At 41.8% G+C, this 143348-nt stretch overlaps 7 protein-coding genes and 2 long non-coding RNA genes across 14 annotated transcripts; 4 read left to right on the top strand and 5 right to left on the bottom strand.

Annotated features, from left to right (window-relative positions):
• Nucleotides 1–31852: 31852 nt before the first annotated feature.
• Nucleotides 31853–36005, bottom strand: socs9 (suppressor of cytokine signaling 9). The gene is made up of 2 exons (XM_030441394.1): nucleotides 35850–36005; nucleotides 31853–33947 (listed from the first exon to the last, which is right to left on the bottom strand). Exon 2 carries the CDS (start codon nucleotides 33780–33782, stop codon nucleotides 32088–32090), a length of 1695 nt encoding a protein of 564 aa, XP_030297254.1. The 5' UTR covers nucleotides 33783–33947; nucleotides 35850–36005; the 3' UTR covers nucleotides 31853–32087.
• Nucleotides 36006–36143: 138 nt separating this feature from the next.
• samd4b (sterile alpha motif domain containing 4B) lies at nucleotides 36144–51452 on the bottom strand. The gene is made up of 13 exons (XM_030441380.1): nucleotides 51093–51452; nucleotides 48350–48872; nucleotides 47733–48203; nucleotides 47388–47630; nucleotides 47168–47277; nucleotides 46765–46851; nucleotides 46310–46601; nucleotides 46063–46148; nucleotides 45619–45734; nucleotides 43600–43798; nucleotides 42948–43074; nucleotides 40480–40563; nucleotides 36144–39072 (listed from the first exon to the last, which is right to left on the bottom strand). The coding sequence occupies exons 2-13, from the start codon at nucleotides 48543–48545 to the stop codon at nucleotides 39044–39046; spliced, it is 2040 nt and encodes a 679-aa protein (XP_030297240.1). The 5' UTR covers nucleotides 48546–48872; nucleotides 51093–51452; the 3' UTR covers nucleotides 36144–39043.
• A 1407-nt stretch (nucleotides 51453–52859) lies between these two features.
• Nucleotides 52860–55963, top strand: gmfg (glia maturation factor, gamma). The gene is made up of 7 exons (XM_030441421.1): nucleotides 52860–53005; nucleotides 53465–53561; nucleotides 53714–53763; nucleotides 53853–53902; nucleotides 54033–54115; nucleotides 54738–54811; nucleotides 55644–55963. Exons 1-7 carry the CDS (start codon nucleotides 53003–53005, stop codon nucleotides 55713–55715), a joined length of 429 nt encoding a protein of 142 aa, XP_030297281.1. The 5' UTR covers nucleotides 52860–53002; the 3' UTR covers nucleotides 55716–55963.
• A 62-nt stretch (nucleotides 55964–56025) lies between these two features.
• Nucleotides 56026–61566, bottom strand: paf1 (PAF1 homolog, Paf1/RNA polymerase II complex component). Its single transcript, XM_030441409.1, has 14 exons — nucleotides 61314–61566; nucleotides 59861–59893; nucleotides 59630–59722; nucleotides 59425–59546; nucleotides 59239–59305; nucleotides 59057–59158; nucleotides 58857–58962; nucleotides 58627–58695; nucleotides 58299–58402; nucleotides 58097–58213; nucleotides 57856–57984; nucleotides 57395–57500; nucleotides 57006–57090; nucleotides 56026–56858 (listed from the first exon to the last, which is right to left on the bottom strand). The coding sequence occupies exons 1-14, from the start codon at nucleotides 61358–61360 to the stop codon at nucleotides 56413–56415; spliced, it is 1626 nt and encodes a 541-aa protein (XP_030297269.1). The 5' UTR covers nucleotides 61361–61566; the 3' UTR covers nucleotides 56026–56412.
• Nucleotides 61567–61807: 241 nt separating this feature from the next.
• On the bottom strand, nucleotides 61808–65725 carry LOC115596346 (uncharacterized). Its single transcript, XR_003986885.1, has 4 exons — nucleotides 65572–65725; nucleotides 64167–64303; nucleotides 63748–63792; nucleotides 61808–63648 (listed from the first exon to the last, which is right to left on the bottom strand). It is a non-coding gene; the product is annotated as an uncharacterized LOC115596346 (long non-coding RNA).
• LOC115596349 (uncharacterized) lies at nucleotides 65668–68311 on the top strand. The gene is made up of 4 exons (XR_003986887.1): nucleotides 65668–66400; nucleotides 66749–66809; nucleotides 66909–66982; nucleotides 67141–68311. It is a non-coding gene; the product is annotated as an uncharacterized LOC115596349 (long non-coding RNA).
• Nucleotides 68312–68489: 178 nt separating this feature from the next.
• Nucleotides 68490–81777, bottom strand: taok1a (TAO kinase 1a). Of its 3 annotated transcripts, none has more exons than XM_030441266.1 (20): nucleotides 81272–81777; nucleotides 78303–78551; nucleotides 77204–77275; nucleotides 76999–77100; nucleotides 76860–76905; nucleotides 76627–76723; nucleotides 76405–76518; nucleotides 76219–76310; nucleotides 75939–76032; nucleotides 75757–75838; nucleotides 75485–75652; nucleotides 75120–75320; nucleotides 74871–74999; nucleotides 74322–74558; nucleotides 74101–74229; nucleotides 73774–73977; nucleotides 73419–73658; nucleotides 72818–73030; nucleotides 72485–72667; nucleotides 68490–72402 (listed from the first exon to the last, which is right to left on the bottom strand). In XM_030441266.1, exons 2-20 carry the CDS (start codon nucleotides 78432–78434, stop codon nucleotides 71875–71877), a joined length of 3063 nt encoding a protein of 1020 aa, XP_030297126.1. In that variant the 5' UTR covers nucleotides 78435–78551; nucleotides 81272–81777; the 3' UTR covers nucleotides 68490–71874. The 3 variants fall into 3 exon arrangements, with proteins under 3 accessions (XP_030297126.1, XP_030297136.1, XP_030297147.1); XM_030441276.1 differs by having other exon boundaries at nucleotides 81364–81777; XM_030441287.1 differs by having other exon boundaries at nucleotides 81466–81777.
• A 2490-nt stretch (nucleotides 81778–84267) lies between these two features.
• On the top strand, nucleotides 84268–93567 carry tsr1 (TSR1 ribosome maturation factor). Its single transcript, XM_030441303.1, has 15 exons — nucleotides 84268–84443; nucleotides 85211–85314; nucleotides 85392–85620; nucleotides 86212–86346; nucleotides 86473–86927; nucleotides 87300–87444; nucleotides 87675–87859; nucleotides 90590–90813; nucleotides 90951–91110; nucleotides 91218–91328; nucleotides 91447–91579; nucleotides 92502–92618; nucleotides 92799–92939; nucleotides 93047–93121; nucleotides 93196–93567. Exons 1-15 carry the CDS (start codon nucleotides 84317–84319, stop codon nucleotides 93372–93374), a joined length of 2520 nt encoding a protein of 839 aa, XP_030297163.1. The 5' UTR covers nucleotides 84268–84316; the 3' UTR covers nucleotides 93375–93567.
• Nucleotides 93568–105127: 11560 nt separating this feature from the next.
• On the top strand, nucleotides 105128–120730 carry hic1 (hypermethylated in cancer 1). 4 transcript variants are annotated; one of them, XM_030441348.1, is made up of 2 exons: nucleotides 105128–105442; nucleotides 111745–120730. In XM_030441348.1, the coding sequence occupies exon 2, from the start codon at nucleotides 111762–111764 to the stop codon at nucleotides 113958–113960; it is 2199 nt and encodes a 732-aa protein (XP_030297208.1). In that variant the 5' UTR covers nucleotides 105128–105442; nucleotides 111745–111761; the 3' UTR covers nucleotides 113961–120730. The 4 variants fall into 4 exon arrangements, with proteins under 4 accessions (XP_030297208.1, XP_030297179.1, XP_030297197.1 ...); XM_030441319.1 differs by having other exon boundaries at nucleotides 111729–120730; XM_030441337.1 differs by lacking the exon at nucleotides 105128–105442 and adding an exon at nucleotides 106962–107198 and having other exon boundaries at nucleotides 111729–120730.
• Nucleotides 120731–143348: the final 22618 nt, after the last annotated feature.

Below are 143348 nucleotides of genomic sequence, written 5' to 3'. Positions count from 1 at the left end.
GCTCATTATATCTTCTCCATGACAAACTTGATTCTCTGAAGAAAGGAAATAAGGTGCAACAAAGAGCAGCGAGAACCTGGTTTCCATGATACCAGGAAACACAAACCTGACAATTCGCAACGGCTGCAGAGGATGCTCCAGATCAAAGTCCACGTCTACATGAAATAGATTTTTTTATTGTTAAGCTTGCAACTGATCAATAATTTGTAGTTTTTGTCAGCACGAAGGTAACTCTGAAGGAACAGCCGTAATGCTTCTGAGCTTTTAGGATGATCATTTTATGCAACCATCGAGCAAAACAAATGGTGATCTATGACAAGATTCATAGAGGGATCATTAAATCCACATCCACGTTAACGAAACAAGGCCAAAGGCGCAGAAAAAAGATGTTCAACATTAGCCTAATTACTGAAAGTAATGCTTATGGTGACTGCTGCGGTAATTTATTAATAACTGTAAAAATATGCAGATGAATATTCATTCATGCCTTTGTGATGAAACACTAATAACATCTGTTAAATCTTTCACACTCAGGCTCTGTTCCTCTATGGAGCAGATGCTCACAGTAGTTTTGTCAACAAAGACAAAAAGAAAAGCAAACAAAAACAAAATGTGCCAAATGTTGAACTGACGTTCAGTAGGAGAGCTTATAGGAAGCAGAGATCGCACCAGACAATGTGCAGTCTCATTGGACGGTGGATAAGCTGCTCTGTGCGCTGAGGTAATTCACCGGGCTGTGATGAAGACAAGGCACCGTGATTTAGCTTCCCATTAGCGCACGCATGCACACACCCACGCCTCTGCACATGAACACGCTCACACACACTGCATTTGCGTTTCAGCTTTTTTTTCAGTTGGAGAAATTGCAGTCGGAGCACAAAATACAGAGCGTGCACTTTTTGATCTCTGTAAATGTGGCCGTTTATGGCAGGTAATAGCATTGTTATTCAACTCTTTGCCAACACTAAATGGTGCCCCCTCTATGAAAAAGTCCTCGATTTCTAAAAAAAGCCAAAAAACAACGGGCCTATATAAAAGGAAATCAAATTCGTATCAGCAATATGAACAGTAAACTGATAACCTCACCTATGTGGTTATGCTTGATATAGTTGCAATATGGAGCAGAGCGACTCTGTTGTTTTCCAATTTCCTCTGATGCCTCAAACTTATTTTACTCTAGATACAAACTTTTCCATTCTGCACACACAAACAACATCTCAATGAAAACAGAAGATAAAACTCACTTTAAGCTGTTATGGCGTGATGGAGACAACACAAAACAATGGAAGAAAGATGTATCCATTCGAAGTGGAAAAACCCTGTATTTGACTTTCAGGTCTGTCTCTTAACTTGTTCTGGGGTGTCGTCTGCAGCTCAACCTTTTCAAATGTCAGCTGTATCCTGCAGGCCACTGTAGAAAAATCAGGATTTCAGTGGCAGCGCTGTTTTTCTCAAACACAATTTGTAGTTTTGACCCCTGGTTCATTTTAGATTAATGGTGGCTTCTTATAATTAAAGTTGCATACAAAGTCTTTATTCTAACGATTTATTCGGATTATTTTTTGCGGGGACATTGCACGCTTAACAACGACATTACCCATGATGCAGTTAGCTTCCGGCTAAATTTCATCTGCAGCTCCTGAGCAAGAAACTGCAGGTGCCCAGGTTTTACGCTACTCAACAAAAGTACATATTGCACGAGCTCAACTGAAACACAGGACTTGTTCACCATTTCTATTTTTAACCAAAACACAAACTTTACCTTTAACCTTTAAGAGGTCATGATCTCTTAATAACCTGCTCTTCTCCCCTTACCTTAATCAAAGTGTTACAATAGCCTTAACCTTACCAAACGGGGGAAGCATGATGCAAACCCCAGTGTCCTTTGTTAAATTTATCCGCTTTGAACACCCACTGTTGACCCTGACCCCCCTCCTACGACTGTGTGGTAAAGGAATGTAGCACTATACTGGAGTATAGTAAGTACTGCCACTGAACAAGACAACAAACAAATTAGCCCTGTATAGACTCCCCAGATCTGGGATCTGCATCCATTTGTTCTCACAGATTGATACCAGTCACCTAAATAGGATTTTTTTGCATTATTTCCTGAGAAATTAACAATATTTTTTTTAAAAATGGCCTACTTCACCATGTAAAAGAGAGTGAGAAAAATTTCAGGATCCGTCCCTTTATCAAGATCGGGACCACAAGTAGATAAGGTCTATTCTGGGCCAGGACCCATCCTTCATCCAAGTTTCACAGAAATCCATTCATGTTGCTGACAAAGCAGCAACTCAACACATTACCATTGCTTTCTAGCTGGTGAGTCTAACCACATACATATTTTACCAGCATTTGTCTGAAGGCTGGTGCCCATTCTGTGCACTGCAATTAAGTTCTAGTATGAATGTTACTTCTAAGAGGGTTTGTAATTGAGGAATAAAGCCTCAATAAGACAATGAGAGAAAAACAAACATGAATTCAACGAAACCAGAAATTTAATTTGATCCATCAAGTCACAAAGATGCTACCCATTCCAAAGTTATAGGACAATTATTTCTATGCGGCAGACTTAGCATGAAACAGCCCAATCACCAGAATAAATGTTGGCAAAGTTTGTTTCTGCAAAACCACATACATTTAAAGTTTTCTCTTGTGACACCGCTTTGCTCAATGTCTGGTTAGATTTAGGTACAAAAACCACTTGGTTAGAGTTAGAAAAACATTTTTTTTTTGCCTAAAATACCTGTTTGGGTTGCCACAAACATGACTGGAGATTGCCCGAGGTCTCCTCAAAATACCTGTTTGTCGCTTTAAACACAGCTGCAGATCTGGTCTGACGCCCTGTTCAAAATATCAGGTTTTTGTCGCAACAAACATGGCTGGAAATGTCGAGAGGTTTAAAAAATATCGAGAAGTTTCCCGCTGACAAATATTCAAATGCCGACTTGAACTGCTGTCAGAAGCTCGCCAACCTTGTTGTTTGTAATTCCACCTCCACCTCCCTTCATGGCAGTCAGATAACACACGTAATGTGAAAGTTATATGACATGTTTTGTGGAAATGTATGTCTATATGGTAGGTAGTCTATGATACATACACATATAAATATATCTGTGGTTTGCAGAATCGCTAACTGCCAAAATTGTATCCTGGCGACTGGGCTGCTAAGTCACAAACAGCAGCTGGTTTTTCATTTTTGAGCCCACGGCTGTCCTCGCTGGAGTCCCCATGTTGTCAACAAGGTAGCATTTAAGGTCTCTGAAAATCCTGTCTTACAGTGTACTCTCCTCACACCTGCCAGAAGGGCTTGTTGCAGCTGCAGGAGCGAGGGACTCAGACTGCGTGCCACATTCTAAAGCAGTACACAAAGCAGCTGAATAAAGTGGGAGGTCTGTGCTCTCCCTGTCAAGGTGTGCTGACCCATAAAACATGTATCATAACTGATTTTCCCTCTTTATCCTTTCGGTTATCCTTTTTCTCGAAAAGCTGTAAATGATGTCGGGGCCACAGCTTATCCAGACCCACATCTAGGAGCCGGCCACTGCAACAGGGCTTATGGAGATAGTCAAGGGTCTTGATTCACTAACACCACCCAGACTAAGCTTATCAGGCTCTGCAGATGCTGCTACCAAAAGCTATCATTCTTCCTTTGGTTCTATATCCAAGGCAGGTTTTTTAAAAGGGTGATGTAGTAATGAGAAACTCAACAGTGAAAATGTTTATTTCACACTGGTTTTTACCAAATGGGTCACATGGGTGGATTTTAAATAATGCACACAACACACTTTAAAAAACAGCAACATCCACAATTGCATTTTATAGTTTACTTGTATTTCAACATGCAGCATATAATAGAGGTAAATGTTCAATTAACTGCATCCAACACGTTGCATCCTTCTATACTGCACCACACAATTAAAAGCAGCATTCCTAATGCATGTAAACATTTATCTAAATCACCCTGTCAGCTTGCTTTTCCACACGGGATTTTCGACTGTGTGAATAGTTAATGGCTATTCATAATTTCTTTTGGCTAATGTCTGCACTGCTAATAATTCAACAGCAATTACGGTGAAATGGATTCACGGGTTTGACAAAAAAAAAATAATGCGATGCTGACATCCACGGTAATGAGCCTCCTGCATTTAAGTAGAAGAACTGATAATAGTTGTTTTCGCAGAAGTTCAGATGCAAAAAGGTACAAAGACATTTTAAGTGATTATGGTGGAGGCATAATTCAAATAATAAAACCTGCTACTCAGGAGCCAAAGGCCTTTTTTATTGTATTTTTTTTACCATGGATTCACTTTCAGCCCATTAAACATCCAGTCAAATGCTGCTGTGCTGTTCTGTGGCTGTTACGCTGTAAATGTTCGGGGCCAAACTTTGAGTTATGGCAGCAGAGTGCTACCTGTAGGTCAGATTATCTGGTAGCTGTATGCCTCCTGTTCTGAAGTGACTGGCATCAAAGCAAAGGAGCGCAGCATGTGGACTGTTATTTTAACAAGCTGCTTATGTTAGGAGATACGTGACATGGGTGATTTCTGGCTTTTTAACTATAAAAAGCCTTGAGTGTTTGAATAAAAGTGGCTCCCACAGGTTCCCTTACTTCCCTCCAGGACTCCTTTGATTTTCATTTTTTTTATTTCATTCTGCATGGTTGTTGCTCATTAATGACCTGTTTTAACTATTGGAAAATAAATCAGTTTGCACCAGTGTGATGCCAGTACGTGCAAAGCTAAAATCTCTTTAATTAGTTATCTTATTAATTAAAAGCCCACTTTGCATAAAGAACCCTATTGCTAACAAAAATAAATAAATAAATCTGAATAATGTCGGCTGAACTTTATTTCCGGATTGAAGCACACAAACCTCCTCTGCCAAGTTAAATCACTCCCTCGCGACATCTCACAAGGCGAGGAAGAGTTCAAGGCCAAGACTACAGTAATTATAGCACTGAGAAAAGTGATTATAAAGATCATACTACCGAGTTTTACAGTGTCTCAGAACTTCCCCGCCAAACGGACTGGTCCCAAAATGGAACACAGCATTTGATCTTCCAGCCGCGGACTGGCCGTGGGCATTCGCAGTAGCAGAGAGAGCAGAGAAAGAGGTAGTGGCACAAAACAGCCATAGCTGCTATATTGTCTTACTATTTAAGCCCAACTGAAGCGTGATGATTCGGTTTATTCTATTTTCAGGATGGTTGTGTTCTCATGACAAGAAGTATCTCCCGAGTTGGGGATTTATCTTCATCACACCAAAGGTTAGCATCACCCAGTTACCATCCCGCGGGCAGAAAGTTAAATTTGCCACATCACTGACACAAATTTTATAAAGGGTTCCGTGTGTAATCACTTTAATGAAAATATTAAAAGGGAATGACGTGAGGTCTAGGACTGCGGGCTCTGATGCCTGTGACTCACAAATGTAGACCAGGGCTCTAACTCCCTGCAGCTGTTTTGGTTCTCCCAAAGTAGAAAGTTTGGGAATCACACACTGTTTTACACTTTAAGTTTGGCATTTCCATCTTGGACTATTTGAGTATTTACATAATATTTCCACAAGCGTTCCAGTGATTAGTCCATTCATCGATTAGTCATTCTTTGTTGCCAACTATTTAGATAATCTGTTAATCATTTCAGTCATGTTTCAAGCAAAAATGTCAAACATTTGCTGGTTCCAGCTTCCTAAATGTGAGAATTTGCTGCTCTGCTTTATTATTTATGATAGTAAATGAAGAGTTTGGGCGGGGGTTTGGACTACTGGTGGTCCAAAAAAAGCAACTTTAAGATGTCATTTAATTGATTAATATAACGATTAGCACATTAATCAATAATGAAAGTAATCATTAGAAGGGAACGTTTTAAATGAACAATATGTAAGATTTATTGTTCAAAACATTACAAAATGTAATAAAATGATCTACCAAATGTGAAGAAACAACAGTGCTGACGTTATATCAAAGACGTCTATGTATTGTGTTGAATAGATATCAAGTGAAGTTAGCACGCTAATCAGCTAGCTCCTGTACGAGGAGTGTAAACACCAATACTAGGCCTGGGCGATAAACCGAAAATTTACCAATACCGAAATTTACTACGATAACCGACGTCATTTTGGCCATGTCGGTATATTCGGTGTCATAGGCATAACATCCACTAGGGACAGGGGACATGTTAGGTCCACTTGATTAATCTACCCGGCGTATACCGATGTGCTTATTTTACATTAATTTGATGGCAAACTCCGCCCGCTGCGCTGATGCAACACCAGCTATGCCAGGTTAGTAATCAAGTGAACCAACTCTCGCTGTGAGTCGCAGACAGTTTGTGTAATGATGCTGCGTTCAAAGGCTGCAACAGGCCACTGTCGGCCGGCCGGTCCATTGATCAAACATTTGTGTTATGTTTTTTATTCACTCAAAATAATGACTGTATTTCCAGCTAGAAAACGCGCATCTCTCTCCTCCCTCCATTGTTGTTTGCATTTGTATCTCTGTGTGGTCTGACACGTGAGTGTCCTCATGCTGGAAAACGTGACTTCTCGCGTACAAGACGTCACTCCCCGAGACGCAAGAAGAAAGCAAAAATATATATTTTTTACTAAGGAAAATGACAAAACTAGTAACGCGTAACCAGCATCACTGATTGTGTAGCTTAAGTGCAACATGGAGCGTGAAGATGTAAAGAAAAAAATAAAACAGTAGAATTAACTTTGAGCAAGTTTGGAGGAAAGTCGAAAGTGTGGACCCATTTTAAACAAGTCGTGGGCCGTGATAATAACATTTGTCGGCTTTGTCGAGTGCATTAAGTGCGGCACTTGTTGCATTATTCATTAAGATTTCTGTAATTCAAACAACTGGCAATTGTAGTCGAGAACGTCAGTTATAGCAGCCCACGTATTAAACAGTTGTCGGGTTTAAATCGGTCTCGGGCTCATAATTACATTCAGTGTGTCAGGCCGGGCTCAGACACAACGTGCACGGGCTCGGGTCGGGCTTGATTCTAAGCTCTACTCGGGTCCAGCCGCGACTTAACTGAGGTTCTCCCAGTGTAAGCAGCAGGAGGACGGTTAGCTCCCCTCCCAGAACATGGCACTGAATCGCTGGAAACTGATTTAGGGCCTGTCATCAAATTACTTAGCATAAATATATTTATACAAATTAATTGCAGTTCTTTCATTATCTTCCATGACATGGGGCCCAGTGACTCCAGCAGCAGATTGTATTAGTAAACTGGACGAATGAGACACAGCTATGTTTACTGTACTTTAGTGCTTCCTCTATTTTATATGAATATTAATATGCAGAAATCTTGATTTTTTTTCTCAATAGCTTACATGTCATGTGACCCTCTGACTTCTGAAACAGATTATGTGTCTATCAAAAATATATAATGATAAAGAAAATAATGGTAAAAAAAGTTCTCTAATGCTCAAGAGGTTAACATATTATTAAGCAGCAATGTCAACTTCTCCACTATTTTGTCTCATGTCTTAGATTCTGATTCTGAAGTCCTCAAAATGTTTATTTATTTACATCCAACCTCTTCCACCACCTGCAGTACAACCACGTGATTCAATTCGAAGAAATAAAAAAAGAGAGAAGCGAGAAGCTTAGAATATGTTTATAAGGGACTGTATATTTTATACTTTTAAACTTGTTCAGTTGTTGTCATTTCAAGTAATCTGTGCTTTTCAGCTGTTCAATCGTGTGCGTATCAGTTGTTCTTAACTACTAAATAAATAGTATAAATCTTAACTACAATGTAGTTGTTTTACAGTCCTTTAAAGTGGCATTTCTGTAAATACACAGGATCTTTTTTCCTTTTTTTTAGGTGCGGGGGGGGGGGGGGGGGGGGGTTACTTATCGTTCATTTATCGTTATCGAGGTGAGTTGCTCAATATATCATGATATTGATTTGAGGCCATATCGCCCAGCCCTAACCAATACTATCTCGGCTATATAGCAACAGCCATCGATGTATAAAAAGAATACAGTTAGCAGCAGTTAGCAGTTATTCTGGAAATACTGCACCATTATTAGTTGGCCGTAAGAATTCAAGGTGGTCAAATCTTGTCTATTGCACCTTTAATTGTACACTTAAATTTTGTACAATATAGTTGCTGTATCCTTTCATGCAGTTATTTACCTGGTGACCAAATCCTTTACGACTACTTAATAAGCAATAATGTGAAACATAATGAGATTTTGTCTCAACAACAACAACTACAATTCATAAACAAATCAAGTCTTCCAGCTTCTTTATTTACTTCTCTATGACAGCAAACTGATTATCTTTGGGTAGTTGGTGAGGCAAGACGTTTACAGATGTCATCTTTGGCTATGAGAAACAATAATGCCAATTTGTCAATCATTTTTTGACATTTTAAAGACCAAACAACTAATATAATTGTTAGTTGTAGTCCTAATCCATAATGAGTAATATGACATTAATGAGCCACAAGTGCCCTGATGTGAAAAATTATTGCAACATTACAATGAAAGGATCAGAGGCATCTGTATTACATGTCACTGTTACTGTTCAGGTAATATTTTTAGGTCTGAATCAGAATGAGCTCATTGTGACACCACAGCGACTGGGGGACATTTAGCAAAGTGATAATTACTCCAAAATGACATTTGCAGGAATTAAATGCACGCCAGGACTAAAACAAAAAAAATGAAAATATCATAAATTGGTGTTCTAGTTCTGTTCTGGCATCAGGTGCTTTATTTGAGCTCAGTGTAGTTATGAATTTAAATACTATAAATATTCACCTCTGGAGAATACTAATCACTGCAAACAGTGATTCTGAGGGATTAGCAGCACCCCATTATGAGTCATTTCCCACTGACAGCCAGCCGATCAAAGTAAAGCAACATGAATAGCAAGTCAAAAGGCGAACAAAATGGTTCTGTGGGTCTGCACCAGGATGGTTATATGTAGATTTTTAATCCTTGTGGAGAATAAATTATCACTTCAAGAAATCATGCATGTATTTTTGAGCAAACTCAACTACATTCACATGCCCCCTTAGATAACAAGGTAATAATGCTAATTCTATGCATAAAACATACTGTATATAACTCTAATCTGCCAGGAGACTTAAGTGAAACATCCTAAATGCCTTCTAGGTATTATTCTCCATACAATAACTTCAAAGAATCAATATGCTGAGTGAGATAAGGATTGACCTTCCACTGCCGGAGATGGCTGGAACATTTTCATGCCAGGAGACAGCAGGGAAATTGTTATGCAAGTCTCAGTTCTATATGTTGTGGACGGGCAGCATGAAAACCTCATTTTAGAGTTTTGGTTTTGTGTGCCAGACCCTCGGATTGCTGCGATTTCATCTCTTTTCTGCACAAAACAGTACAATGGAAATGCTGAGACAAGGATGAATGACCTAATCTCATTTCATTTTAAAAGGTTAGCCTTTTCTCCATCTCTTGGGCCCCTGGCCAGCTCCGGACCACCAGGTGTCCCATCTCCTGTTTCAAAGACAGCCAATGTGCCCTATTTTAGGAGACATTTAGAAATGTCACAGTCATTAACAGTCAAATATCTAACTCAACCGATCTTCTGCAGGGGGGAAAAAAATCTAAGAGGATAGCGCACAAGTGATATTGTAGATTTTTACGGTACATTGCTCTTAATCCAGAATCTTCTAATTCATCTATACCAGCCATTATTAGCCATCTTTACACAGCGTAAACCATATCAAATCCGGCTTGGATTACATTGTAATTTGGCACAAGCAAAATTGACTTAGTTGTTTTGGCAGCGGGCCAGCCTAAATCTATTTTTTGCTGAAGAATTCAATTTGGCATCACGCCACATGTGAACACTGCCTGTGATTTACGGTGGCCTTCCCTTGGGCGCATGTATGAACACAATTATTTACACCTGCAAATGGCTTGCTGGTGACACATTTCTGATCATAAATTTGGTGCTCTGATGCTGTTGTCTCATTCTGAGCTTTTGTGAGGAGAGCAAAACATTTAAAAGGGGACCATAATTAATTTTTCTGTGGGGTAGAGGAGTCGCAATTTAGCTACATCTCTTATCACTACTGCAACTATTCCACACCAATACTAGCAAATATAAATGGTTATAGTGATTTGCTTTAAGCGGTGGGAATTTAATTTCATGCTAGAGGATTCAGGACTAAAATGTGGTGTGATACTTGTATATATTCTGGTCCTCACCACAAAAACATAGACAGAAGTGACATATCCATTATGTCTGTCTGCAGCAGGGACGTGACCTTTGAAATTCATTCTGTTGCTGCACACAGATTAGAACGGGCATCGCGAATTCCACCTTTTATCAATCAAACGTCCTCAGTGTTTGTGAGGTCTCACTCACCTAAATAATTGGACAATGGGATTAATGTTATAATTACAATAAAAGAGCAAATGTTTTTAGCAAACACAGTAGCCCACACTTTAAAATAACACTCACTTCTGGCAGTAAATGTTAATTCAGAGACATGCCATGGTCCAAATCATATTCAGTCCAGAGGAATATGGGGGGACAGATACAGACCTAATGTGCATGCCAGACAGAATAAAACCGATCAAAGTGAAACAGTCAAATCCCTGCATGAGGCTGCAGTGAGGATATGCTAGCTCAAATGAATGTAAGTGAGCTGCTGCCCTAAAAACAGAGTTCACATTCAGTAGTTGAAATATTTCCATTGAACAGTTTCTGTATACATTCGACCCCTGGCGAGGTTGAATATAGTGCAGTGTGAGGTTTCACCGCCATGTAATAAACCTAGCTCTCGCTAGCAAAAAATGTAAGTAGTGACGAATCATGGGAGTTGCTGTGTTCACGGTTGAGGTTACGTACAGAGGTTTTATTCATGTTGTTGAGTCATGTTCGCCAAATCCACTCCTCGCTCTCTGATGTATCGTCTGAGCGACAGACGACTAGGGCTAGGGCAGAATAAATAGTCAAAATTGTATTTCATAGATGTGAAACGCACAGGTTAGAGCTGTCTCATAATCCATCATCGAGAAATATTTTAATTACCTTCTGCAAAATGAACATGAAAAAAGGCCACATGTTTGCCAGAGACTCATGTCAATAGAGCGGAGCGGCTACAAATAAGAACAGCTGACCAACACACACTGCGGCATTTAACAACTTAAACAAATTCTGTGGTGAAGGAAAATTACTCTCCTCAGTTTGTTTTACCTTAAAATAACCCTGAGCCTGCTCAGCATCTGGTACCTCGATTGCCGACAGATTCACTGTAAGATGCTTTCAGATTCTTTATATTAATTAACTGACTGAAGTGATTTTAAAAAAAGAAAAGGCTGCAGGTCATTTTTCAGATTTTCCCATTGAGTTTTAGATTATAGTTCAGTGGACTGAGGACACCAGTCAGTGGTTTAGCACGTAGGATACCGGAGTAAGAGGCAGAAAAAAGTTAACCTTTTTTTAATTAGTTTAATCATCCGAACAACAATGTTTGTTAACAATAACATCCAGGTAGAAAACCCCTGTGTCATGTTCTCTTTTATGATACTCTTGAAAAGTTTATAGATCTTATTCATCTTTCATATCCCATTAATAACAACACTTTCACTAACAGCAGGTTGGAGACCTTATTCCACTGCTTAAGCTTAAGAAGAGGACAGCTTGTGTTTACTCTCTATAAAGAATCGTCTTTGAATTGAGAATTAAATGGAATCAAAAATCGATTAGTAACAGAATCGGACATCAAATTGAATCGTGAGCTTGACAAAGATTCACACCCCTAACATGTTATATCTTCAGGAGAAAATCAGTCAATGCAGATATTTGCTGCATTTAATCAGCTGACTTGAAGGGCTGGTTGTTTTGATTCGCAGTGGCGAGGCCAAAAGGTAATTTGACTAGACAAGCATAGACACTCGCATGCTAATGACTGTCTGCGCCTTATTACGCCAGCCTGGGACCGCACTGTTGAAAAGTGAATTACTGAACAGATTTTCTATCATCCCACCTTCTGTGTAACTTAAGCATCAACTTCCTCATGAGTCTGTTGTATAATACTGTTTGCATATCTGAATGAGAACGCCATCGCAATGTCATTACTACTGCCTTCCCACTTCATTTAGCAAGCCCTGACTCGACAGTGATACGTTGGAATGAGAGTCCCTGCTGCTGAGGAGATGGAGATAACAGGATGATTCATAGTCTTTCAAAAGAGGTCACCACTTCCTGTGCTTTTACGACTGGAATTTGGGATTCCCTCAGTGCACGCAGCGAAGGGCAGCAAGCCAAGCGTCCCATTTGGCATACAGAATTAGCTGTGGTGTGGATAAGGAGCAAACACCTCAAGTCGCAACTCATTATCCTGAATTTGCAAAAGTCTTTTCCGATAAGCACAAGTGGAATATGTCTTATTTTAGAGGGTGCACAAATCCAGACCTGTAGAAATAAAACGGCAGCCAGAACACCAAAAATTACAAATAAACTATGACAGACGAGCCATTTTCATGTTTATAAGGAGGACATTGACCACATCAGGGAAATTGTATAAAGCCAAACATAAGTTGTGCAGCAAGATTACCGAAATAGGATGTGGAAATTCACTTCTAATAAAACAAGGGGATGTGAAGGTTAAATGCAGGCACTCCCCTCCATCCTCTCTGTTTCTAATTACTGGGTAAGAGTGTGAGAGAGCGGCGCTCCTGATTGCAGCTGCCTGGTGACTGCAGCAGAAACCAAATCTTCTCTTCTGTCTATTATAATGAAAGTGACCAGACCCTCGGGCGCTCTGTCAGTGTTACTGTTGGGAGAATTGGACTCGGCAACTGCTTCTAAGTTTAACCCAGTCTTTGTGATGCATTAAACACCGCCTTGATTCCTAAGATCATAACCAAAGATAGCCATAAGGGTTGTATTGTCATGTTGACAACGTGTGAACGTGCAGGGGTTGCACTCGTGCACATCATGACACATGTAATAAACAGACAAGATCATTAATTAAAACTCGATTTTAATGAGACTGTCACTGCCTCCTGGCTAACAGCCTACGCAATGATGTACTGCATAATAGTTACATACCATTATTATTGGAAACTGTTGTCTAATAAAGCATAATGGTTCTGGGTTTGTCACAACAGTGTGCGGTGTCCAATTTGTGTCCAATTCAGAATTTGCTGGTTACTTTAATTGACACGCCATCAACTTATAATGAAGTTTAAAGCTAGATATGAACAGAACATACATTTTGAAAAATGTCTTTGATCATTTCATCTAAAACAAAATGTATTTTCATAGCATCACGGCAAAGCAGCTTAACGTTCAAGCAGCCTCACATAATGTCCTCTATTGAATGATGCACATTTGCCATTAAAGGATTGGATTTCAAAGGCAGCTGCAAATCAAAAGCTCGCACATACAGAAAATGAAACCGCTGTGTTAAAAATTAATCTTATCAGATGAACTGAGGGCTGGCAGAATGCATTCCAAAGTTTTTCAATAGATGTTAATCAATTTGTGACTCCTCAAATTGTCGTCACGAGGAAGGCAAGTTGGGGTTACTGCGACACCCCCCCCCCCCCCCCCCACACACACACACACACACACACACACACACACACATTTAAAAAGATTCTCAATTCTCCTTACATAAGCAGCGTCTATCTGTATACCGTGGGGAATTTCCCCTTGTGCTTTGAATTGTTTCTTGAAAACACATTATCGCACTCTTCAGCTTCACTCTTTTTTCTGTTCTTCATTTGATTTTCTTTTTTACATTTTAATCATTCAACGTTAATTAAAACAATTTCAAAATGTATGCAGCAGTATCGAAAAGATTTTTAATTAAACATTTTTTTGTGAAACTTTACATCTCTGGCTTTTTTTTCTTCTAATTATGCAGTTAGGACCTACCTCCTGTCAACAATAAATCATTCAAGCCCCACGAACAATTAAAGGCAAGCTGCTCCCACCAGCAGCCACAGCCTCAGTGTAAAAGTAGATGAAATTTGTGGAAGAAGTGGTGAATTTGCATAACAGGTAAGGTTAAAAATATATCTAAGCAGGTGTAAAACAGTTAAAGGTATGAAGGAAATGTGCACAAACTACAGCCAGGCATTAAGTGTCACTGAATATTAATTTTACCTTCCAGCTTAATTACCTCCTCCCCTGCTAACCTGGTAGACGTATGTGGGATAAAAGGTAGACACCCTGCAAAAAAACAGTAGGTCCCATCCTGTATCTGCAACATAACAGATAATCATTCAAACATTTCTCTCTATGGAGCCCTTCTAATCCAATCCACCAGATAACAGTGTTGTTGGGACACTACAACATGCAAATTCCACACAAAAGAGGTCAGAGATAAGCACCAAACCTGCCTCGAGGCAGCTAAATATTGAGTCACTCTGCCACTATCCCATTAACTGTTACCGTTTATCTGAAAACACCCTGCCCCCGTAATTATCTGTAGTTTGGCACTTAAACAGGAAAAAGCACAGCATCCAGTTCTCACTTGGACAGCCAATTAGGATGTAGGTATAAGCTAAAGATACACTAAGTGATATTTTCCATAATAACGCTGGATCTAGTAACTGTGAGTTATGTGAAAGGTCGCTCCTGGGTTTCTGAGCCACACCTGTACAATCTAATGCAATCCAATTATCTGGCAAAATGGTCTGCTTTTGCTTTTACAGTTCCCTTCATGTATTCAGTTTTTTTGACACTCTCAACAAGGTGTTAATTCCTTTGTATGTTCTTGCATTGATGTCTCAGTCAGCAACAGTGTATTTTGTTCTGGTCTGCATTAGAGCTGTCCCAAACGATTATTTTTCAAACGATTAATCTAGCGATAATTTTTTCGATTAGTCGACTAATCTAACGATTAATTTAACATTACATGACCAAACAAAAGTAACGTAGTAGCTGTAACTGTCGTTGGTAACTTATATGAGGAAAAAAATACCGCAGTTGTAGGCGGAGCAGCGTCTGTCCTCCCACCTGTCCTACCAACTCTTAGTCACATTTTTGCCCGAAAAACAGCATCTGTCACCGGCAAAAACCTTTAACTAACTCAAGTGGTTGTGTTGATAGAAATCACTGTGATGGTCAGCCCTCCCGACCGAGACTTCAGTGAACTTTCCCCCAGAAAACAGCCTCCGTCCCCGCAAGTGACAGAGTCACGCAGCGACAGGTTTACTGATGGCGATTATGTAATAATGCAATTTAGTGTGGAAAACGTAACTCTTTCATCTTCCAGGATGTTTAGGGGGCCAGGTTCTCCATCACTACACATTATAAAAGGTCCGCGGGTTTAGATTGACAGGGGAGATGCCTGGGAAACACCCCGACGTCATCATCATGACATGTACCGTCACATCTCTTTAGGAGCGGCAGCGCAGCTTTCTGTGTGAATTACATGGCGGTTCGTCTTTATTCCAGCGCTGCTTCGCTCTGTGTGAATGACCAACGGCGGAGAATGTCGACGCGTCGTCCCAGCCCTAGTCTGCATTATATTCAGATGTGTTTCTGATGTTCTGCCGCCTTCGTGTATATCAACAACCGGGATAAACAATTATTTTCAAATAAATGTCTGCACACCTGAATATGTGACAGGTGCGTTGGAGCACGGTTCAACTTGATGAGTGTCTCACTTACCGCTGAAATAATTTATTAACACAATGTTTCTGTCTGTTCTACGTTCATCGGGGGTCATCAGTCAGCAAATATCATCTATGGTATTTTGATGCCCAGATACCTGATGATGAAAGTCTGAGGATGTGTCTGATGAGGACGGCCTGTTAACTATGACCTCAATAATAAACACATAATTATATTTACACACTAAAAACTAACTTTGTGAAGACAATTCTAAGTGCTGTATCGTAGGCAACTGGACGTGTTTCAGTTTCTTGAAGACGTTTCACCTCTCACCCAAGAGGCTTCTTCAGTTCGGAAATTACCATGATCTGGATGAAGAATACAGTGGAGTTATTGTATCACAATATACAGGTTGACATAATAATGTAGCACCCCACTGTAGCTTCCAGCCTCTGTTAGTACACTGTTTTGTTTCTGGGTGGACAGAACAAAAATAATGCCACCTGGAATAAATCTATCTAATCTATAAATCTATTCTTTTGTGCTATCAGGAGCTGATAGCACAAAAGCTAATTGTCTGCTATCATTAAATGTTAAAAATGTTTATAACACTTGTAGATGCAATAAAACCTTAAAACACAAAGACTGTAACCAATTCTAATGCACTTCAGCAGTGGATTACTACTATAGAATATACAACAATGATACTTAAACAAGGTCACCCTCTGTCCCAGTTAGAACAATAATGCAGGATGGTCTGCCGCTCTTTTCGCAATGGACAACCACATCATATGTCACTCTTATCTCATGAACCGAGATCAGAGAATAAACTAATGCTCCGATATCCGACATAATTCCACACGACTCGTTTAATTCAGCCAACAACCGGCTTTCAGCTTTGATATTCCAAAGTGAACAAAACCTCGCTCTTTGCCTCTCTCTCTCACACTCACACTCACACACACACAAAAGTCCAATAAATCAATTGGCTGTTTGTTTTTTCTGTCTGCGCTGTCAAATAAATTGAGTAGGGCCAGGTAATGCCACTAAAAATCAATATCACCGTATTAATAAAAATATCTTTTTGATGTCACATTGCAGCGTGATGTATGAAAACATCACAAAATTATTCAGCTTCAAACTGATTTTCTGTTTATGTCCTATGCAACCATATTGCACTGTGATGTATTACATTAACTGAAAAAACTTTTCTCTTTCCTCCTTTGTGTCAGACATCTCGTTGATATACAACGTTCACCCCAGACTCCATCAACGCTCACACCGACACACTGCGCAGCTGAATCTTCCTGACGAACACACCCGCCTTGTTATCTGCTGCCATTCTCGCTTGTCTTAGCAATATCTCAACATACACTTTCAGATGTATGGCCCTTTGCTTGTCCCACATCATTTGAACACAACATGACTACAAAGCCGACTCTAATAAGGAGTGGTACTTTCATGTTTCAGTGAATCCGTTGTTTCACCCTTAAAAATCAAAGCTAACTAGTGAGAACTCCCCCCGTCGCCTAATTTTGAGCTCACAAATGAATACATCTGTCCTGACTCACAGCACTGATTTGATATTTGAACACAAATGGAGGTCTTCTGGCTGCCTTGTCAAACATAAGAAAAACAGCTTCAGCACATCATTTCTTGGCAGCTGTTTGAAGATACTAGCGAGACACACAATGCGCTGACTTTGCTTTAATTCCTGGCTGGAGGGCAGGATGCCCAGCGTACTGCGTGGAGCAGTGTGTCTCACTGTGGTTTGAAAGAACATGCAAATTCATTTCCAGTTCTTTAAGCCGGTAAGGGATTTCTCAGTCCGGTTTATGTTTGAAATCAAATCTCTCAATGTGGATTTTTAATAATAAACGTATCGGTACATTTTCTCTCAGGTTGCCACTGAACACACAAGACCTTCTTTATTCTTTCCCGCTGTTCCTCTAGTTTATTTCCATCAGGACTGTGGTTTTTTTACATAAACTCACTTTCATCACTCAAGTTTGTAATTACTCATTATATTTTAGTTTATTTGTTTGTTTCTCGCCTCTCTGACCCCAAAATAAATACAGCTAAGCCCGCTATCCTACATTTGGGTACAGCTGACTGCCGTAAGGAGAAATCCTTGGACAAAGTTGTGTGCTTTTATTAGAGAGGCAATTCAACATGCAAAAATAATGGAAATGAAGAAGTCTTGCACTCCATACTTAAACATCAGAGAGCACAGACCTCTGCCAAGGCTGATAGTCCACTCTTCTCTGATATGCAAAACTGCAAGCGCAACCTTCATGGTCAATATTATTGTTTGTTCTCATGAAGCGTAAAGTTCTGGCATTTCTCCTTAAAGGAGACCTATTACGCTTTTTGTTTTTCTTTTTTTTCCTTCAGTGTTTTACAAGTAAACGATCTTGAGAGTTAAAAAGCCCACAACAAACTAAGCTTCCCTCTCCTACAGCCCCTGAAACACCTCATCAGTAGTCCAGACTTAACTTCCCTAACTTCTTGACATCACACTACATCACCATGTCACATATTTACAAATTTCTGCCTAGTGGCATGCAAGAATTAATAATAGCACAGCTGTTCAGTTGTTAGTTGTTATGGCTCAGGCATGTGTGAGCTGACCAATCAGAGCAGACCGGGTATTCAGGAGGGAGCCTTAAAAAAGACAGGACTTCCCACTGTACTTACGTGCTTTGACCTCATACATTACCACTTTTGCGGTGCCTAAAATCTTACATGTTGAACGATGTTTTTTAATCTGCGCCATTATCCCCACCACCTTTCATCACAAAGTGATGCCCTCACACCTGGGTGTCGTGTTTCCATCACTGCTGATCCATGCTGAAGCCAATACATACCTGTGACTATACTGCAAAGTCAAAAGCCAGACGTCAGTAGGTGTAAGTGGGTTTTTGTCCAGTGTGGAAGGATTATTACTGTGGAAAGAGACACATTTTTCAGTTTTCTTTGAAAAGTGAAACATCTTAGTCTGGCATACCAGACATTAGAGGTTGAGTTATTAATACAAAAATGTTTTTTTATTTTCATTCAGCAGACACAGAAAAGCTAGCACTACAAGCTACAGCAAAGTTGCACTGTGGGACTCAAATTCATCATAGTTCAATAAAAGTTCAAATCAAGTGCAATGAATCACCTTCGACAAACAGCTGATGTTAACCCCACATTCTACAATTTAGTATTTAAACATGTGTGGTAGTCTTTTAATTTGCTCATAGTCACACTAATGTTGAAGCCAGTGGGCTAAAATGGATTTGATCATTTGTTTGAAAAATAGCCTCTACCCAGTAAAATCTCACAGAGACACACAGAAACATACAGCACTTTGTGGTGTCTCTGAGCTGAAGAAGATATTCACACATGGTGACGGACTGACCGCTTTGACAAATAGGCATTCTCTGAACAGGTGAAGATGAAGAGCAGATAGTGACAGTCATGCTACACCTCACCTAGTCAAATCCATAATAGCTTACATAATTGAACAATTCTCTTCTTTGTTCACCTAATGGGTAAAACAACAATAGCACATAATTTGTGCCAGGAACAATGGTTGCCACTGGTCCTGCCTGACCATAGGAGCAAGAAATTGGCAGCTGGCTTGGACTCGCCATGTGCCAGAGACATGTCACCATGCCAGGCCATAAATGTGATCAAATCTGCCTTTCTGTGCTTTGCCACACCTACTCTGCAGAACCACTGTACAATTGATCTGTCCCCACCCTTCCTGGCATTGACTAATGTGCAATTCCCAAAATTATGTCATGCCAAGGAATCACAAATTGCTGCATTGCAGCTGCTGCCTCCCACAAATAAGTTATTATTTCTAGTTTCCACATCTGTACAAAGTATGCAGAAACTTATACAGAAAGCCGATATAAAATAAGAATAAATATAGGGCCATTTACTTACTATAGCGTACATGTTATTCTGTTCTAATTATTACTTTTGGGAGTATTTCATTCTTGCTAAAATCTCTGGTTCCTCAACAAAACACAATTCCAGTTCAGCTTCTCACCCTAACAGCATGTCCTCGCTGTACATTTCCGTGACAACCACAACATCAATGCTCTTCTCCAGTATTCAAAGCAGTCACTTAATTCACTTTAAGGTCACCTTATGACTTACCTAGTGACCAAAAATGGCCCTGAATTCCCTCTAACACAGAAAAAGAGTAAACGAGCCATTATGTCGCATCAGCCAAGTCTGTGCTGAACTGTGATACTTTGAATCTGAAGCACAGACCACCAATAAAACCAAAGAGAAAGAGGCAGTAAAACACCTGTAAAACATTTGCTCTATCTGCAGGCAAACAGCCTATTTAGTGTTTCTACAATTGACTTAAAACCCTGCTCTGAAACTTAACACTAGCCGTCAATTTTTAGTGAGGCCATACTGTGAGGACGTCAGAAAAGATATGAAGAAAAGATGCTGGGTTGTCACAACTCCCCTGCTTCAACATAAAGATTCAAAGATTTATATGACCTATTTTGGTAGCCTTTAATGTATTCATTTATCCTTTATGTCACCAGGGAGACAAACAATTTCACATGTCGGAAAACAAATGATACGTTAAAGAAAAGCAAAGGAAATAGCAAAGGAAAGACAAGAGGCGTACAGGCCGTACCAGCAATAAGGTTAGAATGTGACACTGCCCTGACCCGTCACTACACATGTTAGACATAATTGGGAAAAAACGACTTTTGAAGCAACCTCTTTGAAAAATTCAACAACTCTAAACTTCATTTAGATTTATTGCCAGATTGCCTGGCTGTCTGTGAATCATCAAGAGTGTGCAATTCGGTTAAAACATGGCTGACAGACTCTGACTAGAAATGATCAAATTGATTAAATTAACCGAATCCTGTGGACTCCACGCCAGCTTCCAATTAAATATTACACGGAATGAGAATACTCCTAAAATATAAATCATACCATGGCTTGTCCCGGGCACACATGCTGCAAATGATATGCCGCAACGCTATAAGCCTTGCATGTACTGTGAGACCAATGTTATTGCTCCATCTGTAATTCCAAGATTAACAAGGACCGATGTTAAACCTCTCTCCCACAGAGCTCCATTTTGTGAAATAGTCCGTCTTCACAGCTCATGGCCTTTTATATTGTTTTTATTTTAACGACCTTCAAACTTCTATTGCATTCTTCAGTTTCCATCCTGAATATTATGCTGCAGTACTTGCGTGGCCACACACACACACAACCATTATGTCATTTTGTTTTCCATTTGCTCTATGCAGCTAGTTTCTTCTTTTGATAATACTTGTTTAACAGCTGGTTGGTATTTTGATGGTCGATCAATGACAATTTTTGCCCAATTTATGTTTACAGCATCGACTTGAAATTCAGAGGTAATATTTCTACTGAAGGTAAACTCAGCAACTGTATATGCCAAAACATTTTGAGCACTTGTTACCAAAGATGAAAAAAAAAATCATTTTTACAGCATTCAGCATTTTTCTGCCAGCAGCCCCTACACATCCACCAACTTTCTCCTCAGGACTGTGTGGGCGTGTACAGACTGGGGTTGATTGTCATCTCCCTCACTTCTCTATTGAGACTGTCGAACCTGTTAGGGACAAGACAGCTTCCATCATTATAGCTGTTGTTTGTCCATGGAGAGTGGTGACATGGCGCAGTTCCAGTCCTAATTTCACAAAGGTTTCACCTAATCAGCTGGGATAATTGTCAACACCTGTGTGGGTTTGAATGATCAGAAGGTGCTATGACTTAAGATGACAGTAATGGCTAGAATTACCTTTCAATGGGCTTTTTTTCACAGCAGACATTTTGATTTGTCATCTGTAGGAGAAGCACAGGTGTTATTAATGACGTAACGATGATGGCTCTGGTCAATATTCATGGACTGCAATAAGCCAGCAGTTTGACAGCATGCACAATAGCAGGACCCCAAAACCAAAACAGCCAAATGGAACACAAACATTATTAATGTTGTTATTCACACCTGTGTTTTTCTCAAAATGTCTTCAGCTGAAAGGTCTATATAGACATAAAACCCCAGAATCGTCCTAGCTTTCCAGCAGGATGGATTAATACACCTTGGGATACATAATATTGGATTTTTGCCAATATCTGACATGCTGACTCCGACTCATTTTGGCCGATTGCTGATGCAGATTTATGTCTTCTATCTAATGGCAGAGAAACATAAAGTCTCTCCTGCTGAGGAATTAACATATCATTATGCCCTACTGTTATCATGATGGCCCCACTGGCAGATGCAGACATATAAAGCTTTTCAAAATGTACACATGCACTGAGCAAAATAAGAAAACTGCTTAATCAACGGTTAAGGTTATGTGCACAATTTAGGGGCTGTTTACACACATGTTTTTTTGCTTAAAGCGGTAGACTTTTGTTGCGTTTTGCCTGTTCGCTCACATAATAATGGCGTTTTCGCCTGAAAACGCAAAGTTTTGAAACCAGGTTCCAGACTGTACTCTTTTGAAATCTTCTGACACGGCCCCGCTTAGTACGTCTATTGTGATTTCAGCCGAACAGCCGTGCGCGAATTGAAGGGCAACAAGAACAGTTGCGGACTATCAGGCTTTGTTCCTGCTGCTGACTCTGCTGAGTGTAATAACGCTCCTCCAGCAAAGTGTAGATTTGCCGCACCATTACTGTGATGGTCCACAACTCTGTAACAGAGGGAGTGAATGTTTGTTGAACAGCTGTTTGGCATTTTGGTGGTTGGTCAAAGACAAACCAGGTTCCAGAATGTAATCTTCTCAGAAAGCGTTTGTGTGCAGGCATGTTATTCTGTAGCTGTACCGCCTCCCACTGGCCTGGCATGCACACTACCGCATTTCCCGTTCATGGATGTGTGCACGATAATCATTTTCACAACGTTGAATGCAGTTTTTTTTAAACACAATGGGAAAACTTTTCCATTCATAGGAAAACTGTAAAACGGGGCCTTAAGCATCATCTTATCAGTTTGTCATAGAGGCAGAAATTATCATATTAGGGGCCAATGCTGATATTTTGGATTTTAAAGCCGTTATCAGCCGATACTGTTGATGTGCTGATATAGAACATAAACTAATTCAAAGGTGGGATGGGTTACAAGATGTGTTCAATTTAGATAGTTCCAACAAAAGAGCTTAACTTTGGGTGTTCGTGGCTTGCCTTGTAGACAGATTTTTAATCTCAAATTATCAAGGTAATGTATTTGTCATCACACAACAGAGGTTTGCATAATTACATAGAACATATACACAGTTATGTATATGCACATATAAATACACTGCATCTACATTACTGTTTGCTGGAAACTATCAAGTTTTGGTGCACAGGGGACAATGAATGAGTGGTTTTAGACACAATGCCAGGTTCCTGCTGGTTTTCATTATAGATATACACTATTTTCACACCTGCTATGCCAAGTGAATGTAATTAACTGGAAAGGCTTGGAAAACATAGGGTGACTTTGCAGTTTGCAAACTTATGGTGAGCAGTTTCAGTGTAGAAGAAGACGAGGTAAGAAAGACTAAAATCAAAATCCCATGTTTACAGAGCCGATTTCTCTTCAGTGACACTGAAAGTGGTTGTGTCTGCCACTGTGCCTCCTAAATCAGCTTGCTGTGCATGCTGGGATGTTGTACTGTTCTTTTTTTCCAGGTTTGATTGGGTGAGCTCCAGACACAGTATATCAACTGGCACACAGATGTGTACGGAACTCCAGGCCACTATGTGACATGCGTGGTGCACAAATACATCAATCACTGACAGAAAAAACAAAGTGACATGCCAGACATGTCAGCTATTAGGCCCCAATATTGTTAAATCTAGTGTGCAACACTTTGCTTTGAGGCAGAGTGCATTATTAGACCCTCCCTTCTCGCCTGCAGTTGGTCAAGCTTATTCCCTGAGATGTGTCGCTCTCATGCGTCACTCATGATGAGGCGCCTAGCAGAATGGTGCCTACTTTGAGGTAATAACTATCCCTAAGGCTACCACAGGCACTGAAGAGGCAGACAGTTAAATTAAGCATTTAAAAGCACTGCAGTCTTGCCGTGAGTGTTTTTACCTTATGTAGACGGTGCATCTTGTGCATATTTGGATGGCGGTGCAGCTCTGAATACGATCACAGAGCTTAATTTAACACATTTTCTGATCATTTTTTAAACCAGTCTGGTAAACAAACATATACATAAACTGTTAGCTAAATGACTTTCTGGCAGGCACACACAGCAAAAGTATAAAAGCAGATATCCTGTCAACAACTAAAACTAATTCAAAACAAAAATCCATAACCCAGACAAACCAAACACCATCCAAATGTGACTACGCTCACAAATCAATAACCACAAGTGTAATAGCGATCAACAAACCCAACCAAGCAGCTGCAGATGCCAGATTTTTTAAAATTACTTTGTCCTTTGAATTCCTCACAGATTTTGCCAAAGCAGGTCAGGGGGATCTGAGCGGGCTACTGTTCATCTCACCATGCAACTAGCACACCTTCTTCACTGTCTCATTATATAAATTGTCCATTATGTGTGCTGCGCAGCTTTTGGAAAGCATTAGTGTTGTCTCCTTGTATTCTCCATGGAGCAAGGCTATAAAAGTGTGGCATTTATGTGACAGCCCAGTCCATTATACCTCAGGGATGAGCAAACTTAGCAACTGCTACTCAAACCCAGGGGAGAATCTCTTTTGTCCTCTGTCACATCTAGCTGGTACACATTTCTGAGCCTGAGTGCTATGGAGCGTTAGCTGTCCACCATAACAGCCTCGCCATGTTTTGGGGTAGCAACAGGTTCAGTTGAGAGTCTTGACACTTCCCATGTCCCTTGAAACAAAAAAGAAAACATTTAAATTTGGTCTCGTGTCAGTCTGTGCCCCTCTCTCTCACGTACCGAGCTACTTCTACATGTGCTTCCTCAGCATTGCTAATTGGCTAGCAGTGAGTTCAAGTCCAATTAGCTGACGTTAGCAGAGAGCCCAAAACGCACTTTTAAAACCCAAGCAGAGCGTTTTATAACACGTACCGTGTGTTAGGAAGACACTGAAGACACCTTAAAGGGTTTCCCGTCGAGTTGGTACAAGAGGAATATTCCCTTGGATGAGCAGTAAAAGCTTTGGAGGTGTTTTGCCAAACGAAGATGGCTGCCGGAAGTGTCCTTCCTTTCTCATCTTGAAAACTCAAGTGTTTTATTTTTACATTTTTATTATTTTATTATTATTTGTTATAACTTAACCATTTAGTTGTATCGTGTATCTACTTTTTAATTATCTATGTATAACAATGTCCTCATATTTTCCTTGTATCATACAAAATGAGCAACACAACAGCCACAACTGCACAGGAAACAACACGGGGAAACTGAAACTGAAACTAATTTCCTAGAAATTCCTCATTACATCCTTGGTTTTTTTTTTTTTTCAAAGTTGGCCATGTGTATTTTTGAGAAAAACAATAGCTATTTGATTCTATTGTAATCATTAATGCCGGATCTCCATTGAAGAAAAGTGATAACATGAAATTATGAGGCTATAATGGACTGATGCAGTACATGCTACAGCAAATTGGTAAAGACAGGTGTCAATGGCACCGGCCATGATGGTAATGTGTTTTTGATATTTAATTTTTGTTTGCACATACTTCAGGTATATGTGTATTGTCAAATGATAAACCAAGCCAGTACAACATTGCAGTCACAGGTACAGGTCATACAGTGTCAAAAATTACATATTGCTTAAGAAAACAGTCAGAAATGCCAAATGACGCAGTAATCTTTGAAGATATATGAAAAAAAAAGTAACACATTTGTACCAAGTCAACTTCCTGAAGGTCTCGGTCTCATCTCGCAATCAGCCACATTTTACCTGGTCTTGTCTCGGTCTCAGACAAAGAGGACTCATTACTTTTACATTGAGACTATCAAGAACGTTCAAGGATATCGGTCGATGAATAAATGTTCTATGATGGTTTCAATGGGAAGAGTCAGATGCAAAAACCTGACGCTTGCTCAAAAAATGTAATTGTGTGAGGTGGATGGTAAAACTGCGTGTTTAATAAAAATGGTTTAATCGTTTTCTGCTCCTACGTGTTTGTATTTCTCAGATTTTGCTATGCATCATTGCATTGTGGGAATTGCATTCATCCGGTCTTGGTATTGTCTCGGCATTGATAAACTCTGGTCTGAGTCATGACTTGGTCCCAGTTTACGTGATCTTGACAACAACACTGCTGGAAAATAATGAAGCCACCATCAGTGTTAGAAACCCATATGCTTAACTACTATAACAAGTCAAAATTTCTCCCATGAAAAAAGGCTTATAGTGAGCTAAAAAACCTTCAATAAGTACATGTAAGTACAACTACATGAGTATTGATACATTTATGAATTATAAAGTTCCATCAAACCTGTCACTATCCATTATTGTGCTATATTTTGAGAATCTTACAGCTATACCATCTTTTGTCTCTACTGGTGTAGTGTAACCATTCGATAAATGGGATGGGGAAAACAAAGACTCACTAGAAATGTATGATGTATGTTTAATTACAATAATGAGACTAAAGAAAAGAAAATACACAACTCAACAAGGTCACCAAAAAAAAGAAGGGCATGTTAGAAAACTCAATTATTTTAAGCATAACACAGTAGACTCGGAGCAGCGCTTTTGCAAGACAAGTGTTGTGCACAATGGTAACAGAGCTGATAAGTAATGCATTGTGTTATTTTACTGAGAGCACGTATAATTTAGGTGTTGTGCTCCACCAACATGTTTCCCTGCAAATTAAATGTGTCCACTCTGTAACAGAATGTTAAAAGGATTGAAAATGAATGCCTGGAAATATCACTGGGTCCAAAAGGTGCCCGTTGTGAGGGATGACTCTTACGCTAACTAGCTGGCAAGGTCTACACACAGTCCCTTTCTCATTTGTACTTTTTCATTGTAACACCCTGGTCAATGCAACTGTTGTGCAACAGCATAATTAGTCACAGGGAGCCGGAGTTATGCAATTGAATTTATCATGTATGCAATAATACATTTTCCTGTACCTTTTATCAATGATGCATGGGCCTATTTAGCAGTCATCAGGAAGGCTTATTATAATTAATAATTCTTCTCAAAACAAACAATGGTTATCTATAATTAAATCTGTGTTATCTGCAGCTCGATTACAGTCCGTTTGTACAAGCACATTCGAATGCACATTACAACATTTTGATGTCAAATTACAGGATGTGATATGTTAATGTGCAAGGCATCGTATACATCATCATCTGTCCGCGGTATATCCCTGCATTATTTCCAAGCTGTTTGGTTAATGACTTTATGGGCTAAAGCCGAGGATATGGGCTGTTGTGTGTCATTTACTCTGCAATCCCATCAATCTGTGTTGTATCCAGTGGCTTAGTTGTAACATGCCCACCAACCCCATTATTCCATCAACAACCTGTCAGTGTAGACGAGAGTGAAAAACCACGGCAGCAAGAGATTGCGAAGGAAGAACACAGGCAGCTCCAAATTAAAATACTGATGTTTTTCTGTGGCAAAAGGCCTCGTATGAGATCCTACATGCCGGAGAGAATGGGTACATTTGGATTTTAAATTGGAGGGAAAGGAAATATTGCACTGTCAAAGGCTTGCTTCCAGGGAAACAAACATCAAACGTAAGCGTGTCACTGCGTGACAATGTACCTCCTAAGGGGGGAATTGTGAGACTTTTAAGAACTGAAACTTTAAGAACTCGGGAATTACTTGGTTTTGACAAGAAGTGCCCCGTTTGAAAAGGTGTGACTCGAAAAAAGGGCAAGAATGCTCCTTTTTATGATCAAGGTTGAAATGCAGCTGGATTCACTTGCTGACCAAAAATAGCTCTCTCTTTCTCTCTCTCTCTCTCTCTCAGCTGCAGTGTCTCTGCCGTCACAGGAATGTATTCCCACTCTCTGAATGGATAAAAAGAATCATGTCTGGCTGTATGCATCTTGCAAGAATTTGAAATCAGTTTGATACACCCTCCCCTGAATTAATGGCCTAGATACATACTGCATCTAATTGTGGGGTTCACAATCTATATGGGTCTACATGCAGCAGCTCAAAGCATAGACCTGCAAAGGGGCTCAGCCGCTGCATGTGCACTTAAGCCTGTGCCCTTTTAGGGCATGTGTGAGATTATGACTGGCAGATTATTTGGGAAAGTAATTGTCCCCAGGTGTTCTAAACATTCCAAGCTTATTCTCCACCCCCATGGTGCTCAACTGTAGAGATTAGGCTCAGAGGAAAATCTCCTCCCTCAATGGAAAGAAGGGAAAAAGAGGTCCAAACAGGCACAAACACACTAAGTATGTGTAGCCAATCAGCTTTCTCCTTTGCTTGAGCATGCTGTCCCTCCGGGCCCGATGATCCAGGCAAAGAAAAGTCCTTCCCCCCCCCCCCCCCCCTCAGGACCTGTAATACCTGCATGATGAGCGCCACGGTGCTGCCAACTGCAGCAGCCACACTCTCAACACACCACACACGGCGAACACACAGGCCTGAGAGCAGCCAGTGTGAAACACTCTGAAGCTCTTTACAGCCACCTGCTGTGCTTGATGTAACACAGCATTTTTTTTTTTGCACTGATGGAAACACTGTTTTACATGATATTAATCTGTAAGGTGCAGCTTTGTTCAAATGAGAACACAGCCAACATGTGCATTAATTAGTTTTATAATTGGATATCGAAATCAGAAGCACTTTGTTTTCCAAGTCTGCATGTAATGTCTGGCAATTCCCTGCTCAGAGCTATGTAATGTAAGACTAGGGAAAGGGTTGAGTTATCACTAGTTTAAGCGTGCCAAGTAGTGATTAATCTACGATGCTGTCTGTGGTGCTGAGGCAGCAGACAGATTTGTGTTTGCACCTTTTTCTTTCAGTCTCACTCCACTGTCAATTCTGTCTCAGCTTTATAAGATTATTTGAATTAAACAGTATAAATGCTCAACTCTTACCATATTGTAGCCTGTAGAGTAGTCTCACCTTCATGATTAAAGTGAGTAGCACCGTGTACTCATGGATGAGGTAGAGGATCAGAGACACACGGCTGCCGGAGTTGTAAAAAAATATCCAGAAGTCGTACTTGAGTAAAAGTTAAGCTTTAAAATATTACTTTGGCAAAAATGAAAGTCTCCCATATGTATATTACTTAAGCAAAATTCTTAGTATAGTTGAAGTATGATTCATTTGTTATATTTTACATGTATATACAGCACACTGTATATTATGGGTCAACTGATTATCAAATCCTACATTCAGCTGTTTAAGATTATCCAAATATAAATCCGACTGCAAGAACACACAACTTTGGCTCTGATGTGGCGTTCAATCCGCAAATTAAATAACAAACTAAAGTTATGAAGTAAATGCAGTGAGTAACGAGTAGCAGAAAATGGAAACACTCCAGTAAATTAGAAGTACCTTTAAAATTGTACAAGTACTGTACTGAAGTAAATATACTTAAGTATTCCTATAATACGATGATCATTCAATAGCGTACATGCAAAAGGTTTAGAGGAGACGGGACTACAATAACAATAGATTTTTGCTGAGAGAGGACAGAGGGACGCTGCTTCTTAAATTAAAAATCAGCAAATCACTGACCGGTCAAACGGCCTAAATATCCATTCATTCATTCATTCATTCATTCATTCATTCATTCTTCCTCTTCTTTATAATTGGAGTCATGTATTGAGTAGTATACTTGCTTGTAAACAGATTTGGTGCATGTTCCGTTGACCTGCTATGCTCTAAGACTGTTACACCAGCAATTGATTTGATTGATTGACTGAAGTCTACAAGTGGAAGAAATAATTACTATCAAATTATACCTTCCTGTAAATTAGACGCACACCAGCTCATTTTCTAATAAATGATGGGGAACGATGGGCTCCGTAAACTCTTAAACTGCGGTCCAGACACAAAAACACGGTGCTGCTAGATTTTATCCTCGAGGAATACCAGAATGCAGAGCAATGTATTGTGTTATAAAACACAAGACAAAAGCCTTGAGCTGCCAAAGGGCTGAAATTGCTCAAGCGGAGGGTTCAGAGAGTGCCCCACACTTTTAGTATGCATGACAGGAGAAATGTCTTCCAACACAGCAAGTCTCAGTTTATGGCTCCGTTCTTATAGTGACTTAATGAAGTATACAAAGGTCAAAGGTTCTGACTTTGCATTTTGAAGGCAGACTTTGATGCTGCCTCGGCACAGCTATTTAAATTACAGCAGCTTCATTAGTGGATGAGTGCTTGTCATGGATGATTTGCATCCCGCATATCAAATCGCCCATCTCAAGGAGAAAAACACCCTCGCAGTGGTGCAGGGCTTGATCCGGGATCCATTCTCCATGCTATTACCATTAACACTGGACGGTTGTCTTTTGTGATTATTACTTAATGTATACAACAATTAGCAGGATGGTCTCTCTCTCTCGTACGTTTTCATTAACACAGAATGCTTTTCACACACATCGGCAAATGACTCCACCACACAGGAAAATATGGCAATTAATCTCTCAGCAAAGTCCTAGACAATCTGGTAAATGGAATCTGTCTAGCATGAAACGCTTTTTACTCTTTTTTGTGGCACATTTATTCTCATTTGTACATTCAAACATGTAACGTGTCCTCAATTTTAAAGATTTACAGTACTTTACTTTTTTTCCTGTTTACAATATCAAGAAATATCATTATTCTGTAGATGTTTTGGTCTTTGGTATAAAATAAAATGCTCATCTCATCTTAATGCTTGTTCTACGTGAACAGATACAACCAAATAATTTGCTACAATCTATTGGTGGGACTGGACTCTTCACATATATTTATAAGTGAATTTTCTTTTTATATTTTGTTGATTTTACAATATCAGTAAGTTAACAATGCAAACTCAGAACACTGTTTGAAACTAAAAAGGTGGCAGGGTTTGGCAAATATAAACAAAATAAAACAGTATGAAATTGTGTTGTCCTTTAAGGTCAGCTTGTTTATTCAGTCATGAAAACAAAGCGTTAGTTTAGTTTGTTTAAGCATTAAAAAGAAAATCAGTCAGTGAAGATTTTTCCCTTCTGATTAAAGTTTCTTCCACCAAATCTACATAGAGCACCTTTAAGCATTTCCCCTGCAGGTACGGTATCAGAGCTTTACTTCTCAAGCGTTCTACATTTTGGGCTAGGACTGATCCCTCTTTGCAGAGCCTGCAGATTTTAGTCTCTGTTACTGAATTAATACCAGGCTCAAGAAAAATGCTCAGAACACTTTCCTCCCCACATCATTCTTTTTGTTAATTAAGATCCATCAGTGCTAATTCACCATGCTAATTTTGTCATTGAACTACTGGAATGGAAGATTAGTGTGTAGACACCCCGCCACTTAAAATATGCACAGCAGGAAGTGTAGCAACAAGATGTCTTTTTTTTCCTCTAAGGATCTGGGTCTCTACACCAGAATTAGAAACCAAGTGCAAAAACCTAAAAAAAAAAAAAAAAAAAAAAAAGCAAGACTATACCTCTGGACAAAGGATGACTAAATTTAGAGCTACAACGCAACAATTTTTCTTAGAAAAATATGGTGCATGAAAGTCTGGCCTTCATCATTTGCATTCTGATAATACAGCTGCTTCACCTGCTGCTGACAAGGTCACCAAGGCTACATTTGATCCTTTACTTCAGAACTAATGAAGGCTGCTGGCACTGGCTGCATGCATGTTAATCTCATAGGAGAAAGCCCAGATGGTTACATGATGTAAGCTGAAAACAAAGCAGCTGAATGATACAGAATCTCAGAATGAGACATTCATTCACTGCAAGTTGTGCAACATCTTTCCTTACAATTAGACCAAACTAATGGGCGGATGCAATCGTGATTTCAACGTGTGAAACAAGTCTATTCTAGGTCACGCCATCTCCTTTTTTAATAAAAACAGGTATAAACGTGTGCACCCACCTCTCACCCCTTATAGTCAATACTGGGCTCAATGTGGGAAACAATAATTAATGCTGCTGCCGTGCAAAACTTCTACACCTCAGTAACAAGTAGGAACCTTGCCAGTGTGTGTTCCACCTTCTCAGCACGTGACTGATGAACAACTCGATTATAATCATCTCGATTCTCACTAGGACACTTACCCCCATCGTCTGATAATTAAGCTGATTTAGTCACACTTGAAAACACATGACGTGTGAGGGGAGTGATCTGAACAACACATCTAAATAAGTTTGTTTAATTTGAGCATAGAGAACTTTGAGTGTACAAGATCAGTGAGATTACATAGTGTCTCAGTGTAGTTTAGTACAATTGCTAAAACATGTACAGCAGGAGTAAAATAAATAAGTACAGTGTAGTGGAGGTTAATACAGCCAGTTAGAGTGTTTGGTTCAGTCCAGGGACTTGTATTAAAATCTATTTAATAGTGACTTTTAGATAATCTTGCTGATGGCCTTCATTCCCACCAGGTGTCCATTCGCCGTACACGTACTCTCTGCTTATAGTGGTATTCTTTCAGGTGCTTTTTCAAAGCATTTGGAATGGGAAGCATGTTAATGCCATCATAGGTGGTGCAGCTGCTGATGGCCGCTCTGCAAATGTGTTGCAGAGAAAACGGTTGTGTGCGGTGAATGGGGTTGGACAGCAGGGGCTCGAAGAACATGCAAGAGTTGGGGTCCTTGTAGTGCTCTAGTAGTCCCGTAACAGTGGGAGCGTGGAAGACACTGGGGTCGTGCACGTCAAAGCTGAAGTTGTGGTTCCACTGTTCAATGCGTGCGTGTAGCGAGCGGCCGTAGCGGCGGAAGCTCACGGAGAAGAGGTAGTCTTCCTGGGCAGAGTCACGCAGGAGGAACGTGCCTTCGGGCTTCCCCTCCAGCAGAGTCTCTGCCTCGTAGCGGTCCATGACCCCCCAGTAGCACGGAAGGTTGGTGATCTGCAGCAGGTCTGGGACTAAACAGTGAATGTAATCGATCTGAGTGTGAATGCGGTAGCCGTCGTGAGAGTTTTGATGCTCAGTCTGAGGAAGGGCAGCCCTAGAGGGCATGCTGGTCGCTGTCACCTCTGGGTCAACCAGTGGATCAGGAATAGTATCACAAGCAAGGACAGAGGCAGAGGCAGAGACAGAGGCAGAGGCAGAAGCAGAGGCGGAGGCAGAGGCGGAGGCTGAGGCTGAGGCTGAGGCCACCACCTCATCCAGGGTGTCCAAACAGCTCTGTAGTAGGAGCTGGTGCTGCTGCTGTCTTTGGAGAAGAATCTGTTGTTGCTGATGAACTGAGGCTCTGTCAGCGCCGGATAACTCATTCATACCATGAGCCAGTTTAGGGCCGTGCTTGTAAAGGGGGTTAATTTGGGCCGTCACCTCAAACGTGTGGATCTCTGCATTGGGTGGTGGCTCAACACCTTGTTCGATGCTGATGCGCCTGCGCTCTCGCAACCTGTCATCTACGTCCTCCACCACAGTAGCCATGACTGAAGTAGGGGGACTGCACACTACTGCAGAATCAATCATGGGTGGCTGGTTAATGGGCGCCGTGTGCTGTTTAATGAGATACCACTTCTGAGCCAGCTCGGACCCTACAGGGAAAGGGCAGTCATCCAACATCAACTCGCTGAGATGGATTTTGCGCCTTGAGGAGGCACAAGCAGATGATGATGATGAAAGAGCCTGGGGAGTTGGTGCTGGTGCTGCTGTGGTGAGTGTTTTTATTGGGAAACACTGCCCCATTGCATCTTGGATTTTTTGCCGGAGGGTGCGGCTGCCGCTTGAGCTTCTACCCTCACCTTCACTGGGTGCAGATAACTCTGTAGCAGAACTAACTGTTCCCAGTCCTGGTCTGGCTGTTACCCGTTCTTGTCCTAGTAATGAGGCAGCTACTTCTAAACCCTGCCATCTCCAACTCTCCTTCAGAGGCGAGGGGGAAGACTGGTCCCTGTTCTCTAGGTCACTCAACAGCTCACCATACTCAAAGCCGTCACTGACCGGCCTCTCGACTGCTGGTTCGTGGGAAGTGAGGCATTTTTTCTTCCCCTTTCCACCTTTCCGCCCACTGCCTGCATCTCGCCTCTCCTCCGATCGGCTCTGTCTCACCTTGGGACGGGCCCCTCTCTCTCGATCTTTCCCTCGGTTCCCTGACTCCTTTGGTAATGACATGATGGATTACGCGTGAAACAACAACAGTAGCACCACTTCAGGGAGTTGCTGAGGGATGACTTGTAACTGCAGTTAGCTATTAGTGAGAAGTCTTCCATCCACATCGCTTGTTCACGACTTCAACATCATTGTTCATTCATCGCAGCCACCGAAAGTGTAAACAACCTGCAAGACAAAACAAGAGTGCTGCTTAAAACCTGTTATAACCCTCTGCGATAACATCACCCAGGTGCTAGTTTACTGGATACACTAATGGTGGGTGTCACAATCGGATAAGATATGGATTTCTCTAATCCAAACCTTTGTTCAAATCTGTGAATGTGTCACAATACTTTTAATAATTAACCTGGCCTTTATTATGAGGAAGGCTTCTCCATCCAAAACACACATAGGGCCTTACCTCATTTCTATTCCTATTTGAAATTTGTTTTTATGTTTCAATGGACTATCCCTTTTATTTTAGTAATACCATGATAATACTGCAACAGCACAAAAACAAAAATACTGTGATAATGATAAATTAAAGGTCACATCACCCGCCACGAGCATACACCAACGCAAACTAGCAGATTGGTGTTGCTCTAAATTCTACCTTCATCACGATCACAACATTCAATTTGGTTGACACTGTTTCAGAGCAGTGTCGATTTAAGAGCTCCGACTGATGATTGTTCTCATTATCATATAATCGGTCGTCTATTTTCTTGATTAATACATTTATCTTTCTAAGTCCATAATGTAATCAAAAAATGCCCGAAAAATATCCGGTTTAAAATTAACAGATAATGAGGGGGGACAAGAAAAGATTCACATTTGAAAAGTGGGGCCCAATTCATTTTCTGACATTTTTGCTTATAAACAGCTGCAAACTCATGATGTGCTTCCCTTATTGTTTCAGCTATAGTTGATTACACTTGAAAGTCATTTTGTAAGCTGTTCTTTTGGTTTTTGATTTGTGTGACGTTAAAGTTTGGAGGCATTTCTAATGTTTTGAAGATACTTTGAGTGTCTATAAGATGATAAAAACTCATCTAGGTGAGGAACCTTTTTAATTTAAGCTCTATTAAGGGAGTAAAGGACGCAAACAACACGGCAAGTACAGGTCAGGCCTGATTAATGACATCACTGGGTTTCTTCTGTGGCCTCTGGCTCCAGGAGAAAGCTGCCTTGTGTGCTGAGAAAAGTTCTCCAGGCCTGAATGTTAGCTCATCCAAACTTTTAGCAAAGTTTTTACTCAGGTCCATTCTAACTCACTGTGACTCAATAACGTTGCACCTTGCTTTTGCTCGGACAACACACCTGATAAACTGTCTGTATTTGCTTAACACAAATAATGTTTACCAGAGAAAAGAGGGCTGGGTATCTTAAACCATCCACCTCTTCTGAAAGTATCAATAGCTAGCTGTAATGCTCTTCGCACAGCTTCCCTATGATCTGGAGCATCTTTTAACTTGACACAAGCTATGTCATCCATGATTTTATAATTCGTGTGACCGGGAGCCAGTGACAAACTCGTCAAGAGCTACTATACAACAGTTAGCGTTTCCCAGCTAGTTAGCTAGCAGTTTTGAGAGCGGTTAAAAAGTAAGTTGACAGAGAACTACAGATCTGATCCGCTGAAGTTTCCTCTATTTTAACCCAGTTCTTATGTCAACCCGGTATCATCTGTTCGTCTTGAAAAAGATCCAAGAACCCTCACTCTCAGGGATTAGGCTCTATCTTTTCTCAAATCACGTCAACTATTATCGAAGAAAAGTGGATGGTCTAACAGAAGAACTTTCTCCCACTAACGTTACAGTTTAAGCTAACGTTAGCTTGCGTTTAATTTCAGCAAGATGTCAAATTCATAAAATATCTCGACCTTCTACGGTGAAAACTATCAAGCGATACCATTAACATTGGCTAGCAATGTAAAATCGTTAGCAAGCAGCTGTTTATGGTCGGCAGGCTAAGTTAGCAGCGCGGCTAGCTAGCTATATGCTATATTGGATACTCTTTACTGTTAGAGGAAAGGTTAAGTTGTATATATGACATCGTATGTCTATCTTTCTCAGCCGTAACACGTACCTAAGCAGTTGTTATGAAGTTTCTCGACGAAAGAGCTCCTGCTTCTTCTTAGACAAACTAATGACGCTAACAAAAAGGCGGCTAGCTCGTATTAGCTTGAATAATGAAGCTGAGACCGTGCAACCCGGAAGTAAAACGTAATTGGGAGTAATTTCTTCGGTATCAGCGCAACATAAAAGGATGTGTGCAACCCGACAGGTGAGGACAATAAAACAATAGCTGTTTTTTTTCCCAGCTGCTCAAATGCGCATCCAGCGAGTGACAGAGTAAACAGAGACAAACACACACCACAAGTAAAGTTGCAAAAGAACTGAACCTCTTTATTTGGACTGTCAATGATCCGACGGATGCTGCACTTCAGACCATTCACACATATGAGTGACAGTAAAAAAGTAGAGAGTAAGCATGGGATGCAAAAGGTTCATAAAATATTAGAAAAATGTCTGGGGAGTCATCAGAATTAAATATAAATTGTACAAGACAAATGAACGCAATGTAGCCTACAGCCGGCTGCACTGATTCAATAATTAAGCCTGGCAGGGACATTTTCATGACCTGGGGACCACTTGGTAGAAGTCTCCTTATGACACAGGCTCTGTACCTCCTAGTGGATGCTCGGTATGTGAAAAACACACAAGGCTGAACTCATGAAGTGCATTTCCCCCAACCCATTTCATGCATCACTGGAATGTAAACATGGAGTAAACATATTCCTTGGCCTTTTATTAGTGTTCAGTTTACTCATAATCACATCATTTGTGGCTCAGATAAGCATCGTCACCCCCCTGCTGCATCTTCACTATGCACAGACACTTGCAGGAATCCGCTGCACTGTACCTCTGTGTCTATTTGCAGCTAAACGTAGGCTGTTCAAAGCTACAGAGGCTATGAAAAGGACAATCTGAGCCATTTTTGTAACATAACACAATTGATATACAGTATAGTGAGTAGTTAAAAATAAGATAGCCGAGTCTTAAAGTTGTCAGCATTGTTAACTCACAGGAGTCCTTTTTTTGCGGGCATGAGTGTGAGATGCTTTTAGTAAGTCAGATCTATCCAAGAGCCTGCTCTGAAGAAATCCATGACTAGAATACTACTCAAGACCATTAAATCAATGTATTGAGGATGCTGGAGCTGTGCATTTCAGGCACCACATGAAGAGTTTATCAGGACATGACAGCTAACAGTTCAATCACAAAGGCCAGGAAAAGCTATTCTCGCTCGTCACTGCATGACCAGAAAAAGCAGGCGTTACATGCCTCATAAAGTTATCACTTGAAAAAAATCTACTGAGACTCATACGGAGTCCATGGATTAGAGGGGTAGAAGGCTTTTTGTTTTTCAGGCTCTACCCAGCCAGCTCATGTGCGAGAAGGCGTCAGTTCTTTAATGTGTTACATAGTGAGACAATGGTGTATTCATGACATCACATAACATGAATTGGGCATTATCCCAGAGAGATGTAAACAGTGACATTTAGGCGATATAAACATACAACATTAGTTGCAAGACTTTCTGCTCTGTAGCTGTTGGTGACTCTGGGCACCATCAACCATCATGTCCTCTCTATCTACAACAGTGCTGTATTAGTGTGGCAAAACATGCGATTATAGAAAATAAGCATAAGTTATCAATATCAAGGGAGAGTAAAAAATACAATTGGAAAAGATAATCTGTAAATAACCATCTTTACTAGACAGACCTCCTATGGCTCTGCTGAAATAAAATGTGAATGGTTATCCCTGCCTTATGATGCAACCAAAAGTGATCCAAAAGTTAAGACCATATTACACATACATGCACCTCCGCTCTGCCACATTCAAAGACAGAGGCTGTATAAGACAGTTCTTTTTGATTCAACACTGATACCACATGATAATGTTAGGGTTCTGAGACTGAAACACATTGAGACACGAACAGAAAGTATGGACATCGTCAAGCACCTTGAAAAGAATGATTCATCAAATCGTCACGTTGGCCGTTTGAGGAAGAGGGCACTGCGAGGGTGAGGCGGCTGCGCTGCGGAGCGTTTATTACAAGATCAAGCTTCATTTTCCAGAGCCAATCATAAGGGGGGGCCAGAGGGTTGAGATGGGTTTCATTTAGTTTTCTCACCCAGAATTAGAGTGTAAATTGAAAACACTCTACCCTCAATTCAATATCAAATCAGCTCTCGCAGAGTACAAACCTCACCAGCCCTTATTCACCCCCTTTGGGGATTCCTCGGCACAAAATGAGATTCATCATCATTCATGAAGTAGGGCATAAAATAACAGACAAATTGCAGCTGGCATAAATTCTTCAAACTGCTGTTGTTTGTTAAAAAATTATACCATTCTGTTGCATTTCACTACAAATATCCTTCTCAAATTAACAATCGCACAACCCTTCTCTTTGGCTTTGTAGACGTTTAGAGGAGGACAGTCACTTCTACTTGGATTATGTGATCTGGGGGAAACACAACCGAGACAAGCGGTGTGCAAACGGTTGAATTACAAGCTTTTCCTCAATCCTTTTGCTCCTCCCTTTGCCACAAAAACACGTTCTTTTGAAAGGATAAAAGCAATCAAGGAAAGCTGCTAAAGTTTCGGCTGACACAAGCCCTTACAAGCACTGCTTACAGAACAATGAGAGTGGCTAGGAAGTATATTGTATCTGTATTTCAACACCTGTCTACAAGTGAAACCTCAGTGAATGTATTCTAGGGCCAATTACACTTCAGAGTTAATTTAGTAAAAAGTGCCTTACTTCGGGCTGGGAATTTTCTGAATCTACACGTTATGTGGTGCAGGGGCTGTCAGTGTGTTCTGGAAGGAAGCCTTGCTCCAAGGCAGGAGGAAAAAGAAGAGTAACTCAGGGCAGAGCCCCTTTAAGACAGCACCAATCCACCGTTTTTCTCTCAGACCACGGCAAACTGAGCCTCTGCACGTCATGTCACAGTCCTGCAGGTGACATGGAACAGTTTGCTTTGTTTTCCTCTGTCCTGCAATATAATATTCATCTGTATTCCATTTTTAATAAACTTAGTTGTATATAATAAAGTACAAAAATATTAGAGAACATATACACAGTTTTTTTTTTGTCATTTTGTAGTGACTGCTTTGCCTGGTTTTCTTAAGCATACGTATATCTTTGTGCTGGGTGATGAGGAACTTAACAGGCCTCGACTGAAGTGTATTTTTCCTTTCTTCTTTTCATATTGTTGATGTCCGGTCTGTTCCATCTGAAGAGGAGATTGAAGATAAATATGTTTCAAGACATTTTACAACCATAATATATAGTGCACCACTCACATTTCATCCTTAAGTCACCTTAGAAGAGAGTTTTACTCCTTTTTCTTCTCTCCCCAAGGGCAGATAAAGTTATTGATGCCTTTTTAAAATGTGTCCATGAATTTTGACATTCATTGCAGTGCCTTTCATGTATTTTTATGGTGTGCCATCCATTGAACTTATTGAGCATATTTTATCTTTATTAGATATATTTCTGGATAAGTAGGAGCTCCTTTCACAAGTTGGGAGAATATACCCCATGCAGAATGGAAAGTAGATACCATATTCTAACAACTCCTCTTTGTTGACTGCACATGTAAATTAAAGTGTACAGGACACTTTCAGATTGTACCTACAGACACAAAAAGACATCAGTAACCTTATCTGTCTCTTAGAAAGGAAGGAAAATAGAGTCATTTCCTTGAATTCCATCTAACACAAAAAACTAATTCATTTAGCAGGGATGCCTTTCTACTTCAGATACAGCATACTCAAGAAACAGTAAAATAATACAGAGCTTGAAAGTCTTAAAGGAACAGTTACCCCCAAATCAAAAAAGTATATCTTGTACCATATCACCACACTGAATAAAGCCTGCATCTACCCGTGCTTGTGACAGTGTGGGATGTTAATTTGAATGGCGTCATGCTGAGCTGTAATGTTAGCTTGCTTTGTTAGCTCAGTTAGCTAGCTTCTCGTCCATGACTAGATGCACACTTCCCTGTTTGTGGGGATAAGGTTGGCAGGTGTAGTTTGGTAGAAAGAACATAGTTCCTACATGAAACTGCTCACACATAGGTCTGTGGATTATTTCGAGTAACTGGGTCAAGATTTCTGGAAAGAGGCGTCGCTGTGGAGTTTTCACAAATGTAGCTTTTGGTGCTCTGAGTAACACAAGCGCCATTATATTTGACAAAAGGCCAATATCTCCAACACCCTGTGGCTACCCCCATCAAAACAATCTAATCTAATCTAACAACCCTACATTTAGGAGAAAAAACAAGTCCCTTCAAACTTACTTGACAGGATGATGCTGGTGCACCACAACGTGACATATAGGTATGTTTGCATCTAACTCTGTCCGCTAGAGAAACCTGACTGTGACTTCAATAACGGAATTAGTTATTTTTAACAAATGTATTTGAATACACAAATATTTATGAAAAATGACGATAAGATTTATCGTCAAGTTGTGTGTGAACAAATTAGTAAGTACTGCCGTCCCTGATGGACACAAAGCATTCGTACATCCTCGCCCACTTTGCAGTGTTATAATTAGGTGTTGTTGTCTGGTTGGTGGTTGTGTGATGTTTGCCAGGCAGTGGCTTGTTTATTCCCAGGCTGCTAAGGACACTTACCCCCTAAGGCATGCTCTGTCATACTGAGGCACAGTGACTCCAGCGTGGGGTTGATCTCCAGGTCAGCACCTGGAACTTGGCATTCTGAGGAAATGAGTTAAAACAGTGTAAGTCCACAGGAAGATTAAGGTTTATATCCCTGTCAGGATTTCCATTTTTAGTAACACAAACAACTCTGTATTATTGTCTCCATAGATAATGTCAAAAGAGGTACACTTTGCCAGTTTTGCAAGCATCAACATTCTCAAGACGCAAGTACACTTGAAATAAAGGGTAATACCAAATTTTTGTGGGCTTGAGAATAACAGTTCTGTGAATGTAATGCAATAAAAACATATCTCTTCACGTAAAATGAGAATGGCTTTGGTAACGTGTAGCACATCTATAAAGAACAAGGATGATCTTCACTTTCTGTTTCATGAAATCAAAAGGGTGCTGTGCTGTTCACACATTTCCTTAAAATAAATGTGCCATATCGGATCAGGCTGAAGTCAGAGTGCAAAAGTAAAGTGCAGTGTGACAGGATGCTATCTGATGTAAATGTAGTTTGACTGAACATACAACTGGGTGAGAGAATTTTCACTGAGGCGAGGTGAGACGTCACCTCTGCAATCCTCTATGGCTAAAGTGTGCATTTTTGTGTTCTCATCTTATATTTCACTTGCTTATAAATCTGAATGTGATCACAAGTGAATAATCTAAGTGGTGTGTACACACACCCATTGTTGGTTAAACACTGCTAAATCTGGCTGAAGTGTAAAAGCCAGAAGTGGCACTAAATGAAGAGTCGCTTTGGAACCAAAAGAGATGTGTCTTTATGTTAGTTGAGCCAAATTCCCATCACTAATATGGAGGCCAGCGATGATCACTTGGGTCTTTAATTTGACCCTTGACTGATTTTCATACTTAACTATAATACTGTGCAGTGATAAGCTAGTCAGCTTTAAATTAGATCATTTGGAGTACCCAGAAGAATACACAGCCAGACTACGCTGAAATAATTGTGTTCTTCAATAAAAAAAGAGACAAAACAAATCTTTTAGTTGAACAGAAAGGTAGAAAATGACTAGAGATCATCTGAGTGAACTCTTTTGAGTATTTAGATAATATATTTTGGTCTACTTTCTATGTGCATGCATGTACATGCATTCCTTTTTTTACTATAATCTCTAAGAAATCTTTATGAGATCATGTGTAGTGAAGGTCTATGATATACTGAGTAAAATTCATGTTACAATAAAATCTTCTAAAAAATCAGCAAGAGGTGTCTTTATTACCAAGTGGTTGGGGCGCCACTTGTCACACCCTCCTCTCTGTCTGCTTCCACACTGCCCAATCCAATAGTCAAAAAATTCAAAAAAAATTATCTTAAAATACAAAATAAACAAACACCTAGACGACATCGTGTTCATGGCATGTCATGTGGGTGCGAGACATGTCAGTTCTACTAACCGCGGTACTGTTTACAGAAAAAGGTGCTATAAACAACACATCATCCGATCAGTCCTGAGGTCAGAATATCACCTTGTTTTCCCCTACTGTTATTTTTCACTGCATTAAGAAGGCATATTTGAACAGTACGGCATGAACTGAACAAGCTAAACAGTTCAGTGATAACATGCTGTAATCACAGGAAACATTGCTTTGGTCTTCTAAAGGTCTCCTGGTTGAAACGAAAAATGTGTATTATTTTTACATTTGGGTCTTTTCTAATACATGCTATATTTCCGCTCATGTGCAATGGGAGATGGTTAATTTTGTATTATTCATGTTTTGGGTTTTTTATATAATTCAGAACATAACAACAGCACGAAGCAGATATAGCCCCAAACTGTAAACACAGAAACTGTACAGTCTCTGGGTTCATACATCTGTTTAAGTTATGAAGTTTTGGCTTTAACACAGAATAGTCTGTTAAGGAAATGTCTTATGATGACTCGATTGAATAATGACAGAACCATTACAGATGAATTTGCAATGCTCATGTGTGGCATCTGGCACAAGCAACAAGGCAACCAAAAGGTTATGTATACCGTATGAGGTGACAGATTGTTTACTGCAACATACTGCGTAGCTGTCTTGTTATTTTGTCCTTGGCACAGAGGGAGAGCAGCTCTCTGCTTTGGCATCTGGCCAAATAGCCAAAATTGTGTGGCTTGTGTTGCTCACAAAACCCATTAACAGACTCAAATCTGCCAGGTCCAAATCATCTCTATTCCATTAACCATTTCATTTTGAAAATCACCTGACTTTTAAAATGAAACGACTTCTAGATAAGCAAGGTGTAGGTGACACTGGTGTTGTAAAATGTAAACAGGAGATTAAATGAGGCAAGACAGGCACGTGTAATTACATAGTGGCAAAGAATGCAGTGAATTAAAAGTTAAACAAGGACAGGGACAGACTGTGGGGTGAGGGCATACATGCATGTTAATGAACAATAAAAGAGGTTTGACCTCATACAGTACCTTGCTGCTGGAACATGAGCATGGTTTGTGGGGAAGTGTGGACAGGGAGTGAGTGGGTCCGCTGCACAGAGCTGCGACTCTGACTTGGCATGCTGTTACTGCCCCCGGGGTTGGCAAACCACAGGTTCTATAGAGGGAAACACAAATTCTCATTACGTGAATGCCACTCATCCTGGGAGGCTGGACGGTTTGCTTATCTTTAAGCAAGTCATTTAACAGAAAGTCTTCAAGCTATGATGATGATCAATTCATATCAAAATGCTAACGCCTTTCTTGTCTACTGTCCTGTGTGTGCTGATTAGAACTGCCAAAGTCGCCAGATTTTTTCACTTAGATAAACTTCATAATCATTTTCTTCTGTCTAATCACCACGTTTATAGTAGACATAGTAAATGCTGGCTCTTGGGAGAGCCTTTCGCAGGTTGAGATGAGGGGTGTTAAATTGGTAGTAATCTGCAACCTCCCCACTAGATGCCACAAAATCCTACACTCTGGACCTTTAAGATGTGCACTCAGTATTTAGCAAAAATTTCCTTTAACTCAAATCATCAAAATTAAAAAACATGCTCTGAATGTCAAATATGGTCTATCCACAATTTAATTCAAGCTACGCTTGTCAAAAACCAGCTCATCCAATCACAGGAATACTGACTTGTCTACCCTGGCCTGCCAGCGCAGGACTAGCGAGTGTGTGGCGTGGAGATGCTCCCCCGATCCCGCTGGGACTCAGAAGACCCATGCGCCCGGCTGGGAGTCCACGGGGGGTCATCTGGAACTGCCTCTGGCCTCTCCGCGCTACACCTCCACTCACAGAGCCTGCTGTGGGGAGGGAGTTGGACCCATAGGTCCAGCTGGAGTAGAAAATAAAAAATAAACAAAAAGGAACATCAGAAATCAATGTGAGTTAAGAGACGTGCACGGGCAACTGCTGAAGCTACTTCATACCAGTGTTAATTTCATTAACTAAAACTATACGGAAAATGTTCATCAACAACCTTTTTCCCGTGACTACGATCAGACGAGGACAAGCTAAAAATAGATCTTTCGTGATAAAAACTATGATGAAATGTATGTTATGTTTTCAGGGAGGACAGTACAAAAATGTGAGGGATGGGCTGTCGGACATTTAAAATAAAAGATATTTTCCCCAAATTGTGCATCTAGTTTGCTTGTTAAAACATAATATATCACTATTCCTAATCCTGAACAGAGATCTGTGTCGGGGCCTGTCCTGTGCATCGGGCGGGGCGGGTTCTCACTGTCCGTCCTTCACTTCACAGACATGCTGGCACAGACAGAGACACATACATCCTGCTCTGAGTGGCAATGACAGAGCCAAACTTTCAAAAGTGTGGTTATACTTCATGAGAATCCATGCACACAATGCTCATTGCCAAATCTTTTGCATGTAAGGGCGGGAACACGAGCAACTTTTCAAAACATGTAGCAAAAGTACATCACATACAGAGAAATACACAGTTGGACAGCGTAGCTCATATTTCCTCTACCGTTTCCCTGTCTCCTCAGGTATGTTATGCTCGCAGGAGCCCGCACAGAGTTAATTAAATCATATAAATGGGTTGACAGCCGTTACTACCATTAGCCAGCTAAATGTTTAGCTATGCGGTCACAAATTCTGTTTTGGCAATTCTGACATGGTGAAAGCTCCAACCAAACTGTCCTTTAGATACACTCAGACTCAAGTATCATTACATCCAGCAATTAGGCTACTAATTTAGCTATTTTCTGAACTACAGCATGGATGATGCTTTCACCATTTCAGACAGGATTCATGAACACATACCTGAAGGTTTGGGTTTTTTTAGGACATTTTTTGGGCCTTTTGGCTTTTATTGACAGGACAGCTGAAGACATGACAGTAAACAGGTTGAGAGAGTGGGAGAGTGACACGCAGCAAAGAGCCCCAGGCCGGGACTCGAACCTCGAGCCACTACAGCGAGGACAAAGCCTCTGCACATGGGACGCACGCTCTACCCACTGAGCTAAACTGTGTCCCACATATCTGAACGGTTATTAACCCATGTATGTATGTATGTATGTATGTATGTATGTATGTATGTATGTATGTATGCATATATATACATATATATACACACATATATACACACATATATACATAAATACATATATATACTGTTACCACTGTATTTTTTTATGTTGTTGTTGAGAGTAATAATTTAATCAACATTTCTTTAATCACAACATTATAGTCATTAATAGTGAATTGTTGAACATGGCAGTTAAGGGATGTATTGCAGCTGTAACATTTAAAACTAGCCTAACACATTTAATAATACAATTTTGACTGAATGCGATGACTAAAAGTTGATTCAACATGTAATGACTTTTCTTTCACTAAAACTATGAAGGATAAAAATGACTAAAATGTGACTCAAACTAATAAGCATTTTCATTTAAAGACTAAGACTCAATCTAAAACAGCTGCCAAGATTAACACTGCTTCATACGAAATGCTAATTATTATTTAAATGAGCAAAAGAGAGAAAAAGAGAGAAGGAAGGATAAAAGAATCAAAGTAAAAAATTAGGCAGCAGGGGTGAGTGCAGCAACAAAGTAACATTCAGCTATTGTGACATCTTCACCGCTGAAGAGGAAGATCAAAGGTAAGAGAGGGCTCGCAGACTCTCACCCTTTCTGTCGGTACACAGGCATGTCCAGCATAGCTTTCCGAGGGAACAAGCGGAGCAGTTTGAGGACCTGCTGCTTCCAGGACACCAGCCTTTTCTTGTGTGTTTCTGAGAAAGCCTGACACATTGAAAGAGACAGCCAGAGAAGAAAGGCTTCATATTTTCAAAGAGCATTAACCTGGGTTTCAGCAGATGCCTCTGGAATGTGTAATTTATTTTTAAAAAGGAAAAGACAAGTTTTAGTCTTTACTTCAAGACAAAAACCTCTAGACAGTTAGATGATGTAAATTTGACTGTATGGTAGTTTCATTATTCAATATTTATGGAGGTATTTGTTTTGTGCTATAAGACAACCATTAGGTGTGTTTACAACAATGCACAAATGCATGCATACAAATCACATATTATGTTCACCAAATGAAAAAACACTTTTTTTAAGGTCTCACCTCATGTGTCAGACACTTCTCAATGAGCTGAAGGTAACAGCTGATATTCTCCTCATCTGGCCTTGATACCAGCAGCTGGGTGCACACTGACAAAAAGAAAAAAAAGCAACAGTTAATAAATCTATGTCCAAGGAAATTTGGAATTCTGAGAAAGCAGTAGTAGTAGAGGTGTTTATGGTTTTTTTTTTACAAAAAAAAATAACCACCTACAATTTACTATTTTCAAAAACATCATTCTCATTCTCACCTTTACCCATGACACGGGTGAACTGTCCCGCAATGTCGCCGTCTGAGATGGGTGTAGCTGGAGAGTCTCCATCACAAGGAGGTGGGTTGTGGGACTGGAAGCCCTCTGAGGCCGGCTCTTTGTCTGCTCCTGTTTTTGTGGCATCTGAAGTGGGGGTGGCTGTGTCCGGGGAGGCGGCTGTGTCAGGGGCGGTCTGCACTAAACTGGGTGGGCTGTAGGCCTTGATGGGTGTAATGATGATCTGTTGCAGCTCTTGGAGGGCATTACGCAGGTTTCCGCCTTCCAAAATATCCTGCCATTGGATGACAACATCAGTGTCACTGGCTGTATGAACTATTCAAATTCAGGCTTACATTTTAAGCATTGCATTTTTTTTACTATTAACAGTGAAATCTGAGCAAGAAAAAACACCATTTTTAGCACGAGAAAGAACAACATCATCCCACTTGAATTACCTTTTCTAGAGACTTCAGCACACTCTGTCTCTCTCGCAGTTTCTGGATACTCAAGGCGATCTTGTGCCGGGCTCCTTTGGTGACATTCTAAAAAGGAGACACAGGAAGTAAAAAGAAGTCTGGAGAAGCTGGCTACTTGTGGGAACACAGGGCAATTTTACACAGTTACTAAATAACAAACCTAATCACCATTTGTTTCATTAAAGCCAAGGGGCAGAGGCTAAATCGCACCATTTGTATGTGTGACTGCCTCGATATAACTGTGGGGTGCGTTGCTTAATTTCATGCCTCATTGAGAGTTGATGTATCATCAGGTTTTGAGGACAGTAATGTTCACAATTGATAAGAAGGGTGGAATAATCAAAGCAAGGCCCTAGTGTATGTATAAGGGAGGCTTAGAAACCTGCGACTCCAAGTGCTGCTCTGTGAGAATCATCATCTCCTCGTAGGTCATCTGAGAGAAAAGTGATGCATATTTATGAAGGCGGAGACTCTTCAACCATGCGGGAACATCTGAAACAAACAAACACAGAGGAACAAAAAAAAATTATGTTAGATTTCGGCTGTTGGCTGTGCAAGGCTTTTACCAGCGCCCTTGGCTCAGTTCAGTAATGAACTCTGACCTTTCATGCCACTGCCATCCTCCTGGAACGTGTTGCGACTGGAGCCCTGTTCTTCTGTCTGCTCACTGCCTGAGGAGGCCACGCTGCTCTGGGGGGAGAGGGGTGCGTGATCCGTCGTAATGTAGTTCTGCCGGCCCCCTGCATCATCCTGGCTAATCCACTCAGAACCACAAGCCTGGGGACTGGAAGGAATAACTGACATGGACTTCTTCAGAGGGCTGGGCTGCATCTGCCCACCCAGACCTGGCAAAGGAAACAATTAATATATGAGGGACAATATAATATATATTGACAACATTGCAGATATGTTTATAGTAGCCCATATGATCCCACCAAACACTCTACCTGTGTTATTGCTGTTGATTGGAGATGACATCCCACCTGGGAAAGACATGTGTCCGTTCTGGCCTGCTGGAGATGTGCTGGATGAAGGAGACTTTTCATGCCAGGCAAGGCCGGGGTCCAGAGCCTCAGCAGAGCTGGGCCATTCATCTGAGCCCTGGCGTGGGTGGTAGGGGCTAGACGGGGCCCTGGGTGCATAGCCACTAGATAGGTGTTCCTCCAGGTGGTTTAGCCACATGGCCAGGGAATTGCGGTCATCCACCGTGGTGGCAGGGTGGATGAGAGCATATGATAGCAGCTGTCTGCTTTCTTCCACAAAGAGGCTGCTCTCAATAGTGTGGCTCAACACCTTCTGAAGCAGCTTCATGTACTCACATTTAGCCTCACTGTTGCGTGGCTGCAGCAGAGGCAGATGGGACAGCAGCAAGGACACAACCTTCTCCTTTGGCTCCTGATGCCACTGGCTGACAATTGCTTATGACAAAGGGCAAACAGAATTACGTCAGTGATTAATCTTTTATTACTGGCTTAATACATGCTTTCCATTTTAGGAAGAGATTGAACTAGTAGTGATTGATAATGAGAAAGAATAAATAAAACAGCCAAAAAAAACTCTCTACCTGCATTGTTAGCCTCAGCTTCTAAGATGTGGATCTCTGTGCAGTCTGCCAGCCAGTGTTCAAGGCAGATGTGTAAGAAGCGAGCCTGGGTGCGGGACACCCTCTTCAGGAGGGACAACAGTGCCACCGTCTGTTCACACTCATTCCAGCCCTTGAACCAATCTGTGAGGATACCTACCTGGTCTCGGAACATCATGGCGTGTCTCCTTGGTAAGGAGAACAGGAATGTGTGGATGGGGAGGGGGGCACTATAAAGACTGCTCTATCAGACACAGACAGGATCAGTCTCACCCCGCACAGCGGGGTCGTATTTGCAACAGTCCTGGGATCCCCTCAGACTGGACCGAGGGGCCCTCACATGGTTCAGGTGCTGACAGATCTGCCAACAGGGATGCTGTGTGGACTACTGGGAAGATGTCTATTGATGTGAGGTTGAAGGTGTGTGTCAATTGTAGTTGGTAATGACACAAAAAGGAAAAGCTCTTTTTCACTCTGGCATGTTCAGGATCACATCATCTGTGGCCTATCAAATCAAAAGAGGAAAAATCTTAGATGATTTGTTTTCAAAATGACACAAACACAAACATGAAGGCTGACAGACTTTGACAATGTACATTTTTCTGCACCAAACTAGCAAAACAAGCAGATCCCGACCAATACTGGATTTTTGGGGTTGATGCCAATAATGAAAATTCCTGCATCGATATATCAGCTGATATTTTTACATGTATTTGGTTAATCAACTACTTGTGACAAAGATATGTAAAGGAAACTAGCTATATCACAGTAACCAATCAACCTTATGGATTAGACAGCAGACAGCAAAAAACAAGAATCATAATATTCATGATGCAGACAGATCACTAGCATCAGCCAGGGGAAAACTGAATTTGCAGTGAAGTTCCCTCCAATAATGTAAAAGAATATGGCACATGCAAGACAAACATGCGACTTAAACTTTTATGATATGCTCATAATAGCAGTCATAAGGAATAAGATATTAAATTGGAGTTTTAGAACTTCTCCATAGTTACTAAAAGGCATTTATGGGTATATTTCAAAATAAAATTACGTAAGAAACATCCATCAATCCTTGAAAAATTGTGATGACTGTGACTGTATGGTGTCATTTGAGGCAAGCTTCTACTAATAAACAGAATCACTTCACATGAACTTTTGTCAATCTTGCTTATGCTGTTTTCGTCATTTCATAATGATAAAGGAGCAAGTCATTCACAAAAGGTGTGCCAAACATGTTATCCTAAAGATAAGAGTTCAGGTCAGTAACACTGGAAGTATTTTTTAACACATAATACTAGAATTAGCTGCTATCCAAAGACTAAAGGCTGTCATCAGTACCCTGTATTAACAGCTAATTAGAATTCATTAGTTATCTGTTTCTGATGAAAGTCGAACACAGACATAATCAGTAACCAGCAAGGACAATGTTACATGCCAAAACAACTAACTCCCAGACTGGTACCACATGTAATAACTTAATACATTTTTTTCAGAGCCCAAACCGATGCAGATTCTAAGTAATCCAGGAGATTGATAAACAATATGAAACCAATATACATCACAGGACATAAACAGATCTTGTGTCAATATTGAGAACAACCAATGATTAAATGTAACCAACTACAGTTAACTATTTCACTAGTTAATTTTGCATTCCTTTTCTTCAGTATTTCCATTTTCTACTACTTAATACTTTCACCCCACTTAACTTATTTGATAACTTTAGCAACTTGTTACTTTGCAAATGGGGATTATTCAGTGCTCATCGCCTATTACTTGTGACGTTAGCTAGCGTTGTGGACAGAGAAAGGTTGCTGCATCAGAGCCAAAGCAGTGCATTTTAAAATGTATTCATTTCATCGGCAATCACACACACAAAACAGCTATACATATAACCCGAAAAATGCTGATCATCAGCCCAAATAATCAGTCAGACCCCTACAAATGAATTTTGATTAAAGCAAATCAGAGTGTCTGGCTATGAGCTCTGGTCAGCAGACAGTTGTTGTGAAACAGCTGAAACAGGCTTACATTACACCCAGCAGTAGGAGAGTTCGCCTTGTTCAGTGGTGTGACACTCCGAGAAGACTATCAGGCACAGGGCTGACATTTCATATCATAAGTATCACATCAAGATGTTTCAATACCTGCTTTTAACAGCCAAAGATTACACAAAAAGGACCACACTAAAGCAGGCCCAATCACAGGATGCTCTTGTCAGTACTGAGCCGCCCAATCTGTTTATATGCTCCGTTTGTACAGTAAACGCTTTGTTGAACAAAATGACAACAGAGACAGCAGTAAAAAGCACTTGTATTATGACTGTCTCGTCATGGTGTCAGAATTAATCCATCCATACAATTGTAATACTAAGGCTTTGGCCAGTAGATGTCACCATTTTTGATCGAATCAAATGCTTCGAAACAGTGTACCATTTTCAACACTATTGCTTCATAGTGATTCAGAGATTCAGAAAGCTTCGTTTCCCCATCACTGGCTTTGTCGGCCTAGTCACTTAAGAAACATTCAGAATTCGTATTGTTTTTCTTTAACGCTGTTGCTGCCCCCTTTCTCCGTTTGGTGCTACAATCTTAGCGGTGCAAACAAGGAGGTTAAAACGCAGTTTTACTCGACAGCAGGTTGTAGCTAACGCTAGTTGACTAGACAAAGTTATGCGAGTTGAGATTTACAATAAAACAGACTCAAGAGGTTTATTGTTTACCTTTGTCAGTTGTCACTGGTTAGCGAGCTAGGCTAAAGTGCTAATGCATAGCTAGCTCGACGGGAGGGTAGGGATTGCTAGCAAAAATGCTAGCGATAGCTTCTTAGCTAGCAAGTTTTGCTAATAGATGCAATAACGTTAGCTTAGCTGAAAGAAGCGTAGATTTCGGTCCCATACGAGGTATTCCTTAATGATATTCCTTCACAGCGGCACGCTCCCGTGGTTTCAAACAAACCATGTTAAAGAATGTATGTACAAAATGTTTATTGCAATGCAGAAAATAAAGAGAGTACGCCTGGAGAAATCTACTTCGATTTTGAGTTGACGTAAGACGTGCGTGGAACGTCATACGTCTGACCGGCACGTAGTGTTTTGTTTACGCCCACAGTCTGGTCGCTAAAAAGGCTCCCACCCTGAGAGGTAAACAAGTCGTCTATGTTGACAGACACATCTGACATTTTTATGAAATATGTCTTAATATGAAACGTTTCATATCAGCGTGAGAGAAAAATATAATAAAGTATAATTAGTTGTTTCTTGATAGAAATAATGAATTAGTCAATAACGTGTCAGAAATCCTATAATTCCCACAGCAAAAGAATGTCCTCAAATCAAATACATTTAATTTATAATGATGTAAAGCAGCTAATCCTCACCTTTAAACCGCTCGAAGAGTTGTAAACCTGGCTTCTTTGTCATATAAAGGCCAGGCGCATTGGACTGCCAACTCTACAATTAATTGCAGAATACTTGAGGTACAGCCACCCCTAATAAATATGAATTATTAACATTTATGTCAATTAATTTTCAGATGATAGAGTTATTCATTAAATGGCTGTTTCTGCACCAGAGTGAACAACCAAGACTTTATTATTTATGGTTTAATGGACGAGTGAACAAGGGAGTCACTTCCAACATAGCCCAATTTTGAAGATCGTCCATACAGAGGATGTAGTTGAGTATTAATCAATACTAAACAGCAGAATGAAAAACTGCTGTATTAGTCTAAGTGGACTGAAAGCATAATGTCTTCTGGCAATCATCAGCCTGCGATCAGGTGTTTGCTTTCAGCTTTCAGTAGCAAAACACTGAGGTAAATGACCTGCCTGACATCTCACTGGTTGAGGTGTTAGAACTTGCCTAAAGCGTCCACCAGCAGAAACCAGTATACCAACTGCTCCTTATGTAATGGTATGTAAGGTATTTACCAGGGAGACAAAACTCTCCCCCCCAGTTTACTTTTCCAAGCTCAGTACCACCACCTGGAGGAGCACCTATCTGTCATTCAGGTTGAAGCATGCAGGGAAGTGATCCAAAATCCAACACGTAGCTTGTACCTGCAACGATCAAACATATTCATCTACTTCATCTTCATTACCTGATCCACTTCAATAATGTGCATCCACACACCTGCATTTCATTACATGTGTTTCTATACTTTTATTTTTTCCATTCAGCGTCATTTTATTGTGGTATTGTTAGTTTCTAAAAGCTCAGAGGGCCTTTTTTCAAGCTCTTCAAGTTTCTGTTTGAAGTCCCTGTATGGTTATGGGAAATGAAAGCAGCCCTGATCACACCAGACAACATGTTGTAAAACTGATCTTCCTTTAACTTCAAACAATATGGATGTCTCAAAGTTGACACACAATCTATTCTGCCATAGTGAGAATCATTGGTTTTGTATGCATATATTTTCCTTGAACCATTACGTATGCACTCAGTGATGACAGGACTGGAGAATCGTTATTCTATGTGAGAAACAGGAAGCAGAACTTCTACATGCTCTAGCTGTGTTCCTGCCCTCCCCTTGTCATCTTAAGGATCCTGACAGTCTCAGCCTAGCTGTCAGGCAGGTTTCAACACGGGCGTTTCACCCTGAAGACAGAAAGACCGAAAAAGATCCTTTGAGAATGGTAGGTGAAACTGATGCAATTGCTTGAAATATTTTTTGCTTTTCCGTTGAAATCTACTAGACACGATGACCTGTCATTCACAGCGCATTTGTGTAAATATATATTTTTTTAGCTTTGCCATTGCGACATAAATCGACCATCCCCCACACTCTTTCACACAGGAAACTGCTTTCTTGCATGTTGCAGCGAAAAACATTTCCTGCCCTCAATATGTCAGAATAGTGTCATGAATGTTTAATGCATCCATGCAAGGTGGAAAGAGACCTCCACATCTGAACAGATCGCGCAGACGTCTCGAACTCCTTTTCTTTGTGTCTATTTCTGGCCCGTAGACCAATCCACATAACTTTTATCAGAAGCACAGCATCACCAGGAGACAATTTACTATTTCTTGGTTGACACAATTTAAGTGTTTTTGTTTGTTTGTTTGTTTGTTTGTTTTTAAATGCCATTTTGCAGTCGAGCTCTCTGGTTGTGTGTGAGGTGGAAGAAAGCCTGATAGCTAAGCTGAAACAGTTTAGATTTCGAAAAGAGACCACCAATGCTGCCATAGTGAGTAAGTATTCCGTGCGAATGATACATGCTGTTTGTTTCTTGCATGTCTCCACTCTGACACATGTGTAGCTTGATCAACACAAATTCAAATATCAGTGCATCGACAAACATGAAACGGGAACAAAAGGCCTAAATAATCATGATATCCCTCAGTGAAAATAGACCAGAAGAAACAACTTGTTATCCTTGAGGAGGAATATGAGGCAAGTACATTTATTTTATTGTTTTTTATTGTTGTTTTTTTTGGGTCATTCGTCATTACAAGTCACTCAGACTCAGCTTTTCCTTTCAGGACATTTCAATGGATACGTTGCGAGAGGAACTTCCAGAGCGGCAGCCCAGATATCCTGACTGAATAACAATATACTGAAATCCTTAAATTCACTTTAAAATTTGTTATTTAAATTCTCTGTTGATCTGTGATCTGTGTTTTAACACTGAACAAAGTTAGACTTCCTTGACAGTAGAGCACATTTGTTGTCTACAGCTACAAATATGTCCATGATGATGGGAGGGTTTCTTACCCTCTGTGTTTCATATACTCCAGTCCAAATGGTAAGTAGTTGTAGTATCTTAAATCAAAACTATAATTTCTCATTAAAAGTTCACAGTGTAGGATTTATGGGGATATGTAGTATAATATTGGTAATGTTTTCATTAGTGTACAGAACTTATATTACCTTACGATACAATACGATACGATACAATATGATGAGACATGACCCGATACGATATGATACAATATGATACAAAATGCTAGGATAGGATAGGGTAGGATGAGACATGACACAATACAAAACTATATGATACAAAACGATAGGATAGGATATACTTTATTGTTCCCAAAGGGAAATTTGTCTTGGACTCAAATGCTGTGCACACATAGCTGCCTTTACAGTGGAGATATGAGAGAGAGTGGGTCCTGTTGCGCAAGGAAATTAGGTTTCTACAGTGGCCAAGAACAGACAGGCAAACACAGACTGTAGAGAATTTCTTTCACATTTTAATCTGTAATTAAAATTCAAAATGTTTAATTCAATCTGTAACCTCACCCCCAGCTGCCACTAAATCCTACACACTGGACCTTTAGAATCTATTGCAGGAATGAGGTTGTCGATTTATGACTGTTAAAATTACAGAATTTCTTGCAAGAAAAATGTCCATTTCATTTTGACAGGATGTAAAACAGAACAGCAGATGATGTACGCCGGCAGCAAAAATGAACTGGTCAAGACTGCAGAGCTCACAAAGGTAAACATCTCACAATTCTGATCAATAGATAATCAATACTCCAGTGGTATGTCGAAAAATTATTAACATTATTTAATTTCAACAAGCAATCCAGGCCATTCAAAAAAGAAAATAACAGAATTTGATGAAGGAAATGTTAGAAAGCCTTTATTGTTTATTTTTGGCTAAATCATTAAAAACAGCCGACATGTTTCAGCTATCAGGTCTTCATCAGGGCTCCCATCAACACCATATGTGACACAGTGAAATAACAAGAGTAGAGATGACACAAAAGGTTTAGCTGCTTACAACGTTGTTTTTTTTAAAGTCTTTTGGGGCATTATATTATGTATATGGGTATCTGTGTTGTAAGCATTTAAACCCTTTGTGCTTATCTCTTGTTTCATTTCATTATCATTTGACTTGTATTTAATTCATCTGGTATGTCAGTAACTGGGTCAAGTGGATGCCTCCTATTGGCTGGGGCTACTGTAAAGGTGGGGCCACATAGCTGTGTTTTTTTGGATCATAGACCTACTGGTTGAAACATGTTGGTCTTTTTTATGATTGCACTTTTAATGATTTGAGCCACTACAATAAAGGCTTTTTTGATCTAACAACCAGTTGTCTTTCATCATCACCAATCATGTTTTTACAAGGAAAAAAAATAAGTATTTATAAAAATGTATATACATTTTAGTTTACAGACGTGTGAAGAATGAGTGTTTATGAATTAATATCGCTGACCACGTTTAAAGGGGCACTACGCAGTTTTATAGAAGAAATGTAAACTTTAATTTGTACAATCTTGATCAGTTTTTAAGTGTGACTTTCTCTGTTTTACCCTTTTGAGGTCTTTGAAACAAGAAACACTGAGGAATTGACAGAGGAATGGCTGAAGAAAAAGCTGGGATTTTTCCGCTAAATATGCATCTCCCATACCCTCAATACCATCAGTCTTTACCCTTGTGAAGCAGTCGGGTTTTCATTGTCCAATGGTTGTGCATGTTACTGCTGTTAAATGATTTTCTGTTAGAAATCCATCACGGATATAATGGTCCCATATTAGTGCACTTCAACTGTATAAATCAAACAATAAATCATTTTCATAGGGGGAACAGATTGTCCTGTACTTCTTAGGATAACTGTAAAATAAAGTTGTTGTATTCATGAGATTGCCTGGAGGTTTCTTTAAACCAGTTACAGAGGGAAAAATAACAACCTTGACCACTGAGTTTCTTACAAAATGTCACCTGCATTTATTATCCATTTCAAAGCTGTAACACATGACATCCTCATCAACAAGCTGTAAAAGTAAAGACATTTTTACATGATCCTTTACTGAATATCCGAGAGACAAAAACAGAGGAATGGTGTACAAATAGCTACTGGTTTGCATCTTAAATCTACAACTAAAAACTGGATTGAGGAGAGATGTCCACGCTCCAAAACCAATAAGCATCTCGCACACAAAAATTTCATTTGATATTTGTAATCATCAAGATACTACAGCCTCAGACTGAGCTAAGATCAGGCTCAGCGACAGGGTAACACTGCCGCGCTTGGAGCTGAACACACAGATAAGACAGGTCGCCATTGCCTGGCTGTCCAGACCACAGTTCTTATTCACTATCACTAGCATCACTGGAATCTGAGCCTCTCTCGCTTCCACTCCCACTCTGAGCCCTCTCCGAGTGCTCACTGCTGCGGTCACTGCGTGCTGGAGAGCCGCTGCGACTCCTGCTGCCCCCTCTGTTCCCTCCCTCATCCTCGCTCCCGCTGCCGTCCTCCCCGCTGCTCCTGCCCGAGTTCTTGGCCTCGTTGTCGTTGTCGTCGTCGTTGTCGCTGTCGTCGTCGCTTCCGAAAATCTCTTCCTCGTCTCGCAACTCTCTGGTCCTGTCCTCGCCGCTCTCACTTCCACTGCCACTCGGCTTCCTCTTCCGCTTCTCTCCGACCTCTTCGTCGTCGTCGTCGTCTTCGGGCCTTTGTTCCTGCACTTCATCTTCTCTCTCGGATTCACTACCGGAGTTCTCTGCCTCGCTGCCGCTGCCCTTCTCCTTGTCATCGCCTGAAGGAAACAATTCAAACATTACAGACAGAAATACAAGCCGATTAAAAAAAAAAAAAAAAAACTGGCATCACGTGCAGCAGAGTACCAAATCAGTACACATTAAGTGATGACAATTGCAGTCGTAGAGAATAAAAGAAAACTGACCAGAGTCCTGTAAGTCCTTATCCAGGTCCATGTCCTCCTCTTCATCCTCTGGCTCATGGTTCTCCAGCTGCGCTTTACGGGCTTCCTGAAAACCACAATGAAAGAGAATAAGTCACAAGAACACTACAAGTGATGAAAGCGTACCTGTACATCTGGTTGAAGAGCCAACTAAATTTAATACATTTTACATTTTTAATCTATGATAACCATGATTTCCTAAACTTTTGTGATAAAAAAAAAAAAAGCAAAATAAGTACAGTGGTATTGAAATCAACATTTTCCTCTAATTTATAATGATATTTCAGATCAGATATTGATTGAAAGTTCTCCTTCCAACTGTCCAATAAGTGGTACAAATACCTAAAAGAAACATGACCATGTACACTCACCTGGGCCTCAAGTTCCTTCTCGTTCATATCTCTGTGCTTACACACCAGCACAGCATTTGTGGTCGACTGTGCTCCGGCCTTGGCTCTCCTCTTGCTGAGACGCACCCTGCAGAACAGAAGAAAGGCTATCAGAGGACAAGGACTTACAGTTTCCAATGGAAGCCCCATACATATCTATCTATCTATCTATCTATCTATCTATCTATCTATCTATCTATCTATATATATATATATATATATACATACATACACACACACATACATACACATATATATAGATATAGATAGATAGATAGATAGATAGATATCTCATGGTGGTGGGTGCTGGTTGTTCTGTGCATTGCCAGTTGTCACCAAATTTTCTAAAGCTTAACAATCTACACATGATGTAAAACACAGCAGCTGATGTCCCTTTTATGTGTTGAACAATAGATAAGCTTTGTCTCTGTTCGATGTCTTACCTTGTCTCAAGCTCATTGTAGTAAACACCATCTCCATCTCTAAAGATAAAGAAGTAGTTCTCCTCGTAACCCTTGCTGGCTTTGTTCTTGACGTTCCAGTTGTACTCCCTTGCGATCTTGTAGTCATACCTGAAACACGGAACATAAAATACAACTCAAAATGAGCAAAGCAAAGTAACAAGGTGATCCCTAAATGCGGCAAAAAGATCCACGATTTTCCCATTTCAATAATTTCACTTACAGATCTTCCGGCATGTAATCCATCCCTTCATCGCAGTCTCTCTTGCGCTTGCGAAGTGTTTCTTCATGTGGCAAGAAGTAGGCCACAAACTGATTTCCTTCCTCATCCATCATACCTCTGCATTGAAGAAATACACATCAGTATCTATGCAAACATGTTACAGCCGAAACACACGTCCACACAAGAGACTTTTTGTAGATACCTGATCATTGCCTGAGACATCATCTCCACTCCGGCAGGTCCTGAGAAGTCTTTAGGTGCCGGATCAGAGTCGAAGATGACCTGAGCGCATGGGTTGATCCACATCTGGAGAAAGAGAAAGGGTACTAAATATGATTATCCTAATCCATAATGTGCTGGACTGTCATAGAAAAAGCAACTGTAGAATACAAACTAGCTGTTTTTTTCCCTGTTAAGTTTGTCACAATATTCCCCTCACCTGCATTTCTACAACAGTGCCCGTGGCAGGTAATTTCGGATCAACCGCAGTGACTCTAAAAGTCAATATTCATAATGAAGTTATAGCTCACCTTGAAGTCAGGGAACACAGGCAGTACCTCCACAGGAGTAACTCTGGGTTTACTGTAGTGCTGCGTAATCTGGAAAAGAAACAACAACACTTTTACCCAAATTTGAGTTGCAAACCCATGGAATCCAATGAAGAGTAATGTTCAAACTACTATCCATTTTTCTCTTCAAATCATTTGAAATATAAAGGGAACAACAAGTATTTAGGTTGCCAAGTGATATCCACACTCACCGACTTCTGTGCATCCTCAAACGTCTTCTCAATAGCAGAGATCTGGCTGTCTCTGTCCTTGTAGATTTCTTCTTCTGTAAACTGCTGTTTGACAGACACACCGATCCTAAACACAAGACACGTCTCGGTTATACAAACAAAACACACTCACAAAAAATCAGGCAGTTCCAAAGTGAACACTTTTATGGTAGCTAACTTACTTGACCTCCACTTTCTCATTGGATACACCATATCTGTTAAACTCTGTAGAAATATATTCTGTCTTTCTCATCCACGGGACCACTTTGGCGTGTTGCTGTGACCTGAAAGGGAAAAAGGAAAAGTTAAAAAGATCTCTACATGAATCTACGACAACATAAAGCTGCCCATTTAGCAGCCGTACCTCTTTGAGCTGGATGGAGCCTGGATGTCCTCTTCCAACAGTTTTTCATCAGCGGGATCCAAAAGTACTGAAAATGTAAAGGTTTGATTCAGTCAGCACAGATATTTGACAAAGCAGGGTTGCCTCTGAAAAAAAACCAAAAAAAAAAAAAACCAGATGAATAACATGTAACAACTGAAGACTTACTATTGGGGTCTATGCGGTAGGTGTCTGGGTTGATGAGGTCAATGGTGACCCCAAGGTCCGGCTCAGTTAGGAGCTCATGCTTGTGTTGCTTCTCTAGAGAAGTGGCTTTATACTGTACGAACCTGCCGCAACAGAAAAAACAAATGTCAAGCTGTGCCCATGTTCATCAGAGCGTACTCCACGGAAGGAGACGTTGGATGTTTACCTGTGCTGATCGAATGGATATGTGATGAATTTGGGGTCAAAGGGGATGTCAGGCAGGCTGTTGCAGTACTTCACTCGACAGACCACCCCCGACCTGTCATGGACACAAACATGCAGGACATGCACAGTTTAAGTTAGCAGACCCTTTTGCATCCCTTACCGCTTCTTTTTAATGAGGCACACTCCAGGTTACAGATTAACAGTAAATACTTGACAGCAGTAAATCTCCTACCTCTCCGGAACAGTTCGATGTGAGGACGGCCGACTAGAGGAGAAGACAGACATTTGTTTGATTTGTTGTCATTGCTCATAAACTTATGCAAGAGTGTGACATAAATATTTAATGTGACATGCAGACAACATCCACTGCTCTCTTTAAATCGTCTCTGACGTTAAGCTCGGTTGGATAGACTGATGTTTACATTTTCTGTACAGAGAATCACTGGGGAAACCACTTATTTCTTCAGTTTTGAGACAACTGCACTTGCGCTACATATAATGGGTGAATTCAACCCTCAAAATTAGGGCAAAACAATCAAATAATATTCCCATTATTTTGATAGATATTATGATTGCGATCTGAGCTGCAACTAGTGGGAATGACCATTTTTACATCACAATCTTCATTTTCCCTGAATATACTATTGAAACTAGAGCCTGACTAATAGATCTGTTATTGATATTATCAGCCAGTATTGGCCTGTCAGATACATAACGATAACAGCCTATGTGTTGTCCGACATTCACCAAAATTAAATCTTTTTTTATTGGAGTATAATACAGAAATAATGCAGAAAAGGATGCTTGATGTGATTTATAATTATTTAAACTCCTGCAAGTTTGTTTCAGTGAACTGTTGTCATATTAGACTGCAGATTATCAGGTTTTATATATATCATTGGAACAAGTGTTTTCATGAGTATATCGCCTGTTTTCTTACATCTGGAGGACAACATCTGCATACCGTGGCATCTCTGCAGCATTACAGTGCTTTTTGGTAACGCTGTTTTGTCCCACATTTACACTTCTGATAATAAATTGCAGCTTCAGCGATTTGGATATTGCACTTGGACTAACCTAGTGGGAAACACTACATTTAACATGTAAAAATGCAAGAAGCTAATGTTTTTCATTATCTTATTCTTGGTTTTCAAACGTGTTGTAAAAGCGGCAGCTCAATGGCAGGAACGAATTTAAAATGTTGTTTCAGTCGTGACAAACCATTTTCCAAGAAAAACTGAAAGCTTTGCCAGTGAAAGTTAACGCAACGCCAAATAACTCTCCTGCCATCATACTACTACGTTAGATAGCTTCCCGACTAGTTAGCCTTGGCTAGCGTACACAATGTTGAGCATGTTAGCGATTTGATTAGCCTCCAACTTACAACAATTCACTGGGTAGACTTAATATAGTTATCCAAGTAAGCTTATTGACGCCAAATAGGAGGTCAATATTTTAAATTAGCTTAGCATGCAGGTTAGCACGAGTTAACTTGACGTTTGAGCTCGCTTGTTTGTGTATCTCGCTAGCTAAGTAGCATTGTTAGCTAACGTTGAACCAGATTACAAGTTACTAAACTAATGTTGATGGACGTCGTATAAGATTTCGATGATATTATTGTTAACATAAATTGTCCCATGTACACAACCACATGTGTTAATAAACTTAAAGCGCTGTTATTTTACCTGTGGCCGTCTTCTCGTTGAGCTTGTGTCTGAATCGTTGGAGCCATGTTTACGAAAAACGGCTCACAACTGAAAGCAAAGTTCGTTGATCGCACAAATAATCAACAAAAACACGCCCGATGACGATAAACCTCTAAGCCCAGGTAAAACTACACACAACTATAAAGTCTTAACTGCATTTTATGTTTACCTCCCGGCAGGATAAGATCACGACCTGGTAGCATTTGGACATTCGAAGCTCACAGGAGGCGCTGCTATATTGTGAGCGCCCCCTGCTGCCCTGGCATGTAAAGTGTAGTCAACAAAAACTTCAAAATACTTCAGTTTATTTAGATTGCCATTTTACAAAAGAAGACCACTATCTGCTGTTTTTTTTTTTTTTTTTTTTTTTTCAAAAGTAAAACTTTTAATTGACAGGAACAGAGAGGGAATACAAAATGTCTGGCAAACCAGAAATCTCACAGGCTTGTAAAGACATCGATATCTTAGAAGTATTTCACTTTTTATTACATTTAGTGGATGAGACATTGACATATTACTTTGACAGGACAACTACCCTACGCTCCACACACACAAACACACACACACACACAACATTGCTCCTTTTTTTCTCACACAGAATTCTTAACACAAGATCCATTTACAGTCCAATCTTGTGATCCTCATCAGCAGATGGAGCTTTTCCAGTTCAGTCGTGTAATAACCAGCTTGGTAATGACAGAGAAACATGACAACTGAAGAAAAATCGATTTGCAGATAAAGTTCACAAGATGTGGAAAATTTCCAGTCAGTGGATGAAGCAGAAATATTTAAAAGTGACATTGTGTGACTATTTTGCTTTAAAATACAGACTTGTAATAGTGAAAATGGTAACCGTCATTCTCACTCATCTTTCAAGTACTATGAGAAAGCTCAAAATGTAAGAAAATGTATTTTTTCTTTCCTTTGTTAAAGGTGCACTATGCAGTTTTGTGGAAGACATTTTGAATTGGAGCGAAAGATCTTCATTTACTGTTTTTTATGCCTAAATAAACAAACTCTTTGTTAAACAAACTGACCTTTAAGGACACCACAATTTCATTGTTTTACTTTGTTGATATGTGGCGGACCCTGCCACTGTTCTACCTTCAAACAGTGATCTGGGGACCTTATTTTCCTCTGAGAACAGCTTGTTTATTCAGTTATGCAAAAAATAAATATTTGAGTTTGTGTTGCTACCTAATTCATACTGTAAACAATACTGTACATAATACAAATGTATATGATTCGTTTTTAACAGTTAGTACAATTTTTTTTTCTCTACTCTTAAACTAGTTACTGAACTGAAATACATTGGTACTTTATTTCTTGCCAGACAGGTGGCAACACTTCTGTTCATATGTTGTTTGTTAAATATAAATAGAAGTATAGATCTGTATTTTTTTTAAAGTGCAAATCTTCTTTTCCTAACAATTAACTTCAAAACCTTGCAGGTGGTTTGCTGCAGTAGTCGGTGATCCAATTGATCAGGCTTACACCGACTACATCTCTTGCCCAGCATCCTTTTATCAACGGATGATACTGTTGCTGGTTTACCTACTGTAGGAGATGATTTTTCATATGACAAATAAAAACTCTATGGTCAAATCATAAATTCCCACATTTATTATTTGAATAACTAAAAATCAAATTACATTTATTTAAATGATTTATCTATTCTGTTCAGACTTAGATCTACACCCAAGCACACGACTCCACCACCTCTGATATTCAAAATTAGCTCCTTGTTAATTGTTGTGGCATCAAACACACATTTGATCATTCTTAATAACATTCGTACGCTTAACTTAAAACAGATTTACTGCAATCTGACATTGAAAACAAAAATATAGCTGGAGACAAAAACAACAATGGTTGCATAGAACGGCATTATGATCCAAACACCATCTCAATAAAAGTCTCAAAATTGAGTTTAAACAAATAAGAGATGCGCTGAACTCATCTTTTGTGAACCAAGCGCTTTCATGCAGCTCCCTCAAAAATCTTACAGTGAAAAATAGAAATGTTAGTTTGGTAGATGTGATACACATCAATTCTTGAGGACCTCCCTCCACGTCTTAGTTGCATCTTCACACATGCGGTAACTCTCAACCACCTACTATTAAGAATGGGCCTACAATGTAACAAGGACTATGCACAGCAGTGTGCGAAGCAGTCAGTGCAAAGGAAAAACAGCCGCTGCTCTTCATTTCATGTTATTTAACTGCAACAGCCCTCTGTTCGGAGTCCTTCGAGCAGAGTTCTTGGTCTTGTCCCATCTCAGGTCTGCATCTCTGTCTGCATTTGGGCATCAACTCTGGAGAGAGACAGGAGATAACACCTTGAACTGAAATTCACGGCTCATATTTCAAATTGTTATAAACTTAATCAATCAGGGTAAAAACAACTTTCTCACCTGCTCAACATGTAAATCATCTGTCTGGGATCATCTGCAAATACCCTGCAATATCAAAAGAATGGTTCCGTAAAAAAAAAAATGTTAAAAAAAATCATGCTCACTACCCCATGAGCTGAGTACACACAACACTGATTCCATTATGACATCCCCCATTAGACCCTAAGTGTTTTTCCATCCATTGGTTCCAGAGTGGCTTGAGGACTCTTAAAGGTCTATGTTTGGGTCCTATCAAGAGGATGGAGACTTGCATTAACTTTGAACAAATGTCATTCTAGCTTCTCTCCCTCAACTTCCAAGTCAGTTGACAATGAAGTGTTGGTAGGAAAAACAAAGTTACAGATACTGAGCCTGATGAACAACCTAGTACGAATATATGATACACATAAAGAAGTTGACCACACAAACACATCTCTTACCCATCTCCCCAGTGGTAAAATGCCCTGTCCTGGTAGAACATGGACAGAAACAGCCAAATACTTATTGTTTCGACCCAAAAGATAACAAACAGGAACCATAGCGACGACAGCAGGACTTCACACAACATCCTGGAGCTCTGCGAGGAAACCAAACACAGCACAAATAAGTGATGCCTTATGGAACTAGTAATACTATTAAGTTAAATCAGGGTTGGATGATGATAGAAATGTTGAGCATAAAATGTTTTGCCATTTCATTTAAATAGATGATATCACTATAATGTCTTATGTTTATCAAATTATGCTGTTTAGTGTCACGTTAATAACCGGGGGTTTCAGTGAACACAATTGTTGCTGTTCTCAGTTCACTTGGACGGCCTTTTGTACATCATTACTCTCCTTTACAAGATTTCCAACAACTTTTCTACACAAATATACACTTAAAAAAGGGCATAATGTAAAAAAGTAGACCGATTATCAGCCCTGGATGATTACGACATGAATTTTTCACATCATCCTTTGCCAAATTGTATATAGCATCTAGTTTTGTAGTCAACAAATAAAGTATTTTTCAACATTCACATTCAAAGTTAGATCAGCCCCAAATCTGATTGGTATTTGAGATCTACAGATAAAATATGAAATACTGCTATGGGGAATATTTGGATAACTAGATTTACACAAAAGCAATAAAGTAAAAACATTAAGTGTTAATAATACACATAACATAACACTGTATGTTTGTAGCCAACCAGTTGTAACAGATATTTACAGCACACATTTGATAAGAGGGCTCTCTTGTTAGTTTTACCTTTTGTTTGAGCAACCTCACAAGATGAGAAACCACACTGAAAACACTGATGTTGCCTATACATTGGGTAAACTCACACTTAAAATAAAGTTAGCATATCTGAATCCAAACATTTCAGCTAATGACAATATAGCTTGTATGTCGACTATTGGGAAAACAACAACACCAAGATATGTTAACTTAAGTAGCAAGAACTAGAACACTACATTTGTATCGTTACAATTATTGGTACATAGTTGTAAATGTCCTGGATGGAGGGAATATATGCATTTTAGCCTTGCTACATTAGCTTGGCAGCTAAAGTCAAGCTAGCCGTGCCAGCCAGCTAGGCAACCGCTACTTGTATATCTTGTGCGCGTAGCTAGCTTCTCATTGGTGTTTTGGCCTTAACAATTAAATGTAAACGTAATGAATCCATCGATAATTGGAAAAACTTCAAGTGGAAAATGCACAAGAGTGACGTTAGCTAACAAACTGGAGTAGCTAACTTTGTGTTGCAGCTAACGTGACGTTACATTTGTCACGAGTCCAAGTCGTAAACGGAGCCGAAACAAAGGTAAGAGGAATGAATATCGATTAAGGCTATTTACTTACTCAATTAACAGACTTGTGAGACGGCATTCCTTGTCCAGTCTAGCTCAACATTTTTTTTGTTTGTTTACAATGCTCGTCACATTCCACGTTGCATGTACTTCCGCTTCTGGAACCAGTCACGCTATTGGTTGACTGATTCACAAGCTGTGGTTCTCGGGCCTTTTCGAGGTCCAGTCAAACCCAGGGGGCAAAATCCCAGTTTTTTGGAAAAGACACGGAGCGTTGTAAAAGGTTTGACACCAGAAATGATATCTAGGACCTTCAAGGATTAAAACCTGGGTGGACAACCCGGTCAGCTAGCTGCTGGAAAGCTACAGGGGGCCAAAACCCCTCTTCTTGGGTAATTTTCCTGGCGAAATTATGTAAATGCAAATATTTAGGTACTACAATGGCATAAACAGTCATACAACTATAAAATTTGGCAGCGAGTATCTTGACACATAGGGGGAGGCATGAAAAAACGATTCTGGGGCTTGTTGCAACTCAATTTTAATATCACCCTGACCTCAACATCCCAAAAAAAGACAAAAAAAAGTACTGTTCGCCTGACAAACTCTCATGAAAATGATTATTTTTCAGCACTTTATGGAGAATATCTATGCCTAACATGTATATAGAAAACTTCCGTAATTCATAAGCTTCCATTTGAGTCCAAGATAGCCTTTCTACTAGCTACTGGAAAGCTACAGGCTGGCTCCAAACAATGCAATCCCTACTGTGAAGAACTACATGTTAACTGGCATGATCAGACAACATTCTATTTCTGGTCTCCCCAAAGTGAAAAAGCAGTGCACTTGGGGTTTTCTGAATTGCTTGCTGTTCGAAAGAGGTAAATATACTTTAAATATTATTTATTTATAAAATATTGAAGAATTTATTCATATAATTTACAGAAGGGCAATATTTGTTTGCCACATATGCTAATTTCAGTTGTTCTGGTGTTTCAGCAATTGAAAGAATTGTAAGCTAGCAAGCAAGCGCAGTTAGCTACTGTTAGCTAACATTGTAAAAAAAACTGTAAGTCCCTTGTACTATATTTTTCATTTTATCAATAGATATTTTTTTTTTATATTATTTTTTTTTTTTATAAAATATTGAAGGATTTACATTAATATGATGTACAGAAGGACAATTTGCTTGCCACCTATGCTAATCTAAGTTTTTTCTGATGTTTCAGCAATTGTAAGCTAGCTAGCAAGCACAGATAGCTACTGTTGGCTAACATTCTGAAAGAAACTGTAAGTCCCTTGTCCTATATTTTTCATTTTATCAATATATTTTTTATCATTGATTGAGAGTATTTCATGTGACATACCAACCATTTGTTGTTTGTGCAGTGCTGTGTAGGGTCACATGTACACCTATGCCACACCTACACCTTTGTGTGTAATTGGCACAAGTAAAGAATAGAGTGAGTATTTTGAGATTAAGGCTGCACTACATATGCTATGTTTAAAATATTACTTTTTTTTAAAGAACAATATATTGCAATTATTCACAATTGTATCCACTACTTCATAATTACAATGACATTGACCAGTAATTTTTTTTGTATGTTCCTTCCTGTAGCAAGATGACAAGCCAGCCAATGAAACATGTGGGTGACACTGCCATCTCGCTGAAACATGAGTCTCGTGGCAAGAGTTGTGAAGATAAAAGCACTGACTACACAAAGTGCATCATATGTCAAGGACACTCTGTTAAATACCTACATTTTATTACTCCCATAACAAAACAAAAGTTTATAAAAGCCATTGATGCTCGTCAAGATGAGGTCTTCCAAAGACGGCTCAATGATTCTGCATCAGAAAAATGGTTGGAAGACAGTGCACCAAAGTGGCACCCAAAATGTCGAAATTGGTACATAAATAAGAAGAGCTACCAATATGCTGAGAAGAAACGTTCAGCTGATATGAGTGCACGAGCATCAGATTTGGCTGATCCAAGATTCACCTCCTCACACTATGATGTCAGGTTCAACAGGCGAAACACTGAAAAATTTCAAGCAAAGAAGAGGTGTGTAATTTGCAATAAGCAGTGGCTGCGAAGAAAGGAACCAATATCTATGGTATCCACAATAAATAGTCAAAAGGCCATTGAGGAGAAAGCCAAGAAACTGGGTAGAGATGACATATTGTTGAGACTGATTGGGCAAGGTCATGATATGGTTGCCAATGGTATAGCCTACCATAAACCATGCATGAACAACTTCAAGGCTCAGTGCATTCATTCTGGAAAGCGAAGACTTAACCTGTATGCTGTTGCATTTACTCGCCTCATGGAAGAACTGGAGGCTCCTCTTTTCCATGACCTCTCAGGATTCTTATTGAAATCAGTGCGTAACCGGTACCGAGAAATTCTGAAGGAGCTTGGCTCCTCAGCTTCTCCAGGGCATCAACGAGGGGTACACCTGATCCACACATGAAACCTGAACCACATGTCTGATTAAGGACTGAAACACGTGAACCAAAGTGTTGCTGCAGCTTCAATTTCATACTAATCGTTAGGTACTCACCTGCATTTTTGACACCAAGCTCCTTCAGAATTTCTCGGTACCGGTTACGCACTGATTTTTTTTTCTGCAATCTCATGGAAGTAGCGTCCATATTGTGAAGTGTATGGCACAGTACTTTAAAGGTGCACCATGTAGTTTTTTGGGAAGACATTTTAACCACCAGATAAAGATGTTAATTGATTTATTTTGCGCCTGGAAAACTAAATAAACTCTCTTTTATTTTCATGACTGTTTATTCACTTATGAAAAAAGCATTTCCGAGTTTGTATCATTTCCTTATTTATATTGTAAATATTTAATGTTTGATATTCTTCTTCAAAACATACATAGTGCTCATTTAAAGGGCCAGACTATTAAAAGGTACAAAAATAAATCAATAAAAAAGAAAACACAAGACGAGACGTTATACTAAAATTACTTTATTACAGCTGATTTCTGTTCAATATCCCTCTGCCAACACAATGGTAAATATAATACAAACAAAATAGTACATTTGATCCTATTTTTTATTCTGTTTTATGAATCTTTTTACACAATTTAAATCCACTTTTAGTACTTTACCATCTCTTCCGTAATATCTTCATAATCTCTCTGACTCATAACAAGTTCCACCATCTATACAGTTTAATACAGGTTATGAGTTGTAGTGGTAATGTGCCAAAGAAGAATACTGACATCTTCAAAGAAATGCAATCTCTTTTCATAATTTGCCTGTCACCACATCTTCTTTTCAAGCCTTTTTTTCTTTTTTAAACTTTGGCCACTAGACCAGAAACCAACTTATTTTTATGTTTCATACATTTCATGCCGTCAGCCCAATGATAGGTAAAAGTATGGAGATGAGACAATGCAGTGGTATCTGGGCTTGGCAACTCAGGTATGGCACAGTGTTTGACCATATAAAGGATCACCATTTTCTGTTGCCGATCTCATTCAGTATCCCACATGCTTTCAGTCAGTAGGACAAAATTTGACATCAAAGTTAAAAAGTAAAAAATAAAAAAATAAAATAAAAATCAAGGTTGGTGGAAAGGTCGTATCACTGACAATGATTGACAAAAATATCAAGACTCCCTCACACACAACACTGACATAAAAGTGAACACAAATTGTGCATACAAACTTAAGGTTGGCATGTATGTGAGGTTTGATTGGCCTAACATTCAAACTCTTGGCCTTGGCTTTTGAATTAAGGTTAGATTCTGATCATGATAAATACATTCCCCCTTTTCTTAACCAAATATCAATAAATCAGAAAAGAAATGATGAATATAACCTGCTGTGTTACAGTAGCTGGAACTAGTCACTTGGCATTAAAAAAAATGTTTTAAAGAGTTTTGGAACCAAACCATATGTAACTTGATAAAATGCATAACTTTCTAGGTAGGATTATATACACATGTAGAAAATTAAAATCCCACCTATTTAAGAAAAAGACCCCAGCATTTTTGTGTCCTCAAACGTGATATGAATATATCACAGTATGACATTCAGAAAAGAGCCGGTGCCTGAAAAGGTGGTTCTGAATCAGAGTGGAATGGGGACAAACGTGCGCAGTTGGGGAGAATGAACTCTGCAGAGGCCGACTAAATAAGTGGCATTTAAAAGGAGATGACAGCAAATACATGCATATGAGGCATTCTGTCTGTGTACACAAAACCAAGAATATCTTTCAATGAGCTACGTCCAGACAACTCAACACCATTTTCACTCCGCGAGTGAAAGATTTGCTAACATCAGCGTGGTCTGTCAGTTAAATAAAGTTAGTTTTAGAAATGATTTTCTTAAAATGAATGTTTAGTCTTTAAATGTCTTTAATAAAATATACACATATGAACATTTAACTCCAGCTTTGTGATTCAAGGGGAGTATATAATCTTATTATCTCTGGATCATTATCCTTAAAGGCCTTTTTCAGTAAAGTGTTTTCATCTCTGTGAATGGAAATGAAACGCCTAACTTGAACAGAGAGGCTGTTAAAACTTCTCCAGGAATATTTCAACCACAAACCAGAGAGAAGGGAGCGAACAGAAACAGATATTATTAGAGGAGCTGCTAGAGCTATCAAAGGAATACCTAAGTGCTTTTTTGCCACATTGATTTTGTATTTGGCTGTAATTTCTGAGTGTGCATACAATGCCATCTTGTGAGCATGTGCTTGATTCAGTCACCTTTTGCTCTTGGGTTCTGATGAGATGGTGTAACATATATAACTTAGCACCTTTTACATTTTAGTGTTTCTTAACTGGGCCCCAACATTTAAACAGTGTTTTAGTTGTCTTAGTAGTGCCAAGCCTGCTGTCATGGTCATGACAATCACCTTAAGCTATCTGCCTGCACATAATGGACTCTTTTCAGCTAACTTAGTTCAGTTTGTTTTATGGAAACTGTAGCCAAAACATGTAACAAGACTGCAGCACCCTCTATTCAAACAAACACACACAGAGCAGATAACGACGGCTACAGTTTAAAACAGTTAAAGCTGCAGGAAGGGGGACGCTTTAACACACACTTGGCCTTGTCTGTACTTGGGGGATCGCTCCTAAAAAAGAAAAAAAAAAATCGCAGCACAGGTTAGCGCAACTCCTCAACTTAACTACATGCGTACCGACAAAACACCCCCCCACCAGGTGCTTTGGGAAAAGAAACCAAATATCAGTCTTACACACATTTAGCTGTATAAAGTGCTTCGAAAAAGGCAGCTGTTTAAAAAAGGCACTAATAAAACTCAACAGATCAATACTAGGATTGTTTTTGAAGGCAAATGAGTCTCCTTTTTCTCCTCACAATTCCTGTAAATGTGTACAATGACATTCTCTGTAACACGTGCAAGTACCACCACTCTAAAGCCCTAAAAATGTAGTTACTGATATACACAAGTAGTTTTCTATTTCTCACCATGTATAAGACTTAAACCAACTTTACTGCTAACACAGTGAATATAATAATCTGAGAAGAGTATCTGCGACCTCCAGAGGTAAAACCACTAAACATACACTGGCACAGATTATAAATTGGTGATGTGATTTAAAATATTTAACTATAAACATCTGAGACTGATTTCTATAATCAAAGGCTAAAAGGCACTGTAGTAGTGTTGTAGCATAAGCCTGTTAAGATTAGTTTATTTGGCTCTGAATTTGTAAAGTCTCCTTTTGGCTGACCACGAAAATCAGGTGAAATTAAATTAATGAATAAAAGGAAACAAATAATCTAATTTATCACAATGACCATTTCAGCAGGCTGGTATCACAACAGCAAAGCATCATTAGTAAGGTCCGCTGCACTTTTAACCACCATCAGAGAATCGACCAGTGTATAACTGAATATGAATCGGCAGAGTGAGCGAGGGGGGTCGCTAAATAAAAAATCAGTTTACTGTGATTGTTTGATACCACATTTCTAAGGACATATTTAACACGTGTCAAAGGCTTTTGAACAGTGTGTCATGTGCAAAATGAGAGCAATGGCTGTGAATACCACGAAACATATGTTTTTAAAATTCCATAAGAGAGAGCTGTAAATAAAAACAAATGGGAGTATTATGTGTTGACACTCAAATTGCTTATGTAACATAAATTTATGGATCTGTATGTGTGCCGATAAACTGCCGTGAGGACGGGCTGCGTCTCTTCCAGCCCTTTTGACCTGAGCAACATTTATTTCATCACACATCCACATCTGTACACGGGAAGAGCGGAGGCGAAGTGTCGCAGAGTCTGTTCTGCTGTATCTGTTGGATTCATCGCCGCCACGCTCAACCTCTGACTCCAGAGCTGACGGGGGATCTATGTGTAGGAGAGGTGTGACCCGTTAGATATCTGAGAGGTGACACTGGTGCTCCTGCTCATGCCCTGCTCATTGCGCCCTCCTGAGGGTGTCCTCCCCATTGCTTGGGGGCTGTTCTGTACACCTCCACTGTTGCGGGAGACTCCTGATGGGTGGCCCCACGGTGATGGAGCCCCACCTCCCTGCATGCTTTGCCCCCAGCCTTGCTGCATAGATGCCCCTCCTGGACTGGAGTGATAGTGGTGATGGCCACCTTGGTGGCTCGATCCTGGGCCCAGATTGCCGCTACCCCAGTGTGGCCCTTGAGCACTACCGGATGGGTGCTGTTGATGGTGACTCCAACTTCCTGAAGCCCCCGGAAAGCTATTGCTGAGGGCCTCTGGGGAGATGTTTGATAGCACCATGTTGCTGAAGCCCAGGCGCATACTCTCCGAGTCAAAAGCCTCAACTTCTCGGGCTTGGCGTTCCAGCAGGCTCCTGATTCGCTCCAAGCGTTCGTTCTGCAAGGACATCATTTCCTCCTCAATCTACAGAAAAAAAAACACAGTTAGTAAATTGATGTATTCAGCCCAATGTAAATCTCCACATGAACAATTAATAGAGAAAAACCTTTTGTTCCAGCAGGGCCCTTCGGAGTGACACCCTCTGCTCCAGGTCCTTCCTCTCGCGGTCGTGCTGAGCATCTGTCTGCATCTTGATCTTGCTCTGGTAGGCGTTGAGAAGCTCCAGCTCCTGCTGTAGCTGCATTCGTAGGGCTTGGCACTGAGCCTCCTGAGTCTCATCCAGACGAAGCTACAGACAGAGAGGACATAACCTTAAAAATGTAAATATACAACCATAACTTATTTTGGCATTTCATCTAAAAAGGTGGCAAAATATAACACTGGGTGGCAGCATCATGGTCTAACGTCACAACTACATTCCTGGCATTGGCAGACTTACCGCCTGAGTGGAAAGCATCTCATTGATGGAGTGGTCATACTGCTCTGCCAAGATGGCGAGTTTGCGGTGCTGCTCCTGCTTCAGCCGTTTAAGGACAGCCTTGTGCTCTGACTTTGGTGTAGTCTCCAACAGATGGTTCCTCAGTGCTTTGTACTGCCTGGTCTGGATCTTACATGTGTCCTGGAACTGCTTCTTGATCTGTAGCTCTTTGGACTAAAAGAATTGATTCAATTATTTATATCTTTGTTTTCAAAAACAAGCATTGAACAACATGCAAAAGCAGAACCTTATTATCTGCACAAGGTCTGCACTAAATCAGTATTTTTGCGCTAAGAAACATGGGAAAGCTTTGATTCTCAATCTTAAGTAAAGAAGGGGTAAAAGTCACACACCCAGAACACTGATTCAGTCCTTCTAACTCTTTTATCAATGTTTCAGCACATCTAAGCATATTCAAGATGAAAAATAAGACCCCTAATGAATAGTGATTTCTTTATTCAACATATCCTACAAGTATCAAGGGCAACATCATATTGTCATTGAAATAAGAGCGTCTTCTGTATATCCAATGTACATCCCCACCCACATGCAGAGTTCTCACCTTGAGGCTCTTGGGTTGCTGGCGAACCTCCATAACATGTTTGCGCCGAAGCTCCCTCTCCCTCCTCTTGTTGTATTCCTGCTGATTGGTGAGCTCCGTCTGGTGTTGCAGGCGGATCAGCTCAGCCCTTGTCCTTTGGATGGTGTTGAGTTGGCGGAACTCCAGCTCTTGCATGGACTCATGGTGCCGGAGAAGCATGGCATGTTCCAAGTCCTTCTGGGTCTGTCGCTTGTTTAGCTCCTAATTATTTGCAAATGGAGAGACAAACAAGAGAGAGATGAGACTGTCAGGCACCAGGGATTAATTTAATATTTGCAACATTTGAGACGCATCAGTACGATGTAGGACTGCTGACCTCTCGCACTAAGTCCTGTTCGATGTTGTGGCGAGCAATCAAGATCCTCCGTTTGAATCTGCGGCACTCCAGATCCAGATACTGCCTCTGTCTGCGCTGTAAGTTGGCCTCTTCCTCTGCTTGGTAGTGTTGGAAGTTCTCCTTCTGCTTGGACAACCACTCCTGCTTTTCTTTCTTGGGCGTTGACTGGTTTTCATTTAACTCCTGAATGAAAAATAAAAGATAGCAGGTCACTCACAGAACAGTCTGATATCCATTTGCTAACCAAAAAAACAGGATATTTTGGGAGACTTGTGTATGGGGCCCAAAGTTCCTGGATCCCCCTACCTCTTTGAGTTGCTCCTTGCGAAGTTTGTACTCCCGCTTCTGGGACTCTAGGAAGCTGTTGAGCTCTTTCTTCTGCTGACTCTGAATATGTTGTTGGAACTTCTTTTCATCATTGCTAAATGTTTTTGCCTAATTGGGAAACACACATAATAATCAATATGATCTTAATAGCCTGTATTTTGTAAATCTTATGTGAACACATAAATTATTTGAGAGCATACATCTTTCTCCATGGACGCCTGGTGCTTCTTAACCAATTTCTCCATCTCCTGGGCAAAGCTATTCCTCTGGTTCTCCAGCTCCTTGTCCAGACGGAGTCTGTGCTCATCCATCTCAGCCTTCAGCTTGTTTTCAAGAGCCATCAGCTGTTTCTGATGCTGCCGCCTCATGCGCTTGTAGCCCAAAATCTGCTCCCTTAACTCAGAATCCTGCTCGTGCTCCTTAATCTGGCGGGTGAGCTGGCAAACACAAGACACAGGTTGTCTTAAATTCTTGTCGGTGGGAAGAACAAGTATATATATAAATATATGCGTCTACGATATGCATCATATAAATGTGAGGTATTTAAGACAATATGGGGAAAATTAACAATTGTTTCAAGTGTACACATTTTTCGAGCTGAATCACTGCTCTGCTTTTGATTACCAACAAAAAATTGTTCATTCTAGCCTAAAAGAAAATGCTTAATGTTAAAAGTTTTGCCATTAAACAACCCATTGCCAGCTGGTATACAAGCACTTATTTTAGTTAGTTAACAACTATGTTGTTACCACTGAGGCTGTGCGTATAGTGGCAAAGTGCTCGCGGTTCCGTTTCGGCCGGGGAGTGTGGGTAGGCTGGGACTGTGGCTCAGTTGGCCGTGTGTTAGGTTCTGATGCTTCGTTATACGTCTCTTCCTCCTGAAAGGTAGGCAAAAAGAACATGTAAACAGCAGAACAAGATACAGCAAAGCAACCACAAAACAGTTAACACCATAAGAAGCTTTGACATCAGGGCGGACTGGAACCTGAACATCTTACTGGTTTGAGGTGTATCACAGAGCTGTTGGACATGACTGTGTGGTCCCCCTCCATGTCCACCTCACTCTTATCATCACCCGCATCTGTTAGACTGTTGACAGAGCTGCTCTGGGAACTGGCACTGATTGACATGCTGGGTATGGATTGGTTACTCCCAACACTGTTCACTGTACCCGTCCTACCCACACTGTGTTCTGGCTCCTAAAAATAACATACATGGAAGAGAGTACCATGGTCACAAGCATGCTATCTATTAACACTGGATGACACAACACTATAAAATACAGCCATACTAATCTGGAGATGACAGAATGACAAAAGACAGAGATGCAAACTAAGAGCAGGTTAATAGTCACATGACAGACCTCCTCTTCGTCTTGTGCCTCAGTTGTGGGGCCATTGTGGGCTTCCTGAAACAAGATCTTCTTCATTTTACGATACTGCAGATTGTCCAGCTCCCGCACTGCATCCTTTGTCCGACTGATCAGGTCTATTAGAACTGATTCTGGTCGTTCGCGCTGGACAAATGCATGCTGGAGAAAGAACACAGAAAATGTAAATCCTGTTTTCTGCTGTTATTACAAGGATTAACCATTAAGCATAACATGTCTGTTATAATCACATTTTCGATTCTTACCTTTAGGAGTTCCTCAGAGTTCGGCCTATCCTGAGGAAATTTCTGAAGGCAAGAATCCACAAAGTTTCGGAAATACTCCGTCCTAAAAAAAATGAGAAAGGGATCGAATTTTAGTCATTTTATGGACTCAGTTTGTTCCATAATCGATACAACAGCTCTTATAGATGTCATTCTAAACTCACCATTCGCTAGACTGCAGCATGGGGCTCTCATTCTGTGCTATATGGTATAAGGCACTCATTGCATTCATGTTGAACAGTGGAGGCTTCCTCTCAGCTGCAGGCCAAGCAGCGTGTGGCATCAAGGAGTCAGGATGTTGTGAAGAAAAATGAAATAATGAGAGGAAGAAGGGCAACATTATTAAGTTACTGACTGACTTAGTGAGCAAAATGAATGCTGGCTATGAGTTGCATGTAAAAACATAAAAAAAGATGGATGTGGATGTAACAACTGGGACCTTACCTAATTCAATGCAGGTTATTCCCAAAGACCAAATGTCCACCTTTCCATCATACTGACCCTCATCCATGGCTAAAATTACTTCTGGGGCCATCCTGAGAAAACAAACATTCAGCACAATAAAAATACGTAAATGAAAATCTGCAATGTTCTGAGAGGAATTGTTAACATGCATGTTTTGTAGCGTACCAATATGGAGTCCCAACAAAGGAGTTGGCCGGACAGGCGATGGAGGCAGAACCAAAATCTGCTAGTTTTACCTGCCCTGGCTCTGTCAGCAAGATGTTTCCTGCCTTGATATCCCTGTCAAACACAGAAGAGGAAATGATTACAACTCCACACAGAAGACAGAACGCATGACAGCACAAGCACTTGATGCTCAGTATGCTCCCGTACACTTGAAACACTCACCGGTGAATTAAATTGTGGGAGTGAAGATAAGCCAACCCTTGAAGAGCACCATGGGTGATTGCAGCTATTTCAACTTCTTGCAGAGGTTTCTTGTGAACTGGAAGAGATACATTCACCAACAGTGATGTCAATCAAGAAACAAACATCAAGGATAAACTTGAAAAGGGAGACTTCCCATCTCAAGACATGTAGTCTTGTGCAGTGATGATGAGTTTCAAAGGTTTCCAACTCACCTTCTAACAAATCTGAAGCAGAGCCTAGACAATACTCCATTACCAGCTGCAATGAAAGAGAGTGTTTACTGTCAATTTGTTTTTGATCAATCAGTGGGTAATATGTTTTTTTATTCATAGAGTATCATCATCCTCTTACCCAGGCAGTGTGCTCTCGCAGGTAACATCCTTTGTACTCTATGCTGTTTGGGTGTTGTATTCTTTGCAGGAATTTCACCTCCTTGATTATGTCTTGCCATTTCTGTGAAGGGAGTAAAACAAATCTGTGTACTATAACAACTTACACAACAAATTAATGAGTCAACATGTTGCAACATGATATAGGTTAATGAAAGCCAGCATACCTCAGTGGACTGCTTTCCACTATATGACATCTTCTTGATGGCCACCACCTCATTTGTCCGCACATCCCGTGCCTGAATGATAAATATGTTACACATCAGTGTTACTTCACATTCAACTACAGCTTTATCAGAGGAGGTAATATTCTTTTTACCATTTTGTGATACCCATTATGATCCATTTATTCTGTTACTTGCCTGTAAAGCATAAGTAATGTTTTTTTGCATTATTAAATCGACAGACACAATATGTGACCTCATTGCACTAACAAACATGACAACACAATATGTATTAAAGACTCAACTACATGGTAAGAATTCAGACTACACAGACTCAATGTGGCAATATCATATTGCTGTATATTGGACACCAACATCAATCTCTGTGGTAGGCCAATATCATCCGATAAAATCACACAGCCAAGATATCTGTCAGGCTTTAAAAGCACCAAGTCAGACTAAAAAGGTCGAATTTTCTGAGATCTTGAGACAAAATGCACCTTCATAAATCATAAAATATCACAATAATTGATTTTTACTCTAAATTTGGCTTGCCCAATAACTTCCTGAAAGTCAAGCCTGAGACACTGAGACAGTGTCGCTAAAACAGTCCTGCATTTTTAGAATCATTCTGAAATATTTAATAGGACCTAAAGGCCTTGCAGTTCAGGGGACAATCCTTTCCAATTGCTGAATACTGAAACGAAACAGAATGATTTATGAATATCATCCGAATGACCTTCAAGGCTACAAAACCCAAATCTTCAAGCCCATTCTGCACGGACGTGACAGGCTGAAACACATCCACACTACACTTATTGTAAAAGGTTCATGGAACTATTGGACAGGATTTCCCTAATTATTGAACCGTTTATCATAATTATTATCCTTTGTAACAATGATCAGCATTCAAAGTGCCATAACAGAAATGTGCCCTTGAAAGTATTTGATTAACTATATCCCTTATTTTTTTGCCAGATCCCTATTTGTCCTTATGTGCAAATAACGTGAACTCACTGAAGTGAAAGATGAATGATGGTCTCATGTCACACTGAACATGGCCCGAGGCTAAAATGACAGCCCTATTTTGTCTAATACTCACAAAATATACAGCACCAAAGCTGCCATGACCGATCTCACGCAGATCCGCGAAGAGCTTTTCTGGGTCCTCCTTGTAGAAGAGATCTGCAACTTCGGGGTCCTTCAGGCTCCCCGCCCGACTGCTGTTGGGCATAGTGGGGAGTCGGGGGCAATGCCGCTGCCGCCAGGAACTATCTGGGTCTGCGACAGCGACTTGGAAGCCCCCGCCGATGGCTCATCTGCAGGACTGCGGTCTCATATGTGTTCAGAACTAAAAGCACAAGGAAAAGCAAGAGTGATTATGCTAAAAAACACAACAGCAACAGAGGAGTATTACAATGTGTGTGCCCCCAGTATAAAGTACAAGGGGTTATTATTAATACTTAATGGACAGCAGATGATCCAAGAGTGGTTTAACAAGTTCATCAAGATAGATATTTTCTTCCTTACTAATAAGTAATAATCCCCAATAGGTAAGTCTAAAATGCCTCCTTATATACTATACCAGAGCCTATTAACCAAAGCAAGAGACAGATACACAAAACATGAACTCAACCATGATGTCAAGTGCAAATATGGAGAATGGCCGGTCAGAAATCCCGAGGCAGCAAGAGATAGGTCTCCTGTTTCCATAGTAACAGCACCTACAGTGAGGAAATCAGTGGGCTGTGTCCTGACAACCTCCCCTCACACCTTCAGCGACTGGTATGTAGACAGATGTGAGGAGGATACAAAGAACCGTCTCGCTGCCGACAATCTTCAGCTCAAACAAAGAGGTAACAACATGCTGCCTCACTGCGAGAGAGATGCCTGAACTGAAACAAAGCATTCCAGTGTTGGGACTACTTGTTAAACCTGTACGTACTTGATAGACACATGTTCTCAAACATACCAAACATTGTCCATAAAATCTTCCTACAAGTGATGAAAGGCTCTATTGAACAAAACCACACACAGAAAAAACACCCTTTTTCAGTCATCTATAGAGGTTTCTTGCTGTGCTGCTAGATCTAGTTTTTATTTGCCCTCGTTTTAGGAAATCCACAGGAATACAATCCAGATAATTAATTTTCCATGCTCACCGTGTTGAAAAATCAGATTTAAAAATGTAAAAAGCACTGTGCCTTTCCAAAAATAGTATCTGGAGTAGTCAGGATAATCCATCAAACTTACTGGAAACAGCTGTCATTGTTGGCTTTCTTCCTTATGAATGTAAAAGAATACTAAAAATATCAACAGTAGGGTGTGTGGAATAACCTTATCTCAAAAGCTCACCACGTCTGACCAAAACTGCGTGGCTAGATACCGCAAGGGATATGAGGGAAAATGTGGTCTTTCTCATTTGTTTGTTTTTTGAATTTTAGGTGTACTTCCCCTTTAAGGTTAGAGAAACTGACAGAATATAGCATAACCACAACTCCACTGCGAGGCTTTATCTTTTAACTATTTGCTGCCCTAATAAATGATTTATTATACTGCGCCAATGCTGTAATACAGATGTAAACTGTAAAAGATCACTGAGGAAAGTTTACTGAGTCCATGCGGCTCAGATGATCAGCTGCAAACAGATGCAGAGCTGACGCTAGAGTCACAAGACTTCTTTCCCAGCCCTGGAGAAACAGCCCCCAGTTGAAGCAGACATCTTTTGTCTCACAACAACACTGAACAACTCACTATTCCACACAGATGCAGCCACGGCCCTGAAATAAAGCCTCATTACCATGTGGGACTGTGTGCCTCTTTATTGCCATTGTCCTTTACTACATTGTTGCTCATGAATGAGCCTTGTTGTCATATCTCATGATGGCATTTTCAAACTGTGGACACGTGAGCACAAAAGTGAGTGATGATAACTGATACCTTCATAAAACACCCTTGCGTTCCAACTAGCACACACACACATGCAGAAGAATGCAGCAGGACAGGACAACAAAGCTGGAGGGCTGGAATTCCCAATGTATGTCCTCACTGCACTGCATTTCTCAGCATTTCCTGTTCGCACAGCTATAGGGAGGTAGGAAGGGGCCCTGGTTAGCATTCTGACTAGTGATTATCTGTCTTGACTTCACATGCACTGCAATTTCAGACACTTCTAATAAGAGTGTTCAAATTTTAGTTAGTTAGTTAGTAGAGTTTTAAAAACTCACTACCTAATTAACACTTGGGAGTTGTGTCAGTCAGTAAAGTCTGTATTTTCCTTTTGGCAATCCGGTCCCTGGAACAACAATCAGATAACCACTAGTCTTTCCTTTATCTTTACCACCCATGTTTACCAAAGAAGACAAACTATGACTATGATCTTTCAGCCAATGTATGTTTATGTGCAGGCCCACATCACAGTACATTAATTGAGTAAGGTGGTAATTGGGCCTAATCAGAGCAAACACTTGTAAAAAAACAAAAACAAAAACACAGTAATATCATTACTCTGGCGTTAAATGACCAAGTTCATCTATAAAATAAACCAAAAACTATTTATGGGTTAAGCTATTAGGCCTGGCTTACCTGCTGCTGCGTTATATCCTAAGTTACCTGTGGCTAGGTAATACCCCAATGGAGTTACACCACAAGTGGAATTAGAGAGAGCACTTCGTGGGGATTTTCTGAAAGTTGTCACTTTCCAATAGCTGCCTCAGCTGTCACACACAAGTCAGACTAACAGAGACTTAAAATATAAAGAGCTAACACCACTCTCAAGCGTGCGCAAACAAATTCAGAGGGTTTTGGGAGCTCCCAACTAGCACAACGTTGACTGTAATGTTAGCTACACATCAAACTTAACGTTAGCTAAGGTAAGTTACGTGTCATACGATCAAACCACCCGAGCGACATTCACGACCTGTTTACAACATTAACACCCGTGATACGACACGAACAATGTGGAATTGAAACAACTTTAAGAGCCCTTTTTTTTAACCAGATATTGCTAAATTAGCAAGCTAACCTATGTGATGTTTGCTAAGTTAGCTTAGCCAGTTAGCTGAAACTCACCCTCTCCTGACAGGCCAGGTTTCAGCACTGTGGAGAATGTCGCGTATTTCAAAACAGTTTGGGATTATAAAAGTCTTCTTCCGGTTTCATACCCGGCACGGTGGTTTCGCACGCCAAGTCCTTGCGGTTCCCAACGCTGTCAGTCGATTATAACACACAAATTTGCGAATTATTACAGGTTAAAAAATCCCCACCCTCGAAGTATCTGGGGTGCCAGAGTAGTCGAATCCCACTCCCAGGCAGGTCCAAAGATGGCTGCCGAGCGCTCCACCGCCGCCTCCCTTCGTGAAAATACGTCGGGGGGGGAATGTGAGGGAAGTTCAAACACCTCCAAAAAAACAAACAGCCAGAAACGAGCTGCGATAGTGTCCGCGATGTCGGTGGGTAAACTGTGGGGTTTAACCTAGCACGCCAACATGTTAACAACTTAGCTATTTTAGTAAAGCAGTAACTCCGTCTGGCTGCCCGTCTTCCGTCGACATACTGCACACAGCAGTTCCGCCCTGCCTGCCTGCTGCCTGCTGTAGTTGCAGTAAACTCTCTCTGACCCAAAAACATCCAGAGGCGGAGACATAATTAAAAAACACTCAGTCTTTAACATATAACAGAGTAAATAACCCTAACCATGTGTGTTACAGCATCTCATTATATTCTTTTTCTGTTTCTGACCTAAATGACTCACCATGGAATAGACACACTGTCATTATGTATAAAACATATATCAGGACAATACCTTAATAAATTCATTTACATTTGATTTTCATAGTTAGTGTCCATAGTTAGCAATGATGGAATGTAACTAAGTAGATTTACTCAAGTACTGCACTTATGTACACTTTTGAGTTATTGTACTTTACCCGAGTATTTCCATTTTCTGGTCTAGCTACTTCCACTCGACTACATTTCGGAGACAAATGCTGCACTTTTTATTCCCTACATTAATTTAATAAATGTAGTAACTATACATTTTCATGAGTGCATGTTGGAATAAGCTCAGTGTGAAATGTACCTATTTCAGGCCTTTAAGATGATGAAACACAAATTCACCGGTGGTGAATGAGCTTTGCATTTCGCAGTTTTGCTTTGCTCCTGCCCTGTCACATACATACAAAGTACAAAGTAGATCATATCACATACATAAATTCACCCGATTATAATTTCATGTTCCACACCAGGGATCAAACCAGTAAAAATACAAATATTCTATTGTTGCCTATTAAGCAGCTTCACTTGGTCTGTGTTGTGTACCTTGCCTGGGGATCCTCAGGGGCAGTAGGTTGAAAGTCCAAAGAGTGCATCTCAAGGCCTTCCACAGTATTTTCCTTGAGGATTTAAACCAAATACACTGCAATCATCTGACACTACATAAGTGATCTAAAGATAGGGGGTTATTGAAATGAATAGCTGTCTATGAAATGTAAGCAACAGCAGTTTAATATATTGTTGATCAGTTTAATGAATGCTTCCATGGGTGACCTGGTGCATAAATGGTGCTTACATCACATTTACAGAAGCCTCCATCAGCAGACCGACGGGATGCAATTTTTTCCTTCTGGCGTTTCATGATAGTCAGCTATTGTTTACTGATGCATTCTCTGGATTTGGTGTGGTCGTGGATGATGTAACAGTACTGAAAACCCCTCGCCTCCCCTCCAACTTCAGTATCGTTCTCTCTAACCACTGCATGATAGCTGTACAATAACCTCCTGTTGTTAAGCCAACAAATGGAAAAAGAACTCCTCTTAAGTTGGCTATTGGAGGGCTTTTGGATCCGCTTGAATGCGAGAGGAGGGTGCTCCATTACTTTCGCAAACTTCCTCTTCAGAGGGTGCCACATGTGACTGGTAAAGAGTGTGTCTTGCACAATTTGGAGATTTTCCACTCAGAGAGAAGATTCTAAGGGTGACAGCAGATTTGGCTATTTTGAGCCCATGATAGCCTCGATGAAAAGAGAAAGCAGAAAAGGTTGGCCATATAAGGCTTTAAATGCAAATCATGGAATCCTATACATCTGATAATGTATCTTGTCATGCACTTTCTTGAAAAGGTATAAAAGAAACTGAAGTGAAATGATTTTTAACAGATTCATCCAGTTAACATTTCCCAGGAGGAAATTTATCAACTTTTGGAGAGAAAGGACAACTGATCCTAAAGTATAATTTAAAATAAGCATGTTTTAGTCCTCGAGTGCAAGACTACAACAGTAAGAATGGCAATGTAACCTTCGGTGGAAGAATTAAGCTAAATACAAATGATTATGATATTAATATCGATAATAACAGTTATATAAAACACTTTGAGCAGAAACCAGATCTAAGTTCAGATAATTGCCCCAGCAAATTGGTGGTAGTTGACAGGTGTAGCAGACAGACAGTCAGTGGTGTTGGGGGGAGTAGCCGCATGGCAGTGGTGTCGATGAATGTTTTCATGTCAGAAAATGCTTCTCAGTCTTAGTTATACTGCATGACAGGAAAACAAAAGGACTTGGGAGCTAAATTTTATCTGAATGAACATGCAGGTGTTCGAAATTCCAGCACAATTTTGGCTAAGGTCATGGCATTACCTTCTCCTCCTCCTACTCCTGTGAAATCTAACACTGGATGAGAATGAATCATTGTAGAGTGGTGAGAAATAGGATCCAACATTTAATATTGTTATACTGTGGGTACAAACACACTAAGCTCTCAAATTACATTTAATATTTTGTTGTATGTATAATATTTATTCATATGTGCACGTTTTGTATTAAGAAAACAAACATTTTAATTGAGTCTTCACTGTGAATGTATCTTTCTTAAACATCAGCAACCTAATACTCTGTGTAGTTGTAATCTAATGGATGTTATTCTTTGGCATTATGGAGTATCATAAGGCCGTATTAAACAATGTAAATTGGAGTGGAAATTCCATTTAACAAACATATCATTCACACAACCACAACCTATGCTTTTATTTTGAAGACGACAATTCTCCGAAAAGAGTGACGACGCGCCTCCGTCATGACGCCGGCGCGAGTGCGGAAGTGAGTGACTTGAGTTTCCCCACATGGCGAAAATGGCTGCGAACGGGGAAAAACAACAGGGCCACAGACCCGGCATATACAAACAGAAAAATAAGGCCCACAAAAATGGCAGGCACCGGACGAAAGGTGAAATCGAGAGAGATAACAAAGGTGAGCTGTGTTCAGCGACGAAGTGTTATCTAACGACAGCTGTTGGCTGTGTTGTGTTAGCGTGTGGATCTGCAAACACACGTGTTGAGTTTTCTGGTGAATTTGGGGATGGCGTTGGTTCAGTGAAAGACATTTTTGAGTAGTATTTTAACACCTTTCTTTGGAAGACATTGCGTAGCTCTTGCCAAGCGTATCTAAACTGTTGGTGTACACCTGTCTTCAGTTGACGTGTGACCATTTAAAGCGCCAGGGAACCAATCAGGGATCAAAGATACCTCATGAGAGAAGAGACAGTTGTCATCATATGTTAACCTTGGGCGAGTGTTTTGTCAGAACATGTTGTCAAAGTATTTATTGGAGTTTTCTACACCTCACAACTTTACATGTAGTTTAATATTATAAAACTATATTGTACTATAAAGTGAAGCATCAAGTTCATGGCTTAGTTGCAAAGCTGTCTTACAACACAATTGTAAACTAAACTTTGCATGCAAAGGGTATTATATTAAATGGCTTAATACGTTAATATTGTGCCAGAAAGCTTAGCACAAAAGCAAAATGATTAGTTGTAGTTTCGCACAATTTAACAAATCCATCATATCGCAATGTGAAGATTTGCAACATTCTTTGGCACTTTGTGTGTTATGCACTGCAGATACTATGAGGTTTGTCCAATAATGTGTCCAAATTGGGCTTTGTGCATTTGCCACTTCACTTTGGATCTTGAACAACACACTAATAAATCCTTGTGTTGGACTTTCTCTCAGGGAGAGTGTCAGTGACGGCCCTTACCAAAAAACAGAGGAAGGAGCAAAAGAAGATGGACAGAAGGCACAAAGCCAACCAGCTGCGCCAGAATAAAAAGGACATGGTATGTTTTTTTAATGAATTGTCTTCTTTGAATCCCTTGTTGGTGCTGCAGAAGTTCCATGTCTCTTGTCTTTTAAGGTCCTCACAGAAAAGCGACGGCTCGGCAGCAGGGACGGTCCCCCTCATTTGGTCGCTGTGGTGTCCCTCCATGCTTCGGTCGACGCCGGCGCTATCACCAAACTGCTACGTGGGGAGGATGCTGGAGGCATCGCGCATCAGGAGCGATGTGTCAGTGGAATCAGTGACAGTTTTGGGATGATTCTTCCTCGTTTTAAACAAAGGTTCACCTTTGTAAGCCAGAGCACAGGTAATAATTAAGTGATACGGAACAGTGGTCCCTTTATATAACAGAACTGAACTGAAAACTGATAGTGTATCCACCCATTAGTTTTTCAGATATTAATGCAAAGCTGTATTTACAAACACAAAAAAACACCCACCCCACAGCTTCTGCCAGGTTGTTCAGTACATGTTTAAAATAACTGCAGACATACGCTTCGGAATTACACAAGAACATAAAGGCAACCACTCCATAGAAGAGCCCCAAATCTTATCAATGGCAGCTTATTTCCCTCTGAATTAATGTTATTATTATTTTTTTTCAAGATCAAGGTTAGGCGTTCATTACTGTAGCTAACATAATATTAAAATTGTCCTCGTTAAGAGACTTAGGTTGGTCTGTGGAGTTCAAAGATAAGTACTCCAGGCAGTACAGGCGAAGAGTAAAGAAAACACTCTCAAGGTTTAGGCGATTAGAAGCAATCATCTAAAATGTTATTACTAAAACAACAACTAAATACTAACAACAAATAAAAGATCCCACAATGCCTTTTTGTTGTACCATTTTTGTCTTCCTGTTGTCCTATTCTGAAGCTTCTGTTGTGGTTTCTTTGGACAGCTGACATGCACTCCCTGCTGGATGTCGCCAAGATTGCAGACAGCCTTGTTTTTGTGCTGGACTCGACAGAAGCCTGGGACAGTTATGGAGAGTACTGTCTCTCCTGCCTCTTCGCCCAGGGCCTCCCCAGCCATGGTGGGTGTAAACTGAAGCTCACCACCGGAGCTTTTAGACTTCTCTATTGATTTTTTAAAAATGGATTTCTTTTCTGGTGTGCATTTTCTAAGCCCTTGTGTCCCTGTCTCTGTTTTCACCATGTAGCACTGGTGTGTCAGGGTGTGTCTGATCTTCCAGTGAAGAAGAGGGTCGAGTCCAGGAGAGCCCTGTCAAAGATCACTGAGATCCGTTTTCCTGATGCCCGTCTCTTCCCTCTGGATTCAGAGCAGGATGCCACTCTTCTTCTAAGACACCTAGGCAGTCAGAGACAGAGAAAGCTTGGTTTCCGTTCCAGACGTTCCCATCTTTTGGCTCAGCATGTCACTTTCACACCCAACAGCCCTGCTGAGGGGACAGGCGGTGGACCCACTGGGCTGGGAACCCTCTGTGTCTCCGGGTACGTCCGCGGCCGTCCTCTACGGGTTGACAGACTGGTGCACATCAGTGGACACGGAGACTTTCAGCTCAGTCAGATTGATGCTCCATCAGACCCTCTGCCCCTCAACTTAACAACAGCCAGACCAGCAAAGTCCAGCAAGACAGGAGACATTGACATGATGGTAGGTATTAATTTTCATTGTTTATAAGCTTATAAATTTGTTTTAACGCCACATATAACAACAGATTTATCTGCTGTTCACCTTAACAGAGACATTACATAAGACTATTTTGTGTATTGATTTCATATATTTTTTTTCTCACCTTTGCAGGCAGCCAGTTCTTTTCTTCATACTTCTTAAATAAGTGTGCACTTTTAACAGCTTTACCATGCAGAAATAATCTACAGCAATACAGGAGTGATGATATTGATTATAATGAGTGATCCAAGCAAGATATTTGAGCAAATTTAAGTAAACACAAGAATGTAAAACTCTCTTCATGTTCCCACAACAAGTGTAAATGTTGAGATAACTCAGGGGTGTTTCTCACAGGATGGAGGAGAAGGCGAGGCTCCAGTGCGGATGCTCATGAAAGCGGACCCAAAATCCAGAGAGAGTTTGCAGGCCGAGGCCGAGGTGGACCCCATGGACGGAGAGCAGACGTGGCCGACAGAAACAGAGCTGCTGGAAGCCGAAGGTGCCAAAACAGAATTTGCACATAACAGCATTCTGAGATGATATTATTGGTTAGAGGCAATTTGGCAAAGCCTGATACAGTCTTGTCTGTTTTTTTCACATGTCCTTTTATTACATATTATTTTTAACCATGATGTGATGCCATGAAAAAAAAGAGTTAAACATGAGGAAAAACATAAAAGAGCAATATTTTGTCTTAATGTTACTGTGATGTTTCTCTCGGCTGTTTAGCGGCCAGGAAGAACAAACGTGTGATGAAGGTCCCAAAAGGAACATCAGACTACCAAGCTACGTGGATTGTTGATGAAGACGAGGATGAGAATGCCGACACGGATGAAGAAAGCAGTGATAATGACGATGACGATGACATGTTGGATGAGGCCATGGAAGGAGAAGATGAAGAGACTAACTCTCAGGTACACGGTTCAGCATTGATGTAGCGCAGACTATTGATCATTTTCTTTGTCATACTGTATATCTGTCGTCTCGCAATTTTCTTCATTTTTGTTTGACGCCTCTTGCTTGAGAGCAGCAGCTGAGTGGTGCTGTTGAGTTCCAACCAAGTGGATTCCTGAGGCTACAGGTCTGCGTACCGTGTCAAGGGAAAAACACAACAGGACTCAAACAAATGCAGAGTGATACCATGTGGCACACATTAAGGACTTAGTCTCCATTGAAAGTTCCCAGCATTTTTTAAATTCTTAAATTTGAATGGTTTTGGTGAGTTAAAAGAAGAAAAAAACAGCAGGGATTTAGTTCATAACAATATGAGTCAGAGAAAATGTTCAAAACCTTATATTTACCATATTTGATATGATAAACTCAAATGCAAACTGTAAATTCTGCCACTAGGGGTCTCTCAGTCAAAACACTAAAAACAAAAGATGTCTGAAGATGTTGTGCAGTGGGACTGTCAAGTTGTTTTCTTCATAGTCAAATAACCATGACTCAGAGGAGGAATAAAGTTTATTTCACTTTCGGTTGAGTCACACTTGCCAACTTCCTTGCTCACCACCCGACATATCATTTAGTGCTTCCTTAGAAGTTATAATGACAGGAAACCAAATGAAACACACATTTACCTTGATTACAATTACAGATTTCTCTGGGTTTCAATATTGTTGGTAACGCAGGAGAATGCAAGTACACAACAAGGTCTAGTTGTTTTTTTTTTTTTAAATTCCTGTTAATTCATTGAAATCTTTCTTAATTGGTTAACCAATTAATAGTTTCAGAACTGCCCTACTTCAGCCTGAGCACACCTTTAGGATGAGTTTAGTCAGACAGTGTAATCTTATGGAGGATGAAGAGGACAATAATCTGTGGAGGAGCTCTGAGTGTCAGCGGTTTCCGGGGCTGGAGCGGTGCATACGTGACCCGCCGTCAGTGCACCTCGTAACTGAGAGGCACTGTTTGTTTTCTCAGTGTCTGTCTCTGGCCTGTAGTGCCAGGCTGCTCACCACAACAATAGTGTTTGGAGCAGGAGTCCCGAGAGAAGCCTCCTGTCTTCCTGTCCTGTGAACAGAACTTCCTGTCTGGACGAAAGGGAGGGGTCGACCATTTATTTTATTTCCAGCTCTGCTTGAAAAGACGTAGGGGAAACTCTCCTTATGCAATGAGTTCATTACGATCTGTAATTGTTATTAGCATGCGTTTGATGTTAAGGTCCGCGTACAGGAATACATATTTAGGAGAGGGTAACAATGGGGAAAAGGGTACTTCAAATGATAATGATTATTATTACTGCAGCGAGGATGTTGGAAAGGTTGTGAATCAACCCCATGCTGAGCGTTTCCCTTCATGTGTGTCTCTGCCAGTTGACCGAGCACTGTAAAGCATGTCGTCTTTGATGATTCATTTCCTCTTACAAATATATTGCCCGTGGAGGTTACATTTCTAGAGGTTGTCAGAGTGGATGTCTGGAAACACCGGAGATGGTCTTTTTTTTTTTATAGATACACTGATAAAGACACACAATTCAAATCTATGCAAACCAGGGAATCCCATAGTTTGAATCCTGGCAACTTCCTTATCACATTCAAACATACCGATGCAAATACTACCATGCAAAGTATGAGTCTTCTCAGAACGCTGCTCTTATTTTGGCTGCTTTTAGTCTTGTTTATGCTTGGCTATTATACAATAACAATTTCTAAACATAGAATCTCTTTGACCGCACTTGTTCCCAACATGTGCGTCTAGTCATTGTTTGTTTGTTAACGGGGAGGCAGAAAGCAGCCTTAGGGAACTAGGAAAAGAGGTGTGTATGTCTGGATTTGGTGTTATATGTGCAAAAGCATTTAATACTAAGGTTCGGGGTAATAGCTCATTAATCAGGGATGTTCAATCAGTCAGTTCACACCATTTACAGGAAAATGTATTTCCAATCTAGTGGTAAACCATTTTTATTTTTTACTACTGAATGTGAGAATTTGCCTATATGTACTTTGAATTACATATTATGTTCATATTCAAAGCATTTTTTTAGCTTTAAAGTGAAGAACACGAAAGGAACAAAACAAAAGAATAATAATGAAGTAAATTAGAATTAAGTTAATTCTTTTAAATTAAGGTAACTGATCCGCAAATTTAATAAATGTCCTTTTTTTGGTTAAACCAAAGTTTTCTTCCTCTTGGGGCTTGAAGTTTTGACCATTAGGTCTCGTTTATAAACCTTTTCCTCAAGGATTTGGGAGTATTTTTACTTTTAATTGATAACAATTAGCCAATAGGCGGACAGGAAAGGGGAAGAGAAAATAGGGTAAAGAGTGGATGTGGCACAGGCCCATTTTGATGCCCCATCTTCAAACCTGACACACTAAATTATATACAATATGGTACTGATGGATACTTACATCTTTTAATGCACACGTCATTTCAGTCTGGTGTGACCCTTTTCAGACCAGAAGCTTCAAGCATATACCTCACAATGTCAAAAAAAAAAAAAAAAAATGTTAATAGTCACTCCTTAGGGGACAGGGAACAACAAAAAATACTTTTAATATCTTCACTTTTCAACTTGCACAAGGGTCTACGTATGTTTACTCACTCAAAATCAGTGGAATTTTCTGTTCTGGCCTCTAATATCAACATGGCTCAGTTGTGCTATACTTCGGTACAAATTGTTCTGTATCCTTCCTGCTCAGGAGCCAGGTTCAGGCTGTGCCTCAGAGGAAGAAGAGGATGAGGAGGAGGAGGAGGAGGAAGAAGAGGTATGCGCCACAGAGCGAACTGGAGCAGATCAACGCTATGATGAGCACATTGACGAAGCTGCGGAAGAAGAGGGTCTGAAACGCTACCGTGAAGCTCGAGCCAACGAAATGTTTCCTGATGAGGTGGACACGCCCCTCGACATGGCAGCCAGAATCAGGTCAGTTGTAATTATATGTAGGATGAGGGGTAAATATGCAAGTGTTGTTCGGAAGGAAAACAAATTCTGAGATAACTTTCTTTACAGAGTTTGATCATTGCCTCGTTTAATCTCTTTTCTGTTGCCTCTGTGAGTAGGTTCCAGCGCTATAGAGGCCTAAAAAGTTTCCGCGCCTCGCCCTGGGACGCCATGGAGAACCTGCCTCTCAACTACTCGCGTATCTTCCAGTTCCAGAGCTTTGACCGCACTCGCCGCCGCATCCTGGCTGAGGCTGCAGCTGAGGAAGAGGGAGCTATGGTAATAACTGACCAACAAAAAGCAGTGACCATCATCACTGGGAAATAAACTCTTGATGCACTCTAGATTTGCGGCTTCACTGACTTTCGTTGCCCTTTCTGTTCCAGGTCGGCTGGTATGTTACGCTTCACATCGTCGATGTGCCTGTTTCTGTGATGGAGAGTGTGCAGTCAGGCAGACCTCTGACTCTGGTGTCTCTGTTGCCTCATGAACAGAAGGTATGACAGTCATCCAGAAGTGGTTATAACTGTCTGTTTGAAACAAAGGTCAGCTGACGGCACAGTATTATTGTTATTGATTTTTCCTGGCCTCATCATTTGGTTCCTCTCTACACAGATGTCAGTGATGCACTTGTTGGTGAGGAGACACCCCAGTAATACAGAGCCGATCAAATCCAAAGAGGAGCTGGTGTTTCACTGTGGATTCCGGAGGTTCCGAGCTTCTCCGATCTTCTCTCAGCACACCTCAGGTAGAAATAGACAAGACTAAACACACCTCTAATTATACCTCTTATTTAAATCATCCCATACATGCATTCAAGAACTGAGATTGCATTAATAAGTGACCTTTTGTATTAACATCAGTTGGATTTTTTAAAATATTCTTGACAAAGTATATTTGCACATTTTGGTGAACTTGGGCAAAGGAATCTTACCAGTAGAGCTTCTCTCTTCAAATCTAAACTTCTGAGGTCCTTTGCTTCAGTATTTCCATTTTCTGCTACTTAATACTTTCACCCTGCTTCCATTTATTTGATAATTTTAGCAACTACTCCTCTGCAGATTCAGATTATTCAGCGCTGACTGGCTATTGCTCATGACGTCGGACACTGTGGTGACCACTAACAGGAAAAGAATCAGCTCCGGTAGTCAGTTATTAACATATTGTCAAGACGAAAATAGCTGAGAAAGACTGACAAAACAAAAAAAACACCAGTCTAAGTAAACAAATACAAATCAAAGCAGGAACAAACAAAAAAATACACCAGACAGCTAATATTAAACCTTGTCCGTAATAGACAGTCATAGTCAAGTACATTTATTCTCTTAATAAATCGGAAAAGAATGGACCCCATATTTTCACAAATATATTGGAATGAGGTTTTTGCCACTTTGTTATGACACCAAAGGACACCCCAGGAACAGAGGATGACGTATTCTTTGAATCGTTCAGTCACTTAAAGGCCAGTGAGTTTGATGTGTTGCTTGGTTTTCTAGTTATATGACCAATTATTTGTCGTTCAGTAGCATTATGGATTTGCTGTTACTTCTATTCAAAAACTACAGTAGCAGAATGATTGTTGGAGCAATTGGTCCGCAGCAGATTTATCTGTGGGACATACAGCTATAAATGAATTATTGAGCATTGAACTCAGCTCTGCTCTTCTGTAGCTGACAAACATAAGATGGAGCGCTTCCTCGGGCCAGACGCCCCCACTGTGGTGTCCGTGTACGCTCCAATCACCTTCAACCCGGCGGGAGTCCTGCTCTTCAAACAAAGGAATGATGGTGAGATGAAAAGGCGGACCTTTATTTGAAAATTAAGTAGATTTTATTTGTGGCTTGGCTGCCTTGATTTTGACCTTTGGACTGTTTGCTCTGTTGTCTCTTAAATAGTTTTATTTGATTATCCTTTTAAGTTAATTATCGGTATTTGAGCTTGTGTTCTTGTTTACTGTGTCTTTCTAGGCATCCAGGACCTTGTGGCTACAGGCAGTCTGCTCAGCTGTGACCCTCAGCGTGTTGTGCTGAAGAGGATTGTACTGAGCGGACACCCGTTCAAGATTAACCGGCGTTCTGCAGTCGTTCGTTACATGTTCTTCAACAGAGGTGAGAGGATGTTGTTATACTTTGACAACAGGATATCAGATGATGGTTCATTCCTTTGTGGCTTTAAGCTTCACGGTTACCTGGTAACCTTTGTCTTTCTTTGTCAGATGACATCATGTGGTTCAAGCCAGTGGAGCTGCGAACAAAGTGGGGTCGGAGAGGCCACATCAAGGAGGCTTTAGGTGAGAAAATTAAAAATAAAGCAATGTGTGTTATTCTCCTGCCAATTCTGACCGCTATATTTATTTATTTTCAGGAACTCACGGTCACATGAAGTGTGTGTTTGATAACCAGCTGCGCTCTCAAGACACAATCTTGATGAATTTGTACAAGAGAGTGTATCCTCGCTGGACGTACGACCCCTACGTGTCGCTGCCTTTACCCTGGGTCAAGAGAGAGATCACTGTGGAGATGGATGACTTGGACATGGAGTAGTGGAGGGACAAAAGACAGACTTTACATCAATGTGATCACATGGCATTTTCAAAAAGTGTAATGTGTATTAATTAAAACTATTTAGATAAAAAGTATCCCATGTTTAATGGTTTATCTTGAGCAGGGCTGCTTGTGTGTTTGGCCCACCACGTTTCTACTGAAAAATGAATTTAAAAAAACAAACTACAATATAAATCGCTGTCTATGATGTTTATTTATTTTTCACAATCTAAGCATGGCGTCCAGAGTAAAACTTTTCATATTTATCGACAGATCAGAGATTCCCCAAGGTCCTGATTTCTTCAGATCTAGGTCACAGGTAACCAGAAGCTATTGGGTGCACCTGTGATGTTCTCCCTCAGCTGGCTGCAATCAGTCAGCTGGGAGACTTTAAACGGGGGCTGCAGTTCCTCTGTTCAGATGGTTGTGTGTTTTCAGGGAGTCAACACCATCAGTTGGCTCTCTGAGTTTTATGTTTAGGTGAAAATCTAAGTTGAGATTTATTTCTTTTGACCAGTTTCTATCTGTTTTGTTTCCCCCCTGATCAGTGACTCCCACCTCACCTTTGGTTTTTACGTCCAATGTTTTTTGTTCATCTATCATTTTGATAGAATCAGTGGGTGGCTGTGGGTTTTATTCTCACCACCACCTTTTCAGACATGATGGCACCAGTTTGCTTTGACCCTTTTGTGATTTGTTCAGAGCCTTGTTAGTTTCCCAACCTGCGACCCCTGTCCTTCAGGTTTTGTTTTCTGGGGAAACATAACAGCATCAACATTCTGTCAATTTAGGAAACTTGGGATTTTATACCATTATGCATCATAACAACACATTACAGCAGGTGTTTGTTTTGGCCCCTGGCCCACAATAAAGTTAAAATCCTGCCCCATTCAAGCATGAGAGTTTGGGCTTCCTGATCCTGAGGTTTCTTGTTCCATTTTTCCATTTTCCTTGTTGCTGTGTCTGTTTTGGCCACTAGATGGCAGCGATGAATAAGAATTCATCGCGCTTCCACACGACTTTGTTTGAAATGGCTCAGAAGTATTTGAGTGACTACCATCGAACAAATAGCTGTGTATGATTAAACGGATGGTGAGGGCTGTTAGAACAGCAGCTGGTGGGTCACTAATAGTTTTTACATTAGTCATGTATCAAGCCCATTAAAACTGGCAACTCTTGAAAGTCACACAGATGTGGCTTAAAGCCTGCAGCCACATTAAAATGCAATAACTGGGACCAAATCATTATATTGATAATGTTTTGGGTATTTGAGGAACTTTAATCAGGGATAAAGAACTCCCAAGTTAAACAGAAATTCTCGCTGAATGACTTCTGGCCTTTAAGATTTTGACAAATAGCAGCTGTCAGCCTCATTTATTTATGTTCATTATTTATCACAAACACGCCTTTCAGAGATGAGGCAGCCAGGACCTAACTAATCACCAGTCTTGGGGTGAATTTAATGCCGTAGTAAATGACATTCAACACAAAATACAAGACTTTTACACTTGATTAAGCTATTTTAAGTGTGAGGGTACGAGAGCAAACAACAGCTCTACAAACTATTCTCCGGACACGCGTTTGATATACTTTCTGTTTCGTGTTATTCGTCGAAAGTGGTGTAACTACAATTGTACGAGCATTGAGGAATAGATGTATTTATAGCACTATTACCAGACAGTGTACACCCCTCCATACCCCTGGCTCCCTCTCTCTCGGTGGTGGTCCTGACCTGAAGCCTCCTCCCCAGCTTTAGTCACACACACACACACACACACACACACACACACACACACACACACACACACACACACACACACACACACACACACTCACTCAGATCACGACCTCTCTTGTCGCTTTCAAACTGAAGCTGAGATGCTCTACAGCTTTCCGTCCTTCCCCGACCCAATGCTCTTTTTCTTAGGAAAACACTTGATTTATGAATTGCAATATTTATCATAAAACCGAGCTCCCGCATGCTTTGCAGCAACATGATTCATCCATGGGCTGTGTTGGGACTGCACCACAGATGCATGCCAATATGTCTGGGGAAACCAGAAGGTGAAGACTTTGGGATGGAGAGGAGAACATGATCCAAGAAACAAAAGGGGAGCAAAAGTTCAGTGCGTGCTGTTTTATTTGGAAAAAGTTGAAAAAAAAAGATAATACAATCGAGAAAGACTAATGTCTCTATTGCCCATGGGGGGCAAGCTGGGAGCTCTGGACAGTTTTGTGGTAACACTCAATTTATTTCCTGCTTTGCTTCTTTTTTTTTTTTTCCTCTTTCTTACATGTATCAAGGCAAGGGCACAGTAACTGATGTGTTGAACACATCTTGTTAAGGCGGAGGGGAGGGGTGTTGTGTGTTCTGCTGGCCAGCAGTTCATGACGAGGGGAGGGGGAATTCAATACCCCCTTGATGGAGAATGCTCTTAAAGTAACACATGTACAAAAATGGTTCTGAGTTTAGATGCGTGCACTGCATTTTTCCCTGACACTATCAATTTGAAACAGATAAACATTTTGCTGCTCGGGGACCAACTGCGACGTGGTGAGGCCGACTCCAGCCCATAAGTGAAGTGTGTGTTTGGCACAGGCCACTGTCAGAAGACGTGCACGCTGGTGACTTAGTGCTGTTTGGATCAGGAATGTCTTGCGGTTCCCAGTTCACTGCCACCACACTCAGTTGGCTCCCACTGAAGATATAATGGGTGAGAGATTTTTCCGTTGGATGTGGATAAAGAAGCGGAAGGAGAGAGAAGGGGCAGTGAGGGAGTGAGAGATAAGGGAAGAGCCAGTTGATGTTCAGCATGAATAAAACCAGAAGTGGTGGGAGGAAGCAGTTGAAGGAATGCAAAACGGGGGGATGCATAGAATTTGGAAATTAAAATAAAAAAGTTAGTGGGTGAGAGAGAGGGAGAGGGGTTGAGAGAGAGAGAGCAAAATGGAGGAGTGTGAGAGTCTGAGGCGGTGTGGGCGAGGGAGTAGGAGAGCGAGAGTGGCTGGCGTTTATGGATTGCAGATGTGGCGCTATGGGGTTTTGGCAGGGGCCATGCGCGCCTGAATCCTGCACCGGCTGGGTGGCACCGGGGTGAGAGGGAGGTCACCGCACCGCAGCACACAGCCCATAAAACACTGAGAGTAGAGGGGGAGAGGAGAGAAAGAGAGAGAGAGAGAGAGAATAGGCCTCAAATACACACTAACCCCGGACGGCAGGGCAGCGGGGCCGAGCGGATCACACTCCGGGTAAAAGCACGCACAGGCGTACCCAAACATCCTGCATGTGTGAAGGCAGGCTACCCCTGAAGCCATAGGTTAACTCATAAGAGTTAGGATGAAGTGGAAAGCTGATAAGCTTATCTCAGATTTAATAAGGATGGACCCTCTGCAGACACCTCCCCAGCCATGAGAAATCACACCATCTCCACTGTTTTTGAAAGGAAAATGTTCCACCTCCGAACGCATTAGTGCTGAATTTATTACAAGCGCCTTTGAGAAGATTACAAAAGAGGAGCCGGCGAGCCACGTGTGGATCAGAAGTGTTCATCTAGTGTCAGTTCTCGTAGGTTCATCCACTCACTTGCCACTATAAATTCTGCCTTTTCTCTATTCATCCTCATCATTCTTCATTCTCCTCTGAAGGAGGAGGAACAGCGGAGATTGTGGGATAAAATTGCCAGAGCTGGTCTTGGCAAACTTGTAGATGAAGCCTGAAGTTCCTTTTTCATTTCTCTTCTGAGGAAATCGCTTTCTTTACCATGTGGTACCCAGCACTGGGGTTAGGGTTTCGGAGAGAGGCGTGTCGTAAAGTTGAAATATTTTTACGAATCTGTCAACACAACCAGAATGGCTTTTAAAGCCACCATGATTTCACTGTGTCTCTTCAGTATACATTATACATTAGCCCCCTGTTGGTGAGAGGGCTGAATAATCAAGCCATGTAGTGCTGCAGCTCCGACAAGTCAGACCTGCAGATGTAGACGTGCTCCGAGTAAAGTTGCAGTTCCTGAGATTTCAAAAACTTCTTCCACCTGCAGTCAACGAGAGGCACAATTGTTGAATTCTATGAAAAAGTACACCCACAAAGTTCACGGGCTGCATCGTGAACGTAGCGCACATTGCATCCTGCGGATGTCTAGTATTAGTCTGAGGACGCGCACAACCGACGGATGCAGGACACGCAAGGTAGCCATTGTGTGTACACAAACGCGTTGTTAAATGTAGGTATATTAGTTTTGTCCTCTGTCCCAGGAGGATCCACTTTTGCCGAAAAATGGGTTTATAATGAAATAATACGTTTTTGTGTGGACAAGTTAGGACAAGTAACCTTTTATACAAACTGTTAATTCTCTGGCTCAAATATTTGATATCGATTGGAGGATGGTGTGAAAAAAGTAAAATGGCCAAAAAAACCAGCAGCTGTATAACACACGTCCTACTTTCCTTGCCTGTAGGGGGCCACAGCCTAATGTGCAAACATCTGCGAATCGGGTACATTTCAAAACTCTCAACTTGCATCTTTTCCTTCCGTCAGTCCATCCCACCGAGTACGCGTGAAGAGGCGCCACTATTCCACGTCTCTTACCTCGAAAAACTAAAACACAACACTAAAAAATATGAATTCATGTGAAATAGAAACACTATTATCTCCAAAGTGCAGCTAAGGTACTTGAGTAAAAGACGTTTTTTTTTTTTTCAACTTGAAGGAAAACTGAGCACTGATTTTTGTTGCAACATAAAACCAAATGACAACACCGGTATCAAATGGTAAAACAAACTTGAACGGGCTCAAGTGTTTTTGGAAATATAACCCGTCCTGCCCGTTGAAGAAAAAAAAAAAAAAAAAAAAAAAACCTTTGAGGAACATCTCATGCACTTACTGTTTATGTAGGTGCTGCCTGACAATACTTTCGCATTAGGTCAGCTCTGTTTTTCTCTTTCTTTTGTGATATCCTTCCTTCCCCTCTCTTGTTCCCCTTTTTCTCCCCCTTAGCCTGGTCCTGACTCCCTGGTTCCTGGGGCCTGGCCAAGGCGTGTGTCCCCGGAGGAGCCAGAGAGGAGATGGAGAGAGGGGGCAGCAAGGGGCTGCGGAGCCGACTCCAAAACCACAGCTGCAGCAGCCTCTCCTCTCCTCTCCTCTCCTCTTCTCTCCTCTCCTCTCCTCTCTTCTCCTCTCATGCCTCCCCTTCCTTGCCTGGCACTCTCCCCAGCTCTGCCATTAATCAGAGGGGAAGGGTATTTCAGTGCATGTGTGTTTGTGTGTGAAGGAGAGAGATGCTGACTGTGTGAGTGGCTAACTGAGTGTTTATGCGTATCTCCGCGTGTGCTGATAGAGAGTTGGATGGGTCGGCACCGATGGTATGGAGACCAGGATCTCACAACAAAGCTGGAAAGTTCACCCAGAGAACAAAAGGGGGAGGGAGGCCTGGTGAGCAGATTGGGACTGCCAGCGACTGGGAGGAAGAGGCAGTCAGATGATCTGCAGAAGCTTTTAGCATCACAAGCTCGAAATCCCTCTGATTGAGATCCCTCCGACGTTTTTTTTTTTTTTTTTTTGGGAAGAAAGGTGTTGCGCGGCACCTGCGCGCAAACGTGTAAGCTACACGAACAGTTCATGACCCGACGTGTGAACAGATCGCATCAAGGTTCCCCTTCAAGGTAGTCACCGCCTCTCCTCCGGCCCGTGATTATCCAGGTGGGACTGAAATCGGAAAGAAGAAAAAGATACAATTTCCAACCTGCTCTGCTCTCACCCCCCAACGGGCCTCCCAGAGTGCTTCTCTGCTGACATCACTGCGCAGAGACCTGGCAAGCCAATCGCGCCCCTGCTCTACCATTCCCCTCTCCCTGCTTCCTGCCCTGATGATGTCACACACCATATGGTTTTCAGCAGTATCAAGCCGGAAAAGAGATTTAGTCAGCGGAGAGGAGAAGGAGAGAGAAGGAGGAGGAGGAGGAGGAGGAGGAGGGCTGGAAACGGGGCGCAGGTCGGACACAGAAAACAAAAGGTTCGCTCTTCCCCTTGTGTGTGGAAGTTACAGGAGGAGGAGGAGGAGGAGGAGGAGGAGGAGGGTGGGGGGGAGGGGGGAATGGCTGCACTGTGTGAGGCTAATGAGGAGAGACCAGGGAGCAAAGACCATGCATCGGACAGCCATGTGCTGCACAGACGCCCATCGGACGGGCCAGCGCACAAATATTTGCAGAGATACACACATTTAAACAGTCGTATAATCACACTGTAGCGCAGGATTAAGCTAACGAGGACAAGGTGTATGTGTGCGCTGTTTGACCCGCTCTGATTCAACGTTAATAAAGCGCTTTATGAGGTTTGTTGTCTCATTTCACTTTATTGCTGCAGGTCATCAGGCTGCGATCAGTTGCCAAACAGTCACACAGCTACTTGGACGTGAAAGGGCTCAATAGCGATAAACCGACTGAGAGCCATCAGCCGTGTCTGCAGCCCCACAGCCGTACAAAGCGTTTTATCATCCCTCAGCTCGTTGTTTTGGTTTTCCTACCTGGTGCTTCACTGACTCGGTTCAGTCCTACTGCGCTTGTCAGCGTTGTTTTTGGACGCAGCAAGCAAATCAAGCGCAGATCCTTTGCGGCAGGACCAGTAGATGGACAGGCATCCACGTGTTCACGCATTCAAATGGACACAACTTCTGAAACATGGCGAAATTTTGCGTGCTTAAGTTTTTCTTTCTGAAAGTTTGGTGATGTTGCACACACACACACTTGAGATCCATGCTAAAAGACGGCATCCTAGGACAAAAACTGTGGCTGCCAAAGGGTGGGGGAAGTTGCTGGTCACAGATAAAAAGCTCCACTAAATGACTGTCTTCTGCCTGCTCAGCATCGAACACGAGGCGGACACAGCTGCTAACAAGTCTGTTAACACTGTAGGACATCTAGCTGAGAGTAAGGAGAGGATCGGATTCATCAGGTGGACAAAAACAAGACACCAGCTCATCATAGCAATTTGAAAGGTGATCACATGTCAGTGCTCGTTCAGTCTTGACCTTTTGAACCAATCTCAACACAGGGTCCATTTACTTGCTGTTCTAGAGCTTTTATTATGCGACGATCTTCCTTAACTCTTCATCTACTTATTTCAGTTAAAGTGCTTAAAAATGGCTTCCATAACACTCGAGCAATCTTTCTAAATTTTTACCGGCCACCACTGCATTGGCTGTTAATGTTTTCATCTTGTGAGTGTGTGTATGTGTGTGTGTGTGTGTGTGTGTGTGTGTGTGTGTGTGTGTGTGTGTGTGTGTTTTGTTGTGGACACTAGCACAGAAGCGGGTTTGAGTACCAGACAACCGTGCAGGATGCAGTCGTGAACCTTTACAGCTGTGTAGCCGAGATAAAACTGAAATTCGAAGACGGTTGGTGTCCCATTAAGCGTGAAAAGCTTAATGTGAAGCCAGGGCCAAAATGCAATTAGCTTAGCATAAAGACATAAAGTAGAAAACACTTTACAAACATGATGGAGGACAACTGGCCTTCTCGTCAAACTCGAGGAAGGCACATTTTTTTTCATAAGAACGTAAAACTATTTGTAATATTTTTCTAATTTGTGCTCCTCTTGTTTACTCACATAGCTGGTTACACTTTAAACTGGAAAGAAACCAAGAAAATATTTGGGGAATAAAAACATGGTACGAGTCCCTTCTCAAAAACCAGAAACTATTTTGCATTCATACAGGCTTTCCCTACGTGGAGAAAAATCAAGTATTTCTGGCTCTAATCGTGGCACCATAATCGTCCATCACCAGCAGATGGGCAAAACTAGAATAGCGACCGAACGCACACAACAGCTCCGCTCGCTCAAATGACATGCCTTGCACGCCTATGCTCTAAAGCTGTCGCAAAACTGCTCATTAGGATGAATTAGGAGAGGCCTGTGTGTAAATGTTGAGCCTACCGTTCAATTTTTGGTGGCGGAGGGGAATCTGGAGCTGGAGGGGGGTGTGTCTGGAATGGTGGGGCGGTCACAGCAAGCATCTGGAGATATGTGTGGCCATGTCCACTGGAAGGGAAAGAGAGCAAGAGAGAGAGAGAGAGAGAGAAAGGGAGAGAGGGATGATTGATGAGAATGAAAGAGAGGAGAGAGAGGACAAGGCCTTTGCGTGTGTAGTTAAGTAAAGTGTGGGAGATAGCGCTCAGATGGTCTGCTTCAAGGTGTTAGGATTACGTTCAGACTGTCCTGCGTAGTGTCCAGTGGTGCTTCTATCCCTGCGCTGGCAGACGGCAACGGAGCAATAATAAGGTGATTGCAATATTCCTCTCTGAAAATTGAAACGAGGTGGTTCGGGCCTTAGAGACGCGTTGACCCTGCAACATATCCGCTCACAGATGTCTGAAAAAAGTTGGCTGCGGTCGCTCGGAGTGCTTCACCCCTTTCACTGTGTTTCCACATCCAGCCCGCAAAGCTCCTGCAAGATATATGTCACATGTAAAAACCTGCGGCGCTCACACCCGGAGAAATGGTGGGAAAGGTGTGTGATTTAGAGGGTGACAGCGGACTGTTAAGGGATTTAGCTGTCCAGCCTGCCTTATCTCCAGCTCTGGTTCCTCACTGAGTGTCGGCCTGTGGGGGAAAGCAGACGTGCACAGTCTTTCTGTTGGGGAAGTTACTCCCCTGGCTGTGTTTTGGGCTCACAGCTTTAATTGAATCATTGCTTACAACCAGCAATTTGGAGGCTCTTTCAGTTCATTAAAAGTTCAGCGTTTCAGGTTTGCTGCGCTCCAGATTACGGTATGTTAAATTGTATTTTGACAGGCTGAAGTTGAATGTCCAGCGCAGGGCCTCTGGAGGCTGATTGATTAGCGAGATAAAGTCTGTCTGGGAAGACAACAGCTGTACCCAAGGACGCACGGAGAAAACGGAAATTAGGCAACATTAGTTTCGATGGTATTATACTTTTTTTTTTTCTTTTTTCGTTTAACCCCATCTGTTCTAGCCGTGTGCTGGCTCTGTCATCATACAACATAACCATATCCGATCTGCTGAGTTTGAAGCCCGTATGAAAACACACCTGTGCAGACAAGCACCTGGCTATCATCTAATGATGCCTGGTGAAATGTTTTTCGTCATCATTCTCTTGTGCCGTTCGATGCTTTATCTTTTTTGTTTGCTGCATTTAAATTCCCTGTTTTCACTGCATTTTTTTTATATATATCTATGATCTTTGCACCTATAATGTGGTGTTGTGTTTTCCGAAACACCTTTTTAATGTTGGTTTTGAAACGTGCTAAGTTTATGACTGGCCCCCCACTATAAAACAAGCCATGATTGTTGGCCCTATAACACCTCCTTTCATGGAGGTCCGAGCAACACATGGCATCAAACCCTTGACCCCCAATTTGCACTCAACTATTGCCTGTGTTGCTGATTGGTTATGCTGATAATGCCAAAAGTGCCAGGCCAGTGACTAAAGGGTTTACGTGACAATGCCAGGAATGATTAGTGTGTAGATAAAAACAGAAAGAATCGAGCCATGCAAAGGACGCAACCTACCTGGCCAAGCAGCACATGACATCACTACGTGTTTCCTTGAGTGGAAAAAAGAAAAAGCCATGAACCATGAATCAAAACATGCTGTCACATCCCTGAGAAAGCATGTCCATTCTCCAGCACTTAATCCAGTTTCGCCTGTGTTATTTATTGGTTACGAGGCTGTTGTAGGTGCATTCTTACTGCCAATGAAGCCAAAAATGTTTCAGATTTTTTGGATCACTGTTCTGTAATAATCCAAACCTACTGTCTGCATATTTAATCCATTATATATCTTGAAGGCAATTACTCACACAATGTTTTTTCTACATTGTCAAAGAGCCCTGGTTGTCTTTAAAAGATATATTGCGCATTACATCAACACTGAAATCCAATGAGACGGATAGATAGAGCTAAAAACACCGCCGGCCATGATTACAGTGTTTTTTAACAGGTGTGTGAATTGAAAACAAAAATAAGTGGAGCCATGCAGGGGACATAACCTACCTGGCAAGCAGCGTATGACATCACAACGCGCTTCCTCGGTTGGAAAAGAACTATTTTGGACCATGAATCGCAAACAAGCTGTCACATCCTTGATACGACATATCCATTCTCCAGCGCGGCTCTACCTGCCTCTCTCAGCGAGGTTATCCCCAGTTCATCAGGGGAACATGGAAGTGAGAGACAATACCTACCTCCAGTCCACCAGGCTCTGGGGGTGCCTCGGATCACTTCAGTGAAACACCAGCACCTTGGACGTCGGGTGATTTAAAGAGGAAGAGACTCCTGCGTGCTTTATGAGATTGTCAGCTGCTGTTGTGATCAAAACAAACGCAAAAGAAGGCCCAGGGTCTGACGTGTGTGTGTGTGTGTGTGTGTGTGTGTGTGTGTGTGTGTGTGTGTGTGTGTGTCTCACTGGATCGCATCGGCTGCCTGTAACGACCTCGGTGATTGTAAAATAATTACTTTCATCCATTTCAATCTGCGGCTCTTTCAAACACCTCATGACGGCGGTGGAAAGACTTGAAGGAATCATAACAGATCGTCCTCTCTGACACAGTCCGCCCAAATCCAGCAGATTAAATAAGCATTTGAATTAATGTTTATTGGAAGTTAACGACTCCCGCTAACCATGAAGAATAAAAATGTGCTTTTTCATTGAAGCCAATCAGCAGCAACACACAGACTCAGTTTTCTCAACTACCTGTATCATAATAGTTGAGAAGCGCTGCACCTACAGTGATGTTTCGACTGAAACCAACCAAACAAAATGACATATGTGTTGTCATTCGGCCGACAGCTTCTAGAATGTGTCTGTAGTTGAAACGACTGTAACACCGCAGAGCTGATAGTGACCAGGGTGATGTTGTGTGTGCGACTCGTGGTGTGTTGTCACGTGTTTGCATGTGCATCCTTACAGATTAGTATTTGAAATTGTAATCTTGTTAGTAATCCTTGTTTTTTTTTTTTTTTTACTGTCACTTTACATGAATACAGTTAGCTTTTTTTGTATACTAATTACTTCAGTTACTCAAGACTGTATAACCGAGTGCATTTCCTCCAATATTCTACCCGAGAAACCTTTTGAAGGACTTGCAGTTTACTTGAACATTACGAGCGCTTCACAACATTTCTGAGGGTAATTTGGAACTTTGTACTCAACTCCGTTTATCAGAAATGTGTAGTTATTTTCAAAGTATGTTGCCAAAAATGTTAAATTAATTTGGTGAAAGTGGAATTGACCCCTATTAATAGCACTCAAGTAGTGTCTCAGTGTTGTGTGTGTTATTAGTCACATTCCATCGCTGCTATCAGGTGATGATTTTAACACGAAACACACAATCGGCCTATAAAATATGATATATTGCTACAGACTAAACAATGATGCAGCATATAAAGTAGTTACAACTAGCCCACAGTACAGTTTACATGTATTTGATGAAAAATAATACACCATTACACTTGTAGCTAAGGACTTTTAGTACTTTAGGTACATTTTGTTGCTTTTTAAATGAAGGACTTGTAATTAAATACTTTCCAAATCTTCCAGTTGCATGAAGCTAAACAGTGTTTTTTTTTGCTATTTTTATCCCGATTTAAACACAAACACCTCATCAACATGACTGTGTCCCCCCCCTCCTTCAAATCACTGCACAGCTGGTCCTCCTTGATGAATCCGATGGGGACACGCTGCCGCCGAGTGCACCGTTGGGTGTCGCTGTGCGCGTAAAGTCTCCGGCGCCGGCAGGTTTTTTGGTCCGACCGGACCCTAACACAGTCTGAAGTGTCAGATAGTCTCGTTAACACGTGAGAAAATTTCAGTGTATGGAAGAGGGTGAAAGAAGGGGAAAACCGGGAGAGAGAGGGGCTGCAGAAAATCCGCCGAGGAGACGCTTTGAAGGAGAAAGAGAAAGAGAAAGAGTAAGAAAGAGAGAGAGAGAGAGAGAGAGAGAGAGAGAGAGAGAGAGAGCGAGCTGGACCTGGGGGAAACTGCGGAGGTCTGATGAGGGAATGCCGAAAAGGAGAGTGCACATACGGCCAGAGCACCAGACATGAGTCCGAGGTAAGATCTGTGACACGGCGGAGACATCCACGCAGACGCGCGGTCACACACCGCGTCTGAAAGAGCCGCTTCGCATGAGTTCATCCAGGTTTTTTTTTCAACGCGTCGTTTCGTCTTGCGCCGATGGTCCTGATGTAGCCTTCAGTGCTGACAAAGCCTGAACATCTGGATCGGATGGGCACGTCCGGCCTGAAACTCATCTGATAATAACTTCTGCTTAAATAGACACATTTTATTTTAATTTTTAAATTTATGATCATCATGCGTGCGTAATTAAATCCTCCAGGTCATGGAGGTCTCCTCGGAGGATTCTCAGCACAACGTCTGTGCGTAAAGTAAGAAGCAAACGCACAAGTTATATAAAATATACGTACAATTAAATGTTCTAATTATTTGTTTTGATGTTAAATAGGAGGACTGCATTACTCTGAGGAAAGAGAAGGGGAGAATGTGAAAAGGAAATTTGGGAAGGAATTCAACAAGAGCTGCATTTTTTTTTTTTTTTTTTTTTACCACCAATAATACGGATATTGTGACATAATCCTTGATTCATCTTGTGGAAAAAAAACTTGACAGGTTTTATTATTCACACATCAAACTAGGTCTTCATGTCCTGGTGTTGCCAGTTTTCAGAGAACTTTTCAGTCTACCCACTTTAATCTCCATGCCCCAGGTGCTTGTTTGTGTCTTTTCTTTTTTTTTTTTTTTAGATAAAAGTCACAGCAGGTGTTTTAATTTAAGGGAGGAGGAGAGATGTGTGTTGTTAAAGTGATTTGTCAAACCTCCTTTTAGTTTTCCACTTAGCTAATTGTGCTCTTTAAGCGAAGCCAGGGGGCCCATTAAGGCTTCTCTCAGAGGAGGTCTGCAGGGGGAAGGTGGCAGTCGACTCAATTTAACATTTTATTGGATTTACTTCATTAAAACAAAACAAAACCAAAAAAACTGCGCAGTTACAGAACAGCAGCAGTTGTGGATTTATTATTATTATTATTTTATTGTATATATAAAAAAAGAAACAACAGAAAATGTGAGTGAATTTGATTCAATTCTGGCCTCGAATTAAAATTCCTTGAGATGTTAGAGAAGCTGAGAACACCTCCTCTCAAGAGTCTGACGTGCCTGATCATAAATACGCGACATATACGCGGTATGTATACAATAGCTGCCTGTCTCTTTAAGACGATGTGTTGAGGAGTTCAAGTCGGGGTCACTTGAAGTTCCTGCCCTCGATTTTACCTTTTAGTTTTATTATAGACTGACATCACACGGGGCGCTAAAACACTTAAGGCGCATAGAGGCTCCATTATCATCCCGGTGCGCGTTATTGCTCCGACTCAAAAATAGCTAAGGAAATTACTAGAAAAAAAAAAAAAGAAAAAAGGAGGAAACTGATGCTGGTCTAAAGCACGTATTTTTTTTTTTTTTTTTTTTTTTTTTTATAGGAGGGGATGAGAAAGAGGGGAGAGGAGGGGCAGAGAGACACAGAGGCAGAGAGAGAGAGAGAGAGAAAGAGAGAGAGGGAAAACAAGGAGAGAGAGGGAGGAAAGTGGGTGGGAGGACGGACCTAAGGAGCGACAAGAAATTCATATCAATTAATAATCATAAAAAAAGAGCTGGCAGACGCGCTCGGAAAACTGGCATGGTTTTTTGGAGGCTGGCAGTTCAAAGCTGAAACGTCAGATATGACTCCTGGAGGCTGCTGAGATGATCATTAAGGGAGACTTAGATCGGATGGCAGAAGACATCGGGCATGCAGGTAAGAGCTGTATGCTGCTGCTGCTGCTGCGTGCATGCAAGGCACCCCAAACAAGGGCGAGGACAGGGGCACGATCGCTGTTAGTGGTTTTTATCCATTAGACCGTAGAGTGTCACCGAGGAAAATGTGTTTTTAATTCCATCGCTGAAAATGCTTGTAGAATTAGTTTTGATTTCCAGGATCATTTATGTTGATATCCTCCAGAAAGACTGCGCTCGGTCCTTTTTTTAACATTTTTTTTACGCATTTAATTCGTGCCGGTTAAACTCAACTTTTTTGTTGTGTTTTCTTTTGGAAATTATTATTATTTCAAATAATTAATTACACACAGATCAGGATCTTTTGTTAAATATCTCCAGGCTCTGGCTCCTGTAAATGCGAATTCTAATGGCGTATCGTGCTTGAAAAAAAAAATGCAAACGTATAGAGTAAAAAAAGAAAAACAAGACTAAAGGGATTGAAGTTAAACTATTTGATTTACTTTTTTATTGATGCAAAAGTTAAAGGGAACATCTGCCTCGGGTCGAAAGGGAACTTGAGCTTGCTCAGCAACCCTGTAATAAATATAAAAAGGAAGCTACAGAGGGATCATAACGTTATAAAACAGGCCTGTAACCGTGCGTAATAACGTCAGGACGGAGCTGAGGAATATTAGAGGAGTATTTTGGTGTGGGCATGTTTAGCGCATGGATTCCTGCTTTCCCGAGTTTAACATCCATGTAAGAAAGAGCTGCTGCTGACAGGTCCGAAGAAGAAACAGCTGTCTGATTCACCTTTAAGTAGTAGAAAACTGCTCCTGGAGGTGATTTAGAGCTCCTTCTCTCTCTCTCCCTCTCTTCTTCTCCTTTTTTTTGGCGTTGATAAGGCGCTGGAGCTCAGAGAGATGGATCCACTCGTGATTCGGTTTACTGTGCAACAAGTGAAGAAGAGTAAAGCAGATTAGAGACGCGCAGGGAGGACGGGGGTCGGAGTCAGCAGACCACTCCGTGCGTTCCTTGCGTCGCACGGACGCGACGTGTGAGGCGCTCAAGATGTTAGAGACGAGCCCCTGAACTTCTGATCCGACAGGCGAATACAACTTGCGCAACGTGGCCTGCATTCATTTTAACAATCAGATACATTTACAGTCTGTCGATCGTTAGAGTTCAAGAGATTAAATTAGAAAATAAGATATGCAGGTATATTTTTTTATTTGCTGTGAAACCTGCACGACGTTAAATGATTGTGATCCAATAAATAGAAAAGGCAAAAATAAATAAATATCCTAAATAAACGTGGTGCCCAATAAGATTAAGAAACTTTCTTGCTGTCTTACTCAAACAGTATTTTCTAAGTGTGTGATGACTTCTTGAGATGGGCGAGAACAGCTTTCACACAGGAAACTCTCTGATGTTTGCTGACCTGACTAAAAACTCAACATACCCACCTATCATGTGTTCTTCTCCATCTGACTGCGAATGCTAAAAACTCACTGTCTCCGATTTGATGCATGTAAAGCTTCTCCAGCCTCCTGCGAGCCACAAAAATGACCCCCTCAAAAAAAAAAAAAAAAAAAGCAAAAATTATGAGCCGGATTAAAACGAATATAAAATACCTTCCTGCAAAAAGTTGCCTCGTAAATTGAGCACGAGCCGCATGTGAACACGGTCAAATGGGCTCTTGGATAAACAGGGCGGACGTCGAGCATGGGCAGCAAATTGAAACGAAGGAAAATAAAATGTCAACACAAACGTTTTAAGCAGATGTGTGGCGTGTTTATGTGACTGAGGCTGCATGTAGAGGTAGGAAGTTTAGTCTCCCGCTTCACCCCAAACCACAGAAGTGTCAAAACAGACCAAACATGGGGACAATGAATATTAATGTAATGCAAATGACTGAATGCCATCACCACTCACAAACGTCAGCCCCTGAGTTTCCCCAGCATGTTGACGGCTCATTGGAACAGAAGGGGCTATCAGATGGGGGGGGGGGGGCTCGAGCAAACCTCCTCTCAGGCGGCTGTGCTGTTTGTGCACCCTATAAAAATGATTTCATTTAGCCCGTTCAACACAAACAAAACAAAACAAACTGTGGTGCAAGCATTCAAATGTGTTTACAAGGACGTCGCATGTTGCAGCCGCTGGCTAAATATCTTTGCAATCATAGATGGCTTCCTAACAGGATGCAGTGAGCCTACACATGTCCTCCAGATCAAGAGTTTTATAAAACACGTTTCACTGTTCGCTTTTTGTCAGTGGGCTGCGTCAGACGGTGAGCTGAGGTGTTTTAAAAGGCAAGTTGCGGCCTCGAAGAAGACAAGGAGAGGAGGAGATCCTTGTTGTTTCTACTGGGAAACCGACATTGCTTGTCGTTACCACAGGACAAAACAGCAAAAACAATTTGCTTGCACAGCAGGCTGCAGGTGCACAGAAACTCTGCATGAGATTTTTTATAATTTTTTTTTAATTAAATTTTTTTAAAAAGGTTTGCAAGGTCAGGTTAAATTCAGAAAAGTCTGTCTTCTTAAATCGGGACAGAAACTAGGCTCACATATCTGCAGCTGAACTGTATTGCTGTAGATCACATACAGACGAGAACCTACTCTGATTTTGTGTGTGTGTGTGTGTGTGTGCGCGCATATGTGTGTGTGTGTGTGTGATTACAAAATGTGTCACGCTGCTCCGCTCAGCATCCAGTAAGCTGAACAGCCTCTTCAATGCAGTGGAGGCTCTGCAAAAGTTCAGCAAGCCGTGGAAAGTCTCTGACCTATTCCTCATATCGCCCTCGTTTCTAAACACGTTTGATCCGACCGATGCTGAAATTTATAGTAAAACCTGACCGTTGAGTAATCAAAGCCAGACAGAAACCAGAAGTGGAAACACTTTAGATGACAACTGGGGACGTGATGGAGCGTAAACCCACCCAAACCTGCCATACCCGCCTTTTTATTCATTGGTTTTCTTCTTCTTCTTCCTTCTTTTTTTATTTTTTATTTTTTAGATATTATGAGCACATGATAAGTTATACATAGCATGCAGATCATACATGTGAGGACAGCACCTTTTTAAAATAGAAAAATAGAAAATGCGGAATTTTTATGTAAATACTGAGGACTGCTCTCCCCGTGATCTAAAGTTAATCTGACTTCTCGCTTTCCGTTTAATCAGTGCTGACATTTCATTTCTGGTGCTGGAGGCCAGAAACTGAAGGTGCATTCACCAAGATGTACCGCTGAAATTCCACCAAGAGGTGACCTTGAGTTTTCAGAATAGACGGTTTTAGCTGCGGTGCATTTCTAAGAGGAGACGAGAAGAGGCACATTTTCTGTTCAGGATTCCCCAGAATCCCCCAGCAGCTCGCTCGTCAAGGTGTTTTTGAATTTAGATTCACACTTCCCCATTCTTTGTGCTGAGCCTGTAGGCTGAATGAAATAAACAAGAAGTGAATGAGCTGGTGTCAGGAAGAGCATGATCAGACAGATGACATGATATTTATTTAGTTGCTTGTTTCCCATCAGTGTGACTAAGCCCTAAGGGACAGTTTGAGACGTTTAATCTCAAAAGTAAACTATCCTCAGATGCCACTGGTTGAACAATACATGCATGCGGCCGATGGAGTTTATTTTAGGCTTGATGGAACAATTAGTGTTGATGTTTGAGTGTGTAGGTGTGTGCGTGTGTGTGTGTGTGTGTGTGTGTGTGTGTGTGTGCGCATTTCGAGCCCTGCAGCTCATCTTAACGAAAATGGCTGAAGCGTGTAATGCTGATTTACATCTCGTTCACACACGGTTCCTTATATGACTGGGCAGAAAGGGGAGCCGAAAGACCTATCTTTTTTTGGATGTGTCCTTCCCCCCACTCAGGTTTATACCTGCTGTTCATCATACTTGTGAAACATTCATCCTCTCGCTCTGTTTTTAAACTCTGCGCACCACTTCTGGATTACTTTATCAGGAAGCCAGCAGTTACAAAATATATATCTGCGGTTTTTAGAATTTTGCTCTTTCTCTCTTTTTTTTTTTCCTGCACGCTGCAGAGGAAGTGAACCCGTAGACTTGAATTTCTGATAATGAGAAAACCACTGCACCCGGTCACATTCAGCAAAAGTTCACTTTTACTGAGTGGCCTTAATGTGCACTTCCCACAGATTAGTTCTGCACTCAGAACTTGTTCCATCAAGTGGAACCGATGAATTAAACACGATTATGCAAATATTTAAGGCATGAATTAAAGATTAATTTTGTAAATTAGGCGACAAATTCAAATTACAAAACTGTGATTATGAGTTTGCATAAGAATGCAATAAATTAAGTTGGGCTGTGTATAAAAAAATCGTTATCAATTAATCAATCTATATTACTTTTCGTTAAAGGCTTTTATTTTATCAGTCCTACTGTACTCGAACCTCTCAAATACATCTGATGTGTGAATGACAACTTTTCATAGATTACTCTCACAAAAGGCATCATTAATCATTCTCACGGTGCATAAAATGACACATGAGTGTTGCTGGTGTGCATTAAGACGCTGACTGCTGCATGACATTTTACAGATATCTGTTGTTTCAGGTGGCGGACTGAAGACGATGCTGGGTGCCATGGAAGTTCCAAGTCATGCTAGGGATCTCCTCCTGCAGCTCAACAGCCAGCGAACCAAGGGCTTCCTGTGTGATGTTATCATTGTGGTGCAGAACGCCCTCTTCAGAGCTCACAAGAACATTCTGGCAGCCAGCAGCCTCTACTTGAAATCTTTGGTGGTCCATGACAATCTCATCAACCTCGACCACGAGATGGTGAGTCCAGGGGTCTTCAGGGTCATTCTGGACTACATATACACAGGCCGCCTTAGCGATGGAGACCCCACTTCCCCCACTGAACCCAATCTGGGGGCTGTCCTGGCGGCAGCCAACTACCTGCAGCTGCTTGACTTAGTGGCTTTGTGCAAAAAGAAGCTGAAAAGAAATGGCAAGTACCCTCCCCGCCCAGGCCCTGCATTTCTCCCGTACCCAAAGATGGGGCCCAATAGTATGGGTTTAGGGAGTGGTGGCAGGTATAGGGTTTCTACTCCTGTCATTCAGTCCTGCCCTCCTGGAGGAATTCTGAACAGCCATACAATCCGGGGACACGAGGAGCTACTCCCCCATCGTATGGCCCTTCATGCAGGGGAGCTGTATGCCCCCACCTCCACCCAGGGCTCTCAGGTGTTCCCGTCCCTGCAGTCAGCTCTGCCTGCCCAGCTCAGTCGCTCAGCCCACCCTGACAGGAACTGCTCCCCCAACTACGGCCTTGATCTCTCAAAGAAAAGCCCCAACTCCCAGTCCCAGCACACACCCTCTCACTCACATCTGGCAAACACTCATGATGAGGAGCGAGACGGGAATCTGAGTGGCCGCACCAGTCCCATGCAGGGCACGAATGGACGGGCCTTCCCCTCAGAAAAAATGGAGTCGACCGACCAGGCAAGCTCACTCACTCCTCCACCTTTCCCCCATCTCAACCAGCCTCTCGCCCCGCACCTCCCTCACCTGCATCGCTCAGGCTCCCAGGGCACAGATCGCTACCCGTGCCCCCCGAGCCCTGACACCCCCACGGAAAGCGGAGAGGCAGGCAGAGAAATGGGGAACATCTACCGCTGGGTGAAACACGAGCCACTCTCATACACACCTGAAGACGACGATGAGGATGAGGATGAGGAGGAAGGGGGCGAAAACGGAGACCAGCATCATAACCACCACAAGACCGGAGAGGAGAGCGAAGGAGCAGACGACAAGAGCGGGTCAGGCACAGAGGAGACGGGCAGCAGTGAAGGCCGGCCGTCCCCTCCTGGATCCATGGGGAGGTTCCACATGCCGTATGAGCCAGAGAGCTTCGGGGACAATCTGTATGTCTGCATCCCCTGCGACAAAGGCTTCCCGAGCTCAGAGCAGCTCAACGCACACGTGGAGACTCACACAGAGGAAGAGCTGTACGGCAACTCCGGTGGGGAGATGGGAAACGGCAATAACAGCAGCAACAAAAACATGAGCAGCAACACAAACGGTTATGGGAGCCTGAACAGCAGCAACAGTTTGAACAGTCTGTCCCATCTGGAGTCCAAGTCCAGCCAGGGGTTGGGCTCAGGGGGCATCGGGGAGATGATCCGACCCTACCGCTGCTCCTCCTGTGAAAAGTCCTACAAAGATCCAGCCACGTTGCGCCAGCATGAGAAGACCCACTGGCTGACCCGGCCGTACCCCTGCAGCATCTGTGGCAAGAAGTTCACGCAGCGCGGCACCATGACGCGCCACATGCGTAGCCACCTGGGCCTCAAACCTTTTGCCTGCGACTCCTGTGGCATGCGCTTCACCCGGCAGTATCGCCTCACCGAGCACATGCGCATCCACTCGGGGGAGAAGCCCTATGAATGTCAGGTGTGTGGAGGAAAGTTCGCTCAGCAGCGCAACCTCATCAGCCACATGAAGATGCACAGCGGTGGAGGGACCCCGGGGGGCCTCACAGATGGGAAACTGAAGCTGGACTTTAACGAGGGCATCTATCCTCTGAGTAAATACGCAGCGGAGCATCTGGGGCTGAAGCCGGAGAAGGCCAACGAGCTTCTCATCCAGGCCCAGCAGCAACTGGTAGCTGACGCAAAGGCCATCGAAAGCCTCTACCCGCTGTCCAAACTGGCCTCGGAGCACCTGGGCCTCTCCCACGACAAGATGGATGTCCTGGGCCAGCCCCTCCCCCCTCCCCAACAGGCCCTCTCTGAAGCCCGCACCATTGACCGCTACTCACCCAGCTAAGACCACATGACCTGTATAAACGGCCATCACCAGTAGGTCTGTGTGCACACACAACTTTGCAGTATTCAAAAGCCATTCACCTCAACTCAGTATCTTCTCTGCACCTCAGACTCAGGCCAAAAGGAATTGGTCTGTTGATGCTCACCAAAAAAAAACAAAAAACGTGTAGACTGTAAGTGCCTTTCTATGCATCTAATGTATCTTAAAGTCCTCCTTCACAAAGGAGCTCTGTGCTATTCTGTGACCAAGGGACACTCGATCAAAGAAGTACAGTATTTATGTACAAGTGTAGGCAAACAAACATAAAAAAACAAAAACACAGCAATTGAGCCAAAGTTGCAAATTGAAAACCAAAATGAAATTGTTTTATTTATTTTTGTATTGTGGTGAAATCCAAAGAGAAACTGTTGCAAGGAAACGTTGCAATCTGACCCTAAACCTGTGTACAAAAGCTTGTGTACAAAAAAAAAGAAGAAAAAAGCACATAAAGGACAAGATTCAGGGTTTTGGTCCAGACCTGAGCGGAACTTTTTTTTATTTTTTTTTTACCAAATGAATAAGCCAACTCTTCTGGACTTTAAAGTAATGGGAGGATTTTATTTTTTTTCCTTTTTTTTTTCTCTCTGTTTTTTGGGGTACTGGACAATTTATGTATCTCATTCTCCAGCTTCTTCTCCAAATCACGCTCCTGCCGAGGAAATGACTGAACGAGCAGCGTTTTGGTAAAGTCTCCTCTGCTTTATTTTCTCCACACTTGTTTGAAAGTAGCCCACTCCCCTGCATATTTGTGCGGATAAAGGCTCATGCTATGTGACAGTAATGGTAGCTTAATCAGCCTTACACTCAGCGTGCAACCTTTCTTGAGCTATAACTTCCTTTGCATTTTGACTAACATCCCTCAGCCTTCAGTTGTTATTGAGACGCTGCAAGCTCAGCCCTGTGATCTCATAACTGGGACATGATTGCACATACCCGACTGATGACACACTAATCCCTGTTCACGATGAGTGTAGCTTCATCTCATGGCTTAGACGAAGCAGGGGTGTTGCCTCTGACATTGTGTAATATTTACAATGGTTAGAGTCAGAGGGGGCACGGACCAGGTCAGAGGTAATGACACAGAAATCTGTCATTTTCTGTCAAGAGCAGTAACTCCACTCGCAGCACGCTGGTGATTCATCGCGTTGCGGCGGTAGTCAGATGCCGCTCCGCTGTCCGACCTCTCATCTGACCTCCCTCACCCCTGCAGTCTGTTGCCTGGGAGCCGTGCTACTGTTGACAGGCCAGAGAGAGTGCTGCACTCAGCCCCTTCGCCTTAAATGCGCTCCACACACACCACACGCATTTACACCCCTCTCCGCACACACATCAGCGAGCTGCTAATCTGTCCGCGATATGAACATAAGAAGGGGTTTGTGGGTCTTCCCAGGAAGCCGGCGGGTGAGCAAGCGCACCCCAGCTGCTGCGCCTCGGTAATCCCTGTGAAATCTCACTTTCTCCTGGACAATTCGCACTGCTCGCCGGCATGATGTCCCATTTCATGCCTGCCATCTTACCCCTCTGATCCACTTATTAACATCACATCCGAGCCCGAGCAAATGTCTCCCGGCTCCTCGCCTCCCTTTTCTCCCCGCTGCTGGTATCGAATGCGGAAAACAAAGAATGACATATTTCTGTGTCGGCTGACCAGTGGCTCCTCCAGCTTGAAAACAAAAGAGCACTTAAAGGTTGCGGGTAGACGGCACATTTTTTCTTTCAGTGTTTATTCCAAAAAACCATGCTGGCCTTTTCTTTTCTTTTCTTTTTTTTTTTTTTCCTTTTTCCACTTTTCTGGTCCTTGATTCAGATTAGAAATGTCTGACCACTATAGTGCCAATGCCAACCTCAGTGGGTGAATGTGAAGACTAAAGCCATAAATACACTGTGATAGACGTAGTGAATCTTAAAGGCTTCTTAAAAAAAACCAAAAAAAAAACAGAGACAATGTGCCTGACTTTTTGGGATTGTTTTTCTTTTTTTTTTATATAACAATAATTTAAGGGCTTCTTAATTCTCTGTAGCATATGATCATATCAAACATGTTGTTTTCTGTCACTTACTTTTCTTAATTTTTTGGGGATTTTTTTTAACTGAAAGCAGCGCACGTGAAACTGGTGCTTACCTCAGGACTGAACCCAGCATGGGGACGCTAAGCTTTACTAAACCTTTGAATAACAAACACACGCGCACACACAAACACAAACACACACAAACACACACACACACACTTTTTTATTTTCTTATTAACAGGGCGCTCGTCCTGTGTTAAACCTGTGGTTATTTCTGTGTTTATACATTTCTTGTTACAGTTTTACAGCAGAGAGATAACATGTGATATTAACATTTTTTTGGTTTTCATTTTTTACTATGCGGTATACATTTTTTTTGTTTTATTGTGTCGTCCTCTAAGAGGCTTGTGTCGGTCTGACCAATTCCATTGTTTGTGTAACATAAGGCAAAGTCATTTTGGTAGTATCTTAACTGGCTGTTGGTGAATTTCTGAACCACACTTTAGCGAGGCATAGTGGCATTGACTTTTTAGCTTCGACCCCACTTTCTGAAAGTCTAGGTGACAAATGCAATGTTTTGAAATGTCTGCACAAGTTATGATGTGTTATGAGCACTTCCCCAAACAGACGAGCGGTGGCTTTTTCTGGGCGCGCATGAAAACCAGCCTCGTATTGTTTGACCCCTTCTCATGCAGAGGTTAGTGAACTTTGCATGAGAGTCAGACGCACAGGAAGCCGGCCTGTTTTGGATAATGCTCGGCTGAAATGAAACATTATTGACAGTAAGAGCTCGCTGCGCAAACATGTGCATACGTGTTAAAAAACATAGGAGCGGGCGGATGTCAGTCGTGGGAATTTCGGTCCCCTCACTCCCTCTCATTCAGGAGTTTAAATGAAAATCTGTCTCCTCTTTTCCCTGCCTTACACCATTAGAATAACACAAAGTGTTTCCACTGTCACTCCAAATCTGTGCAGGAGGGAAGAGCGAAGATAATGTCCGAAATGTGCTTGATTGCATTAATGTGTATGACAGACAGAGGGGGGAGGTTTGTGTATCCATAGAAAGGGGAAGCGTTCGCTTGTCCGTTTGCATGTCCCCTGTGCTGTTTGAGGCGAATGAGGAGCCTTTAATGCATGTCCTGGGAATAGTGCTGGTGTGAAGGAGAAGAGCTGAGGAGCAGGAAGTGAACTTTTGGCTGGTGTGTTGCGCTGAGCAGGATGTGCCGTGTGTTTCTGCTCAGAGGCAGATAGAGAGACGGAGAATGGGGAGGGAGAGGAGCAGGGAGAACGCAGCGGGGTGGACGCGCGCCATTGTCTCAGTATGAAAGCTTGTTCGTACTTCTAAAAACTCTCCATTCAGAAAACAAGTAGACTGTATCTTCTCCCCCCCCCTTTTTTTTTTTTTTTTGCTCTTTGGGAGTAAACCTCTGCTCAGTATCACGGTGATACGACATCGTGGGCTTTCAAGGGCTGCGCGGTGAGGAAGCCACTCAGACATTTTGTTACAGTTTGAGGTTGTTGTGGCTTCAACTCTTTGTGATCGCTAAAAACGTTTTTCTCCAGATATTCACATTTTATACATTTAAAAAACTCGGGGCAGGGCTGATCAATATGAAGGGAAAATGTAATGTAAATCATAATTAGGAAAACTGGCTGTATTTCTTTTGCTCTGCGGTTGATTCAATTAGTAAAATTATAAGAGTCTTGATTCAATTAGCTGGTGTAACCGCTCACCCCATGGGGTTTTATGCCATGTGCCTTTGTTAATGTTATTTATACGTCACACCAAACCAGAAAAACCTCTCGCTGCCACCAGAGTGGTTTTGTGATAAGGATGTTTTGAAAGTCGTAAAAATTAAAACAAATTTATTAGTTACATTAATTTCATGATAATGAAAACGAGTACAAGCAAGCGCAGGAAGACAAACCGCCAGCAACGAGACGTGGGTTGATCTTTTTTTCTTTAACTTCACTTCATTCCTTTTCTGTTTTTATGGCAACCATCCCAGGCCCGTAACTTTTATAACACTAACAATATAGAAATAAAAAGTGATCTAGATGGAGTTCCAGTGGCCTTGTGTAGACCAAAAATGGGTTTAACGTAAAAAAAAATGCAAAGCATGCCTCTAAGCTTTCTACCAGCGGTAGCAGGCCGGGTTCACCTATGTGACACTGACAGGCCGAACAGTCCTGATCTGCGCTCGTACCGCTGTTTGACATTTATTGCATTTTGCGCTGCGTGCCAAAAGGACTGAAGCACTTAGCAGACGCTCAAAACAAAAACTCAGCGACAATCTTTGTAGTCACCACGGCCCGCGTCATCGGGCTGAGCTCCTGACCAAACCTTGACTTTGCCTTGTTTTGAAAGCCTTTATCTGTGTGGTTAATCATGAGAGCACAGCGCAGATATGCCACTATTGTCCAGTGTACAGATTTCTTTTTATGAGGATTCCTTTTAAATGTAAGCTACAGCCAAATAATATCAATACTCGAGACTTTTTTATGGCCTTGAAACCAAAAAATCTATTAAAACAAGTGTGCCTTCAGCGATGATTCTGCAATAGTTTGTGTGTCTGTGAGTGTGTAGGTGTCCACGCGGTGCACCTGTCCATCTACATGTCTGAGTGCCTTTTCCCACAGTGTAGCAGGGTGAAGTACAAGGGAGAGATTTGACACTTTCAAGAGTCTTTATTACAAGCAGCTGCTTTAGATTTACTTCCCCGAACTGCACTTTTCTGGAAAAATCATTGTATTGTGATTTTTTATGACTCTTATGATCCCCTAGAAGTCCCACAATTGCCTCTCCTCTGGCACTTTGCTTCCTTCGCTCTCCTCCTCTTCCTCCCTCCAGTGCGGAGCTTGGCTACGCTCGTTCACCGCCCCTTGTTACCTCAAAGCACAGCTTCCCTCCTCACCTCTCTGTGTCCCTTCTCTCCCCTTACACTCCACACAAACCGCCGACCCACGGCGTACCGCCGCCTCCCTCCTCTCCCCCGTGATCCACTTACTTCCAGCTGCTTTTCATGCTGAAGAAGACAGTTGTCTAAATGTTTACGTGAAGAGCTACTTTCTTTTTCTTTAAACTCCTGATCAATTTCCAAAACGAACTTTGTGGCATGTGTTAAAATATGGCGGATGACGGGCCAAATAAGAAAAGTCTGACATGGTTATTGTGTTCTGATCCTCGGGCCAAGAAAGGGCTCACAAAGGGAGATTAAAGACAGCATATCGTTGTAGAGGAAATGCAGAATAATGTGAGGGGAAATGTTCGGGGGGAAAATATGCTCAGAAAGATGCCAGTAAAGTAAACATGTATGAAATTGCACAATTGAGCCGGGCCTCGGCTGCACCAGCCAAGTCATGCACTGAGATGGGAAGAACAAGTAAGAGGGAGGAAGAGAAGAAGAAGAAGAAGCAGAAACAGAGAGAAAAATGGCCCGCGCTCGATCGAGTAAATAACAAAGAAAAGCTGGTCGCTGGTGAGCTTCACTCGCCTCCCGTAGGAAATCTGCTTGTGAGGAAATGAAGTTTTGTCCAAATGCTGCAGGTCATTGTCAAGGATTTGTTCAGTGTTAATCATCATGTCAGCGTGCCCTCGGAGATGTCATCCATTTTTCCTTTTTTCCAGACCTAACAATTATCACCCAATCAGCAGATGACCCACAGTAGGCTCTTTGTAGTTGAACGGGGGGAGAAGGGGGTGTTCTGGCTGCTCACGTCGTTCCTCCATCTGTTTGGCTTCGGTCTCTACCTTGAACACATACAAGACAGACAGAATCTTTTTCGTTTACAGTGTCCAACCTCGGCTCCAGAGGTTTAAATTAGAAGACAAAGAGCGAGGGCAAAACAAGCAGGAATTTGGAAGAGGTGAAAGTTGGAGAATGATTGTATATCACACACACATGCACACACACACGCACACAGCTGGATGGCAGACCGCTGCTCTAGATTAGGTCAGATTTAATTAGGGTGCCCTGCTCTGTTTGGAGTGTCGCTTCTTGTAGAAAAAGCCATTAATAAAGAAAAGGTGATTCCACCCAACACACACTAACCTGTGCCAAAATGTAACAGAGCCTCAGGGTCCTCACACACACACACAGACACACACAGACACACACAAAACATTCTGGTTTTGGACAAAGATTATGATGGATTATGATTCGATGAAGATCACTGTGACGTTCGGAGCTGGTTGTACCCGACTGGTTGTGGTTCGGCAGTAACACACACTGCCACGCAGACAGTAGTCGCTGCGGATAGATGGGGAAAAAAACAACACATGACAGAATACATACATGTAATGTACAATGGAAATGAGATTTTTTTTTTCAGTAGAAGATCTTATTGCAACAGGCATAAAGCAAGACGTCCATGAAAACATCAATAATGTCCAGTCAGTGTTTCATTTTCAAAACAAGCAATACATTAAAACCAAACAGTATTTTTCTGCAGTTCAATTGTCAATATTGATCTTACTTTGCTTTAGTGAAATGAATGTATTTATTGCATGTCCAAATGTTTTATAGTTAATTTTTGTGTAAATTTCAATTGTGGGTTTTTTTGTTTTTTTTTTATAATAATTTCATTTAATTATGGTGTCTTGATAAAATCATGTTGATAAGGCTTTTATTTTTTTAAAAGCCAATGTGAATTATGTCGTGTTTTTTTTGTTTGTTACTATACTCAAAATCAACTTGGCAATAAAGTGAATTGCATAAAGGATTTATGAGCAAATGTGTCAAATCATTTAATTTAGCCACTGTTATCATGAATACATATTTCATTTATAAATAATTAAAAATAACAGGGCTTGGCAATATTATATCTTTATTGTGAAAGGAGACTATTTATCATTTTAGACCTTGGATATCGTTATATTGTGATTTGAGGGTTTTAAAGTCAAAGTAATGTAATTTTCTGAGGTCATCAAGCCACATTACTACATTATCAAAAATCTCATCATGTTAATATTTTGTGAAAGTACCAATAGTCACCCCTACAATATTGTCCTAATTAAATATTGTATTAATTAAATTGCTCTGTCCTACTATTTTTTAAGCGCTTTCATGGAGATTTCAAAATATTGAGATATATATTGTGTATCACAATACAGCCTAAATACAGTGGCAGACTCAGGGTGTTTTAGGCGCAGGGGGAAAAATTAAAGGGCACCACATGTATGCAGAATGTGATATCTTTATACTGAAGAGAGGGCACTTCCCTACATTTTGTCCACTGGAAGGGCCACCTAAAGTGCACATTGTTACGTTTTCTCCTCCAGTACCCTAGAGGGCACTTTATCACATTTTGTGATCCAGGGTCCAGCAGTGCCTAAAAATATTGCAAAAAATCCTTTACGGCCACGTTGTCCACCGCTAAATACAAACAATCTTTTCAACTACTGTTTGGGATATAATTAAATTAATATTTTTCTTCATTTTTTTCACATTAGATCTCCTCCATTTCCAAACCGTTCATACGAGAGCGCTTAAGTATCCGACCAGCGCGGCAACAATTTTTATTTTCTGACACATTTATTGTGCATGATATGGGCTTCACATTAAAAGGAAAAAAAAATATGAGACAAAAGACCGCGATCGAGACCATTTCACAGCGATGGAGACCGCAAAAATGAGCAACTTCTGTTCATTTTTCCTATAATACATTCGCCTTCGAGTCCATAGCCTCCCATATGGAGACATGTGAGTGCCTCATTTAAGACAGAGAATTTCAAATGAATCTCATTCATCACACACAGTCCACATGCAACAATGAACAGATCCATTACTCTGTCAGCAGGAGCAAAACCAGCCAGGCAGGCGCACACACACACACACACACACACACACACACACACACACTCACCTAAACACACACACACACACACACACACACGTATCCTTTTCCACTGTGTGAAAATCACCTTATTATCACCAGCACATAAGAAATCATAGTGCCTTCCAGATGTTTGATATGAATCAAGAGACTTACCGCGAATTACCTCTTGACATTAAACAAATTAGCATTTTCTGCTCTCAGGTGCTGTAAATCATCAGCATTCATGAAGTCGAAGGTGCTTCCTGAGAGATCACATTCGCCAGGTGTAATGAAAGACACCGTCCGCTGTACGCTGTTTGAACAGTAGGTGAAAACAAAAGAAACAGCAGGACATTCATCACATGTCTCAGCTCATTCTCTTCCCTCAACCTGGAATGCAGGCGCAGTTTTTCTCCGAGTTAAAGGAAAATTCCAGCTTATTACATGTGGCTTTCAGACTATATCTGTTATTATCGAAGTCCACTAACTAACTTTTTCCAGAGCTTTCAAGCGCGGATGTGTTTCCAATGTCCGGGGGAACAAGCTTGTCACGATCGTTTACCCTCTAAGTTGATTGCTGAGATGTAGGAACATGGCGATATTAAGAAACACAAGATGCTCAGACAGGTTTGTTAACGAGCCAAACGTTTAGCCAGATTGTCACAATCACTTTATTTGGGGGTGAGTCGGCATTCAGACAAAAAAAAAAAGAAGAAAATTCAGTTTGAGTAACAGATTCAACTCTGTCTGATTTTACAACTCTGGAAAGTTATCAGAGTGGCAATCAGTTTATATTTTGTTGCACAGATTGCAAAGTAAAACATTTAAAAGAGATTTAATGTTACAAAGCTGACCACCAGCAAATATTCCATGCATGTATTTGATTGGCGGTAGGAGAGGAAGTTGAGCCTGGTTCAACCTTTTGGCCAGACCTTTTCTTTTTTCTTTTCTTTTTTTTTTTATAAAGAACGAAACAGACCTCTGCATCAACAGACTGGTCTGATTCAAAGAGCTGAGAGGGCTGTGGTTTTTCACACTGGGCCAATGTTGGTCCAAACATAGCCTAAAACTGAACAGACCATTTGCCAGGACATAATGTTAGCAGTTAACGTGTCTGCAAAACCACATGTCAAAGGTAATGTGCTATATTGACATTTGTACAAAACATTATTGTTACAATGTTTATTATCTGACTTTTGCACCAGAACGTGGAGGGGATGGTGGTGGTGTGGTGATGATTGCGTAAGTGTGTAAAACTTCTGGTTATTTTTAAGGAGGGACGATGACGTTTCAGAATTTGTAAGTGTGACACATTGGATATTTTTAAAGAGAACTCTGAACAATTTCCAGCTGTGATTGTGGCGGGCCAAAATAAGTATTTTAAAGCCAAATCACGATGTTCTCCTAACCATTATCACCATTTTTGTGCCTAAAACTAACACTGTGACGAGAGGAAAATAGAAAATGTAACTTAAACAACAGTAAAGCTACACAATGGAAGAAATTTAAAGTTCTGACTTATCTGTGGGTTTGCAGAAACTTAGGTATCCAACATTTTTTCTGGCGATTGGGTTGAACCGAAAGGTGGTAATAATACACCTCTACACAAGAAAACCTTGTGTGTTCACTGGATGGTAAACATGATCAGTCAAAGTTGAACCAGAATACTCATCTGTTAACTGTAATGAAAGTTTACAACAATAGTTTTAACACTGTTTTCAACCTCCCACCAGAATAAGTTTGGCTAACCTGGGAGAAAAAAAAAATTATGGGAGCACTTTTTGGACTCAAATTGAGTTTGTAGATGTGCTCTTTCAATACGGATACATGTGCACATGGAAATTACAAGACACTCAAGGCACTCTCTTTTCAAACCAATAAAATGCCTTTATTGTCACTGCATGGTCATGTTGATTTTTAAGGTCCAAGACAACCATTCCTCTGACCATAAAGGCCATTTGTATTGTGATACATTTATACCTTTTTAGGAGTTAGTTAGTTAGAAGTGAATACCCCCCAAAACAAGAAAGAAAATAAGATCCAAGAAATGTTATTTTTCCTAGTTTCCTTATCATAAACCTTACTGCCCACAAAGTAAAGTAGTTTTATTGTATCTAATAGAAATGATGTCTGAAAAAAGAGAATAAGATCCAATATGTAGTATTGTCTTTATTCTTTATTCAGGGGCAGTTGAATAAAGAAGAACCATTAGTGCCCACTGCTCATACTGACACACCATGGGACAGCCTGGCAGCAGGCCTGCTCTCTTGCCTCTCTGCCACTTGGAGGCATCACAAATTAAATGGCAAAGGTCTGGGGTGTCTGGTGTCGGGCAGTGGGTGCCCTGATTCAGCCTGGTAATTCAGCCAAGGGGAGGGTACAGGGTGGGTGCCAGGTCTTCCGAACCATCCCAAAGAGCCTTCACTCCCCTTCTGTCTAGGTATGTTGACTTCTCTGTGTGGAGTGAATGTTCTGCTTGTGTTTGTGTCGATTTCCCCCACCTCACAAGTGAAATGAAAATGTCCACAGGTGTGAATGCAAGCGCTAGTGATGTCCATGAGCGGTGAACTTCTCAGGATGTGAGCAATGTATGCTGGGAGAGGCTCCGGACCTTTTCCACCCTGAATCGGGCAAAACATGAACAGATAAAGTGGATAATCAGTGGGTTTCCAGTGGACTGGATGTTTGTGTAACCTGGCGCTTCTGATGTCGAGTGGATGGGACACGAGAAGGGCAAAGGTGTTGAGTGCAGAGTCATTTAAACTCTGCACACACGGACACACTGCAGTGCCTCTGCTGTCAGCACTGAGGAAAGAGATTAGGAAGTGGGTGTTCATGTCTGTGCTAGTGTGTGAAATGCCAAGTGTGAAAAGTGAAAAGTGTGTCAGTGTTGTTTAAGGGCCGGCATAATTCAGATTTGTTCCTGTTGTTCCTGTCTGTGGACTTCTGCGACTTCTCTGCGACTCCAGGTTGTGTAGAGAAAATCTCTGGAAACTACCGATGCTACTTTCAGTACGATGTCATCACCGTGAGAAAGAGGCCATAATTCATGTTTCACTAAGTTGCTCAAGGACTGTCGAAAAGATTGCGACATTTAACATTTGAGAAGAACATCTGTACATACAGAACACAAAATGCCAAAAGCGAACCCCCCACCCACTCAAACAAACACAGAGTGAAGCAGCAAATACGCTACACTCACACAGTGTTACAGTAGGCATTGTGGCAAACCAGATATGATCACAACCATCAGTCACAGTTGAATATTAATGTGCAGTCTGGTTTATTCAGCAACGACCAGAAAAACAGAGATAACATGATGGAGCATCTTTGAATTCTTCCTCCTCTGATATCTGCTTTTCCTCTCTCAACTAACCTGGGTCCAAGTCTTTACACCTATCAATCAGACCAACACAAGATCGCTCAGCTGCCTATTGTCAATACACTAATGTATCGTTATCATGTACAGTGTACAACGTAGCAGAACTTATTCCCTGTTTTTTATCTATCCCTTAGAAGGGACCAGTGATGGACTTAAGATGTTTGGGGGCCAGGGCGGAAATTCATGATACATTTATACCCTGGAGGGCACCTTATCATGTTTTATTTACCATAGAGGCTTCAGGAGGAGTGTTTAAAAAAAAAAAAAAAAAAAAAAAATCCCAAAAGTAAGAAAAACAGATGGGGAAGAAACACTGTCATTGTTTAAACTTTAGCCATGACACAACAGGGAAAATCAATATCACCGCGCAAAAAGTGAACACAAAATGCACATTGATATATTTGGACAATTAGAACATCGTGCGTTGCAGGGTGTGAGAACAGTGTTTGAATTGAACTTGTTATAAAGGCTTTCTGCTTGATCGGCAGCTGGCTGACGTGGCATGTTCTTTGAAGTTGAGCCGAAAATAAAAAATGCCTTTTGAACAATTTTTAACCACATCCATGGTAACATCATGCACCTCTCTAACAAATGATGCCAAAAAATCCACAACAATTCAGTTTCTTTGTATCTTTATATCAAATTTGGCCATGAATTCTTCCTGTAAAACTCAATGTCACGTACGCTGACATAAGCTTGTGGTGACCAATTTCAACCAATAACATCACACCATCCACCCATCAATCAATCTGCAACTTTAAGGGGTGAGTGGGTGGCGCAGTGCTCAGAAAGACAGTACTATAGACAGTATTTCACTGATTACTGTACAAAAACAAATTTAAAACTTGAAAAAGACTAAAGAAAGCGCTAACAGCAGATAACTGTACTGAACACATCTGGTGGTGGGTTCAAACACAAACTCCGAGACCAACTGTGGGGAAGAGGATCACAGGGTATCCAGGACCGAGGTGGTGCATGGAGTTTAGCTGCAGTCGAACAGCTACCACTTGCTCATTAAGCCAACTAGCTAACGTTAGCGGTCCAATTTGCTGGGTTGCCATAAAGCTAACCCTGCCAAAGAAAAAAACGCCTTGGTACTGTATTCACTATTGTCAAATTGGCAGCTGTCGATTTTGCTGAGAGGGGCGTAACTTACATTCAGTGCCAACGGGCTTTTCCACTACCGTTTTTTTTTACAGGAAACACGTAAATATATAACTCAACCTTTGGTTTCAGCTCGACTTAATGGTTTATTGCTTCTACCATTAACACAATAATCACAACTGACCATTACCTGACCTATTCACTGTATCGAAAAGATTGTAGTTTGAGTCTTGGTTGAACGTATCCATGTAACAACTTCAAATGACTTCACATTCTGATAGACAATGTTCTTTTTACAATTGTATAGAGACATGGAGAGCGTCAAAGAGGAAGTAGTGAGGTACTGTTTAATTGGTGTAAAGAGATGGAGCATCTAAAATCAACTCTCATTCCTTTAGAGGGAGTGTGTTGTGGTGTGTTAAATGTGTAATGAATGAGTCCATAGTTACTTAATGTGTGAGAAAAAGAGGAAAACAGGGAGACAGACACACCAATGCTCTTAAATGACCGTCACGATGACCTCGACATGTTGTGTCTCACGCCATGTTCTACAGCCTCCCCTCCTCCTCCTCTTCTTCTCCACTTCTTCGCTCTTGCTTGTCTATCCCACCCCTGCTACATTTCACCGCTCGGACTCCCACTGAATGGAAAACAGCTGGGTCGGGGACTGCCCAGAGCACATTATGCCCAATTCTTCAATGAATTCCCATCTACCTCTCCCCTCTCCTCCTCTGTCCAGTGCGCTCCCTCGCTCCCCGTCCTCATTTAAGGTGGGGCCGCAGCTGAAACAAAAGAAAAACAGCCTGTATGAGAACACGTTTCTCACCCACATATGGTACTCTCTCCCTCTTCTCCTTTCTGTGAATTCGTTTCCCAACCTTACTCCCTGGTGATACTCTGGTGTTATGGCTGGTTCTGCTTTTGACAAGTTGAAAAACGCGGAGATGTAATGCAGCTGAGCAGTGCGGCCAAGTATGCATGTAGTTACGTGATGTGTCAGAGTTATTACTTTGCCCTGATACCCAATGTAGTTCACCTGCTGCGGGTGGACAGGGGGCCGGTGTGAAGACAAAAACAGCCGTAAAACTGTTCTTGGATTTCTCAGGAACAATAAGATCGTATGAGGTCCATTAAAACAGCACTGTAGAATAAAGTGTTTTACAGCAGCACGTCAGTCCAAAAACACAATAGAAAAGCAGAAGACTATCATTCTTTTTTAATGTTCGTGCACATGAACACACTTTCTTGACCATTTTTGCCAGCCCTGGCCCCCAAGGAATGACATTTACCAAAGCATTGCCTGTTCAATACATGCTGTGCAGCACAGATTAAATCTAGTTTAAGCTTCCTGAACCGCTCACAGACTCATCAGGGCCCAATAATATCACAAGTTTGATATTTACGACCTGGATGATTACATCAGTACTTTCCGAGCCAAACTACAGCAACCAGTGAGAGAGGCATCCCAGAACAGCTGACGGTGCTGCCAAGCAACGGTAAACATTCTAGCCCTTGAGGCTAACATTAGCTAGCACGCTACTTTTGATGGAAACTCAAAATGTCACCTCCAGTTCTCGCTGAAGAATAGAAAAAAACCTGTGCTGACCCAATCTCCCCACTCATCCAGACTTGTTTAACCTTCTGCTTTTGTTTCTCATACCAATGTGTGTCTACTAGTAATCTCCATTTTGTTTATGTCTACTTCTCCATGAGATCACGCGGGAGTGAGCCAAGCTTCGGTCTGCAGAGCCACGAAGCCAGAGCGCTGAAGCCAAGCCCCCGCTGCTTCACAGTGCTGTATTTGCTGTTTTTCAGGATTATTAATGTTGGGTGTGTCGCATGTCCAAATTGCACCAAATTTGACACTGCACTTCCCTGGTTGCGAAGTGATGGCAGACATTGTTTGAGGGAAATGTAATGCTGACTGTTTCCTTTTAACATGATGAGGAAATCTTGTTAATCAACATCCCCAGCAAGTCGTTAAAACTCAACGACAACATGTTTCCACCAAAATAGGTAATCTTGCAAAACAATAAATACTTTCAGTGAATGCATTGTTATTGAACTTTTTTATGCTCATGATTTTATATGAACATTCAAGTGAAATCACAATCTTCTGTCTCCTAAACGTAACCACAAACTGGTCTGGAAACAAATGGTGTGACAGTCCTGCACTTTGTTGTTCAACCCAATGTAATTATGACAACAATATTACTAAAAAAGCAATATATTTAGGAGACAGGGTTTTTCTCCAAAATCCCTGGCATTATTGTTTTTCTACACCCATTAAAACAATTAACTGAAAACAAAATCTTCCTTTGACAAATTAGAGAGTTTAAAGCGGCTTCAGTGATTGTTCTTTTTCAGCTGTGCAACATGTTCACATACATCTTATATAATTCACTTGTATCACACATTCCATAAATGAAATTTTAAGTTGTGGTTTTGTTGTTCTGTTCTGTACATGCAACATTTATTGCATGTCTGTTCATCCTGGGAGAGGGATCTCTTTTCTGTAGCTCTTCATGAGGTTTCTTCCATTTTTTTCCCCACTGTTAAAAGTTTTTTTTTTTACAAGTTTTCCTCAAATGTCCAGGACAGAGGAGGTCGTTCACTGTGCGATTGTAAAACCCGCTGAGGCAATGTGATTGTGATTTACTATATAAATAGAATTAATCTGGTTTGATTTGATTCTGGAAACACTATATATACTTAGTATCACATTATAAGCTTATATTGGCTTCAGTATAGCTGCCTATTTTTGTTATAGGCAACTGCTTTGAGGCTTTCCTTTTAATATTTGATGTTGTGTTTTTGTTTCTGGCTGCTGTTCGGTGCTGGACAGATAGCGTTCAGTGAGTTCAGTTTGTTTTTCGAGATTTACGAGAGCACACTGCAAGCTGAAAAACCAAAACAATGAGCTGAAAGATGCTAAAATAACCTGTATCCCTGTGGGGAACTGCAGGGTTGAAAGTCCAGTGTGTAAGATTTAGTGGCATCTTGTGGTAATTTTGCAGAATGCAACCAAATGAATAGTGCTTTGCTCCTCCCAAAATCTTTAACCACTGTGGTTGCTAAAAATGCAAAAAATGCAATAGGACCTCTCTTGAGCCAGTGTGTGTTTTGTCCGTTCTAAGCCACTGTAGAAACATGGTGGACTCAATGGAAGACGGATGCTAATTCTTAGGTAACGAAAACACGAACATTTTAGTTTCAGGTAATTATACTCTAATGAAACATATGATGGACCTTTAATTTGTGCTCCGTTTGATAAGGAGTTTTGCAGCTACAGCTTAACTTGGATTGGTGCAACCTGTAGCTTACAGTTGCTGATGTTAGCTAACATTCACAAACTGTAGAAAGATGCTGCTGTGTAACTGACATCACCGATCAAGTCATCGTCTCTATATCTGTTACTTTAGCATAGCGTTTTTGCATCAACGCAGGTGATGATGTCTTTAAAGCAAGTGATTCAAGAGAATCTTGGGACATTAGGGGAAATTACAGTTAGTGTGTCATCATCCGGGCATTGGCACACTTAAGAAAACTAACAAAGTCTCACTTGAAGCTGAAGTGGAAACTTTATATGCTTGATAAATGGGCTCACATGAATTATAATACGTGAGGGCCTCTGACTGGAAAGAGGTGTTGGTCTACCTTTACTGGCAGCCTGAACTTTATGACTGTATAACAGTGAACGGTTTTGCGGAAGTGGAGCATGAATATGGTGACTTGATGTGTTATTTGGGTGGATTAGGATGGTGCTGGGTGACACGACTGTGTCACAAAGATGAAGTCAGATTTCTAGAGAACCGAAGAAGACAGTGCGAGAAGCTGAGCGGGGTCAAGATAAGTACGAGGAGGAAGTATTGCTTCAGCTGCTGAAGGGGCCCAGGTGACAAATTTGATGTATATTGTGGGCAATGTGTGTTTGTGTGTCATGCCAGTGCAATATCCTGCCTGCAGATTGACTAACATGTGGGCACCTGCCCTGACAAATCCACCCATCCTGTTTCTCTCAGCTCACACAATGCATATACTTTCTCTGCTGCTGCACATGCTTTATCAGGCAAATAAAGTATTGGAGAAACATGCATAAAAGTGTAAAAACACCACAGCCTTTTGTGCATCAGGATCCCCCAAAACACCTATAAGCTGGCCGCAAGTATGAGCTAAACTTTCCAGAAACCTTCATACCAGCCCACGTGGTGATAACTGGTATGAGAGGCTCATGAATTTACCATTCATAGATGCTGGAAGCAACAGGGAGAAGCACACACAGTAAACCAAACAGGGACTTTACATTGTAAATTTTGCACATCCAGCACAGACGAGTGCAGCGGCCAGACAAGCCTGGACAAAACTGCCTGGCCTTGGGGGAGAGGGGCTGACGGCCAGCCTGGCTGGGTGACACACACACACACACACATGAATACAGGCAAACATAAGAGGTAATAATGAGATCTTTATCTATTAGGGGAAAGGTAGAGAGAGCCTTTATGCTGCAGGCCTGGAGGGGAAAAACTAATGAGCTGGCATGCAAACAACTGCAGTTCAGAAGGTGATGTGTGTGTTGCCGCGAGAGACACATGGGTGCTGTGTGTTAGGCCTATAGAAGTTGTGTGACCTTTAATTTAATGAGAGTGACTTCAAGTGAAAGTGTTGGCAGCGAGCTATGTTCTGTGTATGACACAGAGTGTGAAGGTGAGACTGAGCCAGATCTGCTGCTGTACCTCTGACGTTTTTTTTTTTTTTTGGGTTTGGTGGCGCACTCTCAGGCAAAGACTGAGCCTGGGCACAAGTGTGTGTGTGTGTGTCTGTGTGTGTGTGTGTGTGTGTGTGTGTGTGTGTGTGTGTGTGTGTGTGTGTGTGTATTTCCTTATGTCACAGAACAGAGAAAGTCAGTGAGCTGTTAAGAACAGGGTGTCCATTACCTTCCCAGTGTGGAGTTACACACTTAAAAGCACTCCATTAGTATTCAGTGCAGTTTGACAAGGCTAATAAATTACTAAGGGCTTCATCACTTTCGCTGTGTGTGTGTGTATGTGTGTGTGTGTGTGTGTGTGTGCGCACAGTGGATGGGTGCAGATACTAGAACTACAAAAAGGTGAGAAGAAAGCAAGGGTGTGGTTTCTATATGTTGGTGCATTCTCTCTCTCATAGTGTCTGCTTGTCTGTAAACATGAAACCTCCCAAATGCCTCATTTTTTTTATGCTCAATGCTCAAAACAACCAAAACAAATATGTGGTTTAATCCCCGACTCCTCCTGTCCACATGTTGGTCATAACTTCCAGCAAAGACGCTGAGCCCAATATTGCCTCCTTTGTCGGTTAAAAAAGTACGATGCTTTGGAAAAAAACATCCTCAAAATATATGTCACGTAAATAAAATAAAACAGCAGAAAACCTACAAAACACACACACTGGTGGAAGAGCGATAGTGTGTTGTGAATGCACATGTGGCACAGAGGGGGTTGCTGGTCTGGTTTGGGAAGCTCGGAAGACGACATGTGTGTGTCATCCAGCTGTAGATTAGAACCCCATTAGCCTCAGTGGCTGGTCTGCTGTTTAGACTGAGTGTAAACACACAGAGAGGGATGGTCCGACGTCTTCTGTCTCCATCTTCAACCCCCTGATAACACTTACACACACACAAACGCACACATTCACACACGTGCAGGCGCACAACAACATGTCTGGACCGGCAGGCTTCACTACGCCACGTTTATGTGTGTGTGTACTGTGAGAACGCTGTGCTGATTGCTCTCATGCCCTCCGCTGGCATCATTCTCACTTCCTGTACCAGCTGTAGCTTGTCTCCCCTCCACTTGAATTTTTTTTCTCTTTCTCTTCAGGCACACTGAGTTCTTCTTTCATTCCCACGATCATATTGGAAAAAAAAAGAAGTCTCTCAGCTGAGTCATGAGCACAATGCCCCCCCCAGCTAAGTGTTATTGTTGGTGATCTCCAAAGTTGAGAAATGTGTTGTCCAGTGACGCTCGGTGATAGAATGGATGCAAAGAGCAAATTCACCCAATATTTAATAAGTTAAAGTGAAATATTGAATCCCCAGTCTTGCAACCATCCATTATGATTCTGCTTCAGGGGAAAAAAGTTGTGGCTTGGTTGCATTTTGAATCCCTAGCATTAAAAATGCCCCTTGCAAAAGAAAAGGTATATTTTGGTTCAGATTACTTGCCATTTTTAGCATGTAGGTTGCTAGATGGAGGTGGCTGTTGTAACAGGCAGAGGAGAATACCACCTGAAATAGGTGCTCAATAGCAGGTTTAGGGCCTGTGTCCACAAAGCATCTTTCTTCTGAGCGCCATTTTTCAACTGTTACAGTAGGAGGCTGCCTGGAGGAAAAGTGATTTTAAGTGCTATATTGTAGGCAGCTGGACTCGTTTCTGTTTCTTGAAGACGTTTCACCTCACATCCAAGAGGCTTCCTCAGTTCTGACCTAGCCCTGACATCACACATGAAGGCTGGTTGGATCAGTGACTCAAATGTGACCTTAACAACTCTGTAAGGAGACTCCCACTCAGGGTTTATATTCCTGTGACTCTCATCCAGTTAGTTAGAACTGAAGAAGCCTCTTGAGTGAGAGGTGAAATCTTGGATGAGACGGGTCCAGTTTCCTACAACATAGCACTTACAATCACCAAACCTGGATGACTAAGAAACTTCATCATCTAGAGTAAGAAGGAGTGCTCTTCAGCTGCTCTGAGCGGTTTGAGTTGAAAATCTCCCAACTTCTCAAAAAAGGCACTGGTGATGTCACGGTTGCACTTTTGCTGGCAGAAACATTGACATTTACTGTTTTTTTTATGATGTCATGCACCCACATCTGCCTCCACAGCTGATAGCTGGAGCCGTGAAAGTGGGGGAAATCAACATTGTTACCCTCATCTTCCATACAAAGTAAGAGAGCTAACATTCAGCACTCAAGATATTGTTGTGATGGAGACAAGACCCACGCACAGTGTGTTTTTTCTCAGCACACAAGCTCCTCATCCCAAGCGCCAGCACTTCTCTGCTCCCAAAAAAGCACTATGTGGACACGGGCCATTATACCAGACTACCAGTCAGACTACCAGATTCCAACACAAAATAAAGGACAGTGATATTACTTAAACCTAAAAATGGGTGATGAAAAACAACATAAAGTGTCAAAGTAAGGTGTTTAGTCAGCACTAGTCTGCAAAACTGTTTCTTTGTTCACATAGATGTATTTACTCTTGCATCTAACGAGTCTCCGGGTGTCTTCAGGAAGGATTAAACACCATTTACATGAAGAGTACTCTTTTATGTGTCGTTTAAATGATAGTGGCAGAGAGTGCTGACGAGCACGATGCTCACATACCTGGTGTTCAATTTGGTGGAGATTTGATGATCGTGAAGGCCTCAGCACATGATTCGCATCATTTTCTTTATTTGCACAAAACCGTTCGGTGACTCCGGATGCATCTGTATTTATTATGATTCTCTACTCATTTATTCAGGTTTCTCCCATATAGGAAAATTTGACATTTTGGGAAATATGCTTATCTGTTCATTCCAAGAGTGAGATGAGGCCATCGATGCTGCTCTCCTGTTTGGTCTGTAAATGTGACAGCAGCAGCAGTGGGTTATCTTAGCTTAGCATAAAGACTGTATACAAGTGTAAACAACCAGTGTGGCTCTATTCGAAGGTACAAATATCCACCCACCTTCCAGCAACTCTTTAATTATTCATTATTTCCTTTGTTTAATCCCTACAAAAAGTGTAAAAAAATGATCAATATTCGGTTTTAAAGGGTTGAGGGCTGGAATATGTCTAGGCCAGAAGTTGTTATTTAGGATTTTGTTACCTTCAGACTGAGTCAGGTGTGGCTCTAGCTTTGTCCCTGTTCTCCTGTCGACGCATTTCCTACAATGCTAACTTTTTTCTTTAATGTGTGTCTTCTCTGTACTCGGCACGGCAGAAGCAAATACACCAACCTAAAATTGTGAAACTCTCCGTCTGTGTCGAGGAGTCTGCTTTGCGTGTGTCACAGTAGGACTTGTACGCAGGACACCACACAGCGAGCGAGCGCACATCTTCAGCCAGTTCTGCCCCGGTTTTACTGGCAGCGGCCCCACTTGTCTGTGCTAAAAGTCACGTCGCGAGGAGAGAGAGAAGCCCAGAGTAGGAAGGAGGAGGGGGTGTAGGGGGCACAAGGAGCAGGACACAGGAAGTGGAGAAAGATGAAGAGCCGGGAGACAATGTGATGCACAGGGGTGCTGAACTGGGAGGGGAGGAGGGAGGAGGAGGAGGAGGGGGGGGGGGAGGCAAAGCAAGCAGAGGAGAGAGAGAGAGGAGGGAGGCAGAGGAGGAATGCTGGAAGAGGAGGAGGAGAGAGCACAAGAGGGAGAGCGCAGGGTGTGTGCATCTGGCACTAGGAGGCAGGGAAAGATAGCGTGGGCCAGGCTGGCCGGACGTGTGTGTTTGTGTTTGATTGAAGAGGGATGTGAGACAGAGACCCCTCACTGGCTCAGTTTTACTGGAATGCTGCCACAGCGAGATGGACACTGACACACACGCTTTAGACACACACACACACACAAACACACACACACACACACACACACACACACACACACACACACACACACACACACACACACACACATTTGTACAGTGCCTGCAGAACATGGAGAAAGAGGAAGTGACTGGAGAGTATTAAAAGAGAGGGAATGAGGAGGATGGTTACAGAGGAGGGCATCCTTTAAAAAATCTTTTCCCGCCCTGCGTCCCGCTGTGAGGACATGTATTACAAGCACGTGCTGTGCAAACCCCCTTTTAATCTTAAAGGGGAGATCTCAAAGATTCCCAAAGATACCAAACACATCAGGCCGAGTTTCTGAGTGATGTATATACTGTGAAATGATGCCCAAGAAAAAATACTTACATTCGATGGGATGGCACAGCAACAAAACACATTCAGTACCGGGTTTGAGTATTTCAGATGCATGATGTAACTTTTTTGCAACAATTTATGACTTAGCCTCTGTTTTGATCGAATGTTCACAATGACAAATACGAAAAATAAGGCTCATGTTACGTCTCGCGAACTGCTATTCCAGCTCCGTCTCTTTGTTTGTTTATAGGCCTGTAAAAAAGTTGCCTAGTGTGCCTTTAAACATAATATAAACAGCTGGGAAAAGGCAAATACTGTCAATAACAGGATTTTAACAACCCTAGAGAAATAGTTTGACATTTCTGGAAAATGGCAGATTTGCTTTATTGCTGAGAGTTAGCTGAGGAGCTTTGGGGGTTTTCCTCACAAATGTGCTGGCTCAGCATGGCGCGGTTCGAATCGGCCCGTCGGCCCAGCGGGGCAAAGATTTGCATTTTCATTCCAACCGCGCGACCTGCTTGAAGGTGAGTCTTAACCGGAAGATGCATTTGTCTCGTGTAGTGATCAAAGGACTCCTTCTCGAGGCAGTACCAGACAAAAGCTCCAGTTCGATTTCCTGGAAATTCTTCACAATAAAAGTCTTCCGTAATTTAGTCATTTAAAATCAGGAACTTTTCACCAGTAACTCTGGTGCAGTAGCAGTAACTCAACGGGACTTCTGAAACGGCTGAAAGTGAAAAGGGTGGAACAGTAAAGCGCAGCAGGTATCTGAAAGTTTGAACAGGGACACTGGGGAGAAACTAAAGTTAAAAACAATAAGATTCAGTCAGAAGTTTCAAAATTACTCTGAGCTGAACCCAAAGAGACTTTCAAAAACGCCTTTCTCTTATATTCCCCGCACAGACATGAGCTGAGCCTCGCAACACTCGCTCGACAGAGAGACGGGGGACTTCATGAGTTGGCCACGGTGAGACCTCTTCGAAGGGTGGGTGCACTCTGGCCCCCCCTGGAGAGGGTCCATTGATGCCACCCTCAAATTTGTAATATGAGACCGGGAACAGGGGGAAACAGCTTGCCTGGCTCAGTGCAAAGGTACCAGAATCTGTCCACCAACACCTCTAAAGGTCGCTAACGATCAAATTACATCTTGTTAGCTTGATCCGTGCAACCACTGTAATGTAAAAAACATCAATGTGAGAGGTTATGTGACATATTATTTCTTGGCCAGGAGCAGTTGCCAGGCAAGCAGGAGACTCCAGGACTAAACAAACATGGTATATGTTGTTAATTCAGTCGGTTCTGGGCTAGTTGTTTCCCCTGTTTACATCCTAAATAACTTCTGGTAGTATATTTATTATAGAGGCATCGGGTGGTATCAATCTTCTCGTCTAACTCTCTGCAAGACAGCAAATTAGCACAAACTCAAACTATTCCTTTCAAGGGGAAACAAAAGAGGGCAACCGTATGTTAAGTGGTTGCAATGTCAGCTGAGAGACTAGGGTAGAGGAGAGGAAAAGGCAGGAGAGTGAGGATGAACTAATGAGCTGCCAGCAAGGCTTCCTCACAAACCCTGATGATAACAACCATCTGTTTTTACCAAGACACTTCAGGAAAATGACATGTTTCAAGGTTGCAGCCGCACACCAAAACAGGATGAACCTGAGATCACCCCGTCAACTCCTGTTTGTGCGCTACTGTAGACAGCCGTGCCCTTCCAACGTGGCAGCAGGATGAAGCCACACAGATAGGCACATGAAGCTGACGCACTGAGCCACTGGATATTCAGAGCGCCGCTTACATAAACAGATGAGTTAACGGGTCAATCAGAGTTGGACAAGACTGATGTAAACGTGTCCGCTGACAGGCGGCGATATCCGGTCCAAAAATGTCGTACGCTCGCTTCCAATGGCATATTTCTGCCGTCAGGGCCCGCCGTCTGAGAATTCCCTCGCCCCGCAGGAGTCGCTTCCTGTCCGCAGAGGCAGAGCGTCCCTATCGCCACGGAAATGACATTGCCAAGTGAGCACAGGAGCCGCTAAACATTCTTCTCTTCCTTATGGGACTCCAGGGGCCGAGCAAACACACATACACACAGCTAAACAGGGAGAGGTAGCACATCCAATAATGGCACAGGGAGTGTGCGTGTGTGTGTGTGTGTGTGATGGGTGGGGGGAGGATGGGGAGGGACAGAGGGGGTCCATTGTTTCAGATTGGAAGGCAGAAGTGTTGGGAGGGGGCGAGGGAAAGTCAAGGGGAAGCTAAATTTAGAGCACCTCCGCTCAAGTATTCCAAATATTCTTACGTGTATTTGGATGCTCACGTATACAGTTTGTTACTTCATCCATTTCCAAGAGTTGCGTCATTATGCAGCAATGGCCCGATTGTTACTGATCTGAATCATTGTCCTCTACAGACTGCAGACTGACCAAGCCACTGTCTCCTCAACAGCCTCTATCACAAAAAGGTGCTTCAGTGTTTACATTTGATAATTGTATTAATGAACAGGCTTGTTTACTACGATATTTAAATCTTGGGAATCTTGGGAAGCGGTGACTCCCAAATAAGACCCTCAGATGATCATACGAAACGGTACCCACGGGGTTAAATCTCCATGTGCTTGTTTTGGGTCATTTCCTGCTGGCTGTACAGCCCTGACCCGCTGGTGCGGACCTGGCCACACAGGCAGACAGACATGGACGCACACACACACGTCCAGCGCTGACCTACACTTCCTGTCAGACAGCGACACCCCCTCGGAGAGAGAGCGTGATCTGTCTCCACCACGTCCCCCTGCAGAATCCTCTCATCCACTCCTGTCCAGCTCATTGTTCTTTTCACACTTGAGCGTGATCGCTAGGGACCGGGGCTGAGCGGACGGCAGCCTCCTCAACAGGTGCTTTGTGAGGCATACGACACGCTTTCTTTATCGTAGTAACAGTAACAGGGCTGGACGTTCTTGTATCTGAGCAGGATTTACAATGTGTGTTCCAAGCTGAAATGTATCATTTTTTTTTTTATTACTGTTATACTTTGAACCCCTTTCGTGTTTTATTTGGTTCTGTGTGTAAAAGATCTTGAAAGTTAAAAAGGCCACGCCGACAGAAGCTCCTCTCTCCCACAGAAAACACTGCTACTCAAACACCTTCGTCAAATGTTCCTGTGACATCACACTGCGGCACCATGTCACACATGTGCGCAATTTATGGCTAACGTTCAGTTTGGGAGAGCTGGCTCGGGCATGTGTGAGCTGACCAATCATAGCAGACTGGGTATTCAGGAGAGTGGGGGCATATGCATATTATAATTAGGTTTGTCAACCATGAAGGCCCTGCCAGGTAACCTCACCTCAATAATAATAATAGTAATGATAATAATCTTAATGATATTACTAAAGATAAAAACCAGTGAATCAGGTGTATTAATAAACAGTTTTTATAAATTAAACAAATACACATAAAAACTGGAAAATGGGTCAGATGGAAAATATGTTTAAAACATATTTAACATAATCAATAAACATAATATGTCCTTGTCTTTCTTGCAGTTTCCTGTAGTGATCGTATGCTACTCTTTTATAAAGGAAAGGGATGGATTTCTTCAAAACCTTAATCGTAATATACGTTACATGCATGTCATGTGAAGGGAAAATGCATCTGTCAAGACTTGTTGTTCTCCTTTGTCCTCCTTTTATGTGATGAATTCTTACCAAACCCTCTCCCCCCTCCTCTACCGCCATGTTCAGCAGGTCTATCGTTGGGATGTATTGTCTTTTATTGTATGTGCATTACGTTAGTCTGGTATGTATGGGTGTGTTTGTCTATGTGTGCATCTGGTTTACCCATCAGAGCTTCGGCGTCATGTCCCTGACCTGCTGAGGGGCACAGCGTGCTGAAGCTACAGTACGTGTGTGATGTGTTTCCACCCATTGCCGGAGTCTGATGTCACTCTGGGTTCGGTGTCAGGGGGTGGGAGTGAAGACCGGAAGAGCGTCTGAGACTCTGGCAGCAAGGTGAGAGCTCTGGGACGGAGACAATCACAACCTGAGTCAGGACTGAGTGCATCCACGGGTCATGCCGAGGAGAGACGGCGTATGTAAACTGTACGGGGTGCCTCGGCAAACTGTTTTTAAACAAGGTCGCCGCAAATGGCGCTTGATCCAGAAGACAACAGAGACTTGAGCGGATTGCACACACCCCACGTGGGTCGCCATACGTCGGTCAGCTGTTAAAATCAACATTCTGTGTTGCAAATTAGCCCTCGCGCCCTCCGGCTCGCTCATTCCTACCTTTAACACATGCATCTCCTCGTCTCATTGCGGTCAAAGCGACCACATGCTGTGGGCTGTGATTACAGCCAAGTGTTTACAGTCCTCTCATATTAACACTCGTGTTAAACAGCATGGGGTACCATCCTGAACCAGGTTTTTTTGTTTTTGTTGAAAATGCACAAAATCAGGTTTCAGGTTGACACCGCCAACTTGATGGCACCTTCCAAACATTCCGCGAAAGTGGAATATAAACGGAGGAGAGAGTCCATTTCAGCCACATTATTTTATTGCTTTTATTGGACAGACGACAGGGCTGTAAAGAGGAAAGAAGGAGATGGAGAAACGGGAGAAGTGTGATGAGTTCAAAGTGGATTTGAAGTTTCGACACTGGGACTCTTTACGCTTCTATATCAGGAATCTCGACAAATACGCGCCATAAATATCTTTCGAGAAGCCTGCTGCATTCTTTCTCTGTTTCTTTTTTTACCCTTCCACCACTTCATTTTTTGTTTCTAAAGCTTGCCAATGCCCCGTTTCGCAACACACAGGTAAATGAAGGAATGGCACTACATGTTTGAGATTGCACAAATCCGCATCTGCATCTTTTTTCCGTATGTGTGCGTGCTCAAGGGGTGCACGTGTGAGGGTGTGAGTGTGTGTTCTGGGTGTGCGCACATGCATGTGTGTAATGAGAACCAAATGGCGGGGCGTGTGAGCGCATGGTTTCTCTCCCCCATCTCTAATCAGACAGCCCCCTGGAGTACGGTGTGAGAGCGGACTCGGGGCTTAGAGCGCTGAGCTGCTACATAAATCAGTTCTGCCCATGGAGGAGCCTGGATACATGCGGACTCCGCTAACCTGCACACCGAGCTGAGAAACACTGTCGACTGTTTGTGTTTTGGTCACTTTTTTAAAAGGTTTTGGTGCTGATTGTGGTCTTCTCTGCTGAGTAAAAGGTGTGAAAAGAGGTGTGAATCTGCAGAAATAATGAGTTCAGCCACAGTTGATGGAGCCCGGTGTGGTCTGGGTAGGTGGTCTTTAATGACAAGTCCAGGTACTGTCTAAAGAGGAATAATTCATACTGTATCCCACATTTGATTAGCGGTGATGTTATTCTGTCTTTCTCCTTCTCTGTGTCTCCTTTCTTCTCTCCCTCCTTCTCCTCTCCCTTTGTTTCAGTCCTCATTCCCCGCAGGAGGTGGCCTCTCCCTGTCCTCCATCTCTCCCTCTACTCCCTTTTTCTTTCTCTTCCACATCTGGTCAGGCAGCTGTGGCTGGCCAGGGTTCAGTGGGGTGGGAAGGTGTGGAGGGGAAGAAGAGGAGGAGGAGGAGGAGAAGGAGGAGGAGGGTGGCGGTGGTGGTTGAGTTTTGAGGAGGCTATCAATTGCAAAGCCCAGGGCACAGTAAAAGAAAAAAAGAAAAAGATTTGACACAAAATGTGCACTGTGAAAAAAAAAAAGGTTTGAACCAAATCTCTTCAGTTTCTCTCAGTCTATCTATCACACTGTCTCCCAGTGCACTATTAAACTCTATTAAAGAGAGCAGCGGTGCAGGGAGAAGGAGGGGTGAAGGAGGCTGGAGGTTTAGGGAGAAGCAGGGGAAGGAGGAGGAGTTGGGGGGAGGGAGGATGGTGAGGGCAAAGATTTCAATATCTGATTTCCACATATTAAATACATTAATTTATCTTACCCCGGGGCTCTTTTAAAACCCGGGAGAAAGGAGAGGAAGGGATGGGAGGAGGCTGAGGAAAAGGGGCGAGGGCACTTATGACATTTTCATTGTGGAATCTCATTTCTATTGTTTCTGTGGTCAACATAATGCCCAAAGATTCCACATGCCATCATGGCCACACAGGCTCCGAGCTGCTAAACGCTCACAGATGGTATTACACACTTTGCGCGCATGCAGATGACTTGATTCCTGTCAGGCTTAGGTGCTTTTTTTTCTCCCACAATATGCCAATGTCAGCAGATGATTTACAGCTCCAAGCGTGCGTCATTGTGTTTCACATTCCAGGATGTGATCCGCGCTACCTTCATGCCAGCCAGCCCGTCGATCTCCACCCTGAGTGCCAGTTCCTCTCTGCACTCCAGCTGGAGTTCACGACCCCTCAAGAGTTCACGTTGGGACGAGGAGGGCCCTTTTTTCGGAGGGAGATTGAACTCTTCGCCGTGGTCTCACGTGACTCGGAGCATATGGTAAGTCACCCCCGAGAGTGGAAAAAGCTCCACTTTCAGTCGCTCGCAGTTCCTTCCAACTTATTTTATGGCCAGTTTCGGAGCGCGAGGAGCCAAACAAACAGAGGGGGATACATGGTGGGGAGTGAGGGGGCAGAAACAGACATGCAGCGATGGACCTACAGTATTCAGTGTGTAGGAAGTGAGGGGATCGGAGGGAGCCAGTAGGATTGGAGGGGAGTGTGCAGGTGTGTGTTATGTTTCTGTGTGTGCGTGTGTGTGTGTGTGGCGCAGGGGTACTTTGGAAGGTGAACTCATGCTCCTCCCGGTACAGGAAGCCCCTGATTAGTGCTAACGAGAATTGCAGACCATATTAATGCAACCACACACCTTCCTCCCACCCTCACTCCCTCCCTTTCTCTCTCTCGCTCCTGCCATCTGCACTCTCTACTCTCTCTGCCAGACATCATAAACCCACTGCAGAGGCCTGAGACACACACCAGAGCCCCGAGGGGGGGCTGCCACGCACTCAACCCCCCCCCGCACATTCAACCCCACTATAACGCGTCTCTCAAACAAACACATGTGGCGGGACATACGTAGCGCGCTCACTGGAGGGATCTTACACCATATGACAGATAGTGGAGTTCACTGCGCAAACATTTACACACCTAAACAAACACAGAAAGTACGGCGAAGGGCGAAACATTACACAGGCGCACACATTCGCGCAAAAACGGCACCGAAACACACTTTTATTTTTTGGGTTCTCCTCCGTTTACCAGAAAACTCGATTTGCATAGAAAAGGATCCGAGCCTGGTGATCAAAGATAACGAGAGCGCAGGGCCGGAGAGATGGAAAAAAGGTCTGCTGGTGTGCAAGTCTTATTAAATGTTCCTGCAGATGGACAGACAGGGCGTTTTCATATTGAGACATGGATACCCTCTACTCTATTCTCTTGACTCCCACCCACACGTTAACATGTGTTTCGCATTCAAAGCGGAGATGTGCAGACCAACGGCCAACCACTCAGTGTGACTGGCAGCCCGCTCTCTCACACTCACTCCTCTCCGTAGTCATAGTTATGAACTTACAGAAAAGAGTTGTGTGTGTGTGTGTGTTTGTGTGTGTGCTTTATGAGCTCCACAACAGTGTTTGACTTCTTGATAAATATGAGATCAACCTGCTAACGTCTGTTCCAAAAACTCCAAGTTTAAAGATTTGTATACACTGACAGTGCAGTTTGTCATGCAGTTGAAGCCGGCAGGAGTTTGAACACCACTTAGGGATGAAAGGATTCTTCAGTCTCGGCATGTTGCTGACTCGAACTGATTTGTTCTCTTCAGCGCTGAACTAAGAACTGATTATAAATAGCGACCAGTTGCTGCATCATTATGGTTTTCTTTGGCTGTCATGGTGTGTTAGGCAGCTTTGGTACGCTCTGCTCTGCTCTGCTGTTAAAACAGGGCAAAAACACATCAAGATGTGCACTTTTATCTCTCTTTTTCTTGTTTTTGTTTTGTGTCACGCAGTTTTTAAATGATATTTTTTTTTACAGATTTTATCATGTCATAAAATTGTCACTGTCAAACTATGACTGGGCTGCTAACAAACCGTGACTTCCTGTATTTAATCTTCTTAAACTGCATGGCTGCTTTTGAAGTGCTCAAAGGAGAATCAAATAATGCATCTGTTCGCACTTGAGCATCGCCT

This window comes from Sparus aurata, chromosome 2, assembly GCF_900880675.1.
Source record: "Sparus aurata chromosome 2, fSpaAur1.1, whole genome shotgun sequence".
Classification (NCBI taxonomy): Eukaryota; Metazoa; Chordata; class Actinopteri; order Spariformes; family Sparidae; genus Sparus; species Sparus aurata.
Note: the sequence above shows the minus strand (reverse complement) of the source record. Positions and strands in the feature narration are given on the sequence as shown.

Excerpts from the sequence above, each read along its gene's own strand:
- socs9 (XM_030441394.1), bottom strand. The coding sequence starts at position 33,782 with ATGTCATTACCAAAGGAGTCAGGGAACCGAGGGAAAGATCGAGAGAGA.
- gmfg (XM_030441421.1), top strand. Across the intron at positions 54,116-54,737 it reads CATATACTCCAGTCCAAATG|GATGTAAAACAGAACAGCAG; the intron begins GTAAGTAGTTGT and ends TCATTTTGACAG. Across the intron at positions 54,812-55,643 it reads AGACTGCAGAGCTCACAAAG|GTCTTTGAAACAAGAAACAC; the intron begins GTAAACATCTCA and ends TACCCTTTTGAG.
- paf1 (XM_030441409.1), bottom strand. The coding sequence starts at position 61,360 with ATGGCTCCAACGATTCAGACACAAGCTCAACGAGAAGACGGCCACAG. Across the intron at positions 59,547-59,629 it reads TATCCATTCGATCAGCACAG|GTTCGTACAGTATAAAGCCA; the intron begins GTAAACATCCAA and ends CTGTTGCGGCAG. Across the intron at positions 59,306-59,424 it reads CTACCGCATAGACCCCAATA|TACTTTTGGATCCCGCTGAT; the intron begins GTAAGTCTTCAG and ends TTACATTTTCAG.
- hic1 (XM_030441319.1), top strand. The coding sequence starts at position 105,383 with ATGAGGGAATGCCGAAAAGGAGAGTGCACATACGGCCAGAGCACCAGA. Across the intron at positions 105,443-111,728 it reads GCACCAGACATGAGTCCGAG|ATATCTGTTGTTTCAGGTGG; the intron begins GTAAGATCTGTG and ends GACATTTTACAG.
- tsr1 (XM_030441303.1), top strand. The coding sequence starts at position 84,317 with ATGGCGAAAATGGCTGCGAACGGGGAAAAACAACAGGGCCACAGACCC. Across the intron at positions 91,580-92,501 it reads CTTCTCTCAGCACACCTCAG|CTGACAAACATAAGATGGAG; the intron begins GTAGAAATAGAC and ends GCTCTTCTGTAG. Across the intron at positions 92,940-93,046 it reads TTACATGTTCTTCAACAGAG|ATGACATCATGTGGTTCAAG; the intron begins GTGAGAGGATGT and ends TTTCTTTGTCAG.
- samd4b (XM_030441380.1), bottom strand. The coding sequence starts at position 48,545 with ATGATGTTCCGAGACCAGGTAGGTATCCTCACAGATTGGTTCAAGGGC. Across the intron at positions 47,631-47,732 it reads AATCAACAGCAATAACACAG|GTCTGGGTGGGCAGATGCAG; the intron begins GTAGAGTGTTTG and ends TTCCTTTGCCAG. Across the intron at positions 40,564-42,947 it reads GCTCATGTTCCAGCAGCAAG|AATGCCAAGTTCCAGGTGCT; the intron begins GTACTGTATGAG and ends TCATTTCCTCAG.
- taok1a (XM_030441266.1), bottom strand. The coding sequence starts at position 78,434 with ATGCCCAACAGCAGTCGGGCGGGGAGCCTGAAGGACCCCGAAGTTGCA. Across the intron at positions 76,519-76,626 it reads TCCCACAATTTAATTCACCG|GGATATCAAGGCAGGAAACA; the intron begins GTGAGTGTTTCA and ends TGTGTTTGACAG. Across the intron at positions 73,978-74,100 it reads GCAAGGAGCAACTCAAAGAG|GAGTTAAATGAAAACCAGTC; the intron begins GTAGGGGGATCC and ends TTTTTCATTCAG.